General features: G+C 47.7%; 1 protein-coding gene and 1 long non-coding RNA gene across 3 annotated transcripts; one reads left to right on the top strand and one right to left on the bottom strand.

Moving 5' to 3' along the window:
* Positions 1 to 40,666: 40,666 nt before the first annotated feature.
* Positions 40,667 to 48,694, bottom strand: LOC119234037 (uncharacterized). Its single transcript, XR_005122532.2, has 4 exons — positions 48,660 to 48,694; positions 48,088 to 48,342; positions 41,568 to 41,665; positions 40,667 to 41,095 (listed from the first exon to the last, which is right to left on the bottom strand). It is a non-coding gene; the product is annotated as an uncharacterized LOC119234037 (long non-coding RNA).
* A 560-nt stretch (positions 48,695 to 49,254) lies between these two features.
* PROX1 (prospero homeobox 1) lies at positions 49,255 to 94,510 on the top strand. 2 transcript variants are annotated; one of them, XM_054690013.1, is made up of 6 exons: positions 49,255 to 49,292; positions 49,415 to 49,522; positions 57,139 to 58,932; positions 65,620 to 65,725; positions 71,212 to 71,406; positions 93,752 to 94,510. In XM_054690013.1, exons 3-6 carry the CDS (start codon positions 57,206 to 57,208, stop codon positions 93,935 to 93,937), a joined length of 2,214 nt encoding a protein of 737 aa, XP_054545988.1. In that variant the 5' UTR covers positions 49,255 to 49,292; positions 49,415 to 49,522; positions 57,139 to 57,205; the 3' UTR covers positions 93,938 to 94,510. The 2 variants fall into 2 exon arrangements, with proteins under 2 accessions (XP_054545988.1, XP_054545987.1); XM_054690012.1 differs by having other exon boundaries at positions 93,749 to 94,510.
* The last annotated feature ends 49,354 nt before the right edge of the window (positions 94,511 to 143,864 follow it).

Genomic DNA, 143,864 nt, shown 5'->3' with positions numbered 1-143,864 from the left:
CCTCCTCCCAGAGCAAGCCTCACTCCATTTCAAGATGGGATGTGCAACTTGATCTCTGGGCTCTGCGCCTCTGGATACGGATTTAAAGAAAGATTTTTCCACTCAATATTCTGCATGTGAGAGATCTGGCTTAGGGACATGGCTCACATCTCCACATTCATTCCTTTAACAATCAAGTTTTTCAAAAGGAAAAGCAAAGTGAGATTGGCATGACCCCAGATGGATTCCCCAAGCCAGGGAACGCCAGAGAAGGATCGAACATCCTGCCCGACGCTTCCTCAGGGGTGTGGGCCAGACGGGTACCCACGGCCAGCGTGGTGCCCACCAGAGCCACCACAGTCCATCTGCGGGGAGCCACACTGGGACTCACACCGGGGGCTCCTGGCTCCCAGCCCCCACTCTTCCCACTGCTCCCTGCTGCCCCTTTATTCCCTCAACTTGGAAATAATGCCCAAAACAGCTTGCTGGAAGAGCCAGCACCCCACACGCTAAATTAGAGCCCTGAATTCATGAAAAACTTAGAATTATTGGAAGCTCTGAATAAAGAAGGGTTGGAAAGGAAAAAAGGGGCTGGGAGGAGTTGGAGCAGAGGGAAAGGATGTAGAAGAGGAGGCTGCAAAGGGAACAGACAGTAACAGCAGATGCCCGCCACACCAGCTCCTGGCCCTGCCACCCTGGAGCCGATCTGGAACAACCCAAGAGTGGGTGGCCCTTCCCTCCCAAGGCGCAGAAGAAATCTTGGGGTTTGCCCACTTCTTGGAGCCAAGCAGCAGCCTGCAGTCTACCAGCCAAGGCCAGTCAAATGGGAAAGCAGCGAGGTTGAAACGTGGCGGTATGAAAAAAACAAACCCAGAAACCCAGCGCCCACTGGGCGGAAGCGGAGAGCACAGGTCAACTCCGTGCTCACGTACAGCGTGGCCAGGGTTTGGCTGGTGTCCCAGGTGCCATTGGTTTGGTGGTTTCAGTCTATGTTCCTGGGATGGCTGTCTCCGTGCCAGCCTGGCCTGCAAGCGCTGGCAGGCAGTCCTCCGGGCCAGGCTGAGGGTTGTGGAGGAGGATCCATTTTCACTTTGCAAGGATTTGCATGCCAACACCTTGGCCACCGTTGCTCTTTGGAGAAAAGGGGGAATTGATGCAGGAGAGAGTCTGTGTGCAGACACCTCACCCCAAGTGCCGCAGTGGAGCTGGGCTTTCTGAGGGAGCATGCTGATGCCCATTATATGTCAGAAGTGCAAATGATTAAATTATTCTCTAGGTATGAAGGGCATTAGAGCACCACTACCAGGTCTTCTCAGCAGGAAAGAATGTTTCAGATCTCCCTGAGACTCACAGGCTTCCTCTTTGATGGGATAACCTGGAGAAAAGGCAAGATATTTTCAAGATGTGGACTGCCATTTTGGAAAAGGTAGAGGTTCAGTGGAAAGCTCTAGAAAAAAGCTCGGAAAGAGAGAGCAAAGGGAGAGTCAAGTCCAGTTTTGAGTACTGAGCATGATTAGCACAAAAGACCCAGAAAAGATCATCACCACCACCAGCCTTTTACACCACCACCATCCTCTTATACTACCACCAGCCTCTCAGACAGAGAAAGTGCCCCTAGGGAGCCCGCTCGAAACATTGTGTTTTCATCACGCACTAGGAAATCCCCTGGGGAATATATACCGTGTAATGGTGTAATGATGGACTCAAGATGAGGTCGAAGGCCCTCGAGACCAAGCAGCTCCTCCTTGGCCCCTCTGCCCAGCCTCAGCTGAGAGAGGATCAGCCACGAGGAGTAACAACGAGGCCGTGGCCCAGGGCTGTGGTGATGTGATGCAGGCAGGGAAGGATGAAGCCCTCTAAGCCCTGGTCCCACCCACCCAGGGTTCCCAGCTATACCAGGCCAGTCTTCTAGAATGCCTGCCCCAGGGGTTGCTGGTGCTGCCTTGAGGGTGGGGTCTGCTGGCAGCTGTCATCATGTCTTCTCCTCCCCAGAGACAACTGAAAAGTTTCCCTCAGGTACCTCCCTCCTGGCCCCATGGATCGGACTTGGGAGTTTCTCCCCAACTGGCACTTAGAGGTGTTGCTCTACCAACGAGAGCCCCTGAGGCATTAAGGGGCTCCAGCGATGAGCAAGTGGCCAGCACTTTGCCCTCCGCCATGCTGGCTAGGCCAGTCCATGAGGGTCATAAGAGATCAATGTATTCCCCCAATGTGTTCTTTGAAGAAAAAAAAAATCAACCTTTTCATAGAAGAGTGGGTACCAGAAGAAGAGGTGAAACATCTTTCACAGCAGGAGCCAGATGTGAATTTGGGAGCCGGACCCAGATCTGCTCCCTCAGCGCTGTGTCTTCTCGGCTGTCAGCTTGTGGGGGCCACTCAGTGCCCTTGGCTCATGCGTGAGGTCTACACGGTCCCCATAAGCTCAACTCGCTCAGGCATCATACCCAGGACTCTGAGCAGCTTGATAGGGAAGGAGCAGCCAGACCTGAGTGTGGCAGGGACAAGAACATGTGGCAGGAAATGGCAAAACGGTGTCATCAGACCCCCCCCAACCCCCACTCTCCACCACCCCAGGCAGCTCATTCACAGTGAAGCAGCCACAGTGACCCAAGAAACCTGTGAAAACCTACTGATTTCAGGGTTCCAGGGCTCCAGACATTGATTAAGCCAGAAAGTAGAGTGGAAAGCCGTACCTTCAAGCACAAAGCTAAACTGATCAAGCAAGGAGAGAAAAGACGCAGGAGACATCCCCAGAAGAGCATCTCTGCTGGGTTCTTTGGTAGCAAAGAGCAAGCTCAGCCAGTCAAGCCAAGAAAAACACAATGTTTTAACCAAAGTCTTTTGCTTTGGTCTGGTTTTACTACTCAAATTTGACCTCAGGAAACATGCTGGCTTTGGATTCATAACTGTAAACATTTTTACCAGAGTGACACCCACATTAGCAAATTCTCATTGAGAAATCATTTTCCAGTGCTAACTCCACTGGTTCTAGGTATCTCTGCTTTTTAACGCTTTTTCTAAGACATAAGTAAGCAGAGTTTTCTTTGTCTTTATCCTATCTGGAGTTGTCGGAGTCTCTGAGTTGATGTCTTTCATCATTCTATCTTCAAATACTGCTGCTTCCTCACTCTCCTACCCTGTGGGACTCTAATTACATATGTCAGAACCTTTTCCTGTCTTTAACATTTTTCCATCTGGCCAGTTCTTTTGATTTTCTTTTTCCTTCTGTGATTCAGTTTAGCTATTTTCTTTGGGCCTCACATCCATGGGCTGTTCAGACCCTGGTTTCTGCTGCCTCCAGCATGCTCAGTCTCGTCCAGTGATTCCTAATATCCAATATGATATCTCTAGGCTATGGAATAGCTGATCGATTCCTCTATAGAGACTCAAGTTCTCAGTTGAGCTTCCCTGTTTGTCTCTTTTGTATCTTTTCTTCCATTTTCCTTTTTCATATTTATACTATTTATTCTAAAGCCTTTGAACTAACTTCAACACCTGTATCAGCTATGGGTTTGCTTCTATTGCCTGCTTTTTCTCTTGACTGTGATTCCTGTCTTTTTGTTTATTCACAGGCCTCCTAACATATTCCTGTAGAGTGGGCATCATAAGTAAAGAGTTTTAGGGGCTGAAGTCTCTGTTAATTCCCCCACGTGGCTTGTGTTTTCCTCTGAAAGTCAGATGGAGAGTAGCTCTGATCCCCTTGGTCCGATCAGGACTGGAGGTAACTTGGGGCTCTATCACAGCTCCAGTTAGAAACAGTGCACCTCTGTTTTCAAATATCTCATAGGTGGTGGATGTTTGCTGTAGGTGTTTCCATCTAGAGGACTTCCCAAGCACTCTGAGATAGTGAGACACTTCACCCTGCCTTTCCCACTCAGCCTCTCGAGCACCCAACAAGCATCCCTTGGCTAAGATGCCTGGCATTCTAGATCCCAGCTGTCACCCCCTGCAAGTTTTCCTTTCTCCAGGAGAATCCCTCTGTCTAGATCAAGTCTGACTAAACTCAGTCTATAGATACTCTTGCAATTGTCCCCAGGAAAGAAAATGGTTAATGATCTCAGGCCCAGGAAGATGTCTCTTTGGAAGTTTAAGTTATCTGATATGCTTTGCTTCCCTGCTCTCTGATGTCTTTAAATACATAATTTTAATAATTTATCCCATTTTTTTCTATTCTACCTGCCGTGACAGATGGCTCAAGAAGCAGACGTTCCCGTCAGTCCACATTAACTCCCAAGTAAGTTTCTTTACAGACTAAGCAAGATTTTTCTAATGCTTCCCTGTATTTTTCCATTTCATTCTTATTTTACTGACATGATTTTTATCTTTTTCCATTTTTTGCATGTAAATTTACAACCAAGATTTGATTTATTGATCAGTGTTTTTGACCATATGAAATGACATCCCTCGTAGCATCTGCCATTGTGAGTTATCACCTGGCTTCTACCAGGTCTACTTTTAACCTGCAGCTCTGTACCAAGTCAGAAGAGTCTGTTCTTAAGTCAGGTTTTAGGCTTTCATCTATATTCCCAAGTACAGTTTTAGGTACTGCAATTCTTGCTTCGTTTTGATTACTTTTGCCAGGAATATTCAGGATAAATTATGCATGATGTTATGTCCTTTAGTTTTATTTAATCATAAAATTGTGTGCAAGTCTCAGATATCCTGGAATTTGTCAGTGTCTTGTTATCTGATGGATTTTGCTTCCCAGCCCTTCAATGTCTGTATTTTCATTTCTAACCACTGTCTTCCTCAAGTCTGTAATCTATATGGCAACGGTGGGTGCTGGCAGAGCAGAGACCAAGTGACCACGTGGAAGTGAAGACTGCAAGAGGCAAGCCCAGCAGCCTGCATCATGAGTGGGACACAGGCCCTGGGCGTGGGGCTGATGCCATCTCCACCTGCTCTATCACTGCCGGGTCACTCTGCCTCCTCTGCCTGTAAGAGCTACCAACATGATTCTTTCTACTCCCCAGAGTCTACTGTGGCCATCCTGGCCCCTCTCTGGAGGGATCATGATCTTTCAGTCTGGGCTCAACTTCCCAAGGCAAAGAACGGGGATACCCCATTGCAGTTCAGGAGATCCTGTTCAGGACTTGCTCTAACCCAGTTATTTCTCAAAGTGTGATGTGGGTATCACCTCTCCACATGCCACAGCCCCCTATCTTTCCTCTGAGCTCCACTTCCCTCACCCATAAGGGGAACCAGGCCAGGGAGTGCCGGGCCCCTAGCCCTTTCCACTCACTGCCCAGGAACACATCCGGGGACTGAGGGAGCTTCGCTGGTAGATAAGGCGGCGTTCATGCCCCGGGTCATCGCCTGCCCGCTGGACCTGAGCAAGTCCCTAAAATCTCTGAGCCGCGGTTTCCTTGTTTGTAAAACGAGTCCCGTCTACCTTATGGGGAGACACGACCTGAGCGCAGCATGGATGCATCACGAAGTTTGGGTCAAGAGCAGAGCAGGCGCGCAGCCAGGGCGCACAGCGGCCATGTGTGCAGGACGCCCCCGGGTCTTCCTCCCCAGTGAATCCCGGAGTCAGGAGCACCTGGCCACTCCGCCGCGTGTCCCCAGACTCCATCAAACGGCCGTGCAGACGCGTCCACCAGGACGCGCAGAGCCTAGCGCAGGAAAAGTGCCCACAGATCTTAGCGCCTTTTCTCCTAAGGGCAAGTCTGTGGGGCCACCTGGACTTCCAGGGAGGATTGCGGTCATCTGCAGCCACATCCAGTGAAACGCCACGAACTGGGAAACGGAGGGATTTGCCAGCAAGAGACACTGTTATTTTTCCCTCCCTGCCAAGCCTGGTTTTCCCAGTGATGCTGCATTTCTTTGGATAACTCAGCCACCACTCAATCCAGATATAGTCTTCAAGCAGTCAACATGTTTACACTCAAAATGCTCACTTCCACTTCAAGTTTCCAATCCCCTGCTGCTACTTTCTGCAAACTTAATTAATTAGTTGCAGCTAACATTTGTTCAACCTCATGCAGGCAGCAATGGGAGACGGGAGGACTGGGCGCTCAGAAATTAAAAACATTTCAAAATATTGTCTTCTCCCAAGAAAACATTTCATTTTTTTTTTAAATTAACACTCCATTTGGATAACTTAAAGGTTTCAAGAGAAAACAAACAAGGCATGTCCAATGGATGCCGACTCCTTTGCTGCCACGGCTATGCTATCATGTGTATCCCCCCCAGCTCCTCACCCCAAGATGGGTCTTGCTCCTGCCCACTTCCTCTGCCCCTGAGGGGAGATAGCCCATGCCACCCCGGTGGGAAGAGGCCCAGCTCACACCCAACCCTGCAGTACATTCAGATGTGCCTGAGCCCAAAGCCAGAACATCCTCTTAGGAAGTTAAAAGCGCAAGAGCTGTAGCAAAGGCCGTGATGACAGCAAGGGGTACAGTGCATTATTGCTTTTCTTGCTCATTCAGTTATGTCACCACCTAGTAGAATTATACCAGGTGAGACTAACAGGAAGAGGGGCTCAAAAATAACCCTAAAGGGCCTCCCCAGTGGCGCAGCAGTTGAGCGCTGGGTTGCGAAGCTGCCCGCAGCCTCTGTGGCGCCGGTTCGATCCCCGGCTGCTCCCCGGCCACCGGAGGAGGGTCCCACATGGCGTGCAGACCTCTCCTGCCGCCCGGTCCTTCTGCCTGTTCTGCTCCCCGCTCTGGCTCTGGTGAATTCTCTCACCCTCCCGCACTTCTGACTGTACCCAGTGCATGTATAAACAAAACAAACCAACAAACAAATAAATAAATAAAAACATGCCTTTATAAAAAAAAAAAAAATAAAAATAACCCTAAAAATGCTGCCTTCTCTCCACAGACGAACCCTTGGGGTTCAAGCCAGGCCATTCTGGCTGGTCGGCTTAGTGACAACCATGGTTGAGTATTTGCGTTCTATGGCCAATGGATGAGACGGGAACCCAACCACTGCTCCTCCACAACCAGCCGCAATTTGTGTGTGTGTGTTTCCTTAGGTCAAAGCATAAGTGCTGTCCACCCCGCCCCTGGCACGGGACAGGGGAGCCACACTACGGCCAACACAAAGGTACATTGCTATTGTTGGGGATACAAAGTCGGAAGAGCTTTGAACCATGGGAAAGGCCTGGTGCCTCTTATAGCTCCTGCATAACTGCTGGACAAGGAGCAGCGTCAGCCGGGGCCCCATGGCACTTGGGAGTGCTCCTGGAGACTCTGGCCACCAGGGCGTTGGGGCATCACTGGTTTCTTGCATGTCTACTTCAGTGTCTTTTCATCTTTTCATATGTGCTGATAATAACTCTAAGATCCTAATGTTTCACCAACACAGTTTAAGGATCATGGGTTAACTCATGGAAGTGGAAGGGAGCAGAAGGGGAAACTGAGGAAACCTGGATCCCTGTTTGCAGACTTCTATGACTTTCAGGGCTTTCGAGAATGCTTTCGCAATTCCTGTCAACACACATTCACTATGGGCACAAGAAATGAATCAAAACTAACAACAGAAAAAAATGTGCTTTCATTTAGCACAAATAATGCCAGTAGTCATCTCACCAACATATCTGCACTTGTACTAAGTATAGATACATATAGATGTAGATATCTACAAGAACCATGACAACCAGCATCATATTGAAAATATCAGATCATTTTTGCCTCTGTATTCAGTTTTGCTCAGTTTTGCCACTGGCTGGCTTGCGTGTGTGTCCGCGTGTGTAAGTGGCACGTGCAAGTAGAGCTAGAGCCATAGTAATCACCCTCTTGTCCACATGTGGCGTGATACATGTCCATGCAAGTTATGTTCAAATAGAGGTGAAGCTATGGGGCCTCCATAATTTCTGTCTCTCCACATGTATGTGCATCTGAATGAGAATATGTGTGTGCATGCATGCCTCATGTGAGCATATGCACGCATCTCTCACGTGTGTGCACGTGTGTGTATACTGTGCGCACTTCTAAGGCAGAGACAGAGTTCGGGCGATTGGTTGCTTCCCAGTTGTCAAAAGCCCATTTCTACACTAAATGGACTGAGACTATGCTAAGGGTACGATACATCCAATTAAAACAAGGACCCTTTTTGCAGCATATCTTGCCAGTAACCTGGGTCTGTGTCTAACTGCTTAAGTGGGATCAGATGAGCTTCCAGGAGCACGGGGAGCGGGCCAGCTGTGCCCCTCACCTTTCTATCTGTGTCCGGACAGGGGCGCTGTTGGAGGATCTGAAACAACTGCCTTTGCTACGGATGGTCAGGGGGAGGGGGAGCCTCTCTGCTCTTGGCAGAGCTGCCAGATCAGCTTTGGATTCCTACCTCTGTCCTTCTTGTGTGAGAGGGAAACCAGAGTCCTCACATTTTTTTTTCCCCGTAAAATTCCCACCACCAGTTGCCTGGTGCACCATCACCACAGTCCCCTGTGTTCTTCCTTCCCCTGTTTTGTTCCCTCTCCCTCCCCCTCCCCTGCAGAATGTCTCTGATTTATAGTTGCTTATTAATTTTGGGTTTTTTTAATTTATTATAATTATTTTTTTCCTGATCCCTTATTTGGTTCCCCTATATTCCTCCCAAGGAACACAAAAACATTAACCCAAAAGGATATCTGCACCCCTATGTTTACTGCAGCTATGGAAACCACCCAATGCCCAAAAGTAGATGATTGGATCAAGAAGATGTGCTCTATATACACAATGGAATATTACTCAGCAATCAAAAAAGATACATTCCATCTGCAGCAACGTGGATAGAGCTGGAAGGGATGATGCTCAGTGAAATAAGTCAGAAGGAAAAAAGAAAATATCAGATGGTTTCACGTATAGGAGTGCTCACTTCTTTAAGGTGCTATTGAGGAGCTTCTGTTCTGAAGAGGCAAATGTCATTCCTAACTGGTACAGGGCAGTTGTCGGCCTTTCCCCTCCAAGCAGTTACAGTCTCACTGACAAAAGCAGATAGGCCTCTGCCTGAGCTGACTAAACAACATAGACTTGTGTGCGAGCGAGCACTTTACAAGACAGGCCAGGCTGTGGCTGCTCCAGCGGATCAGGGGAGAGAAAGATGAGTGTGAGGTGGAGTTTTTGGAAATAGCCACATGGAAGGTACCAGAGCTGGCCCCATGCATGGGGAGACGCTAATGATCAGCCGAGAAGTTTCCAGGCAAGCAGAGAATTCAGACAGAGACAAAAAAAGAAGCTTAGTTTGAGGTCTCATCAGACCAGGAGAGCAGCTGAAAATGAAGTACAATAAGTGGGATGGAGCTAGGACTCAGCAGCCTTCAAAAATATGGAGGTTACCAGGAGCGAAGGGGCAGGGTTGGGAGGAAGCTGGGGACATGCTGGGTGTGCCAGAGGGAAGGACGCTAGAGCTGGGGAGGTTGAGGCGCCTAAAGCTCGCACATACCCGAGGTGTGAAGCTGCTTCCCAAAATGATGTTGTTTGATAAATAATGCTAAGTCAATAAAATTTCATCTTTTTAAATAAAATTTTACATGAAAACAAAAACTGGAATTCCTGCTCCCCCCTCCATCCCCACCGAAAAAAGAAATCTCATTACCCAGTCCCACTTCATATTCCAGAAACTAAATTCTTCCTTAGAGCTAACGAGGCCTGTCCTGTTACTGCGCCAGGCCCAGTTACCTACTCCCACCCCATAGGCACCTGCAGTGGGTGCTTCCCCGCTGGGGCCTCTCACAGGTCCTGCCTCACCACATACACTCATTCCTGGCCCCACCCACTTAAAGTGCCCACTGATTTCCTTTCTGGATGTCTAAATAACAAAAATATTCATCTTAAGGGCCAGTGAACTAACCTCTTCTTCAAACGTCATTTCAGTCAACACGACCTCCCCTTGCCTGACTCTGGCACCATTTGCAGTTCCATCACACAAGTGTCCCTTCCCAGTGGCTCAAGTTTGCCAGACAGGCCAACTGTAAGGAGTGCAGGCCCTGTGGACAGTCAAATCATTTACCATCAAATCTGGGGGTTCGGGGGCCTTTACTTTCCCTGGTGGAAATCTTGGCTCTCAGCCAGGGCACAGACATCTGACAAACAGCCATTATTTAGCAATCAAAAAGATAAACTCATGCTACTCGCAGCAACATGGATGGAGCTGGAGGGGATGATGCTGACAATGAAATAAGTCAGAAGGAAAAAGAAAAATATCAGATGGTTTCACTTATAGGAGGAATATAGGGTAACCAAATAAGACATCAGGGGAAAAATAATAACAATAAAAAACAAAACAAAATTAACAGACAACTATAAATCAGAGACATCCTGAAGGGGAAGGGAGGGAGAGGGATCAAAACGAGGGAGGGAAGAGCATAGGGGACTGTGGCGATGGTCACGGGGGGGGGGGGGGGGGGGGGGGGCCGCTGGTGGTGGGAATTCTATGGGGACTACACCTGAGGAAAAAAAGCAAGCACTGTACAAAAATGAACAATGATGTAAAATGTATAGAAATAAATAAATTACCTACATGAAAAAAAAGAAAAAACAAAAAAATAATTTATGAAACTTTTCTGGCCAATAACACTCAATAGATATTTACCAATCATTTGATGAGAATTCTGATTAAGGGTTATAAGCGATGACTTTGTGAACTCTATGTAGTAAACTTCAGGGAGACGAGTACTCTTGCTTTGCATGCCCACACTCATTGACTCTGCCCAGAGAGCTTTAGCTACTCTAAGCCAATACAGATTAAATGAAGTGTAGAAACTAAAAGTAGTTCGTCATTGGGGTATAATGGCCATTGATTAAAGGTTAATCCCAGTTTGGTTAATTCCAGTTGGAAAAATGTATCTTGAATTGCTTGAAAATAAGCTAGGCCATTGTTCAAAAGGCAGTAATTAGGGCCTCCCTAGTGGTGCAGGCAGTTGAGTGCAGCGCTGTGAAGCTGTTCGCAGCCTCTGCAGTGTGGATTCCATCCCAGCTGGCCATTGGGACCTCTCCTATCTCGCTGGCTGCTCCCCTCAACAGTGTATTTCAGTCAGTCTGCCTGTTATGTTTCCTGCTGTGTCTCTGGTGAATCCTCTCACCCTCCCGCACATCTGGCCTGTGCCCTGGTTCTTGTATGTATGAATAAATAAATCTTTTTTTAAAAAGTCAGTAATTATTTATAGCTGAAAACTTAGAGGTATAGAACTGAATCAGTTATGCCCATCAAAATTCCTAATGAATTGTGAAAGCAGATATCATCCTTTCTCAATTATCTAATTCACTTGAAATTACTGAAGTTTTCCATTTTGAGTCAAAGGAAATGATTCCAGGCCTCCCTGGTGGCACAGGGGTTAAGTCTCAGTGTTATCAAGCCATCACCAGCCACTGCAGCACGAGTTTGATCCCCGGCCAAGGAGCCCACCCACATGGCACAGCAGACCTCTACTATTTCCCCATTGCTCCCCTCAGCAGTGTACTTCAATGGATCCACCTGTTCTGCTCTCCACCCCACCTCTGGCCTACACCCCTCTTCTTATATGCAAAATAAATAAAAAATAAATGGAAATGATACCACTAGTAGGCACAAAGATGAATCTGGGCAAGGAGAGTCGTATCCTTAAAGAAGCAACTCATAATCTTCTTACAAATAACTGATACCTTTGCAAATGTCTCCAAATCTGGAAATCTAAGCATTTAGTCCCAACTCTCCTTGAAAATGTATTGTTCCTAAGTCAACTACATGGCTTTGTTTTCACAGTCACCTGATACATCAGAAAAAAACTCTAGATAATGTGTTTTTAAACTTTTCCTTTTATCTTGACATCACTAAATGATGGGGAGTATTTACCATTAACTTCTTTGATGACAATATCCTTTTCTCTGACAAGTGGCTTTGAAGTCTCCTGCCACCTATGACGGCTGTTTGGATACTTCCCCAGCAAGGGTGGGCAGGGCGCCAACACAAGCCAGCAGGTGCCAATATTACACCTGACAAATTAGCCACACGACTGGAAAAGGGTGGGTCCATCCTCCTGGTGGAGCTTCATTTCCTCTCATGTTCCCGTGAACAGGAAGTCATTGGAATGGGGAAAAAAGCTTAGAGACTCATCTGAGCAAAGATCTGAACTTATTAACTCCTTGTGAACAAAAAACTTGGAAGCAAGTTCAAACTTATCGCGAGATTTCATTTACATTGACCTGTTCAGTCCCCCCAGGTGACGAGGGTCACAAGGGGTGGTGAGTGACCCAGGGACATCCTATGGGACAATGACAACTGACAGAAGAGGCAGACCTCATCCTGGTACAGATCTTAAGAACCTGAAGATGGAAGGGAGCCCCTTAAGATCCAACCACAGGCAGGGGTGGGGGTCAGAACACTATGTGGTTGACTCAACAAGACCAACTTGAAGAATTTAATCCAGTAACTCACTCCTGAAGATCAGCTATTCCATGTGATGTGTGTTAAATAAAGCATAACAAAAGGCATGTTTTCCAGCTGAAATGTAATTCAAAGAACAGGGATGTCTACTTAAGACTTTTAATGCCACCCCAAGAGATAGTTACTATGCAAGATGTCAAGTATTTGTAATGCCCAAATAATTATTCAAAAGTTATAGCTATGCTTTTTAAAGTATTACCAAAAATGACATAATATCAAATACAATGTTCTACTACTTGCCTTTTCGCCCACGGATGCCTGCCTTGACAGTCTATTCGCTCATTTTAACTTAATTCTCTGCCAGTCTGATAGGTAGAAAGTGGCAACTCGTGTTCTTTTATTGCACATTTCTCTTACCACTAATGAGGTTGAACATATTTTTTGAATATTTCCTAGCCATTTGCAAACATTTCCCTTCAGAGCTGCTTTTTTTTTTTATAGCTTTTCTCCATTTTTAAGTGAGTGATTTATGTTTTTCTCATTAACTTGTGGGGGCTTTGAATAATGGATAGTAATCCCTTTTTCTATAATGTATAATTCAAATATTTTGTCCCAATCTGTCATTTCTCTTTTAAGTTTGTTTATGACTTTTTTTTTTTTACTAAGTCAGGCTTTCCTTAGTCAACTCTGGACTCCCCATCTTGTTTACAAAGACCTTCTCACCCAAGATTATTTTTAAAAGTTAAGGTTCATTCATTTTTCCTTCCAATACTTGCATAGATTTGGTTTTTATGTTTAGCGCTTCATCCCATCTGGAATTTGCTTTTGTGTATGGTGGGAGTCCAGATGGAGAGCCAGTTGTCCCAGTTCCATTTACTGAACAATCTACTCTTAGTCACTGCTTTAAAATGTCTCCTATTATCTGTTAACTCCCTCTGTATTCTTAGGGTGCACACACTGCTGGCTTTTTGTCGGTTGAGTTTTTGATCACCATGCTCAAGTGTTGACTGAATCGCTGCTAGTGTTTATTGCTTGTTTTGATAACTACTAGGTTAAGGCCCCACTCATTTTAATTTTTTGTTTTCTGTGGCTATTGTCATTATTCCTTCAGTTTCCTTTAGAATAGGCTGCCCAATTTCCATTAAAAATAAAGATTGTGTTTTAATTTCTGGAAAACCTGAGTGAAATCTTGCATCTTAAAAGCCTCTGGTTTAAAGCTCCATTAAAGTTTTATCAGATAAAATATCTCCAATCCTTACAAATTGGGACCAGCATAAAGAAAGGGGGGGTGTCATCACTCTTGTCATTTCATGTCAAGGCTTTCGAGGGATCAATGGAGACCGTTCCTTGGGATTGGCTGCTCAATCTGGCCACAGCAGCTGCTCAGTACAAGGAAGCTCCAGTGGATGCCAAGGTCACACAGGCATGCATGACCCCTGACCTTGAAACTACAACCTGCATAAGACGGACATCCATCAATATAAAAGGCACACTGGAATATACAAGGTAGGAATTCATAGAAGGCAGTTCTACTGAGACCCAGATGAGATAGTGCAGATGATAAGGATAGGTTGGAGATTCACAGAGGAAGAGTTTGGAGGCTCACTTCCACACCTGCCTCCCACTCCATCCCCCACTTTCTTTGTTTTTTTTTAATTTTGCATATTTTTTACATCATTTTTTCATTTTTGTACAATGTGTGCATTTTCATCTTGGTTATAGTCCCTGTACAATTCCCACCACTCTTGTTTTGATCCTACTCCCTACTCCTCCACCGCCCCCTGCCCCCAAAGTGTGTCTCTAGTTTATAGTTGCTTGTTGATTTTGATTTTTACTTATCATAATTTGTCTTTTTTCTGATCCCTTATAAAGGACCCAGAAACATTGATTCAAAAGGGCACCTGCACCCCTATGTTTATCGCAGCACTATTTACAATAGGTAAGCTATGGAAACAACCCAAATACCACCCCCCAATTTTATAGCATTGAACACCCTCCTATTCCCACCCCAGCTTGTCCAATGCTCACTTTGTCACTCCTTTACACATTTATTCATAGACCATTTCAGAATGATCTTGAAATCTCTATCCATGGAGCACAAGAGTCCCTTTAAAAAAAGCAATACCCACAAACTACTTTCCCCAAATGAGTTAAAAATGAAAGGTTGCATTCAAACAACTCTATTACAGAGATTTCTTTTCATCGTAGGACATCAAAAACCAGATATTAATGATATTTCACTTTCCAACCAGTGGTTTTGACATTAGAACACAGAGCCTATGTCTAGGTAATAAAATGGGAGGAATTTTTTTTTTGCCCCTGTAGGCAATTCATCCTCTTGTCATATTTGAAAGCCCTCAGGTAACAAATCCTACAGTCCCCAGGACTCTTCACACCTGTGGAGAAGAGATTTCTGAAACTCCACATCAAATCCACTTTTGATTTTCCCTTGAGTTTGTCTCTGTCAATGTTAGGCAGGTAACACGTTTCAGCTTTTAAGCCATGAAGTGATCTTTTTTTAGAAAAAAAAATTGCATTCACAGCTTTAATCTTATATTTCCATGCGTATTGAGTTAAATGTTGTAAAACTATCAATTCTGTCAAAACCTAGCAAAAAGAAAACAAGATACCATGCAATCTTAATGTCCAAACTGACTAGTGATTATCAGAAATTAAATGTGCAGGAATTCCAAATCTTTTTTGATCTGAGATGTCTAGATAACTTTTGTTTTTCCATAATTGTATGAGGTTTCTACATAGTATTTAAGAATCAATTATATTGCAATTGATGTAATTAACTCTAATAATCCATTAAAAGTCAGTAGGAGGGCTATTCAAGTCAACAGAAAAGAAGGAGTATATTATGAAGGTGTTATTAACCTATACAGAATTTTACCAGACATTTTCTTTTCTTCCATAATAAATACACAGCAGTTAGGAAGGCTGTCATTATAATTTAATGTGAACAATAGCCCATTGCATCTTTTCCTGGGCACCCCTTAACTAATTCCATGGACCGTGCACAAGTAAAATGAAACCTTTTCTAATCAGGGTACGGTTATATCAATCATCTGTGCCTCCATGGTTACAGAGGGGTCTGTTCCCCACGAGATGCAAGAGAATGGGTGCTGGAGAAGTTTCAGGCCCACCTTCCCTTTCAGTTGACAAAACTCAGTTTCTGATGGCCATCTGCACGTGGTGATCAGAGAGCACGCAGCCATCCAGAATGTTCTCTGGCAGCCATGACCCTGCCGAAACTTAGAACTGCGGGACTTGAGACCACACTCCTTCTCAGCCTTATTGCGTGGCTCTGGCTGGGAACCTTACAGACAGTGAAAACAGCCAGGTTCGCCAGGCTGGCCAGCTTGATCCCGGAGCACTGGGTCCCCACACATGTTCTGGGGTGGTTTGCTCTCCATCCTGAGTAAAATGAAGTTAGGACAGTGTCACCTCCTGAAAGGGCTCCCACCAGCTCCCCCTGCTGCTTTCCCAGCCTGGTGATGAACAAAACGAGGCACCACACAGAGCGGGACAGAACATGGGGGCCAGAGCAAGGAGCCTGGATCCCAAGCAAAGGTCAGCCTCTCCTCCCACTCCGCGAGGTGGGGGTGCAAGCAGAGCCCACCTGGAGGGCCACTGCTTAATGAAGCCCCACATGAGAACTAGACTAGCGATACCCGGAGCTGAGATGTGCCTATGCCCACAGTGTGGCCCAGTCGCCCAGAAATCGCAGAGCTAAGGGCGAAGAGAGGGAGCGCAGCCGCAAGCCCAGGTGTCCCAGCTAGGGACTTCGCTCACAGCACACGAATCTGTTTCCCTGGTGACTCTGGCTCAAGGCTGGGAGACCCTGAGATAAGGGTTGGTTGAAAATGGGTTCCTGTTCATTCAACAGATATTTGAAGCACTAGGAAGCCTCAGAGGATACAAATAATTACAAGATAGAGCTCCAAGTTGAGCAACTTCAGCTCTCCTTGTAAAGGGAAGACAGACACCTAGGGACAGATAAAATAGACAGCTCTTTGTGTCAAAGAGAAAGCTCAGCCCATCCGTGACACCTCTGCTGGCTTCTCCCTGGAGTCCCACAGACAAAACCCATATCCCCAGAAGGAACTCCTGCCACCCTCTCGGTGCTCAGGGACACCCAGCCTCTGCGGGCAAACTCTCCGCAAGCAAACTCTCTGCAGGCAAACCTGGCTCCTCGGCCCACTCACGGCATCCAAGCCAGGAGCTAAGGAACCTGTGTGGGTCTCATCCCAGGCCTCAGCTCCACTCTCTCACTCAAGGGATCATCTCAGAGGTGGAATAAAGATGCCCTTTCATTCTGGAGGGCTCCTGTTTCATGTAGCTCAGGCAAAGACTGAGCAAACCCACCAGCCGCACAGGCGGCCACAGGGACTAGAATCTGAGACTCCCTTCCACAGGCCTCCCTTTGAAGCTCCTCCCTCAAGCCGGTCCCGCAGCGCAGGTTTGGACACAGCAAAGTGGTTGCTTCAAAGTCACAGGGACTTTCTATGTGCCTGGGAGGGAGAGGGGGAATGTCACCTTGCTTTTTTCTGAAACTCCCACGGTTACTTTGTCCAGGGCCCAGAGCACAGAAAAAAGAGGTCGGTCCAGGAGGCTGCAGCCGCGGCTGTAGCTTGCCCGGTCCTGGCCAGCTAGGGAGCCAGCGCTCTCTCTGACCACGTCCTTTTCCGAAGAGAATGCAGGAGCCTGCCATCTACACTTGCCACTTCATGGGGCTAACAAGAGGCTGCCGAAACATAGCTCTGAAAACTCAGAGGTCCGGAGGGGCCCAGTGGGCTGGGGTGGAGGATGAGGGTGACTGAGGTGGGTGTGGGCTGGGGACAGCCACCTGAGTGTAGACCTGTCCTCCTGAATTATACCCAATGTCACCTCAGTGAAAAAATACAACCATAAAAATTTAGACAGTGTTACCAAAATGGAAGAAATTCATATTTAAGCCTCCATGTGCAACTTCCAGCCTCTGAGTTATCCAATCTGATGGCAGACATGGTCTCCAGCCCACCAACGTTCTCTCTGCTGCCTGGTGTGGAGAGCACCAGCTGGTCCCTGGTGAGGTAGCCACCAGGGCGGTCCTTGCAAGTGAAGGCCTTCGAGGCCCTGTCGCCTGCTCTCTGCCCCGTTCCCCCCAAGCCGGGCCCCACCTCACCCCACACACACACGGAGAACCTCAAACATTTGACTCCAGGGTACTCACGTGACACCTTTGTTCAGCGCCCATTTCACTTGAGAGGGGAAAATAATACCTCAACCAGGAAATAAATCTTGGACTGCTGTTCCGTCCTCACCTCACGTGGCGCTGGAATATGGCTCTAAAGAACATTCTTGTGGCCTTTCCAGTTCTTTTCCTCTAGGTCTGCAAACAGGAGTAGCCCGTCCAAGGGGAAACTACTCCCCAGCAGAGCCGCGCTTCAAAGGGGACTTCTTCGGGCAGGAAAAGGGAACGTCTGATACTGTAGCTGAATAAACAGACTCATCAAGCCCAGTGCCAGATTGGAAAACCAGGCGGGCACTGGAGCCCGCAGCAGCCAGAGGCAGCTCGCGTGTGCTTGGCCTGCTCCTCTGACTTCTCTTGTTCTCTTCCTCGCCTCATCTTCTGCCCTGGTGCTCCTGGGTGGGTAGTTCGCTCTTTGACCGGCACGGATGGCCTCCTCCAGGGTCCACCTTGCACCAGACAGTAGGCCTCTGTCTCCACCCAGGCATTCACCTTGTCCCTCGACACTCACTAAGTCCCCGGTCACCACCTTCCTCAGAAAGCAGCTAGAGTGACAGCAGAACAGATGGTTCCCGTGTTTTAAGCCCTGGTGGGTGGCTGAGAGAACCCTAGGACCAGCCAGGAGGGCCTCCATAGGTTGCTACAGGACGGAGAGGCACACAGGCGTATAGACTAGAAAGTTAATTGTCAACCCTGGACTTTGAAAGAGTCCAGCATCAACCCACCCAACTCAGGGTCTTATAGTCTATGGTAGAAATATTTCCAATATCCAGGCTAAGTTGAGACTACAATTTATTTTCCACTTTAAGAGCTGGTCAGAGTGAAATTCCAAGCCACAGGTCACAGCAGGCTTAGGCTTAGCATTGAAATCACTCTTTTCCATCCTGGAAAATTCAGTCAATGTTATGGTCACTGGGATAATCTGGGCACAAAGCAGGTGGGGTGAGTGCCTGCCCAGCCACAACTCCCTGGTGCAGGCACAGTTCCCTCTGGGTTCCCCTCAGCACATTGTCAATCCTCACAGGGTTTTACCCACTGGCTTCAGTTTTAATGTCTAAACCCCTCCCCAAATGTTCTTTGTAAAATAATTCTTGGATGAGAAACATACTTGGGAAAATTTCATAAAACTCCCCAGCACCTAACTGAGAAGTCAATGCTTTTGTTCACCTGGCTCCTCATGATCATACTTGGTGACTGTCCTACTGAAAATACGTCTCTAACTGGCCTTATCAACGTCAAGTTCAACAGAAATGACAATAACAAAGACACAAAGTAGACAGAATAATCATGGAACTACCAGGCCAGAAAGGGTCTCTGAGATGGGAGTTTTGCTCATTTATTTTCAAGTAAGAATTTCTTGACCTCAGCCACTCAGCCACCTCCCACTTCCCCATCTACCTTCATGTATAAGAATTTATTTTCTAAAAGACTGGTAGAACCTCCACACAGTTAAGTTTCTCCATCCTGAGTATTTGTCAGCAATTCATTACAAATGGAGGTGTCATAAGCACAATCCAATGCTGATGTCATCTATCACCACCACTGCCAAGAGTCCACACTGGCCACGACTTGGAACACTTACTAGAGTATTGGCCAAGAGCAAATGATTGTGTCTACTTTGGGGAAAGAGAAAAAAATTCTTATTCAGGCACTCAGATGTGGCATGACAAGCTCTACTTGAATATTTAGAAACAAGTCATCAACCGAGAAAGTTTAGTATATGTGATGGCATCACCATCAAACACCTACCAAACGGAGAAGGATAAAAGTTAGTGGCTGTTTGTAAGCAGTGGGAGTCTGAAGGCACCTCCCTTCTCTGGACCATGGATTAGCTTCTCCATTACACAATCGTGAGGCAAACAGCCCTCAGACACGCTGGGGGGACAAGGTGGGAGCCTCTGGTTCCACTTACCTTTGCCCGGGCTCTATTTGTTCTGCAGATAATACACTTTGGACTTCTTTAGCCAGCCAGTCATCTTGCACAAACAGAAAACTCCCTCAAACTTTCTGTTCCCGTGGGACCCTTGAGAAAACAAAATGAAAAAAAAAAAAAAAGGCACGATTAAAATCTACTTTCTTGGGTCAACATGCTAAGATTAATCAATTTCTCAACATCTTAAAAGGGACTGTTCCTGGTGTCAGGGAGAGAATCGGTAGCTCCCTATTGATCAAAGAGCTGACATAGTCATAAATGCAACCTGATGTCTGAGCTCACGTGTTAGCACCAGAGCCTCTTCCTCCGCATGCTCTCCTGGACCTCCTCACCTACACTCAGTACACAGTGGCTTCTAGGCATTCAGATCGCACACCTACCAGTTCAGAAGTGACAAGGCACATCACTTTTGTGTGTATTCACCTATAAACTACATCTACCTCAATGCATTGTATGCATCCAAAAATATCTGCACTCAAAAGCTCGGATAGTTAGGGTTAGTTTTTCTTTCCTCGACCTGACGGATTGGGATTCTTCACGGGTAGGGTTACCCTGTGTCTGAACGCACAGTTCGCTTAAACTCAGTTCTCACCTTGCCCCAATCAAAACCTGTTTCCCAGATGAGCTAAGCCAACAGCTATTGTCACCTGAGGTGAGGAAGGGCCCGTCATTATAGTAATACACCCCCAGGATTTGCATTGTATTTGCCTAGTTAGGAAAAGTAAGCTTGCCTTCAGGTGAGTGGAATATCAGGAATGTCATTGTTATTCATAAGGGAAGATGGAAATTGTTTCCTGTGGCCCTGAAGTCTGGTGAGTTGGGTGTACCTTGGCTGCAGTGCCCACAGCAGACTGGTCACAAGGGGGACAAGGGTGAGCAACGCTGTGGCTGGGAGAGCCCTCCTGAGGCCAACCCCAAGTTCCTAATTCAGTTGCATATTCATTTCTGGAGTCAAAGTAGGGCGGTACTTACATATTAGACAGAACATAAGACCCCCTCAAGTCACACTTGTGACTCCCTCACGACCAACATAAACTCCCACAAGACAGATGCGGATATCCACAGGTGTGACAGCCTCAAGTGGGGGAATTAGATTAAATCTTCCAGAATTCAAGAAAATATCCTTTTGGTGCCAAATCGCAAATCACAAGCGCTTGCATAGCTCAGAGTTTATGCTTGACAAGAATTTATGGAAAAAATTTTCCCAGGGGAAAAGGGGAGCACTGATTTAGATTATTTTCATCTCTGTGAATATGCACTTGTGGTTCTTTAAAAATTGGAATAATTCATTAAGCACCTGTATTGATACAATTCAACAGATAATTGTAAATAATAAACTTGATTACCTAGAAAAAGTGAAGATTGGAACATGTTGATCAACTGTTGAGAAATGTCTTTTTGTATGTGTGTAGATAGGATAGATGATGGAAAATGGATAGGGCAGGTAAATAGGCAATGTATGTATGGATGGATGGATGGATGGGTAGATAGATGGACAATAGCTAATTTGTGTGTATACAGAAGTTCTGCCACTCATTTGCCACCTAGTTGGGCAACAATACAATAGAACACAGAACACAACAGGTAAGTATTGCCAGCCAAATGAAGAAGAACAGGCTATAGTTAAAACTCATTACGAATTTCCAGAGAAAGTAGGAATGGGCATTTCAGGTAGATAAAGAAATTGGCATGAGAAATGGAAAGAAGTTTAACTTGGTCAATACTAGCTGGCATTCCTGAGAGAGCAAGGTACCCCCTTGATGAAGCATGAGCTGTAAGTTTAAGTGAATGAATTGACACAAGAAACTTGTCCCAGGACAGTTAAGTCAAAATTTGGTTTTGCTTGAAACGTCTCTGTGATCAAGGTGTGCTAGGCACTTTTTGGTCACTGGTTTTACCACCTCATCCCTGGTGCCCCCTCATTGGCCAGACAACATGTAGACCCACACACGAGGGCCCTGGGACCCTCGGCTCACAACCAGGACTTGGAAAGTGTGCACAGGAGCCCTGCCTGCTCTTGGGCCTTTTCAGGCTCTGACCTTTGCTTCTGAAATGTCAAGGGATCGCTTGTGTCATCGTGAGCCCCTCCCCCAGCCCCTCAGAGCCGGTACACAGAATGGACGCAACTGTGCCAAAAGTGATAAGGCTGGGAACTGCTGACCACCGCCGATTCTCCTGTCAACATTCCTGTCCTGAAATCTCCTTTTACTTAACAGTACTGGATCACCCTCCTTTAGTGACTAAGGGAGGAGAAAACTGAGGCAATCATCCAAATTCTCGGGAGGGAAGCGGGGAGCCCCCCCTCATTCCTCCAGTGCTGTCTGGACCTTGCTCTGCAGTGGCCCCACGCTTTTCCCCCTTGCTCAGCCAGACCCCCAAAATAAGGAAAACTCATAAGGAGCCAAATCTGACTTTTGAACTTTTCTTCTATTTCCAATTATGAGCCTAAAAATCCAGATTCAACATCCAGATTCACCTCAGGACATGAGCATGGAAACCTCAGCTCCCTGCTCCAGGGGCTCCAGGTCCCCCGGGTGGATCAGTTTCATTTGGTGTGGTTCGTAGGAAGTCACCATGACCCCAAGTCATCAGATGAGCTCTCTTGCCAGCTTCATCAAAATCACTTGGTATGTATTATTGCTCAGGAGTTGATTGGAAAAATTTTCAAATCAAGTTCAAGTTAGTTGACCTGGATTTTTTTTAAAGATTTATTATTTATGCATACAAGAGCTGGGGTACAGGCCAGAGGTGGGGGAGTGTTTGAGAGGATTCACCAGAGACAGAGTGGGGAACAGAACAGGAGATTCTGTTAGCCCCATAGTGCTGCATCTTAACCCCTTGCGCCACCAGGGAGGCCCCTGAGCTGGATTTTAATCTCCCAAAAAGGCAGAGACTGTGCCTATTTCGTTCAGAGTTTTAACCAGTGTCTTTTACCATGTCTATCACCAGGAGGTACTCGTGGTAACTTGCCATTAAGTTCCACCAATCCTTCCTTCCCTGCAAGCCCAAGTCACTGCTCCACTGGGAGGGGGGCTATTTCTCCAGCTCCTGGGACCCTGGTGGACCAAAGATGGCTTCGACCAACTGAAGACAGGCCAAGTGAAGGCATGCCTTCTCCAGGGAGGCTCAAGAGGTGACTTCCACCCAGGTCAGTTACAGGGATCTTGCCCTGCAGGGAGCTAGTCATGTGAAGAAAGCTGATTATCAAGAGACCAGCAAGCTCTGGAAAGTCCCAGTGAGCCTCATGGAGGGAAAGAGATCCCTGGCCAGCCCTGTGCCAGACACAAGTGAAGACACCTTTTTGGGGTGAGCCTCAGCTACTATCTTGCAACTCTAAGTGAGAACCCAACGGAACCCACTGACCTCAGGTGCCAAGAGTGATAATAGGCCATTTGGATAAATCACTAGGTTTGGGGATAGTTTATCTCACAGCCACAGGTACTGGAAGAGCAGTCAATGTTTATCGAATCAGTAAATGAATGGATAAGAGAAGCCACTTAGAATAAAGGATTCCCAAATGAACCCAATGGAATCCATTAAATAAATTAAGGAGAGGTCAACAACAAGTAAAGACTCCCCGAAAATTGGACCACTCTGTGGATAATTAAGGCCAAGAGGAAATCTGCTGCAGAGTAGAGAAAGTCGTTTTTTGAGAGTGGAATTTTCCAGATCCACTACATCTTCACTGTGTTCATTAGATGATTGCTCAATGCCCTACTTCCCTTCATAGTAAAACCATGACTGTTCTAGCCATGATTCTCGGGGTGAAGAAGAAGAAAACAGATGAGCCAAGGAGGAGCCCAGGTAACCAGGGGACTTCGTGGGTCTCGTTTCTCTATGAAGGTTTTAACTCTGCTCTTTCTTAATTTTGTAAAATAGACTTTGGTCCAGGTACACTGTGTAAAACAGCTAAACATAGCCAGAGCCCAGGCGGGTGGGAATGGAGATGAGGTTAATGCTGTTCCACCTCACACACCCAGGGCTGTGCTATTAGCCCCCCACCTCGGCCCCCCACATGCACAAGGCCACCACTTTGTAATACTGCAAGTTCCACCGAGTCCCTCTCTCTGATGGGTGTAAATAAGCCTGAGTCACACCACCATCATTTTTATCCCAGATACAATAGTTTCACCTTATTCTGGGGCAGAAAAAAAAATTTCAAGAGGATATCTTCAATCTTTCACAGAGTTTTACCTTTGTGTCTTTTCAGGGCAGCCCAAGCCCCAATGTTCTTTTCTTGGGGTTCAGCAGGTCCTTCCTAACACCCAGCCTCATGCCACCCCCCCACTTTCAGGCTGCTCCCCACCCTGTACCAGGGGAACTCTTCAACCCAAAGAGATCCCCAGCACAAAGGCTTGGGGCAGGACAGAATAACAAGGTACAGAGAGGCGTACAACTAGAATATGCAGCTTCTCACGATAACACAGCTTCCAATGAAAACGCCATGATGAGCAGTCCCCATCACCCGCTAGACCAGGGGGGTGTCAAATCCTCTGTGGCTCTGCGGACAGGACTTGGATCTCAAGGTCAAGTCTTGAGCAGGCAGCTCTTCAGGTCACTGAGTGGGCTGGGTAGGACAGTGAATGGCCCACGCAGTAGAAGACCTGAGGACAGTCGTGAGGGAGGAGCATCAGCATCTCCTGACAGGGGGCCTGGAGCCCCCTGGCATGTGGCATGGGGTCAATGGTCTCATTTGCTCTTGGTTCTGTGATCCGTCCACTTGTGTCTACAGAAGGATGTGCTACGCGCTCACAATGGTCTGGGGCAGAGGAAGTGAAGATCGCCCTCAAGAAGCTTCACAAGCGAATGGGTCATGGAGGGATGAATGAGGGGCCCTCGTGCCAGACACACTTTGTGGATGCTCAGCACACGCTGTCACCTCCTCCTGAACGCCCCAGTGCCCACGAGGCCGAGTCTGGGAACTGCGCTTCCCCGGAGCCGTGGCGCATGTCACCTGCCATGAAGGTGTACCTGCAACCACTAGGTGGGAGGAAGGGGCGCTGCGGGCCCCCAGGGGTGAGCATGGGCTACAACTACTCTGGACGCTCCCTCCAGGCGCCCCTTCAGCACTGCAGGCAGCAGGGACCCAGTGAAATCCCTCCTCCACACCAGATTTCCTGTCAGTATCAGCCTCCTCAGGCGATTCAGCCAACCTCTGACCCTTCCTTTGAATCCCCCTATTAAAATGCCTCCTGAGCCGCAGTCAGAGGGGACAGGCACATCAATAACAACCACCCCACATTCAGAACCAGTGGCAAACAGCTTCTTTCTTATCCTGAAGTCAGCTGAGAAAATGTATCCTCCAAAGTCCTGGAAGAAGGGGGGAATCACAGGAAGCCACGTGCACCCTCAGCTCAGACACCCCTCTGCTCCCACCACCTGACAAGCAGTTGCCATCCACCCCATGGATGTGTGAAGCAGAGGGGCCGGCCATGCCCAGTGCCTGGGGGGTGTGGTTTGCCGGAAGCCGGCCTTGGAGGGCCACAAGCAGCTCATTCGTTGTGACCAGTCTTGACTGTTGGATTTGGGACCAGGGTGGTGTCTTGTACGGAGCCCTCCTGGGTGGCCTGACGCTGGGCCCCATGCTGGACATGGTGTCCTGTGGGGAAGGTCCTTGGTGAAACTGTTGCCTCTGGTCACTCCGGCCATGAGTGTGGTGAAAACAGCCCTGGGCGCTGCTCTCTGCTGATTTTGACAGCAAAACAGAAGAATATCAGGAAACAACTACCCGCTTTCAAACAAAGAGGAAAAGAAAAGCAGCAACACCGGGGCTGCCTCCGGGGCCCCATCTGTGTTTGTCAGGACCAATGGGGCTGAGGGATGAACAGCCCCAGGCTCGGAGGCCTCACCTGTAAAAGTTGAGGTAGCACCCACAAAAGTGTGCATGTTCCTGGTTGGGAGCTGTCCTGAGCTGCTTCCCTGCAAACATATTCCAGAACCCACTTTCCTAGCCCTGTGGGTGACTTCAGAGACATCCCCAGTAGGGACGGGAGCAGGAGGGAGAGGGGGGATGGAAGCTGCTCCCAGACTCAACTAAGAAGGTGGCCTGGACCCGGGGGTTCCACTTGCTGCCCTGAGAATGCCTGGTCAGGGGCCTCTGTCCCTGGGGAGTCCAAATGTCACCTGACCCCGCCCCGGGGAGAGACGAATCCTTTTTGGGTCAGCCAGCCCCTCATGCCATGCACTCACCTCCCGTGCTCTCCGCCGTTTCTCTCCCTGACCCTCGTGACACAATTTCCTCCTGCTCTCCAAGTTGCCCCGCTCTGTCTCCCAACTGCACTTTCTCTGTCTCGTGTTCCATCTTGTTTCCCTCTCACTGTGCTGCTCAGGGTAATGAATCACAGCGTGGACTCCTCCAGTGACTCCGAGCACCAGTCAAGAGGGAAGGAGGGCTGCCACCTTGCCGGCAGGGAGGAAAGTCAGGGCTCTTCCCTGGACTCAACCCCCTTGCTCAACCTGTCACAGTGATGAGGGGAGGAATCAGCACACTGAGCGGGGAGGACATGGCTGAGGTTGCTGGCTCTGTGCCCGGCCTCAGTCCATGGCTTTGCAGTAGAAGTTTCAGGCATCCACCTGTCTTCTCTGCATCAGTTGATCCCGCAAACTGGTCAAAAGAACACCTGTACCTCTATGTTTACTGAAGCACTATTTACAATAAGAAAAACCAGGAAACAACCCACATGCCCAAAAATAGATGACTGAATTAAGAAGATGTGGTCTAGATACACAATGGAATACTATTCAGCAATCAAAAAAGATAAACTCATGCCATTCGCAGCAATGTGGATGGAGCTAGAAGGAATTATGCTCAGTGAAATAAGCCAGAAGGAAAAAGAAAAATATCAGATGGTTTCACTTATGGGAGGAATATAGGGGAAACAAATAAACATCAGGGGGAAAAATAATAATAGTACAAAACACAACAAAACCAAAACAAACAGACAATGATAAACCAGAGACATCCTGCAGGGCAGGAGGAGGAAGAGGGATCAGAGGGAGGGAGGGAGGAGCACAGGGGACTGAGGTGATGGGGCACGGGTGCATTGGGGAAGGAAACTCTATGGGAACTACACCTGGGTGGGGGAAGCAAATATTGTTTAAAAATGAACAACGATGTAAAAAATAAAAAGTACTTGCAAGGCAAAGTGAGGATCTCCAACCTCCAGGTGCACAGCTTCATGGTGTGGAGAGTTTTCTTTCCCTCAAACGCTTTCAGTTTGAGGGAAGAAATAAACATACATTTCTGAAAATGCGCAATTTGAATACCCCATCTCCTACAAATCCACGTCTCCCCAGAGAAGTGACCGGCACAGGTGCCCTTTCCCCCAGGCACCCTCGCTCACCTGCGCATTGTGGTTCACATTTAGGGCAGCAGATTGAGCTTTACCCCGTCAGCTCCCACTCCTTGGAGTGACTCCCAGGGTGATGAGGTGGGACAGGCTTGCTCAGAAATTTGAAATTTCTGACTTGAATGGAAATCCATGAAGTGCAAAACTCCACTTTGGATTCTGTGCCAGCATTTGGCAAAGAGTCCCAGGAAAGCCAGGGTCTCCCAGCATCTTTCTATTTCTGTGCTTGCCCTCTTCCCTGGTGTGGAAGCCGGCATGCGGCTAGTCCCTGGAGCTAGGCAAGCTTCTAGAAGTTCTAATGGGTAGCAAGAAAATATATACTTGCCGGACACTGGGGAAACATCTCTTGGCCAATCCCCTCAAAAATGGCATGGGGTGGGGGTGCTGTGGATTGCAACCCTGGTTTATACAAGAAAAAGCTGAAACTTGGAGAAGCTGAATCCCTTGTGGAGGAGATAGAGTCCGGAGTGTTACTTCAAGAACTTCAACTGGCTGTTTGGCAGCAAAACCTGGAGCTTAACCACTCTTTATCAGGCTATTTCCATAAACACCGACCCAATAAGTTATAATGGTGAGGAGGGAAGGGCCAGTTAGCAGAAAGTAAGAAAAATGCCAATTGCCATGGAAATTAATCATGCCAAGAATAATCACCAACATATTTTTTATAATAAATTTTATTTTTATATTCCCTATACAATTGCAACCCCCTTATTTTGACCCCAATCCCTCCCCCCCCCACCCTCTACCCCCCATAGAGTGTCTCTGGTTCATAGTTTTTTGTTGATTTTGATTTTCACTTTCTTATAGTTATTCATTTTCCTGGTCCCTTATTTAAGTTTTCTAGATTCCTGCTATGAGTGAGACCATCCGGTATTTTTCTTTTTCTTTCTGGCTTATTTTGCTGAGCATGATCCCTTCCAGCGCCATCCATGTTGCTGCAAATTGCATGTGTTTATCTTTTTTGAATGCTGAGTAATATTCCATGGTGTATATGTACCACATCTTCTTGATCCAGTCATCTATTTTTGGGCATTTGGGTTGTTTCCAAAGCTTAGCTATTGTAAACAGTGCTGCTATAAACATAGGGGTGCAGGTGCTCTTTGGAATTGATGTTTCTGTGTCCTTTGGGTAAATACCTAGGAGTGGAATTGCTGGATCATATGGAAGCTCTATGTTTAGTAGGTCCAGAAATCTCCACACAGCTCTCCATAGTGGTTGGACCAGTTTGCACTCCCACCAGCAGTGCAGGAGAGTTCCTTTTTCTCCACACCCTCGCCAACATTTGTTGTTGCTAGTTTTTTTAATATGTGCCATTCTCACTGGTGTAAGATGGTATCTCATGGTAGTTTTGATTTGCATTTCCCTGATTACAAGTGACGTTGAACATTTTTTCATATGCCTGTTGGCCATTTGCATTTCTTCTTCAGAGAAGTTTCTTTTTAGCTCTTCTGACCATTTTTTGATTGGATTATTTTCTTTGTTGTTGAGTCTCATCAGCTCTTTGCAGATTTTTGTGATCAGTCCTTTATCATTAGTGTTGTGTGCAAAAATGTTCTCCCAGTTGGATAATCACCAACATTTCTTGAGCACTCACTGGTGTCTGGCACCGTCCTGAAGCTTTGCCAGGGAGCGCTTAGTAGCCCTGAGAGAGAGCGCTGTGCGTCTTTAGAATCCTAATCATGATTTTTTCTTTTTGCAGAAACTGAGGCACAGAGGAAGGAAGTGATGGGGGTCACACAAGGAGTGAGTCTCAGGATGCAGAGTAAGTGTGACAAGAGCAGGATGCACCTGCCCCTCCCCATGGGGACCAGAGTGGACCCTAGCAGAGAACTTCGGGGTGCTTTCTAGCACACCTCGGCTTCTGGGGTTTGTCAGAACCATCCTTGGAACAGGATTTGGTACCTGGCCTCACCTCTTTCCTGTGGGACACAGGAGGCTCTGGAGGATGTGCATCCTGGGGCACCCCCCCACCACCACCACCACCAAGCACTCACCAGACCAGAGGCATTGGTGCCAAGGGCTTCTTCTGTCCTACTGAGAGTGAAGAACGCTCGCCTCTGATAAGTACAAAGAGCAAGCAAATTTAGTCAGTTTATGCAAAACACAAAATGGCATCTGCCATCTGGAAAAATACACCAAAGCCGGGAGCCGTCAAGCCTCTTTCAAGATTTTGGCATATAAATTCCACTTTTTTTAAGTCTAAAAAGTCCACATGAATTTCCAGTTTCGGTAAATGCAACCCCCATCCCCTTCTCTCTTGCTGGTGTTCCCTCGCCCCCAAACACACTGCCCTGGGTTTAAAAAGCTATGTGTATATAAATACATATAAATGATATATAAATGTATAATATAATCATATAAATGTATATATAACTAGACATTAATTACATAATTAACATTATAATTTAATTCTAAAATTAATATTTTATTGCTAATAGTTTCTATGTTTTACATTATATAATGTATCTTCTATTATACATGTTATATAAGTTAATAAATATAATCTAATTTTACATATAAATGTATGTCCTTTTTCCTTGCAGTGGTTCAAAGATCTCTAAGAATACGGTTTCTAAAAAGATCATTTTTTAAAAATCTTTCATAATTATCATCTTTCTTACATTTAAAACGGTTTAGACAGTACCTCAGGAGAAAAATCCTGCACTGTCAAAATATTCAAAAGGATGTGAAACAATGGTACTTCATTAAAAAGGAAATAAGAAGTAATGAAGAAAAAAATGAAGAAAATGAAGCAAAAAATAAAGTGGCCTAGACAGACATGCCTGCCCTGCACAGTCTCTGGACTCAGGAAGCCAGCAGGTCAGGGACCATCAGTTGGCTCCAATTTGTGGGTCGATGCTGCTGTCCTCTTTCCAACCACCACATGCTGGAGTGCCTCCATGGGCACTGGTTTCTAGGGGTTCAAGATAGATGAGAGGCTTGGCTGTGGCAGCAAGTGTGTGGGCAGGACAGACAGGGTGTCCATCAGATGGGGTGAAAGCAAGAAAGACACTGGCAACCTGAGGTGACTTCACATCTCTAAAAGGTCAAAAAAACTCTAAAGACTAATCAAAGAAACAAGAAAAAAAACCAAGGCCATAGGTCTAGAGAACAGAGGGGTGGTTAGCACAAGGGAGAGGGGGGCCTGGGAACACGGGGGGCTGGGATCAAGAAGTGAACGTTCCTATTTATAATGAAAGTCACGGCACATGGGGCGCAGCTCGAGGCCGCCCACAGGGGTCACTACGACTGTAAATGGGAGAAATCACTGAGAACATCTGGGACACACGCTGATGGTGGGGATGACTTCACATGAGGCAAACGCCGATCATGCTGCTGTTCCCCTCAAACAAAAACAACCTGCAGATCAATTACACTGCAATGAAGGCGGAGTTAGGTGAGATGGACCAACCTGACCTGGACAGTCACTGAAGGCAGGAGAAGGGATGCGAAGAAACACAACCCAGACCGAGGCTGAGCTTATACATGACTGGCGTGTGGGAGGCCGCAGCAGCCAGAAACAGCACAGGGGACGAGACCCGGACCAAGGGCTGGACGGCACCAAGGATAAGGCTAGTGGCCCCTCGGGCGGCACCTCACAGCCATGCACTCGTGTGGGAGCTTCTTTACCTTTGAGAAAACCGGGGTCCAGACAGGTCAGCTCACACTGCAAGAGTCCAAGACAGGGTGTGATGTCAGTGTGCGCTCCTGTGACCACTGGGTTTCTCTGCCTGGGGACACGCACTCAGCCCGGATGGAAGGATGGAGTCAGGAGACTCTCGAGGGTCCCTGGTGTGGAACAGCAGGTGACTCCCATGCAATGCATGACTCTGTCTCCATGTCCTCTATTTTATCATTGAAGTGTTTCAAAGGCTACTGGGAAAAAAGGATTGACCCTTGGTTAATGAAGAAAACTTGGTTCTCAGTAACAGATGAGATGATGAGGCTGGCGGGGGAGCAAAACAGGCCCAATGCTCTTCAAATCGGTCTGCCTGTTTCTCAGTTATCTTGTCTCAAGCCAACCCCCTTCCAAGGCTGAGAATGACTCCCAGGCTTGGGCCTTTGGGAGTAGGGGAGGGTTTGTGGGGCAGGGAAGATGGGGTGAATTGCAGCTCTCACCCCCAGGCCTGATCTGCTCACAGCACCAGGAGTTCCTCTCCTTTTCTGCCCCCTCTCATCCCCTCTTAGCAGCTCCTGGTGATAGGATATCTTCCTTGTTGTATTTAACATGAACATTCTCTTGAATGTTTCTTTACCCTCAGACTTTGGGCAACCTGCAGAGGTTTCCTAGAAGCTGGCACAGCACATGTAGTTACCTCAATTGAAAGAGGCCCCCGACCTCCATTAAAATCCTACTGTATCACTTTTTAGCTGTGTGACCATGGAAAATTTATTTAATGTCTGTAGGTCTCAGTTTCCCTGTCTGTAAAATGCAAGATGTTTGATAGGAGGTTTGGACTGGCACAAGACATGGTCATAATTAGGTGATGATGTGATGGTGACGCCAGTGATGGTGAAGATGATGGTGGTGATGATGTGATGATGATGATGGTGATGATGGTGAAGATGGTGATGGTGATGATGTGGTAATATCACTGAGACTTAACCTCTAGGCCACCAGGGAGCCCCATGTGATGAGGATGTTGATGATTATCAACAACGGTAACACCATCACCTCACACAAGTTTTGGCATAACACTCCTGACACTTCCTAACACTCCTGAAAGTTGCCACATTGCTACAGAAATAATGTGACGTAACCTCAGCTATATGGTTGAAATGACTTTCAACTCCAGGTTGCCCAGGAGCTTGGAGCTACCACAGAACCCCCTTCGGGCCAGTATTTTGAGTGTCCCATACACCAGTTTGGAAGTAATCTGCTTGCTTGCCCTTCAGCTCGCCCTGTCAGAGTCAGCTAATGCAAAGCGACAAGAGAGGATCTAATGAATGAGAAGGAGTTAGAGTCTGGGGTAAAAAAAAAAAAAAAGAGCCTTGTTCTTCAGAGAATGCACAATGTTAAGCGTAGCATGTTCAATCGTGCGTGTCAAATAATAGACTAATTAAGGATCTTCATCCATTTTTTTTCACATCTCATTTTTGTTGGTCTTTCAAAGATGCATTTTCAAATTAGCTCATAGCTCTCTAAAGAAGTACCAAGAGAGAAAGAGAAAGAAAAGAGGAAGCTTGTCTATCAGAGAAGCAAAAGACAGATCAAGGTAGAAGAAAATACCCAGGAACAGAGGCGGAGGCTGTACAGAGATGAGGGGAAGTTTTATAATGGTGGCAGCAACTTCCCGAATAATGGAATTTAATAACATATAATCAACCATGATCCAAGGGAACTTGATTCAATCCCACTAATTGTTTGAGCCAGTGCTATGAAGGCAAAGTTTACGGTGCCAGCGCACTGAGAATGCCCTGAACGCCATGGGGAGACAATTGTTCCCAGCTGCCCACCTCTCACACCCAGAGGGCACGACATTCCTGCCCTGCAAACACCAGGCTGAATCTCCAACTTTCTGCAACAATGCTAGTTCTAGGACGCGAAAGTCAAAGAAATGTAATTTTTGCAATCAACAAACTATTGTGCAAAGCAGAGACCAGAGGGGTAACGAGATAGAAAGCCTCCAATTAGGTTATAAAGAATAATAACCAATATGCTTTCATGCTAATGCCAAAAAGTACAAAAACCTATAATAAATCTAATTGAGCACATGATCATAAGCACTGTTTTCTACCTACACCGCTCTGCTATATTAAGGTAGATTCCAAATAGAGAAACACTATTTTTTTCATTGTTATTGAAAGGGGGGCTTTTTTTTTCTTTTTAATTTGGATTATTTTATCGGTATCAGAAAAAATGGGAAGGTATAATTAAGAAAAAATGGTTTTCTCTGCCATTACTGATTGATTATATCTAAGCATAAAAACTGAAGAAACTGGAGCAATTATCTGCATAATTCAGGTCTCCCCAAATTAGAGGTTTCTAATAAAAACATTGTTTTTGCCTGAATTATTAAGATAATAGCCTTTGTTTCCACTTTATCTTGTGAGTGTGGACCAGCCTATTGATGCAAACTCTTTTGTTATCACTTAAAGGGCCTTTTAGGTTTTCTGACCATGAAGTGGATCAGGTCTCGGCACCTACACTTTAACAGATCTCAAAAACACACTAAAATTCTACAGCACTTTCTGCAGAGTTGGTACTAAAATGACAAAAGCCTAAACAATCAACAACAACAAAAAATGTGAACAGTGAGTGTTACCTTTCCCTTCCCCAAAAGATCCGTGAAATCTTGGATACATTTGGGGGCAGGAGAGGGAGGGAAATACCCCAGTAAAAGGAGAGTCTAAAAACAGGAAAATTACTACTGCGGCTCGGCCACGGCGGCTAATAAAGAGAACATGGTTAAAAGAGATTAAGGTTCAAACGGAGGTCAGAAAAGAGGCTGATTGAGGAAAACTGTCATGTCCGCTTAAGTGAAACAGTTTCCCCCGAATCAGTCTTAGGTTGAAAAATTGCACTGTTGGGGTTAATAAAGAGGCCGGGCATTTGTTTGGACTGAGACTTCAATTAAAATGTTATTTGGAGCAGCCAGAGCTAATGTGTTGCTTAGAGGTAAACTGAACAGCCTTTTAAGAGGATGGGGGAAAAAGAAGTCTAAGAAGGAAAAAAAGACCACCTAATCTGTCAAAGACCCTGAATAACTGGCAGGAAGAATTGTGTCTGCTGGCCCGGGGCCCACTCTGCAGCGGGCATTCTTCGGGCTCGTGACATCATCGCAAACAGCTGAGGGCCCGGAGTGTCGCGCTGGGCGAGGAACCCGCAGCTCAGCTGAGCCTTCTTTGAGACAAAGAAAAAAATCCGGTTGGTGTCCTGTGCCAAAGCTTGTTGTTTTAATGTCACTAAAAGGGTGGGCCTGAGGACGCTGGGTCTTCGTCTGGTGACTCTTCTCTCCAGACAAAATCGATGAATGCAGTTCATTGAATTTCTCGGGCCACACCAATTCGCCCACAGTCAGACAAAACCACCAAAGTTGGCTTTCATTTCACTGCTTTGGGGGGGCGAAAATGCCCCCAAATGAGCCCCTGTGCCCCTCATCCTCTCTGTCCTCTGTTCCACAAAGTCCGTTACCACGTTGAGTCTGGCCAACCCTGTGCCAGGCTCAGCCTTCCTGAGGCTGTGGTTGGGGGTGGGGCCCATGGCAGGATAGACAAACCCAGCCTGGTGGACTGATGGGAGCCAGGGAAAGGGTGTGGGGCTGGGTCACACGCTTTTTCTCTCCATTTCTTAGCTGACCCCATGAACAGCGTCAATGGGGAGACCTCATTATCAGTCACGGGGGTGCTGAGGAAGCGGGTCAGTGGCAGATATAAAATATGCAGTGTTCTGTGGGGGAGTCTGGGCTCTGCTTGTGGAGAACAGCGTGACGCCCGCAGAGAAGTGGGATGGTTGAAACAGTGTGGATGCAAACAAAGCAATGGACTTGTACAGGGGTCCAGAGCCAGCAATGGCCCTTGGGACAGGGAAAGGAACTGAGTCCTGGGGAGAAAAGGCAGGACACAGATTGCACACACACACACATACTCGTGCACACACACGTGTTTGTGCACACACAGCCCAGAGAAGAGTCTATTTTCCTGCTTAGTGACTTGGTGCCATTCAATTTTTCAAACCAACTTCCTGCACTAGAGAAGATGGACTTGATTCAACTGACCCCCCCCCCCAAAAAAAACTATTTCCCTTATTCAAACTGAAAAAGGTAAATTTGAGAGCATGAATTCCCCTCTCCCCAACACCCCAAATTAAAACAGGGTAAGGCTAACAGAAGTGCCCCATCTTCAGAATCCACTCTAAGAAGCCTGCTGGGTTGGAGAGAAAGGGGTAGTCAGTGCCTTCGACCCAAGACCTGCAGAGCAGGAGGCAGAGTGGGAACAACCACACTTTGTAAAGAAAATGCCAACAATGAGTTGCCGCAGAGGGAACACAGAGCAGCAAGCTGGGAAGTAACAGCACCATGAGGCTGAGTCTGTCCAAGTCCTAGCAGAATCTGCCAGGCCCAGATTGACTTCATTAGTCATTTAGAAGTACATAGATCACACAAAAATTACCCTCCTCCTCACTGAGAAATAGTTGATCATCAGAATAAATAGAAACTGATTAGAACACCAATTCTTCAAAGCATAAATATTTCATTCACCAACCAGTTGCAATTTTGCCCATGGCAATTAAGAAGAAAGTATGCAATACAGCCACACAAAAGGTGCGACCGTCACCAATTCAACAGGGAATTGGGTTGGCTATGGAGCGTAGTGGGTATAGGGTGAACGTGGAGACCATGCAGCCACAGACGCAGCCGAGGAAGGCGGGAAGAAGCAGCAGAGGCCTGTTCCCTGCCCAAGGGGCTGCCTGACCCCGTCCACAGTGCTCATTCAGCAAATATTTGTCAGGAACTTTCTAGAACTTTCTAGATGTCTGGCACCATGTGGGGACTGTACCGGACAGCCACAGCCTAGTCACCAACCCTGATTCCCTTCTGTCTGCTCTGTCCCTTACTGGCTGAACCTGATTCCGAGTCCTTGCTGCTGAATTTCTATTTAGTTCTTGGGTATCAAATGCACTTAAGTACCAGCTCTATAGGGAGGGACTTTGTTTTTTCATGCCTCATCCCCAACATCTATGTCACATTAAGGCCCTAAAGAATCTGTGTTGGCTGAATAAGACTTGAGTTCAGGTAACTTGATCACATTGATGATGATGATCAAAGAAAACGATGGGGGCTGGGGCCTGTGGGACTAGGGTCTCCCCTCCCAGGCAAGAGGGGGGCTTTTCCTGAGCCAGTGATGTTTCAGTTGGACCCTGGAAAACGAACGGAGTTTGTATGGAGGGAGTCAGGAGAGCTTTGGAAGAGAGGCAGCAGCTTGTATAAAAAGGTGCACCATGTTGAAATAACAGGAAATAATGGGAGACTAGAGCATGCAGGGAGGATTCGGGAGCCCCTGGGAGCCAGGTCTTGTAGGGCAAGAGCAAGTGCAAGACCTTACAGGGCTCATTCAGGATGTGGGGTCCCCCTAAGAGTGCGTGAAGAGTTGGACGCAAGGGCAGGATGGCCCCACAGCTCACTGACCTCATGAGCTCAGAGGCCAGCATGTTGGAGCCCCCTGAAATTGAGAGGGGGGAGGAGTGGCTGAAATGTTTCAGCACGTGGAGAAGGGGGAGCAGGAGACCCGGCCACATTGAGCGTGGGCAGCACAAAGAGGGAACACAGTGACAGTGGAGAGGAGACGAACTCCCAAGAGCATAACCAAGCTCCAGACAGACCAAGGCCGTGGGAAGTTCTGGGGAAGAGACCCACAGACCCGGGCATGGGATGCCACCTGCTTCCAGCGCTGGCACGTGAGGCCCTTCTGGGGGCTGGCTTCCTCTGTCCCTCTTGCTCCTCTCAGCCACCCTGATGCTCTAAAGTCCACCTCCAGAACCCTCAATCTCCCACCTCCACCCCACACACAAACCTTGCAGTCCCTCCTGGCGCCTCCCTGCCCAGGACCCAGTGCGGGGACCCACAGTGGGTGCCCGTGGGGACCGCTATGAGGGGGAGGGGGCTAAAACATCTCCCCAATCAGACCTTCCCCGCCTGACTTAACTGGGGCACAGGGTGCGGCGTCTTCATGCATGTGCACATCATCGTCAGGCACGCTACCAGGGCATGTGTCTCTAGCCTACTGCAGGCAGCACAGGCTGGGCCGGGTGCTGGGCGAGGCGCCCTGGGCAGCACTCATGTCTGCCCAGGCCAAGCCTGCAGTCTGAGAGCTGAGGACTTTCGGGCGGGCACTCCTGCAGCTTATCCTCCCACGCTCCCCAAAAGCCCCAGGGACTTGGGCGACCATTAATAATTGTCCAAGGATAAATCAAAGGGTAATAAGCAGGGTGATCACCTACAATCTGTGAATGCACGCTTAAAGAAATTCATTTGAAAACATCCTCCACACATTGAAACAGACCCCAGACCAGTGAAGGGCCTCATCCACCCAGCAAGAACTCCACACCCGTCTCTGTACCTGCACCTCTCCAGCCACCTGGCTTCTGGGAGGACAGGTTTCTGGCGATAGGGAAGTTCAGTTCATTTTCAGAGAGGGATTGGGCTCACTTGCCATGCAGGAAGGGAAGGCGCCCTTGGAGACACTCCCCTGCTGCTCCCAGGAGGTACAGCTGAGAGGGGCTGCAGGGGAATCAGAGAGGGGAATACTTGCTGCCCCCGATTCTCCCACAGCTGCACCTCGTGGAAAAATGCAGAACCAGGAGAAACGGTGCTTTGGAAACATGCAAGACATCCCATAGGACTACTTCACACAGAGACCCAAAGGCAAAAACGCCAAGTTGGAATAATGGGTGACGACACTGGGGAGGCACATCACCTCACAATCCACAGCGGGGGGCTGGGGGCAGCTCAGCCATTGTGGCATCATTGTGACTTGGATGTTCCAGCCAAGCTGGGGAGAAGAATACTGCTCCTTGGTGGACACTGTGTTTTCTTTCCTTAAGAAATTTGTTGAGGGGGCCTCCCCAGTGGCACAGTGGGTTGAGCGCAGCGCTGTGGAGCTGCCCGCAGCCTCTGCAGCATGGGTTTGATTCCTGGCCGGCCAGGGAGATACTCACATGTTTTCTCTCCCACTGCTCCCCTCACCAGTGTTTTCCATCATCTGCCTGTTCTGCTCCCTGCTCTGTCTCTGGTGAATTCTCTCATTCTCTCGTGCCTCTGACCTATACCCCAGCTCTTGTATAAATAAATAAATCTTAAAAAAAAATAAAAGAAATTTGTTGAGGGCTAACCACCTTTCTTATGGTGAATGTAAGATGCCAGTGCCACAGTCCACATTTTCCTGTCCTCATTTGTAAGAGATTCAGAAATGATGAGTGGAATTATAAATGTCTTTCAAGCTGTTGGTAAATAGACGCCAGCGCCACTTGTTCAGATCTCATTCTAACATCCAAGCGGGCAACTTGGTGTCTGTTCATGGTACTTGCAGTCCTCTTATCGGGAGACATGATGATGTTTTAGAACAATCAAAAATGAGCATAAAAACTAAGAAAATTGGATCCTTGCTTGTTTTACCCACACATTTAATAACAACTGATTTTTTTTTAAAATCCTGTTTCTCTACTACCCTTCCCACACCCACCCAAAACCGCAAACAACCTGTTTAACCCTGAGTCTAGCCACATACTTCTTGCCTTCATGGACAAGTGGAAAGAAGGCTGGGTTCCACTGGTTTTATATCTAACACGTTGCTTCTGGCTGGTGACACTTTCAGACCAATTTACAAGGCTACAGCACATTAAATTGCCTGATCCATGGACTATCATCTTAGACCAAACGTGTGGCCCAAAGAAAGCTTCCCTTCCACCCATTTGAAACTCAAAAATTGCACAAGAAGTGACAGATGGATGATTTGGGGAAAAAAGAAATGTCAATTAATGTTTGCTGAAAAGGGTGTCACGGAGGATTGGCAGCGTTTCTGCTCATTGACAGCTCCCCAAGCAGTCAAAGATTAATTGAGCACCCAGGCCACTGAACCCCACAGGGGAGGAGAGGAGCAAGGCCCTGACTCCAGGGCATCGCGGGGGCTGGCAGATGTGAGCTGGAGCACCGTGGACAGGCTGGGACATCACCAATACTCACTGGCCAAACATGAGAGTTTTGTCATTTTCTCCCTACAGTAGATATAGATTCATTTCAAGCCCCATCCTCTTGTGTCTAAAAGACACATCTTTCATTGACTTAAACAGATAAAATTAGGAAAAAAAGTTTGTTGATTGACATAAGCTCATGAGCTACATGACAACAACCTCAGGAACAATCCCAACCATGGCTAATACTCTGATGTCTCAGCTCAGCTGTAAGCGTGTTGGGCCAGGCACTGAGCACTATACACCAGCGAAGTAAAAGAAAGCAAAACACAAAATAAACCCATCAAATGAAAACCTAAGGCCACTTCCTATAAATTGGCTTCTGGAGGAAGTAAATGTGTTTGGTCCACCAGAAATATCCAAATAAAATAAGTGTTTGTCTTTTCATTTCCTACTTGTTCATCCTCAGGCTTTGGCAGGAGGGGGTGTGCTCACCACCCCCCCACCCAGGCAGCCTTTCTGCTTTGATCACAAAGGGACAAGGTGGACGCCTCTGAGCAGCAAGGAACAGGAGTGGGTGTAGGCGCAGGGCAGACAGCACAATCCCCTGGGGAGAGTAAGGGGTGCACACACCTGGAATTTGATTCCACTGAGTGGGGACCAGAATGGATCTCCAGTCTTATCTGACACACACGAACACACGTGGAAACTGTCAAAGGTGACATTTACAGAAGTGACCTGAAGGAAGGACACGTCCGGCAGACCCGGCCTAACCTGACCCCTCTTGTGAGACTATGGTGCCTACCAGCCTTTCTCTCAAAGACAGCAGCCAGTCCTCCTGCTAAAGCAAGCTCTGAAGGTGTCAGCAGGATTTGGTTGACCGGACCATTAATGGGACTTCGGTTAATTATTGACTGATTGGGGATCTACCTTATCTCTCCATCAGGAGCTGCCTCAAGAATTAACGGAAACACTTCAGAGCGGGGTGGACCCACCCTCAGGGCTTTCCTTCTGCTCCTTTCAGTACCAAGGCTTGTCCTCGCCCGGGATTTGCGTCAGGCAGACTGGCCTGTCCTCGAAGAGCTGGGGGGCCTCAAACGTACTGGCTGTGTCCAGGCTCTGGGTGCCCACAGGCCCTAGCAAGACACTGCCTTTGACCAAAAATGGTTCATGGGTACAGTTTTCCAATGACATTTTGGGGGTGAAAAACAATGACTTTCTGTCTCTGAAAGTGCTGGTGATGTCCTCAAATCAGTGCCCAGCCCCCTGGGCAGGAGGCCCTCCACTAAGACCTCTAGGCAAAGGCAGGGACAGGCGCAGGCACTCGGGCCCAGCTGCCCCAGATAAGAGGTGGCCCGTGTTAATGCACAGACTTCCTCCACCACGGCAGGGCCTTCCTTTTCTAAATAGCCTCCCTTTCATGTTGGCGAATGTTGTTTTTCCATTGACTCAACATCTAGGCTCTGGTGCTAAGCCAGTGGGGAAAGTTGGAGGGGGAGGGAGGAGCAAAGGGGGGCCAAGCAAAGTCCAGCAGGAGAGAGGGGCACTAGCCTCATCTCCCCACACCCCAGACACCTGCTCTGGGAAGATGGGGACCGGGCCTAAGCTTCCCCTTGAGGGAGGCCAGCCTCTGGCTCCTGGGGCCCCTCCTTGCATCCAGAGCTCATTCACAGGCGAGCACCTTAGGACGCAGACCTTGTCCCCAGGAAGGTCTCTCAGGAGTGCATTTAAGAGGGAAAAGCAATTCTAAGGAGAGAAGTAAGCCCAAGTAGGAGGACGCTGAGCAGAAGAGGGATGACTGGGAGGAAAGAAGGGGCCAGTGAGAAGAAAAGTAGAGGTGTGGACAGAAAAGGAGAATAAAACAAAAACGAAAGAGAAGTGGGAAAAGAAAGAATGCGGAGAGTGACATCTGTTTCTGAGGCCACCAGACTCTGGGGGTGGGGGTGCCCTCGGCCTTCCCTGGGCAGCCAGCAGTCAAGGGGCATCTTCAAAACCCAATCTTGATTAGAGTCAGCTAAATGTTTTGACTTGAAGGAGACAAGAAGGATTAAAAAGCAAAATAGAGCGGCCAGCTAAGAAAGAAACAGGAAAAGAAAGAAAAATAGAAAAAAAAAAAAATAACCTCATGGGTGACACAAAGAGACTGATGGGAAACGACTGCGGCACTTTCCCGTGACTAGTTGTCACATTAGTTTAGTGAAACCGAAGCAGCACTTATCCCCTTCCTGGGCCTAACTGCTCCCAGAGCCACAAAACCTCCGACCACGTTTAATAGGATTACTTCCGTCCACTTTCTCCCCCACCCCCTTTATTTTTTACGATTCTATTTTCAGCCAAGCAGGGGTCCCTGAATCCATCGCTTCCTGCTGGGCTAGGTGACACCCAGCACACAGGGCTTTTCCCCTCTGCAGACTTTTCTGATTCAATCTGAAAAATGTCATCTGATGATTTGGTGGCTTTTCCCTCGTGGAAATCTCCACCGCCTAGTGAGTGAGGAAGCGGCGTTGCCACGGGGCAGGGCTGGGCAATAGCTGGTGGTGCCCCTTGTGCTGAGGCCACAGGGAGTTTCACCGTCTGGCCCGGGCACAGGCAAACCGGGTTCAGCTGACTGCTTCCCGGGTGGGGATCTTGAGCTGCAGCCTCCTGGCCTCCACTTACGCATCCACACAGCCGAGTCGGGGCTGTGGATAAAACACACACACAATATACTTCCTCCGGGGCTCACTCTTTCTTATCTTACTAGGTCCCTGCAAACAATATAGCTCACAACTGATGGCACATTTAAGGTCACAGAGCTTTCCTTTTCTTCCAAAGGCTATCTCTGTATGGGAGGCTTGTCTTAGAGCCCACGGTCATCTGGAAGGAAGACACTGTGGTGCTGGGGGCACATAGGAAGGACTCTGGGGTGCTGGCCACCTCTCCCAGGGCTGTAGGGCGGACTCTTCCCATGTCCCCCCACCCCCACTCCAAAGCCCCAGCAGCAAATTGAGAGAAGGAGGTGTGAGCACTTTCACCCCCAGACTGCTCCAGACCCCAGTCCTGACTGAGGCTTCAGACACCAAGCTGACTCCAAATCAGAGTGCCAGGGCCCTGATAGGGGAAGAGCCCAGAGGCCCAGTCCGCCCTGCTCCCCCACCAGTGGCCAAGGCTGACCTGCAAGCAGTGGTTCCCCAGGGAAGGGAATCCTTCCACTTCTTTGTGTCACTTGCCCACTCCTGCCCTGGCCCCCAGGCTCTATCCACCGAAGACACCTGGAGGAGATAAAGCGTGAAGTGAGCTCTCTGGACCCTGGAAAGTAAGGCTGGACACAGTGGGCCCAGGGAAGCCTGGAGCCACACTGAGCCTAGGGGGCCACAGGGAGGAGCTGGAGGAAGGGGGAGCTGGCTTCCAGGTCCCCTGAGCTGGTGCTGCAGGGAGGGCACAGCTGGGGGAGATCTGAGGGGGGAATGGCCCTGCCAGTGGGGAGTCCCTGGGGAAAGAGAAGCTGAGGGGGTGGGAGGCCCAGGGGGTGGGGGGCCAACCCCACGAAAGCATATCCTGCAGAGGGTACAGTGGAGAAGCCCAGCCAGTGGAGACCCAGTGGGGGGGGGGGGGGCTTTGGGGCCTGGGAAGAGGTGCCTGTTCAGGGGAGGGGCAAAAGCATACCCCTGGAACAGGTATGGTGAGGCCATCTGGTCAGTGCTGTACCCAGCACAGGACCCCTGGGGTGTCCTCCCCTGTGAAGTGGGGCCCAAGTCTTCCTGCTAGTCTAGGATCAACCAGCATCTCCAGAAGATTCTGGGGGAGATGTCCAGACACACCTGCCCCACAGAGCCCTTCACAGGGCCAGACCTGGGCCACCCCCCTCCTCAGCCTCTCGCCTGCCCTTCCTCCTGCCCACCCCCAGTTACGTGCCTTCTCACCTACACTTCCCTGTCTGCCCCACCAGTTATGCCACTCCCACTGCCCACTGAGTTCTGCAAGACACCCCATCCCCTCGCCTGCCCCTCTCCTGTAGTCTCTCCTCCCCTCTATCTGGCACTCATGCTCCCCACCCACCCCAATGTTCCCACCCCCACAGGCATACTCCCCCTACCCTGCCCTGGCCGCCTCCTCCTCCTCCCCCTCCACTCTTCCCCAACCTGACCACTCCCCCAGGGATGGACACCAGGCCCCATTTCAGTGCTTGGGAGCCAGAGGGCAGAACTTGTCACCTGTCTCCTCAGCCTCTGTCTTTGTCTTGTCCTCTGGACTCACAGATACTCCCCGGTGGGTACAGAGAATGGCCGGAGAGGAGTGACCCTCCACATTTGCCCAAAGATATGCACAGACAGTCTGAGGACAGGCACTTAGGGGTGATGTTGCCCCCCTAGATTCAGGAAGAGGGGTGCCCCCTCCCACCCCTGGCTCATCCATTGGGGACCCACGGGTGCCCCCAGCTGGCCATGGCTTCCTGGCCCTTCCCTGGGATACATGCTGACACCTCTCTTATGCTTTCTGGGGTGTGAGCAAAGCCCCTCCACTCATCTCCAGTCTAAAACTGTCAGCCCCTGCAGGGCCAGCCCACTCCATTTCTCTGGCTTCCTTCCCTCAAACCACAGCAGTCTGCCTGTTCTGTTCCCTACCCTATCTCTGTTGAGTCCTCTCACGCCCCACACCTTTGGCCTGTACCCCAGTTCTTGTATGCATAAATAAATAAATCTTTTTTTACAAAAACTGTCCAAAGAAGCAGCTATGCACGAGCCAAAATACTTATGCATAATGCATTGGTGGCATCACCAAAATATGGGGACAGGTCCATAGGAGTCCAGGCCCCACACAAGGGTAGGCCACTCATTTGTAGGGGAAACAGCCCTTCCCTAGGCAGCATCCAGTGTTTTATGTGAGTCTCTCCTGGCTCTGTGGGTTGGAGACTCCCCTGAGTACCACAAAGAAAGCACTGAGACTCAGGTGGATCAAGTAACACACTGTCAGTCCCAGCCTAAGCCACTGGATTCTGTGGTCCTGGATGCGGTTGGCCCAGAAATCTTTTTTTTTATAACGATCCCTCTGTGTTTCTTAATGGCTGGCCAGGTCTCACCTCAGCCGCCGGCCACCCCTCCACCAGAATCCCCAAGCAGCCTTCTCTATGTTGGGTTGGATAAAACATTTCAAACATATTTAAACAGCAATTTTGGAAAACTATGCAGCATATGGATTTTCCTTTTGATCTCAAAATGATGACAAACAGACACTTAAATACTTCATAAAAGAAATATTACCAGAAAAAATTATAGAAATCTGGCTTTTGACTTTGTCTTGCTCTAATTCAAACAAAATGCAGCCTCCCAGTCCTTTTCCCCTCCTGCCCCCACAGGCCCCAATGGGGGCTTCATCCCCTTTCCCTGTGTGGGCTACCTACAAGTCTATGTCTAACCCACTGGTCATCCTGAGGGGAGGCCTGGAAGGACAGTGGAGGTACCTCAGGTCCTCAGAGAAGCCCCTGAAAACAGACCCCTCCTCTGAATTAACACCCTGGACTTCAAAGACAATGGGAAGGGGAGCGGGGAGTAAGGGCCCCAGCCTTAGAGGAAATGACCAAAAAGGGGTCAGGAGTGGGGAGATTTCCACCTTTCAAAAGTCCCAGCCCCAATTTTGGCCCGGGGAGGAAGCCCCCCTGTCGCAGGCCCCAGGCGTCCGTCCACCTGCCCTGGGCCCCATGGCCTAGCGGCTGGGAAGCAACAGGCGACCGCGAGAAGGAGGCCGCCCCGGGGCCGCGCAGAGAGCAGGTGGCCGCGTGCGCTAGCCTGGCCTGCGGCGCGCGGGGCTCTCCGTCCAGCCGCCGCGCAGGGGGGAGGCGAGGGCCGCGGGGCCAGGCCGGGCAGCCTGAACCCCAGGGCCACCGGGGCAGGAAGGGCCGCGAGCGCGGCCCCGAGGGCCGAGGGTGTAGCCTCCAGCGCCGCCAGGCTCCGGCAGGCGAGGCCGTGACACCCAGCGCTGGGCCGGGAGCGGAAGGAAGGGCTGGGAGGGATGAGGAGACCCAGAGGGAGGCAGCCGCGGGCCCAGGGCCGGTTCCCGCGGATGGCCAGGCTGGAGGCTCCCTCCTTCCTTCCTGTCCAAGCCGAAACTTTTGCCACACACGCCGGCCAGCGTTTCCTCGCAGGTTTCTGCGGCCGCGAGTCGCCCTCGGGAGGAGGCTTGGCCAAGCAGCAGGTCCCCGGGCAACCAGGCACCGGTGGAGACTGGATCTCTGGGGATATGGCCGCGGGCTCGAAGGTGGCCGGCGGCTAAACAGCCTAAAAAGACTTTCTGCGTGCGGGATCAGCGCTCCCAAACCTTCCATTACTTGGTGTGCAGCGCTGCCCGAGGCTTTGCGTAACTTTGCCCACTGCGCCCCCGCGTGCAAAGGCGTCCCCTCACACTCACACCCTCACCCATCCTCTCTCCCTAGCCGCTGCAGAGCTGCTTTTGTATTTCGGTGATAGCGAACTCGAACTCGAGGTTAATCTGAGCCAAAGAGGGAGGGATGTCAGTTGCATAAATTCCTCTGCTGACACCCCCAGATCTGGAGAGCCGGAGCCCCGTTCTTCCCCAATGCGCCCCCTCTGCTTCCTCTGCCCCTGGGTCTCCAGCTTCCTAACTACTGTGCATTTGAAGAAAATAAAGCACAACCAGATGGATGTGTGTTTTTTCTAAAATCTCCACCTCCCCAAATCCTATTCCTCAAAGGACCAGGTGCAGTTGCAAAAAGGCAAGTTATTTCTGTGGACCAGGGCACCCTTCGGAAGGCATGCACAGCCTGGCGGGCGCCTAGGCGGGCTCTGCGCAGCCAGGCGGAGTGGCTGGATTATGTAAGTAACAGCCCTCCTTGTGCTCACGGCCATCTGTTAATATCTTGCTATTAGAAAGTTCGGTGCCTGAGGCAAAGCCAGGGCTGGCAGGGAGCAACGGGCCTTCTTCCTACAACAGCCTCCCCCGCCCCCTCCCCAGATAGTTTTCACCCACTTCCACAGAATCAAATAGAAGGGTGCCACTCCCCTCACTGAAAACGGAACCCCTCTCCGGGGCAGGTGTGTGCAAGGGGAAGAGCGATTTTCTCAGAGGTCACTTAATTGTAATGAATCTTTTGGCTGCATTTATATATTTAGGACAAGTCTAGACTCCTTAAGGCAATGTGTGGACACTTACTTATCTGGGATGGGGGAGTTAACATTTAAAAAATTACTTTTCTGCCAGCACCCCAACCCCAGATTTTTGTCAGGGTAATATTTCAACTCCTTTGGAGCGATTGGCTTCTGTTTACTTTGAAAGCTGTTGGTTAAACAAACATCACTCAGGAGGCTTCCGAGCAGTGGGGTTCCCAGGAGACAACTGTGCAGCTGCTACTTGCTGCTGATCTTGTGGCATTTCACTTTTCTCCCCCATTCAGAACCTGTCCAGACTGGGCTTGGCTTCACACTGGGCATGAGGCGAGGGCGAGGGAGCAGATTGGGGGCACTGGGTCCTTCTACCTCTCACAGCCTGAAGCAGGCCAGCCGGCACCCAGAAGGGGCTTCCTTTCTTTCTCCTCTTCAGGGTGGTGGAGATTGGACAATGCTCTGTTTGCTCCCAGGCAGGATCTCAGCACACACTACCCCCCAAGCCCTTGCCAAAGTTTGCTTCTCAAATAGATCTGCTTGAAATTCCCAGAATTTGGTTTAAGATCTTACCTAGTTTGTAAGATTTTAAATTACTTACATGAAATCTTTCCTCCTAGCCCACCTAAAGTCTTTGAGAAAGAGGTGGGTGGGGGTGGGCGGGGCAGAATCGCCCAGACAATGCCAAGGTACCTACAATCAGTGCATAAAATAGCTACAAGGGTTTGACCCAAGGCGCAGATAACCCTTGGGGTAGATAAGTAATTGCAGCCTGCAAGGAGGAGTTCGTTGGGTGACCCGTGAGAACTTGTGTTCACTTTTCAGTTATTGGGGTGGTATTGCCAATGGGGTGTAGGAAGGGAATGGCTCTAGGCTTAAGCACTGGTTCAGGGATGGGGCCGAGATCTAGGAGACTTCGGGTTGGCTTCTCGGCTCTCAGAAATAAATCCGGAATCGCGGGAGAGGAGGCTGGGGCCTCGCGTCTGGCTCCTGAGCCTCCCGCACCCAGAAGAGCTCCGCCGCTCTGGCAAGAGAGGTTCCCAGGACGCTGACCTGTCGGTCGCCTCGACAGGAGGGGACAGGACAGGGCTCAGCTGCTGCACGCAGCTCGCCGAGTTGGGCTGCGAACCGAGCTCGCTCGCTCGCCGGCGTCGCTTGCTCGGATTCCATGAGCCGCTCTCACGCCAGAGCGGGCTGCGAGCCGCCGTCGCTGAGCACCGCGAGCCGCGAGCCTCGGCTGCCCTGGCCAGGGCAGGGGGAGCTTCCTTGTTTGCCAAGCAGGTCACCCCGACTTCGCTTGGGCCTGTTTTCCCCAGAGAGCGATGAGGATTCACTGGGGCTCTCAGGGAACTTTTCCCGCCGCCAGTTCCCGGGGAGTGGTGTGTGCAAAACGTGCATCCCAGTGCCAGGTGCAACTGACAGAAACTTGTGGGCTGAAGTTCAAACCGTTTGCTTCCAGAGTCTGACTCTTTCTGTCTCTCTCTGGCTCCCTTTCTCCCCCCCTTCCCCATCCTCTTTTTCTGCCCTCCTCCCTTTTAAATGTCAGACTGAGCAGATGGTTTTAAGGTGTGGAGGGCAACTACCCTTTACTCCTCCAGTTTGTGGGCTGCGCTAACATATGTACAAACTGGGCTACCTCGAGAAAATAATGGGACGGAAAAGAACACAGGAAGTGGCCCTCGATCCATTCACAGAACCCAAATGACTCCGCTCCCTATACCCGCTTATCTCGAAAGGACCCAAGCACTATCCCATGCTGCATCTAAAGGGCACGTTGATAGATTATTTTTGTTCCCAGCCTAAACTGTCACATCTAGATGAGAACACTTGATACAACAGTGCCGGTGTGTTTGCCCGCCTGGGGGTTCCTTCGGCAATAGGGTGGGCGGGTGGAGAGTCTGGGGGCCAGGAAAGGGGAGAAATGAAGTCTGGGATACTCAAGCCAGGCTGTTTTCTTATCGGGACTCCTTCCCACCCTACCCGCCTATTTTTTTCCCCCTTCTACTCAATGTTTGAATCCCGTGCCAAAAGTTTCCTACAGAGTATCGTGTCCGACACATTATCATCACTATTCTAATTCAAAGACAAGACTCTTTAGCCTATTTACAGTTTGGTGAATTTGAGGTTGAAATGGTAACTGTCCAAGGACAGGTGTGCGTGTGTGTCTGTCTGTCTGTCTGAGACCGCCGCATTTGTACAAATACACCGTGCTGTCTCCACTCCACACCATTCAACCTTTGATCTGATTAAATTCGAGGAACGCACGAAAAATGATTGTCCTGAGAAATGATCGTTCCTGCTCAGTAGCCCTCGCCAGGCTCTGCTTTTAGGGGATCTCTGAGTCATAAATGCGATGGCTTTATTAAAAGCAGTCGTCCTGCCTGCCGTGGAAAGAGACTTCTGGGGGCAGGCTCACTCCTTGCAATTTGCAACCTGCAAGCCCCAAGGAGCTCTCCAAGCCACTTCTCTAAACCCATCACTCTGGTTATTATATTTTTCTTCCAAGAAGTGCCGATCCAAAGTGAAATTTCTGTGGCTTTACGTTGGAGCCCAAAAACCCAGCGTTTGAAATGTCTTACCTAATAAGCGTTAAAGTTTGCCGCCCAGGCGTCCAGACCGTGTAAACCCTGCATGAAGCCCTTGTCCCGGGTCACTCTCAGGCACATAGCTAGTTGGGGATAATCGCGAGGTCATGTTTGTGACTTTTTTTCTCAGAAAAGCTGCCGTGCCTACACTTCAGATCATGTGGTTGGCGGTAACCGAGGGCCAATATTCTCTCTTCTTGCTGATAATGTTGACGGGACAGGGACCGGGACCCGGCCAGCTCCGGTTTTCTGGTATCAGATGCAGGGGAGCCGGCGTGAGGCCGCGGGCACTCGCGCTAAATCCCACCCTACCTGCATCTCACGGCCCAGCTCCTCTCTAGAAAGAAGCCAAGGTGACACGTCTTCTCGCGACTACCCAGGACCATTTTAAAGGTGCCTGATTGGGGAATCCCCACTCCGGCCCCTCTGCCACCCCACCCCTAAGCCCCCCACTTTTTCTCCAGCATACTTTCCCGTGCCCGCCCGCACCCCCGCGCGAGGAGCGCTCGCTCGGCCACTCGGCGAACTCGAGCAGCTGCATCTGGGGAACGAAGGGGGAAAAAGACCTGCGTCCCGGACGAGCTCAGCGAGCCGAGCGCCGCCCGCGCCGCCGCGGCTCTGCAGAGTGTCCGCGGAGGGCTCGCGCCGGCCGGGCGCGGCGAGCCGGGCGCCCCGAAGCGGCGGCGGGGCGGGGGCGGGGGCGGGGGCCGGGAGGCGGGGGAGGGGCGCGCGGGGCCCGCTCCCCTCCTCTCCCCCCAGCCCCTCGCCCCCACCCCTTTGATATATTTTTTCCTCCCAAGTTCTCTTGCCTCGCTGTCCCCCCTTGAATCCGAAGGCGCCTCGCGATTGGGTGCCGGCGCCGGGTACGTCAGTCAGACTGTGACGTGCGGCCTTCCTGTTTCCTTCAGCTGTGTCTTAAAGTAAATCTTGTCGTGGAGCGGAGCCCTCAGCTGAGGGAGCGCTCCGGATCGTGCACCCCGCCGCCGGGGACGCGAGCGCGCGCGAGAGCTCTCCCGGGCCCGGCGCCCTCTCCGCTGCGTCCCCGCGCCGCCCGCGGCGCCGCCCGCTCCCACCCGCCGCCCGCCGCGCGCGGACTCACCGTCCCCTGTGCAATTACATGTCCATCCCCGCCGGCTCCCCCCGCGCGCGCGTGGCCTCTCCGCGGCGAGACGGGCTCGGGCCCCAGCCCTGCGCGGCGCGTAAGTATCTTCTCCCCCCGCGGGCCCCTCGCAGAGTCGCTGGCACTGGCGTGCGCGCGAATGGGGAGAAAAGAAAAGCGACTCCCTCGACTCATGCCCGTGTAAACATTTTTTTTTTCCAGGAGAAAATGGTGTTATTTAAATGAGCCCGAAGCCAAGAAGAGCCTCTAAACAGTTTCTGAGCCCGAGTCTCGGTGGAAGTCGGCGCGCGCTCCTCCCAGTTGCCGAGAGTAAGCGATCCGCTGGCTTTTATTTCTCTCTTTCCTGCTGGTGGCCGGGGGTGGTGTTGGCGAGGGTGGGGGGGGCTGGTCTGCCGGACGTGTCGCTGATCTTGTCACCTTGTGTGTACTGTTTCTGGGGCGCGGGGAGGCGTCCGCCGCCTCTCCTCCTTTCCCCGGCCCGCTCCTCTCCCGAGAGGGGGGCGCGAGGGGCACCCGACGCTTTGTGTTCGCCCGGACCCCGGCCTTGCGCCCGGCCTCATCCTCCGCGTCTCCCCGGGTGGAAACTCGGGGGCCAGTCCGCGCGCCCTCTCCCTTTGTCTTGTTTATTACCGCCGCCTTTCCCCGGGCGCTTCCCACTTGCTTGCCATTTGCATACCTTTCACTTCTGCTTTTGAACCCCAGCTGAGGGCCCTTGAGGAGGGAGAAGGAGACCCGGAGGAGGGAGCGCTCTGGTACTTTGCTCTCCAGACGCTGTCGAGGCCGAAATGCGGAGATCGGGTTGGGAGCGGTGGGGAGAAGGTCCCGGGAACCCCGCGCGGCACCCCTCTTCTGCGCCCCGGGGAGCCCGGCTCGGTCAAGTTGAGCGGGGTGAGGCGGCCCGGCGAGCCTCGGGGGTCTCGCGGTGGAGGGAGCGGGAGGGCGCCCGGGTCGCGACCAGGGTGGGGGTCGGGGATGTCCTTGCGCTGGGGATGTGCGAAGCGGAGACTCTCGCCAGCCTCGCGGCGGTCTGTGGGGGGTGCGGGGGTGTGTGGGGGGTGCGGGGTGTGGGGTGTGCGGCGCTGGGCTGGTCCCGGCGGGACCGACACTTTCGCCCCAGCTGGAGGACTGAGGGCGGAGGAGAGGGGAGCCGGGTCCTGTGACTGCGTTACTGAGAAGAGCTGAACAGACAAGGCGGGCAAGCGGTACGGGACTTGGGGGTGGGGGCAGCGATTGGGGGGAGACATCACCCAAAGTCCAGCTTGGCAAGTTGTTGTTTCTTCTGGTCGGCCAGCGGGTCACTCCTGCTAAAACTGAGGGTTGGTGGAGGGGGTAAGGGGCGGGGGCGGCAGGAGGAGCCGCTGGCAGGAGAGCCCCGGCTTTCCCGCCCCTTCTCTGCTCTTTGGGAAGGAGAGGGCTCCGGCCGCAGGGAGAGCTAGAAGGACCTGGGCCTCGTCTTCAGCGGCCCCAGGAGCCGGGCTGCCGTGCGAAACTGCTGTTCTTGGCAGCCAAAAGCCTGCTGGCCTGGGGGAAGGCTGGAAACTCACCTGCTTGCTTTTATTTTTCCAAGAAGGTCTGTGTTGTCGCCTTGAGTTTATAAAAACAGAGCAAGAACAGGATGGCCTTCTCTCAAAGTCAAGGCTACAAGTCTTTTCTCTTGTTCTCTCTCTCTCTTTCTCTCTCTCTCTTTCTGTCCTCCCACCTATACCCTCCCTTACAAAAAAAAAAAAATCATTTCCTTTCCTAAACTAGGCAGGCAGAGGGCTGTTAGCCGAGTGCGCATGGGCAGGGCCTGACAGGTGTGCCATGTCAAGAGAGACAGGTGCACACTTGCTCTGTGTGTGTGTGTTTGTGTGTCTGTGCAGCCCCGGACTACAATGCCTGCCCTGGGCTTGGGGAGGTTTATGAATTTATGGTTGCCCTGCTTAATAGGATTGGCTTGGCTGATGGGAACTGAGCTGTGGTTGTATTTTGAGCCTTGCTGTGTGAGTGCTTTGCTGGGGCTGGGGTACAAGTTGATATGTGTTTGTTTGTTTTTCTTAAGGACATTGGCAGGCTGCTGCCCAGCCTGTCTCAGGCTCCTGCCTGCCAGGCAGCAGTGGCTGAAAGTACCCCCACTTCAGGGAGCAGGTGGAGGGAGATTGACTTTCCCTCTGCTTCCCCCAGCTTGTGTCTGCCCCCCAGGTCTGTGCTGGTGGGAGGGGGAGCCATCTTGTGTGTGTGCGTGTGTGTGTGTGTGTGTGTGTGTGTGTGTGTGTTGGGCAGCCGTGTGTGTGTGTGTGTGGGGGGGGGGGGGTAACTGCCAAGAATACCAAAGTCAGTTTGAAAGTGTTACTGGTTACTGTTGTTAAAGCTTATCTTCTTAGCCGGCTTTCTTCCTGCCCAGAATGAATAGGTATGTGCACAAACTCTTTCAAGTCCTATGTTAAATACTCTCATAAAGTCGAATGAGGCTGTCATTGTACCAGACATGTGCCAGATGTCCTAGTTATTACTCTGATGGAGAAGGAAAATCTCAAGTACGTGAGAGCGAACTGTGCTTTTCTGTTTCATGCAAGAAGCGGCAGCCAATTCTATGAAGAGTTTCTTGTGAGAACTTCTGAGTATTTTCCAAATGTAATGGGCTGTGTATACTAATGAAGAGAGGATTCTCAGGGTAACCTGTCCCTGCCATATTTATATAGTTGTAAGTGGACAGAGATTAGGGGCTGCCTTGCTATGTCAGGGAGGGTGTGGAGAATCCATGCAAGAAGCACTGTCTCTCTAGGCTCTTAAAACTTAATCTTTCCCATTTTCCTTGGCATTGGCTATTTCTTGAGTTGCCCAGATATGGGGTAACTGGCAGGTGAGTTCTGTGCTTGGTTTTGTAGCTTGGGCGATGAACATGAAATAGTGTGTGTCTTATTCACTAGACTCACACATCAGAGTCACCCAAACACTTTCCTTGCTTGTGTTTGAGGTTCTTTCATAATTAAAATGTCATCCCTGGACATGCTTGATTTGGAACAGGGGTTTCTGTACGAGGTACTTATTGGTATTTTTTTATGTCCATTTTGCAGAATTCTGTTTAATCTCTACCTTGGTGGGGGGTGGGGGGCGTGGGGGGGGGGTGGGAAAGTCATGCTACCTACCATGGATCTCTGTTCTCACTTTTCATTTCCTATAAGCAGCATTTGTGATCTTAACCCATAATCTGGCTACCAGGTTCGGTCTTTATTTGCTCAAAAGGCAAAGTGGCCTCTTTTTTTAAGGACTCATTTCTGTTATTTCAGAGATTGTCTTGTACTAGCAACTGCTGAATTATTAGATTCCAGATTAAAAAGAAATTATAAAATGTTCCTCATTTTATAAGAGGAAGAGGGCTGTACTTGGTCCATGACCGTAGGATTCTATATTAGGTACCTGCATAAATTGGAAAGAACATTATATATATATTATGTGTGGACTTTCTGAAATCTTTTTCTTTGTGAATTCTAAGGCTTTAAAAGGCAGAGTATTTCAGTTTTCTCCAAAAAAGAAAAAAGTGTTTTAAAGTCTTTCTCACTCTTTTATTTACTAGGTTGAGGAATTACTACTTTTAAAATAAGTCAAAATTAGTGTTTTATACATGTGTCAGAAATGTTCTGGTTTTTGCAGGTGAAAATGTTTGGAATTTTGAAAGAGTAGAAGACTTTGAAATGGAATGGTTATGATTTGGGAACTGTATTATGATAGGAAATTTAAAAACCTGATGATAAGATTTTGACAATGCAAACTTAGTTCACTGAAGTTTTAACTTATGCCAAGTAGCTTCTTCAAAATAACATTAAAGACTTTCTCAACTTGACGATCAGCAGAAACACCTCCGAAGGAAAAGTTGCTAGTTAGCAGAAATGAACAATTGGACACAGCAAAGGAGGCAGCTTAATACTAGATTGGAGGGGAGGGGTGCTCATGGGGATGTTACCTGAAGCAAATCACCTGATTTCCCCCTCCCGAATTACTTTACTAATTTCCAAGTAGATTTAAATGTTCTTTGTTAGTCATATTCCATTTGAAATTCTATAACCAGGTTGACCCAAGTAGATTAGAGGCCCATTCAAAGGTTTTTTCCAGAAGTATAAAGAGTAGGCTTGAGAAATTCTTCATATAATTTTTATCAACAAAGATAAATTAGATAAACAATCAAAGAAATCCAAACAGGAACCCACACCGACCTCACACTCCCTACTCCCTCTGTGTCATAAAAGATTTGTCTGAACTATCTGGATAATTCCCCTGGTGAAATACTCTTTGTCCAGAAACTGGACCCCAGATAGATGCATGAAGGTTACACTTCCAGGCCCCAAAATAACCTCTTTACTGGAGTAGAACACTTAACCGCTTTCTACTTCACACTGTACTGCTGTGAAATTCTTCACTGAAAATTCTTTTCTGCTAACATTAAGTCATCAGCATCTGTTGGAGTGTCCGTTTTTTTAAATAGAATGTCAGATCATTCCGATTTTAGTGAAGAAGCATTTGGCAAGAGTTAAAATCTGACTTGACCACACCTGGATGTTTGTTCTCACATTATGTTTCTGAGCGGACGCTATGTGAAGCCAGCCATTGTGTGGGAATTATTGAAGCTTGTGTGTTGTCAGATGCCAAATGGTGCAACACGATGTTTCATTAAAGAAAATCGTCTCCTACATAGATATTCACATTAATTACAGAGGGGTTTACAGGCACAGAGTATGTGTCTCCAGTTGAGACCACTTTTTGGTTCAATCTCTGCATCCTGCTTACTTGAGGATTCTGATTTTCACCACGACTGAAGACGAGGTTTCAGATTGCCTCGTGGGACTCAAAATCGGTGTTAAAATGAAAATATAATAAGAATCAATATTGGTTGTAGATGAAGCATTGTAGCTTAGTGCAAGGGTTGAGAGAGGAAGGAATTTTTTAAATCCTTAATGAACATGGCAATACCTACGATGCCGCCAACCTTGGCACTCCCTAAATTCTAAATTGGGAAATCACAGAAACACATTAAGAGCAGTTTTGAGAGATTTAATTTACATTATAGTCATTTAACAGCGCATTTCTTACATGGTAAATACACTCACATATATGTCTTGTTTATGAAACCTGGTGCCAATAAAGTGCTAACTGACCACTTAGAAACATTTCATCTTGCCTGTAGCTTCCATGGGTTATGACCCCCACGGGCACCCCCACCCCCTTATTTCTAAGTTTAGGTCTCATCTAAGCTGTATGTGGGGAGATATTTAATCATGCCTATTAATATAATGCCTCGTCTTGCTGGATTATATATTTTTTGCTATTTTTTCCCCATTTGTTCTGTCTTATCTGTTCCGTCTCAGCTGGACATGTTAGAGCAAGACCTAAAACTATGTGACTGCTCAGCCCCAAGCAGAACCGAGTCATTATTACATCGAAAAATATTGACAGTCCAAAATGGCACAAGTCAGTTTCATTTGGCGAATTCGGAGGAATTTACAGGCTGTTTTGTTCTGAAAAGACAAGACCAGCAGGTTTCAGTAACACTTATTCTCCACCGTGGCTGAGAGTATGGTTTCTGCCCCCCAGGAAGAGCTCAGCCTCTCTTGGCTCTGGCACCAGGCAGGGATGCAGCTGTTGCTACCTAGGCAGGGAGAGGAAGTGAATTGACTCAGAGGTCAGGATGCCTGGGGATGACCTTATCCTCCTCTCCAACACCAGCCTGTGCTCTGGAGCCTCTGCTGCAGAGGTATTCCACCCACAAGGCCAGGGAATGGAAAGGAGGAAAATCCAGTTGGGATGGCAGGTGAACAGAGCAAGAAAAATCCTGCAGAAAGTTAGTTCAGCATTCTGGTGGGTGATCTGTGTGCTTCTCAAGTCATACGAAAGAGAAAAGGATTTGCACCCAAAAAGAAAAGAGGTAAATTTTTTAAATAATAGCAATGAACTCTCCTTTTTTTTTTTTTTTTTTTTGAGAGCTGATGTATCTAGGCAAGTCTTCCTTGCCTAGACGAACCCCTCCCCAGATACAAGACTTCCTGATTTCTTTTTAAAGAATTCATCCCTTTTTTGTGTGTCTGTCTCTCTTTTTTCTCTCACCTACCTGACAGCTACCCCTGATTTATCAGCTCTAATGTTTTCGTGAAATATTTTCCTTTGCATTTTTGTGTGCAACCATTTTTATTACTAAGGTGGAAAGGATCTCAATCCTTTTGACTTTGATTTTCAGTCCGATATTGAAGTTCTTAATCTCTCTGTCCAGTCCAAGTTCAGGAGATTTTATCCTCAGGCATAGCAAAAGTATTTTATCCTCAAGCACATGAAAATTATATAAAGAAGCACAGATGCTTTCAGGACCCTCGAAAGCAGGCTCTTCCTGTGGAAGCCAGGGGCAAGGACTGTGTGATGAAATCTTAGAGACCTAAAAAATAGACGTTGTTGCCATGTACGCGTTGAGCATTTTCTTGATTTTTACAGGTTATTTCATGCTGAAATTATGCCTGTTTGCATGGATAGTCATTCTTTAAAACTGGCCACAGATGCAGTCCTAGGGAGCACGTAGATGTTTTTACAGGTGAACCGAAAGAGATGGGAGCAGTTCCAAGGGCTCTGCACGCTGCCTTTGGCAATGGACTCTGTTATTGTGAAGATGTGCTCTGTTAAGCAAACGTGAAGTTTCATATTAGATAAACCCCGTGTGAAAAAAAATATTTTCATTTTCCTCATCAAATGCTAATTGTAAGTAAAAGAGATGTGACATCTTATATTTAGACAGAATTTGGGGTTAGCATCACTGGTGAATAAGCCATAAAATATGTCAAGTGTCTTTTGTCAAATGCAAGGAAGGATGTTCTCTTTTTATATTGCATTCCCAAGAAACAATGGGAATTCAGACGCAGAAATATGTAATATTTCTCACATGCTGGATTTTCTCTCTTCTGTTCCTTCTTTCAGTCATTTTGTCAGTGTTTTTCTCTTTCGTTTGCCAGAGAAAATAAAATTCGCCCATGCTGTATCTTGAAGAGTTTCTCTAGGCAGGTGAAGTCCGATTTTGACCAATTTTACCAGAAGCAAACTAGGACCAAAGGAGTATTTTCCTTGCCTAACTCAGATTTATTGTTGCACATAGTGATCTCTGAAATGTGACAACCTCCTCCTTTGCACTCAGCTCAACTTTATAATAATTTAAGTCACTGGGAAAATTTAGAAATATTCTCGTGCTTACGTTAAAACCTAGCAACAGATACATCTAGAATCATTTTACCAATAAAAATGCATATTGAGGCTAAATAAACAGATCTGTAAAATGAGTATCTGTGCATGAATTTCCAAACTAAATGGACCGTTTGTGTTGGGAGGATGCTGATAGGGGTGTTGCCCTCCCCATTTCACAGATGACAAAAAGATCTTAAAATGCAGTTTAATAAAGGGGGTGCAAGAGATTTGCATTTATCTTAGAGTCTTTTTCCTTTTGCAACACTTAACCCACAGTGATTTCAAGGCAGAGATGGAGTCTCTTATCCAAATTTCATGTAGTCTCCACATTCAGCCTTATTTCTTAAGGGCAGGCCACTCTCCCCCTCACCTTGCTGTGATTCCCAATGCCCAAAATCTAATCAATTGCTTGTCAGAGGCTGTGTTCTTATAATCTACTGTTTCTTCTGAAGATAAACAGTATCATTTTAGGCATTTGTGAAAGAGAATCATATTACTGGTGCTTAAGCAGTTTTTGCTTTTTTTTTTTAATCTTAATCCATCTTAAACCAGTGGAGCAGAAATATTTAAAAATGTTTCATTTCAAGCAGAGTGCATAATAAATTGCAATAATTGTAATGTGCCATAAATCCCAGAGCCTATGCATTTTGCATTGGATTCAGGATTGAGGTCAGGAAATTTGGAGAAATTTAAAGAAAATGATTCATCAGTCCTTTTGTTCTGTTGGCCAGGGTCCCGGGATTCTTGAGCTGTGCCCAGCTGACGAGCTTTTGAAGATGGCACAATAACTGCCCAGTGATGCCTGACCATGACAGCAGAGGCCTCTTAAGCCGGCAAACCAAGAGGAGAAGAGTTGACATTGGAGTGAAAAGGACGGTAGGGACCGCGTCTGCGTTTTTTGCTAAGGCCAGAGCCACGCTTTTCGGCGCCATGAATCCCCAAGGTTCAGAGCAGGATGTGGAGTACTCAGTGGTGCAGCACGCGGACGGGGAGAAGTCGAACGTGCTCCGCAAGCTGCTGAAGAGGGCAAACTCCTACGAAGACGCCATGATGCCTTTCCCAGGGGCGACCATCATTTCCCAGCTGTTGAAAAATAACATGAACAAAAATGGTGGCACGGAGCCCAGTTTCCAGGCCAGCGGTCTCTCCAGCACCGGCTCCGAAGTACATCAGGAGGATATATGCAGCAACTCTTCGAGAGACAGCCCTCCCGAGTGTCTTTCCCCCTTTGGCAGGCCTACCATGAGCCAGTTCGATGTGGATCGCTTCTGCGACGAGCACCTGAGAGCCAAGCGTGCGCGGGTGGAGAACATCATCCGGGGGATGAGCCATTCCCCCAGTGTGGCGTTAAGGGGCAATGAAAATGAAAGAGAGCTGGCCCCGCCGTCGGTGAGTCCCCGGGAAAGTTACCGGGAAAACAAGCGCAAGCAGAAGCTGCCCCAGCAGCAGCAGCAGAGCTTCCAGCAGCTGGTGTCGGCCCGCAAAGAGCAGAAGCGAGAGGAGCGCCGACAGCTGAAGCAGCAGCTGGAGGACATGCAGAAGCAGCTGCGCCAGCTGCAGGAGAAGTTCTACCAGATCTATGACAGCACGGACTCAGAGAACGACGAGGATGGGAACCTGTCGGAAGACAGCATGCGCTCCGAGATGCTGGAGGCCCGCGCTCAGGACTCGGTGGGCCGCTCGGACACTGAGCTGTGTGAGCTGGACCCGGGGCAATTCATCGACCGCGCCCGGGCCCTGATCCGCGAGCAGGAGCTGGCAGAGAACAAGCCCAAGCGGGAAGGCGGCCACAAGGAGCGGGACCCTGGGCCCAATGCCCTGCAGCCGGAGGGCAAGCACCTGGCTGAGACGCTGAAGCAGGAGCTGAACACGGCCATGTCGCAAGTGGTAGACACCGTGGTCAAGGTCTTCGCAGCCAAGCCCTCCCGCCAGGTGCCTCAGGTCTTCCCGCCGCTCCAGATCCCCCAGGCCCGCTTTGCAGTCAATGGCGACAACCACAATTTCCACACCGCCAACCAGCGCCTGCAGTGCTTCGGGGACGTCATCATCCCCAACCCCCTGGACACATTCGGCAGCGTGCAGATGCCCAGTGCCACGGACCAGACGGAGGCCCTGCCCCTGGTGGTCCGGAAGAACTCCTCTGACCAGGTGGCCCCTGGGCCTCCCGCGGGCAGCCACCACCAGCCCCTGCACCAGTCGCCTCTCTCCGCCACCGCCGGCTTCACCACATCCACCTTCCGCCACCCCTTCCCCCTGCCCTTGATGGCCTATCCGTTCCAGAGTCCCTTAGGTGCTCCTTCTGGCTCCTTCTCGGGAAAAGACAGAGCCTCTCCCGAGTCCTTAGACTTAACCAGGGAGACGACCAGTCTGAGGACCAAGATGTCATCCCACCACCTGAGCCACCACCCCTGCTCACCAGCACACCCACCCAGCGCCGCCGAAGGCCTCTCCCTGTCGCTCATCAAGTCTGAGTGCGGCGATCTGCAGGACATGTCCGAAATCTCGCCCTACTCGGGAAGTGCAATATCCTTTTCTGCTCCGCCCGGGGCGCCAGCCCACCCATCCCAACCCAGACCCACAAGGGCGTCCCCAGGTCAGGTCTGCACCATGCATAGCTCGGTGTAGATGAGTGCCTTCTTGAACACTCCTAGAAAGAACCAAATCCCTCTAGAAAGAAGGCTGTCTTTCCTCTTATTCCAAGTGGTAGGCTTTCAGTGCCCCGCAAGCCCCTCTGATGCCCAGAGACTCACAGGAAACCACCATCTCGACTCCACAGCCTGCTGGGGGCCCCCAGAACCCGTTCATCCCTGGCTCCCCAGTAGTGTTTTTCTGCTGGGCCTCCTGTTCTCTTAGCCTTTCTCTTTGATGAGCAGATGGAAAGATGGAAGGAAAAAAAAAATCTCAGCCTCCTATTGAATTCTATCAGATAATTTTTAAAGATGGTAAGTTTTAGAAAAGAGAAAAAGTCAGTTTACATATCCCGAAGACTCCTTCAGAAGAATTCTCCCTGGAAGCCATCCCCCAAAGCTCCTGGTGCCTTCAGAGAAGGCCCCACTGACTCTTGGGGAGGCACTGCCCCTTGGGAGGCCCAGTGGAGAAAGGTGGACTTGGTAGGGAGTCAGAGTCTCTCTTCAGTCTGTAAAGGAGACTTGGGTTTTTTTTTTTTGGGTTTTTTTTGTTTTGTTTTGTTTTGTTTTAAGGAAATAGACAGGTACTGATGTATTCAGAGAGCTTTGGGATCTCCTATTCGTTCACCCAAAGTCTGTTCTTTGGGCCGGGTGCAGCTGGCTCTATGCATGATTAACCTCTGTTCAGCCATACACAGAAATCTTTTGTCCCAACATACACAAAGCAAATTATTTTGGAAAGCCAGAGAGCACAATTAAATATAAAACTCAGCTGTATGTGACTTCAAAAATGGCTGGCTATCTCATCAGTTTCTCACATTCAGAACCTGACGTTTCTATTCAGATGCCAGTTATATTTTTTATAAGATCTCCCAAAAGCCCAGTTCTTTTTAATGGATGGGTTGTTGGTTTTTTTTCTCTGTAAATCCATCCTTTTGGTAAATTTCGTAAAATATTGTGGTCGTGGGTGTTTGGGAGAGCAGAATAGTGCCACTGGGGGGGGGGCAGATAGAGGTATGTTTCTGTTATAATCAATTACCAGATGGAAGTAAAATTTAGCAATTCAGCTGGCTGTTGCTAAATTGAGGATTTTGAGCAATCGTCTTGATGACTAGAGATTGACATTTTAGAAGCTCAGCCCACTCCAGAGGCTGCCACGTAAGTGCAAAGTCCCAGCCACGGTGGCGATGGTTTCTGGGGGGTGACGTCTGCCTTGTAGGAAGGCCATGAAGATTTCCATTAGGTGACTAGGAGTCAACGTGCCTGAGACCCACTCGGGCAGGAAAACAAACACAGGGCACCTATCCCTGGACAGGAAGAAGAAAATAAAGTCCTGAAAAAATGAAGAGAAAGATGCTCAGGACTTAGAAATAGGGCCTCACCTGGAGGCTGGCTGTGGCCCCTGGTCACTGCTGTCTTGCAAGGATCTGAAGTTTCATTCATCAATCATGAGTCAAAGCCTCACCCTACCTGTCACAAGCAGGCAGCAATAAACATCAGGCAAACAACTGGACTGCAGCTGCTGGTGAGGATAGGGGTGCAGCTAGAGGACAGGGCTGTCAGTGGATTTTTGTTCTGGGCTAGAAAAGGGTCCCAGGCTGAAGTCCAGTTGTGCTGCTCTCTCTCTCTCTCTCTCTCTCTCTCTCTCTCTCTCTCTCTCTCTCTCCTCTCTCTCTCTCTCTCTCTCTCTCTCTCTCTCTCTCACACACACACACACACACACACACACACACATTTCTCTCTCTGTCTCTCTGAATATTTGAAGCCAGGTCTTTGAGCCCTATAAAACTATTTAAACGCAAACTGCCAGTTAATGTTTTTTGAAATTAGCCTTTTCATTTTACCCAGATAATTGTGCCCTCCCCCCCCCCTCTCCAAGTTGGGTCTTCTAGGAAGAAAATCTTTCAGCTAAGTGTAGGCTCTGCCCATTGTCTCACCCTCTCTAAATCCCCTGAGGAATGCTGAGAATTTGAATGGAAAGGAGTCCCTTTTCTTTCTCAAGGCTGCAAAGGCTTGATGGGAGACCAGGGCAGCTTCTTGAGCCGGTAAGTTTTCCTCTGGCCTCCCAACAGCAGAGGCTGCCAAGCAGCCCTGCTTTAGAAACACTAGAGATTGGAAATGTTAGTTCCTTCTACCTGGCTTTGGGGTGCCTCAATAATCTGCGTCTTTGGGGGCAGCGAGTGCTTAGTTTCCCAGCTCTGGCTCTCCTGTTGCCTTCTCTTGCCCTCTGGTCCCAGCATTCTGAAGCATGCTTCATTGAAATGTGATGTTCCAGGAGGAAGACAGGCAGGCCCCTTTCCTGTGGCTTCTCCAGCCCCACAGCCAGTGAGGACCTGAGTGTGGGGGGACAGTCCATTTCTTTCCGATCTCCATCCTCTTGGCCTTGAGTCTCCCCAGATTCACCTGCTAGTGTAGAGCCCCAGTTCTCCAGCTCAAAGCTGTGGAAATCGCTGAGCCTAACAGAGAGGGATGTCTTAGTTTTCAGCCTGTAAGATCACATCGGAATCTGTTGTCCAGCTGTTCTAGAAAACCATCCACAGAGATGGGGTGAAATGGGCCCGTGATGGTCGGCACGACTGCTTTCACTTTTACTTCCTGGCTTCCCAAATGGTAACAAATCGTTGAATTCTTAAGGAACGATTCTTTCCCACTCCAAAGGGCACCATCTGTTTCTTTGAACAAAGTCGCCAAGATAAGAACTATTAAGAACACCAGCTTATCAAAGAAGCCCATTTTGAGTTGAGTGCTGAGCCCAAGTGTATAATCGGACTCACAGCCTCCTCGGGCCTTGAACAGAGGGACAGTGGGGCTGCGTGCCGGTTCAGCTGGGTGCCAGAGCACCTGCCCCGGACCCCCTGTCTTGAATATAAAAAATGTACTTAGTATCTTTGCAAATGAATCTATTTAATCAAATACTAAGTTTTATTCAAATTCCGAAAGAAACAGCCAGCCAATTGTTTTTGCTCCTGATGTTCCTTGTCCTTCACCCTCTTTGCATCTCAAGAAAAATAGCCTTGTTGAGGCCTCAGCTATTTGCATGCACCCAATTAAAGCACAGGAACAGTATTATGAGCGTCAAGACACGCAGGTGAAGAAACTGAGTGATTTCTCCCAGGGCCGCCTCTCCTGTTCCACTTTCAGGGCGAGTGTCACAAATACTTGAGATTAGAAAGGAAGACTGTTTTAGGTAGCTTGCCACAAAAATCCAGCAGCCAGCACACATGGATTGGAAATGAATTTCTCCAATGAGAAATGATCTGGAGAATTTGATCTCTCCCATGTTTGGAAGCCTGGGCTGGGAGCCATTAGGCAGCTGACCTGTGGTGGACAGACGGTCTGACCACTGCAAGGCCCCGATTCCTTCCCTCCCCCCTTCACACAGTAAGTGAACATTTTCCAAATTCCATAAACTGCCCATCCCACCGGTCCTGTCCAGATACCTGGGGGGCAGCAGCCCCAACACTGCCATGCGTTGAGATCATTCCCCCCAAGTCAGGCCTTCCAGCCTCACTGCCACTCCCAGTCTACAGGGAGGGCTGCCATTCTGCGGGTTTCACGAGAGTTTTAGAAACTGTCAGGCGTCCTCACCCACTTAGCTGGGTGGGCAGCTCGTCCAGTCCCTGGCCACAACTCAGAGTTCAATGGGGGGCAGGGAGGGATAGTTTCTCAGTGCTTTGCCTTTGCAACCTATTCTTTCATTTGCCTTTTTGCTGCCGGCTCCTCCTGCGCGGCTGTTGAGGTGAGGTTATATTGTGCTTGATAAACAGACACCGCATTCGCCGCTCAGGCTGTTTGAACACCGCCCTAGGTTCAGCCGCCTACCTCACTTCTCTGATCTTTTCTATTCCACAGCAGATGTCTTTCATTAATTTATGGATTTATCATCTTTTCTTTTTTTTCTTTTTCCTTTCCTTTTTTTTTTTTTTTACACCTGGCAGCTGTCTCAAGTTTCAGCAGTTATTGTCTATTTTGCATTACACATAGAATTGAATGTCCTCTGTCTTCACAAAGCTAGGGCTAAGAGAATTGAAGCAAAGCCACGGAGCTGCCAGGACCCAGCTTGTTTGCGTTCCATCCCCCACCCCCGCCCCCTTACCTCCTTAATATTTATTTGTGCTCATTTTCTTTCCTGGCCTTGAATGGAGCTTAGCTCGTGTTCAGTACAGCTGTATGTTTACTGAGTCAATTCCATCCTGACTCATTGTACGTGTGTAAGTATCCTGGAAACAGCTAGTGCTTTCTTGGAAGGACAGTTGCTTTTCAGCACAAGCACTTAAAAGGGAAATTAACCAATGGGTCAGTTCAGATTTATTTTGAGGAGGAAAAAAAAAGGATTATCTAACTGTTGGCTTTTGAAGGTTTCATTAGCTATTTTTAATAGTTGATTAGAGACCTATATGTTGTAGGCATTTTATCTTCATCATACAATCAAGAGATTGAGATTTATTCTGGGTTCCCTTTGAGCTGATCAATTCCAAGTATTATCCACAGCAAACATTTTAAAGTGAAGATGGACTAGAGAATAGAGAAGTTCAAATGTGAAGCATTTTTTTCCATCAACTAAAAAGCTTCAAAGTTCCAACCAAAAAAGATAAGAGGTTTGCTCTTCTGTTTTTTTGTTTTTTAATAAAATGAACCAGAACATCTTAGTCTAATTTAAATGTCTGGAAAGCTCCAGGAAGTTTTGATAGTTCTGTGCTGTCTGAAAACCACAGGCAAACAGTTTGTTAGGCTGCGACCACTTTTGAACAGACGCAGGCTTCTCCTGCTCATCATTCTGTGCACCGGCTAAAAGAGAAGATTAGAACCCAGATCCAAGAGTGTTTGTTGGAGTCTGGACTTGCCTAAAAGTATTATCACGAGGCGCTGGGAGACAGCTTGCCATTATGATTTCACTTATCCATCTGGACAGATGGTCCTGAAGTGCGAGGGCTCCTCGTCTTTGCTTCCATCTAATGGAGGTGACTAGCGGCTGTCCCAGCCCTCTCCTTGGCACAAAAAGTATGTCAGCCATAAATTATGTCTTTGCAATCATTAAGGATCTCAAACAAAAACACAAGTTCCGTTAAGCTGCTTTGGCTTACGCATAGAAAATCAACATTTCTTTCTTCCCTGTTTATTTTCAGCATGGGGGAAAAAAAAGCCCGATATTGAACTTTCCTACTTATGGGCGGAGGTGATCTTTTATAAATTGGCAGGATCTGAAAGGGAATACTAATGGGTCAAATCTCAGCAGAGTATTCCGTTAAACACCCTGTTATAAGTTCGTCAAGAGCTTATCAATATTAATTTGATTTTGCTTCTCTGGTAACTCCTGGATTTCCCCGTTACTAAAATTGCTCATACCGTGTTTAAGGGGGGGCACCCTGGAAACCCTCATCTTCTCTACAGATCTGTGCTCACTTGCCCTTTCTTTCTAAGATAGGAGATTTTTTCTTAGCTAGTAAGGCATGTATGTGTTTCTTTTTCCTTCTTCTTTTTCTTCTTTTTCCCAGACTCTCTCTTAAGAGAAAATCCTTAGAGAAGCTTCTAGGAAGGACCCTTAATTGACCTTGTGGGGGACCACATTGATTTTCTCCACGTGCATCTTCATTTCTGATAAATTATAAAGCCATTAATTTGCTGAGGAAATGGCAGGGCCAGGCTGCGGCACAGATGTGACCAGGGCTGCCCCCACCCTGATCTGCTGCTCAGCGCCAAGAATCTGGGGAGAATCAGGAAGCCGGGATTGTTATGGTTAGCTCCGCGTTCTCCTGGGGACTGTTTTAGTTGCTGCTGTTTACAGATCTAAAAGGTAATGATGTTTCCAGATAAATAGGCCTTCTTATTTTGGGTAAGTGGCCATTTATTGATCTGCTAACCCACACTTAATGATTTGTGAGCCCCCACCACCCGGCCCCCTCTCAAAGGAGTTAACTATAAATCCAAGAAAGGCCAATTGGATTTGGTTGGAATCTTCCTTTAACAAAAGCGACACCCCTCTCTGCTCTTTCGGTGTCACAATGACCCCTCCCAAGTTTGAGCTCTTATTTGAAAGGAAACAATTACAAGGATATAAGAAGATAGGGAGAAAGTAAGCAAAGATATTCCTGTAGCTTAGCACTAAAAGGTACGCGTGAAGCTGGCCTAACAGTTCTAAATAATGCATTTTATATCTTCACGTATGTTCATAAAATAATTTGATGTAAACTGCAGAGAGTGGAGAGAAGAACAAACAGAGCTGTAATTGTGAAGAAGAAAAAGCCCTCATGATAAGAGTTGCGCTGTACATGCGGGCGCATTTGTCTCCTTAGCAACAAGTGAACTTATAGCTGCACGGGCGCCTCCGACGTGGAAGGCCGTGCCATCCTCACCGCCGGCAGCCAAGACCACGCGGTCGAGGCTGCCTCCGCACGCCACCGTGGTGGCCATCTCTGGCAGGCAGTGGTCAGTCAAGTCGGTGGCAGCGATGGGCCGTGGATTCTGTGGCCGGTGCCTCTGACCTGCCAGGATCCCCTGTGTCTTGGTGGGCTCTGACTCTGCGGGAGGGGGCAGGGGCGGTGCTCGTGTGGAAAGACACCATCCTTAACCGATTGCATCCCACATGCAGGAAGGGCTGTCCCCCAATCACTTGAAAAAAGCGAAGCTCATGTTCTTTTATACCCGCTACCCCAGCTCCAACATGCTGAAGACCTACTTCTCCGACGTCAAGGTAGGCGCTTTCTCATTTTCCATTTCGGTGCGCAGGGCAAGTAGTTACCCCAATGTGAGGGTGGCGAGTGTGGGCCTGTCTGCCTGGCCCTTGGCCGCTCCTGGGAAGAGCCAGGGCAGGGAGGCCCTTGTGCCCAGAGCACCGACGTGGATGAGCCCCGGGGCCCAGCGTGGTCAGAACATTGGCTGTCGTGAGATGCTCTGCTGGCTTCTTGGAAGACATTTCAGCTGGTACTGGATGCTGGCCTTAGGGGATGCCTCCCCCTCCCCTCAACAGTAAACTGTTCCTGTTTTTGTTTTTGTTTATTTCCCATATTTATGCTTATGAAAGCAAACTCTAGCACCTCGCCCCCCTCCCCGTTGAAAAGGAACGTACATTGAAATTCTCTATGCAGTAGCTGCTTAAAAACAAAAGTGATGATTGTCTCTTATTTACAACTTAATTTGTTGTTGATGTAGAGTACACTGAGCATAAGGAGAATGAATAAAGTGACAGATTCAGGACACATTATTCAAATGAGGATATGAAAGCTGTCGGCTTACAGCTGCAGCCTCCCTCATTCCACAGAATACGGGACCTCCTGGTTCCCCGTGCAAGTGCCTGCGTGCATCTTTGTGCCTGTGTGTGCACACACCTGCGTGTACCCTTGCGTTCTCTGTGCAGATTGGAAGAAATGGTTTGCTCCACTTCACATTGGGTTAATCTCTGCAACTTTTTAAACATATACTGGGTTCTGATGATGATAAAAATGTCGTGATCCAAGGAACCTGGTAAACCTAACATTAGCTGAGATTAGCTGATTAGGGCTTGGTGGGTGCTCCCTCCAACTCCCTCCACCCCTCTACCTCCCTCACCCACCCCCATACGTACCAGTTCTTACATCTGCCACTGAGAACTCACAAGCTGCCCAGACACACTGAGCCTCCCCCACCACGCACACTGAGCTTGCGCCCACCACCCAAGTTGCTCCCTGGCCCCCTGGCAGGCCCACTCATGGCAGTTTCCTCCTCTTGTGTTTTATTTGGCCTTCTAAGAAAAGTTCTGTTTCCCCTCCTGTTTGCTTTGAATTGTGTATCAACTTCAGCCTCTCTCTCTCTCTTTCCTTGGCTGTGCTCCTCCAGTGCCGGCGAACCAGGCAGGACGGGAAGGCAGAGAAAGGCAGGGGCCTCCATACTGGCTAAGAATCCTTAAGAACAAAGGAGACCGTGTGAATCTAGGGGCCAGGGAAGGACTCGGGCCTGGGAGGAGGGTCATCTAAAATAGACAGATTTGAGGGAATCTGTCAACAGGTTGAGGACAGTCAGCCTCTAGACCCTAACCAAAGCTGGCAAAGCTCTTCTAGGGCTCTTCCCCCACACTCTAGTTTCTAGGAGGGGCAGGAGGAGAGGGAGAAACCATCAAGGGCACTGGTGTGTGTGTCCATGACCTCACTATCCAGTTTGCTCTCGGTGCCACGATCAGCACCCTGGGTTGTGATGGAATAATCACACCCCCTTGTATTATTTTTATAGCACCTTCATTCAGAGGGAGGACAGAGAGCTTCACAGGTGAGGACAGAGAGAAGATCACCTACCACTGACAGGCAGCCATCCTGAGCAATAGGTGTAAATATTAGGGGTGTGTGGTGGGGGGGGAGGGCAGGTGAGGGAGATTCTTGAGCTGTAGCTTTATAATTACTGTGCCATGTAAGCCCACAAGAAATTGTTCCCAAATCACCACTTTGTGTAAATAACAACTAAATACCTGGGTGAAGGATTTCTTTAGAAAAACTCTAATACTCAGTATATAGATGGATTCTGTGCATCCTCTACCCTTACTGGGAGAGGCCTTTAAAGTCCACGTGAGTCTGGTTTGCCCCAAGCACCCACCCTAATGGAGGGAACAGTAGGGCTCATAATGCAAAGCAGAAAATCACAGAAGGTCATTTCTCTTTTATTTTCGGAATAAATTATACAATGTTAACTTTCCTAATTATGTTTTTTCTTGGCCTGGTAATAAGTAAATTTGTATTCCCGGAGCTTACACTGATGAGAGTGGAAAGTTGTGCACAGAAGGGGCAGCCAGCCCAGCCACATGTTCCAGAAACTTTCTAGAAAGCAATGGCAGACATCCTTAGATTTCTTTCAGATTAAGGAAAGCCCAGAATCTGAATTTGGACAGTGCATATACTCATAGCCTCCATGCATGTGTGCATTATGCCATACACACACATGGCTGGACTTGGGTGTGGCTACTTATTTGCTAAAATGGGTGAAAAGTTCTCTACCTGTGAATATAGCGCCCAAATTTTTATTTTGGCCTGGATTGAAGAAGCCACTACAGAATTGAGACATCCCTAGAAACTGGGGAAGAGGGAACTTAGGGTTTTGTCAGAAAAACCCTGCCCCATCGCTCTTGAAAAAGACGAGTAATAATAGCTGTGGAAATGCACAGCCTTGGCTGGTGGTGGCCACAGTCAGCTCCGGGGAAACGCCTCTTCCACAGAACATTCCTTTCCACACCATAAAGTCAGTTCACCTCCGACAGCCATCAGAAGTTGGTGTTGTGAATGAACTACCAGGAGAAGCAACGCAAGTGGAAAATGTTTTGTCTCCTGAAGATGGTGTAGACTAGCCATCCCAGATGCCTCTGCAGATGGTAGGAGATAGTCTCCCCAAAACCCTGGTGGGGGTGTGTGTGGGTAGATGGGCAGGGCGGCCTCTCCTTGGTGTTTCTCCTTCAACATGGCTCGTAGTTCCCCACGAGTGACTTCCACTTGGGTAGGAGATAAATGCTCTTAACTTAGCCTGGGAAGAGACCACTAGTGAAGCCCTGTGACTGAGAGAAGTTCTTCTCCAGTGTCCAGGAAACACAGGTGACTTCACAGAGTCCCCTTTCTCACAGAGTCCAACTTAATTCCCTCAGCCAGACAAAAAAGATCAGCTCCTCAGGCTTCAAACCCACCGGAGGGACCAATGTGAGCAGCACGGGCTGGGCCCCTCCTCCTGCCCCTGCAGGTGCTGATGCTTGTGTAGAAACTCACAACTCTGGGACCACTGAGTAAAACAGACCCAGCATCATTTCAGCTTGGAAGAGCACAGGCTCACGGCTTTTCAAGCCGCAGTGTTAAATGATGTATCTCATTCCTCCACCCCTTAAGTCAACTGCTGCCTAGCCAGATTAAGGTGTCAGATTGATTTGTTTTATACATCTTTTGACCATGCTCATTGAATATTTAGGAAGTTTCTTCAGCCCATATTGAGGCTGAGATGTCCCGTGGGAAGCATTAATCAAAGTCACAGAGACTCGCGCTGTGGAAACACAGCCTCTTTATTGTAGCGATTAGTTTTTGCAGTAACACATTAACACACTACAGAGCTTTCCTTTATAGAACAATTGATCCTTTTCTTGTAAGCCACTACAGAACGGGGGAGGAGGGTGTGTGGATTAACTCTTTAAAGCTGAACCTTTTTTCTGCCCCCCCCCCATGTGAATCGCCTGCAGAAGAGGGGCCTGCTTTCCTCGTGGCCAGCAAGGAAACCCCGCAGATTTCAGTTGCCTCTGATTGGAGGGAAGAAATCCTCTTCTTCAAGCTGTCGTGTTGGCCATTTTACTTTTCTCGTTGGAGGAGTCTGTTGTTTTTGTCCATTCTTTCTCTGTGGTATTTCCATTCCCTAACAATAAGCTTTAAATCTCCCTTTAGGTCCCGTTCCTAAATAATGGCAAATGCACTTACTTTTTTGTCCTGCCCATTAGGTCATTCATGACCATTCTAGGAAAAAAAAATACCCTTCTATTTTTTTCCTCTACAGTACTCTTGTCCATATGAGACAATGTCTTGTAACAATGCAGAAGCCTAATCTCCATGTCAAAGCAATTTTCATTCCCCAGTGCACAGCCTGCTATCATTTTGTAATGTTTTGTTTCTTATTCTAAAAGAATTAAAAAGGAACAGTAAGCCGTCACGGGGCCTGTGGTCCTTATCTCAGTGTCTGGAAATTTGGACAGTGTATTTTACTGCTGAGATAAAATGGAAAGAACTCCAAGTTCAGCAAATCGTAATGGGTTTAAGTTCTATTGAAATCGGCAACCAGAAGATCAGATAACGGGGGTCTTTCAGTTGTCTTTTTAATCGGGTTCCCCGCAAGGCTGAATAGAGACAGAGCAGACACACAGAGTGAAAATATAATTCTTGGATAGGTTAAGTACATGTTTGAACTCTTGCAAGCAGAAGCGATTTGCTGATGACTTAATCATTTTCTGGTCAATTATCTGTAAGGGCCCTTGCAACTCCATGGCAATTATGATGCAAGTTGGCCTTTTGGGAGAAACACCAGTCTCCCTGCTTCTGTTTCCTTGTTCCTTCCATTCTCTGCCATAAATTTTCATTCATTTATTATCTTTGCTAGTGGAGAAACAACTTTCTGTGGAGTAATTATAGCGCTGACACACGTTAGTGGCCGACTTCTTGGAACCTGGAGGTTCTCTTGCCCGTGTTTGATAAGGGGGTCTTTGTTGATTTCTGATGAATGTACATCTTTTTTCTGGGGGCCCGGGGAAGGGCATGCCTGCGATGACAAAAGACAGGGGGTTGTCTGTCAGCCTGCCTGAAATAAAGCCGTGGATTTATTGGTTTTGACTTGGCAAGTTGAGACGCATCTGTCCTTTAAGTCAAGAGAGGCTGTCAATAAGAACAGCCTCACGTGCGGGGGCTCCAGGGGGAGGTCTTCATCTCAGAGGCCATCGGGAAACCTTGTCAAAAAAAAAAAAAAAAAGTTTTATAGTAATCATGTTATAGTAACTTGGCATTTTTTAAAAAAATGTAATAAAAACTCCACGCCATCTGTGTGGCACATCTAAGCCACACCTCCCCACAGCATGGCTCTTACCGAGGGCTGTAGGAGTTTGAGCGGCTACTGGGGCCTCTGCTGACACCCCTGGCCATGAGGACCTGTGCAAACAGGAAGTACAGGTGTAACCCATAACCGTGGGCATCCCCCGGGACCAAACATATAAGCAAATGCCATTTCTGCCCCCTTGGTATGAAAGCCAACCCCCTGCATTAACTGAGGTATATCTGTGAGGATGTAAATTCTAACTTAAAAAAATCAGGCTAACGGGGAAGCCCTGGGCATAGCACTGCTGGCTCCTGAAAGCAACAGCTCTTCCCAGGATTCCATAGCGTGGGAATTTCCCTAAGAAGTATGCAAATGAGGTTTTTCCTACAAAAAGACAAGTTAAAACATTTAAAAGAAGAGATTTGTCTTAAGGAGAATCAAATGCATCAGGTGATTCTCCTTCCAAAGTGTCGGGGTTTGTGATGGGGCATCCAGGGCCCACAGTTTGTGTGACACCTGGTAAGTCTGTCCTGGCCCTTGCTGCCATTTTGGCAGAATTACAACATAGCTGTCAAGGAAGGAGGGGAGGGAAGTATTTAAATGCTTCAGATGCTCAGAGGAAAAACAAAATGCCGGCTTTCTTACCCTCTTAATGCTTACATTGAACAGTTCAACAGGTGCATCACTTCCCAGCTCATCAAGTGGTTCAGCAACTTCCGCGAGTTCTACTACATCCAAATGGAGAAGTACGCGCGCCAGGCCATCAACGACGGGGTCACCAGCACCGAGGAGCTGGCCATCACCCGCGACTGCGAGCTCTACCGGGCCCTGAACATGCACTACAACAAGGCCAACGACTTTGAGGTAGGAGCCCTGCTTTGTTTCTGCTCACGTCCCGTCCCTTTACTTGGAAAAAGTATTTTCTTTAGAAACACTGATTGCATCTTGGCTGATTGCATCTTGGTCTCGCACAGAAACACCTCCTGGTAGGAGAGCCCTAGAGTGGCCAAGAGGCACCCCTGCGGTCCCACCTTGATTTCCTTTCTCATTCCCACCTTGCTGTCTGCCCCAAAGACCCTTGTAGCCACGGGAAGAGAACCAGAAGGTCCAAAGTGGTGGCAGCTGGGGACACTCAGAGGTTCCCTTTCCAGGGTAGAGGCCCTGCTCCTCCCCCCAGCTTTGTACATCCCTGGTTGTGAGCTGTAGGCTGAGCTGATATGTGTTCTCTGTGCCATGGAAGCTGCAACACTGTTTTCTGAAAGTGTTGATGGGGAGTGAGTCCGGGGTTTCCAACATTTTTTAAACAAATTTCACTGGTTTGCCATTCGTTTACTGAACTGTGGGATTTTTGGAGCATGGCTTCACACCTGGGCGTGTGCACCTGCTTCCCTCACCCTCCCCGAACCTCCTGTGCCAGCTCCCCATCTCTCACCCCCCGCCACCCCAGTGCAGGAGTTATTTTTGTTGTGTGTTGCCAGTTTGTTGTCTGTGGTTATTTATATTCCTCATATGAGCAAGCCCATCCAGTCACTGTCTTTGCTTCCTTCACCGAGCATCAGAGCCTCGGGATCCAGCCATCCACTCCCGGAAGGCACGATTTCATCTTTTTTAATAGCTGAGCGGTGTCACTTTGGGTATATATTCTGCACTCACGATCACAAATGGGCAACAGGCCTCAACAGACTCTTCTCTATCAGCATTTATTTCAATGAGCATTTTTTCCTTTGTGGAAGGAGAGGCAGCGTGTGCGACCATCACAGCCTCTCCTTTTTGTTTTTGTCCTGTCTGAAGAAGGCCCTGGGCACGCGGTGGCTGGGTTTCTCTTCACTCGTGTGCCTTACATGTATTTATACACATTGACAACGCGCATATTCTAGACTCTGGCGAGCAGCATAAATGATCTCCAGAAATCAGTGTCTACAGCTGGGAGACATGTGGTGTGAGTGAGGCGTGTCTTCGTAGGCAGATAGGGTGCCTCAGCAGCACGTTGACTGGGGGTGAGACCCTGCTGAGAAGCGCCCAGGGCGCCAGGGCCTTTTGCTAACCCTGCTGCTGAGGCCATGGGTCTCAGAGTTTGGGATGCATCAAGATGCTGATACCCCCATGACCCCCTGCTCATCCACTCATTTGGGGGTCCTTCTCCCCTTTTCTTAGCATGCACAGCAGTGATGTAGCTTGGGAAGCACCGAGTACAGAAACGAGGCGGGGGAAAGGTTGTGTGTTTTCCTTGAGCGCTTGAAGGCCTCTAGCCTCTGCATCTTTGCTCTCTGCAGCCAATTTACTTTTCTTGTCAAATGTGTTGTAGACTGTTTTCTTTGGCTGAACACTTTAAGAGGTGGGAAACTTCTTGTTCTGCTCTACCGTTGTAAAGCCTCCATTGCAGCAGGAGCGGCCTGACGGTGTGGACAGGACATTCTAGCAGCTTTCTCCTAAGACTGAATGTGACCAGGCTAAATATTTCAAAGGAACTGTATTAAGAGCTTCTTTACTCCTCTCCTCCTGGCCCCTTCAGATAAGTCTTTTGCTCTAAAGTTGAAGCTCAGAGAGCTTGAGCATGTTGGTGAACTACTGAGAGTTTACCTTGCTTGGCGGCATGCACCAAGGTGCTTTAAAAAAATTGTTCAAAGCTCATGGTGGTTTTCAACATTTTTAATGTGTAACATACTCAAGGGGACAAATCCTTTTCTTGCATATTGGGAATTTTAGGGTGTTTAGACCTTACCTGGTTGGAACCAGATCCCTCAGTCCCAGCACACTAGCCAAAGGACAGAAGCAGGGGGCCAGCACCCAGAGGTGCCCACAGACTACTCCATTTAGCATCATCTAAATCCCCCTTTAATATGATTAACATCTGAAAGTTCTCTCTGTGAATCACGCCCACTTCCGCCAGGCACCTCTCCTTTATCTTCAGTCTATTTTAGGACCACTTCAGGGCGAGGCAGGGGGGGCAATTTTGTCACTTGTCACCGACTTCCAAGAGTTATGGGATGACTCTGGGCTTCGTTCCTTCTGCAGTCAGGGGTTCAATCCTTCTGGAATGGTGGTGAGAAGGAAGCAGGAGCCCAGATTCTGCCCCGGTTCCCACAGGCCCACCTCCACGCCCCCTCCCTGCTATACAGGACCCCGGGTTGCTAGATTTTAATTTAGCCTCTCAGTTTGGCGCATTTACTAACAAAAGCTCCAGATAAGATGATCCCTTCTTTTCCGTGCCTTTGTGCTTGGAGGTCATTGCTTAAGAGAGATGCTTAAAAAGCCACAGGTCTTATCGTGGTGACTTTCCCAGTGTGGCCATGGCTGCCGGCCAAGAGTGGACCCGACACCTCGCTGAATGCCTTGCTGATAAGTGCGCGGCTGCTCCTGGGCTCAGGCTTCTCTCAGAGCAAGTAAAATGAACGTATAGTTTTCCAGAGCAAGTGGAGGTGAGGGCAGAGCACAGAACCATCCGCCTCAGCTCCTTTTGAAACAAGATGGCGCCCACAGAAGCCCTGGAGCCATGTCCCATGATGCTCAGCGCCAGGTCACTCAAAGGCGTGGGTTGACCGGAAGGGGTGTCCCCAGGTCAATGACAGAGAATCATGCTGACCGCGTCCTAACATTGCCCAGCCACTGCTTGTGGCCATAGCGAAATAGCCCCCATGCACGCTCTACTACTCTGTCCTGGATGCTTTTCTACGCCTTTTACCAAACCTAACTTAATGAAGGTGAGTGATCATAATGACGTGGATAGTCCTAGAACAACCAAAAAGCTTCCACTGGCCTAAGGCGTCATACCGTTTCTGTCAGTCTAAATGGGTAGGGACAGACGGAGCGCGGGAGCGGAGCGGTGTGAGGGCGACCCAGGCTGACAGTCCCCTCCTCCACTCTGCCCTCTCTTCCTTCCTCCTCCGCTCAGTCCCCCATGTCTCCTCTCAGCTCTCTGCTCTCTCTCTGTCACCAATGTTGGTGGCACTGGCCCCTGCAGCCCTGCTGATGGCTCTCCGGGCCAGCATGGGTGCCGACCCCTGGCCTCCAGGAAAATGAAGCAGACGGAGGTTTGTCGCTGCAAAGAGGGAGTGGAGGCTTCAAGCTCCTCCTCTGCAGGTTTCTTGACTTTTATGAGTCGGGACCCCCTAAGTGACCAGAGAGCTTCTCCTGCCTTATGTCTCAGTTTGTGCAGTGGCCCAGATTCTTGGCCAGTATTCAGACTTGGGGGTGGCCAGAGCTTGAAGGAACCCAGGGGGTGTGGAGGGAGGTGCAGGAGAAGTGAGGTACACTTTAGATTTGCGCTTCGTGGGGTGAGAGCCCCTACGCCCTGCGCCTGCTCTCGGCAGGTGAGCTCGCAAAGGTGTGCAGGGAGGGGTGCCCATCCCCTGCCTCCATCTAGCTCCTTCGCACGTTTAATGAGATTGGCAACAATGAATTTGTCTTTCCAGGTGTGAAGGTATATGTTTCCATGCTTCATTCGCACTTGGCTTTGAAGAGCTTCCAACATATTTTTTTATGGGGCGGGAACGCAGGTTTGGGATTCCTTCCCAGTTTTTAAATCATACTTCTGACTTTAGGAGCAAGAGGAGTTGCGTTTTATTGCGTTTTTGTTTCCCTCACAACAACCATGGCACAAGAGGAGGTAATGATCACTGTCAATTTCTGAGGCCGGTTTACAGGTATTTGCAAAGAACTCGACTAAGGTGCCCAACCTGTGTGACTCGCAAAGGTTAATTGCACCACTTAAGGGACTTCAAGATGCATCACCCCCAATTTGACTCCATTACCACTTCCTATGGTGAGGCCAGCAACAGCAGATGGTCTGAGGTGGGGTCTGGGAGTGGGACAAACACCCCCAGGCTGATGTTTCCAGCTTTAGGGACAGGTGAGTTGGGTTTTATTGCTTGTTATTTGGTTCCCTCTTAACTGTGGCCACAGAGGAGATAATGGAGGCTGTCTGTTTCCCAGGCCGTGCTGGGAGCTCTTACTCATTCTTGGGTACCATGAGGTGCCCTTGCCCCAGCATCTTCAGCCAGGCATCCTTGGTGGGACCCAGGGTGGCTCCCCATGTATCTACAGGCCAGGTCCAAATTCCCAGTTAGAGTGACCCACCTCCCTTGCCCTCATGTTAAAGACCCATGTTTGGGGATGGAAGGCTTCGCGGTATATGGAACAGAAGTTTGATTCATTGATAAGTAGGCTGGTGGATGTGGACCTTAAGGTCTAATGTCTCACGAGGCAGATGCTCCAGTTCCTGTAGTTATCACCTGACAAGTCAAAAGGACACTCCCAAGACCATTTGACTGTGGTCTCACTTGCCTTTGGGAAGAAGATTCAAAAGCGACTCCCTGTCTCGCAAGCAAAAGACACACACTGTCTCCCTCACCCCACCCCCACACCCAGTCCACTCCCAATTTCCATGAGATGCTCATTTAAGATTTCATCTATTTGGGCATCTTTGACGTGCATTGTCTTCTCTTTAAAGAAAAATGAGGGCAGGTGGATTTAGGAAGTGCTTCCCTCTGCTCCAGATAGACACTTAAATGTGAGTGATCACCGGGAAACTGGCGCCCGTGCAGCCGCTCTCCGCTGTGAGCGGGCTTTCGGCCTCAAAGCGGCTGAGCCTTGAAATGATCACACGACACACGCTTGGTGGGTGGCACAGGAGAAGCTCTCGCGTGCCTTTCCTTGCCAGTCCAGCACTGACAAGCCAAATTGATCTTTTAAGAGACTAAATGAATGTTCTGCAGATATATGGGCGCATGTGGCTGTTCCAGAGGTTTTCTGGGTTCTGAGTGGTGCTGGTCTGAAATCCTGATGAACTGGCTTCAAGGTGGGGCACCGGGCCGGGGTGCAGTCCATGCACTCTCCATACCCCGTGCTTTTTTTTGGTGGGGGTGGAGGTGTTGATGAGCATAATGAAGCAGCCGTGGGTTTACCATCTATTTGGTAATGTGATTGCATCTTTCGCTCCCTGGGCCTTTTTTTGTCATTGGGCACATTCAAGCACAGTGAGAGCAACTTTAAAACCTCCTTACTCTCCCGCTTTATTAGTTATAGCATTCCGTGACCTTTCTCAACATTCTTAAAGAAAAAGACACCCCGACGTCGCTTGACTTTGCTTATTGTCCTTTGTTGAGGCGAACAAAGCATTTTCTACAGTGGTTATAGCACATAATTATACCGCTTTCAATGGCAGTGTCTTGGCGGATATCAAAGTTCAGAGGAGCCTTTAGAAAAAAAAAAGATGTTTTGTGGCGGCCTAGGGAGGGTGTCATCTTTCCTTCAGAAAATAGTTCAAGGCTCTTCTGTCAAGCTTCCCTACTTAGAGCTTTTTCTCCTCCTGCTTCATAAAGTTTAAAGCAGATTCGGTGGGGTTCTATGATCTGTTCCCTTTGAAAGATTCTTGCTCGGCACAGAGAGGCCCTTTGACTTCAAGAGTTCACGGATTCATCTCTTCGGGTGTCATATGTCTGACCTTATCAGTTACTCCATTTAATGTCGGAGAAAAAGTCTCGACGCTTTGTGTTTGTCTGTTTTGCCTCTGTGAAATGATTTGGTGAAAAGACCATCCTTTTTAACACACCGCTGTGAGGCTGCTGCCACCACAACCTACCCCGTGGCTTTCTCTCTTAAAAAAAAATTGTCCTTGTGTTTTGTGTATGGATGAGTTCACAGTGAGAATAGAATTATACAAGGGCAGGCGCACATACAAAAAAAATCTTTTCGTTTCCTCCCCCCACCCCACATGATCTATCGCCACTCTTGGTGGCTGCACCCCCGGTGGGCAGGCGGCCGAGCAGTGGAGGCCGCCGCGGGCCGGACACAGTTGTCTTCCCTTGCTCGACCTACCCTAAGGCCTTTATAATTAATTGTCCTTCGGAGACGGGGAAGTTCAGGGCCGCACTGGATGCTGTGTGCTGGCTGACATTCTGCTCTCCTTGCTGCCTCGCGCTCACGTCCACAAAGGGTTACGGGGCACAGACGGCGCAGGTTCTCAGTGGGGCCCCGGGGGTGGGATGCTGACATTGTGTCCTGGATCCAGTGCCTGCAGATGTTCTAAGACCCTTTGGAAAACCCTGTTTATTTCCACCAAACCAACTCATTGGGGGAAGGAAAGCTTGTTCCAGAAGAGCTGAGCCTTCCACCTGCTTAAATCACCTCTCCTCCTGCCTCACGCCCACACCTTGCTTTCACTTCAACTCTCCTTTTTCCGTCCTGGGGCCCGGCCTTGACCACCACTTGCCCACTTCCCTCCAACGACCTCAGTATACATTCACAAGAGGGTGTGTCTATTTTGCCAGCTCCTCCTGGGTGAGCAGAGGAGCCGGTGCCTGGACGTGGAGGGTTCTAGTTCAAGAGCTCTCTCACCTCCACCTCCCCACGGCAACTTGAGCCTCCATCCCCGCCACTCCCACCCCTTCACAATTCAGCCAGACCTCACTGTGTTTGGTAACAGGACATAAAACAAATATGACCTGCCCACCCCCCCCCCGCCCCCTCCTCTTGGCTAGAACACAAAAGAAAGATGCAACATGGGGACAGGATTTGAGAAGTCAGGACAGCAGAAAAGGGGGTGCCGGCCACACAGGGCAGAACAGAGGAGACGGATGCCACCCTCTGCCAAGGGGCCACACATGGGCCTTCTGGAGGTTGGGGACCGCTGTGCGGTGGCGGTCAAGGCTGAGGAGACCCTGCCGACCCCTGTGTCCCACAGAGGGGTGTCTGGCCGTGGTGGCCAGGGGGTCAGTCCCCATGGCTCCTTGCACAGCAGACCTTCTGGAAATGGAGGTTGACACGACTAATATAGTCATACCCAAAAGGGGGGGGGTCATAAAAAATTCAAGTTATTCTTATGAATCTTTCATTAGAAGCAATGGAAATGGACACTAGTGTCGCCTAAGTCCTTTGTGAGGGAGCTCTTCTTCCGGGCCCCGGGCTATTGTTCTTTCCACTCCTCAAGCAGACGCTCACGTTCAAACTGACAAAAGTCACTTAAAAGCCAGACAGCTGTACTCACCCCCGCCTGGGCTGGGGAGCGGGGCCGGCAGGTGACGGGCCTGCTGAGCGCTGCTGACAAGGGCGGAGTGGCCCCATGCATCCCAGACGGCCCTACCCATCACCCACCAGCATCCTCCCCCAGGTGCCTGAGATGTGCCTGGCATTTTCTAGATGCCTGAAACACTGGCAAATTTGTGGTGCTATTGGCGCCTATGAGGGTGGGGTTGTCCAGCAAGTGACTTCTGATAACTCCGAGTTGTTAGCTCTTTGGCCAGATGAAGTTTGCACTCAGAACTTACCGGGAGACCCGAGGTCTGACTCCATACACCCCTGCTGCTCTCTGCTCTTAGTGCTCTTGATTCAGCCATTTGAACCCGCCCAAATGCCTCTTAAGCTTTTCAGATTTCTGTGGCCTAATCAGGAGTAGCTGGGGCTGGGCAAAACAAACCCCAGAGGTGGGAACAGGTCTCACGTGGGGTGCAGCGCTGCTGCACCCCAGCCTGCCACCCCGAGGGCCCGGGCCTCCGCGTGCATGCGCCTCCACGCCCCTCCCCGTCACCTTGTGTACGGTCTGGTCTGTGACACTGATGGTGATTATGTCATTATTTTGCTCTGGGGGCCCTGGCGCATCTGCAGAGCCCAAGCGCTTCTTCTTTGTTGCGCTGGCAAACGTCCCACGCCACAAATGCTTCATTAGCCCTGCTGCCGGCCTCCTTGCCAGACGCCAGTGCCCAAATCCAGGCTTCTCTCTGCCCCGTTCTTTTGTGTGGCTGATGATCTCGTATTCATCTTCCTGCTTCTTCCCCATTTTCCTCAACTTCTGAACTCCAGATGTCCCCGTTTGCTGGCCCCGAGCCCTCTGAAGTCCACCAGGAGAAGCAAGGTGGCTTTGCACCCCACATCCCCACCCACCCTCACCCCGAGGTCCCCCCCCACCCCTGTCTGCCTCTCCCTGAAGAGGGGCTTTGAATGGCTCCCTCGCCTGAGGAAAGAGGTTCTCAGACTTGCCATTTTAAAAAAGACCAAACCTTTGCACCCAGGTTGGGGTGCTGGGGAGCCAGCACAGTGTTTAACGCCAGCTTTCTAGCTGCCAGCCCATCTCCTCCATTGCCCCACTGCACACCCTCCCTCTCCTTGGCTCCTTTACTCACTCTGCACATTGCCACATTTGACCAATTTTCCAAAGCAGCCGAAAATGCGAGCACAGAAGATATTCTTCACGCCTGGCTGTGTGCGTTATATAGTTTCACAGAGCGGCCCCTGGACTCCACTCTACCCCAAAGTCCCCTGCGCCCCCTGCCGTCTGCACTCCCGCCCCCAGCTAGGACCTGGTACCTGGTAGAAGCTGTTTATATGTGATGAACTCTTGGGAATGAGCTCAAACCTTTTGCTAAAGTTTGTTTCTGTGCATTTCCCGGGACCCCCTGCTTTTTGTTAGGGTGAGGGTTTCTCCAATCTCTGCAGTGCATTTTGGAGCTTAACTTCCTGAGTGGTGATGGGCGCTGTCTCATTGGGGTGTTGGAGATCCCTGTCAGTTTGAATGGATTGATCTGTGTGTGTCATGAACGACTCCTTCCAAAGAGAGCTTAACGCATTTTTATCTCTCCAAGCATACGATTATTTAAGTGTCTATCTTTGAGAAAAGCATAGGTTTTCATTTTAAGGTATAGCTAAAGGAGTAAGTTTGAATTTTTATGGGAATCATGGCCAGATCATTGCCATCTCAAATTCTAATTCAGAATCCAGGACCAAAACCCTTTTAAGGAATGTAGGAAACTCTCTCCTGGGGCTGGGTGGCCATATTGCCCCAGGTTCCTGGCCTCCAGGCCACTCAGCCTCTTCGGAATACCCCAGGGCACCTCGCTGACAAACAGGAGAAGCCACCCAGCCCTCAGGAAGCGTGTTGGGGAAGTGGGTACCTGCCTCCAACTGAAGCATTTCCAAAGACTCAGGATGCACCCGACACCCCTAATCTCCCCTATTACATCATTATGGATTTATCACCCACGGGTTTAGTTAAACCTTTTTAAACCTAACTCCACTTGGAGAATACACCACTCCTCAAGATAATAATTATCTAAATTTATTACCTGCTGGGAAAATAGCATCTTCTTTTTATGTTATGGCTCTTAAAGAGATTTCCCTGGAACTCCAAAGGGACAGCCCTTGCTCTGACAGCAGGATTGCAGAGAGGACCGTGGCCATGTTCTCCATCTCCCTTCTAGTTTTACAGACTCTAATCTTCAGCTGAATCTTAATCTCTAATCTTCTGCTTAATCTTCAACTCTCCAGATTAAGGAGCTCTAATCCTTTTTTAAAAGTCTAACCTCATGCAGTAAGTGGGCTGCCCTGATCATTTCAGCTGCCCGTCTGGGAGGCACTGCCCCTGGGACAGACTCCCTGAGGAACAGCCACAGGAACTAGGTAGGAGGGCAGGAGCCAAGGCCATGGCCAGGCCAGGCGCCTCCCTCCCACCCCATCCCCCAATGCACCCGGGGTGGTGAGTGGGGGGTGCTTTGTCAGTGGCCCCAGAACTTTATCCTCAGAGGCTAGAGTCCTGGAGAAGCATTTCGGTAGCACTTCATGTATAAAATGATCCCATAAGGCCCGTTCCTGAGACTCTCAGTAAGTCTCTGGCAAACTCAGTCGTGTTTGCAGGACTGGGCAGGCCCCGCTGTGCAGGTGTTTCTGTGGGCTCCTGGTTACGTGTCGGAGCGAGTCTGCCTAGGGCTCCGAGTCTAGAGGAACCACAGCTAAGACAGGGAAGCACAGGTCTCTGCTTTCTCTCTTCTTGGGCAGGAAACAAAATGTCCATTTATAAGTACATGTTGTTTTCTATAATAGCCTCACCTTGAATTCTTGAAAGGGCAATCCTTTGGGGGTACTTCCCATTGCCAGTGGCCTGCATTCATCATAGTGTAGGACTTACGCACTGGTGGGATAAAATCCCAGCTCTGCCACTGTCTTGCAGTACAACCTTGGCCAGGGTTTCCCCTCTGTGCCTCAGTTTCCTCATCTGTGAAATGGGGATACTGCCTACCTCACAGCATTGTCCCAAGCCTCCCATGATAATACGCGCATGGTTCAGAGTAAATGCAGGAGAAGCATTTGCTTCCATTTGCTTGTATGGAGAAACAAATGCAAGGGACCTCATCGCTGGGTCTGTGCCCAGTCGTGTCACTTCCTGCTGGCCCTGGGACCCTGCTGACCCTGACCCTTTGTCCATGGGAAAATGGACAAATAAGCAAGCAGGGGCTCCGTCAGACTGAGCTCCTGCAGAATTGGGTTTTAAAAAAAGAAAGTATGGCGGGAGATGGCCCCAGCCTGGGCAGCTCCAGGCTCTGGATCCTGGGTCTGGTGAGGTGGGAAGCACAGATGGGGGGTGCCCAATGGAGTGTCTGCTTCCAGCAACTCCCGCCTTGTTGGGCAACTCCAAACACCCCACTTTGTCCCAGCTCTGAAATTCTGTGGTTCTAGAACAGAGGCAGACTGTCCTGGGCATGAGGTGATGCTTTATGCCCTGGCTGGGGAGCCCCGGGGACCACTGGGGCCCCTCCACCCGTGTCTCTGATATGACTTCATTATCTCAGTAGAAATCTCTGGGGTGCCTAGTTTAGGGCTCCCCCAAGGCCCTCCAGGCACTTCGCATAGCAGGGCCCCCAGAGACCAACAGCTGCCTCTCAGGGATTACAGACCAATTTTCAAATTCATAAACCGTTGGTTGACCGAGTTTCACTCATCATTACGCTTGCTGCTCATTTTATTGGTCGCCTCGGCTGGAAGGCCTACTACATGGTCATGTGTGCTTGAAGCACTCAGCCTGGGGCTTTCTAGAAGATGGTAGACTCAGGGGGAGCCTGTGTCCCTGCCCACCAGCCTTCCACCATGCCACACCTCAGCATGCTGGTCACTATTTAAAAGTGTCTTAACTTCATCTCACCTACAGCATTTCCCCTCTTTCAGGACAGAAGTAGGTATTTCCCATGGTATCAGCATTAGGGGTCACTTCAAGGATATGAGGGGTCACTACAAGGATATTAGGGGTTACTTCTAGGACATTAGGAGTCACTTCTAAAACATTAGGAGTCACTTCTAAGACATTAGGGGTCACTATGAGGCCATGAGGGTCACTATAAAGACATTGGGGTCACTGTGAGGACATTAGGGGTCTCTACAAGGACATGAGGGGTCACTGCTAGGTAAATATTGCAGAACTGTTGTCCTCCAGCTGATCATCCCTGGATCAAGTAGGTCATTTCCCATGGGGACTTTGTGGGTGTGGGTGGATCGGTGGTGGCTGGTACTGAATCCTCACGCGAGGTGCTGGATCTGTGTTATTTATCTTTCTTATGGTTATTGTACCAACTTCTGTGTTTAAGGTTACTCTCACCTTTTTCGCTAAATCTAGTATTAAAAGTGACTTTCAGTAAAAGCTAATACATTTACTGAGAGCCAGTGTGTGGGTTGCATTGGGGAGGCAGAGAAAGTGCCAGAAGCAGAAGAAGATGGAGGACAGCTGAGCTGTTCTCCAGCAGAAGCAGCTGCTGTGTACCCTCCGCCTTGAAGACCCTTCCCAAAGTTGATCTTTTTAAATGACCTGAATGTGCACAGCATAAGCCGGTGCAGACTCATGGCACTGCCCTTCAGCTGGGCAGTCCTCATCTTGACGGCATCCTAAGACTTGTCACCCAGATGTGACTTCAGTCCACTAGGCACCTGTAAGATCTCGAGGACTCCCAAGGCCCCTGGGGCCACTCTGGAATCTGTTTCTCTGCTTTCCAAACCTTTTATGATTTTTAAAAAAGATTTATTTATTTATGCATATAAGAACTGGGGTTTGGGCCAGAGGTGTGGGGGGGGCGAGAGGATTCAACAGAGACAGAGTGGGGAACAGAACACGCGGATCTACTGAAATCCACTGCTGAGGGGAGCAGCAGGGAGACAAGAGAGGTCTGCTGCTCCATGTGGGTAGCTCCCTGGCTGGGGATTGAACTTGTACTGCAGTGGCTGCGGATAGCTTCACAGTGCTGACACTTAACTCCTTGCGCCACCAGGGAGGCCCCTTTTTATGATTCTTGAGGAAGGAGACTCAAAACCCTTCACGAACTCTGAGCTTGCTTTAGAAATACAGCTGAGCGTTCATCTTATGAAGGGTAATCATAGAGGAGACCCATAGAATTCCCCAGAAATACAAAAATGGAGTCTCTGTGACAGAAAGGAATCTTTCAGTCAAAACCAAAGGATGAAACTGAGGCCCTGAACCCCAGTCCTTTCCCAGATGAGCCCAGATATTGTTTGGGATGCTGGCTTGTGCCCTCATCGAGGAGAAGCAGCTCTCCAGTGGTCATGTGGGCTGGTGGCCTCTGCAGTGTGTGCTGGTCCCCAAGCCCACAAAGCCTTCTTTGGTGGTAACCCTGTGGGTGCTGTGATCCTGCCTGCACCTGCTGCTGAGAGTCCCCCAGCTCCCCCTCGCATCCCCCTATCAGTGTGAGTGCAGGGCAGGCTGGTTCAGCGCTGGCCCAGGCAGAGCTTCCTGATGAAGGTGGATCTGCCACAGAAGGCAGCCGTGCAGTGCCCTTGAGCGAAGCAGTAATAACTGTGGTGTATCCATGCACGGCTTTCCTTGGTGTGGTTTGGAGAGTTGGTGCCATGTTGGTTTTGGACAACCTTCCATCCCAAAACATCACCAAGTTTGGTCCTATTTATTTTACCACCTCATCCAGTCATCACAGTGAAAGTTAGACAACAAACCTCCCAGCAGGTCTTGAACTCAGGCACCAAGGGCACGTATTTCGTGAAGCTGACTTGGAGGAACACTCCTTTTCCCATCAGATTGCAGAGTGCCCTGTGCGGTACCTGGCGAAGGAGGGATGGGTGCCTGCGTTGGCAGCTAGGTGCCCACCCATCACTGTGGCACTGTGCCTGCTCTGTTCCCACAGACACAGCAGCCTCAGGTGCATCCATGTGACGTGGCAGGTTGAGTTCATCTGGTGGGTCAATTCCAGAACAAGCAGTGTGCTGTCCAGTGATGCGGGTGAAGGATTAGTAAGAATGAATTCCACGAGGCCTTCTAAAAACTGTTGGCTCCCAAATTTGGCTAAGAGCTGGGATGGCCCATGGATCTGATCTGGTCTTGATTCTGCATTTTATGACCCTTGCTAAGAACGCCTCTTATACTTTTAAAGACTCTGCAATAGAGACCAAAAGGTCTCTGGAACAGAGACTTTGAGTGTTTCCCTTTAGCCCCCTACAGAGAACATGCACCCCCTGGGGTCCCTTCTAGCTCTGCAAATCCAGGCTTTGATAGAACAGTCTGGGTCCAGCTCCTCCCTGCACAGCTTCCAGGTGCTCCCTCCAGCAGGGAGTCCCAGGTGTTGGAGATCCCAGGGTATCTCCCTAGTATGTGGAGGAAGCAGGTGGGTGCTGAGGAATAGGTTTTTAAGGTGTTTCCTCCATTTTTGTCTTTGTTTTCTTTTGTTTCTTTTATTATTTGTTCAAGCATGGGCTCCCTCTTTGAGATACTGCAGCGATTGGGAGTTTGCTCCCTTGCATCAAGTAACATGTTTCCCAGCACAGACAGCTCGGAGAACTCCAGGCAGAAGCAGGAAAACTACCCACTGAGCCAAGCAGATTCCAGCCCCACAAAATAACATTGACAGTCTCAGAGTTAACTGTGATGACATTTGTCATTGAGCTCCTGGCAAGAGCCTCCATTTCTGGAGCAAGGGGAGAAGGATCGTATTTATCCTGACCCCTCTGTACACAGCTGCTATGGGACATTTACATAGTTTAAAATGTATACACGAATTTTGGAAGGGTGGAGTATCTCTTAAAACACTTTTTTTTTTTATTGCTGAAGGTCATAATTATTCAAAATGTTTGATTCCAATACTTGGTTAATTATATGGCGGTGTTCTTTTTTAAATCAATACAGGTGCTATCAGCATTTAAAGGGGTGGAAATTGTTTTATGAATTCTGTATTTTCTGAACACCCACTTGTTTCTAACAGGCACACAGTGGTTTGGGAGGTTATATAGGTGTCAGGTGTAGTCTTCTAAGTGAACATCCACTCCATTACCATTGCCCCAAAAGTCTAATTTCTATCTTTCATCACACCGATGGCTGCCTCCCCAGCGCACCACCCGCTTCCCCCTTCCCCTCGGGTAACCTCTGTTTTGTTCTTATAGTCTGAGAGTTTTCGTTCTGTTTTGTTCTTCCATTTGCTCTTTCTTTTTCTACTGCATAGCGGTGGAGGCGCTCCCTGTCTCCCCACCCCCCTACCCCCTCTCCATCTTACCGCACTTAGCCCTGCGCCCTCTGGTTCCAAAGACTCACCTTCCTGAGAAGATGCTCAGGACTCCCCTCCAGCCCCCCATGCTGTCAGCCACCTCCTGCTGCAGGTTTGGCAGCCACCCACACTGCAGGGCAGAGTCCCATCCTGGGACCCTCCTTCTTGGGGCCCCACGTCCATTTCTGGGAGGCCTTCTACCTCCCCACGTGCAGTGTCCATGTCTCTTCAGCTCTGATCATGTCTCCTGCAGGCCAGGTCTGATGGCTCCTTTCCCTGCGTTTGTGGGGGCATCCGGTGGCTCAGCCAGGAGGAGGCTCCCTATGAGCTCCAGCAGGCCTCTCCATGGTGGCAGGCAGACGGGAGCCCAGCTCTCCTTCTGCCACGTTCCCTGGGCTCCCTGCGGCCCTTTCTGGAGGGCCGGGCCTTCTTGGGGCTGTGCTGTTCCTCGCTGTCCTCCCAGGCTTCCCTGGCCGGACCCTGCCCAAGCCCCTCCACATTAACATGACATTGCTGCTGTGCTTCCAGCAGCTGAAGCCTCTGATCCCAAACCCACTGGAGAGTTTGCTGTTTGGATTTTGGCACGGAGGCCTGTTGCCCATCAGGTCAGCATGAATAAAGATTTCTTTCTTCCTTTCTCAAAGCGCAGCATCCGCTGACACTGCCCGGGGCTCCCTGCCCCCAACACAGTGTGCCCCTCTCCCCGCTCCTCCTCCCTCCTGGGCGGCTGGTTAGCTCTTTCCCCTTCCTGGGGGCCAACCAAGACATCCTCTTTCAGTAAAATTGGAAAACCAAATCAATTTGCCACCATCTTATCGTTTTTAAGTGTGTCCGTGCGGCTCTGGGGAGGGCTGGCGGGCTGTGAAGGCCGCGTGCTTTTCAAACCTTGGTTGCGACACGTCCGCCCCGTTTTGAAACTCTTTATCTAGGCTGAGAAAACGAAAATCTATTTGACAAAGTGGCTCGCTGGCCAGTTTATCTTGCAATATGGCTTGAGCTCACTGAGCCTATTGATTTCCTTAAATTAATGTTTACAGAATGCTACTGAATTTTGCTCAACAGAACATTGTTCTTTTGAAGGTTTATAAAAAAAGAGAGAGAGCCCAACTGTGGGGCCATGTGTTCCTTTGCTGAGACTGAGGAAATACGGGCTTGTTGGTTTTTTTTAAGACAGCCTTGAACTCTGGCCACATCCTGTAGCATTTACTTTTCAGGTAAGGAGGTAGCAAAGGTGTCATGAGGAGGGAAGCCACTGAGGCCAGAACTGCCTGGGCGTCCTGCTCTTCTGTCCTTCGAGACCCCCAAAGTTGGTGCTACTTTGGCCTGGCCGCTACTCCAAATTTTCTGCTCGGTCCGGGTCTGGCAGGTCTGCCCTGAGAGACCTGGGCCTTGCCCACCCAAGTGGGATCATCCTCCTGAAACGGGTGCAAGCTAGAGCCTCTGAGCCTCGCTCTTCCACCCCGCGCTCCAGACACAGCAAGTCTCCAGAGGAGACTCTAGGACCAGCCTTCCCGGGGAAGTGCATGTGGCCCAGGGCCTGCAGGGATACCCGGTGACCCATATAAAACTTAGGGAGCACAAAGCAACTTTTCTCAGGTGTTGGCTTAGCCAGTAGACCTGCCAGGCAGACCCCCAGGGCTCCTGGGGCGCCAGGCGCTCATGTCCAACTACAGTGAGAGATCCCCAGGAGTCAGGCTCTGCTCGGGTGGCCCAAGCCACCACCTAAAGTTGGGAGTTTCTTTCTCATTCCCCAAAGCACAGCCAAGTTTGCTTTCTAAAGTGATCCTGCCCCACCGTTGGCCCCAGGGGCAACCCCCACCTCCTCTCCCTGCTGCAGGACCAGCTGTCCACTCACACTGGGGCCCTGAGTGTCCCGGCTCCCGCACGGGCACTGTGTTTGGCGGGGTGAGTCGTGGATGGGCTGAGTGTGTGGCCTTGTCCTACGCTAGTCCCCACGAGGGCGGCTTACATGCCTGAATTCATCCTTCCAATCCACCCGTGTGGCGTCTCCCCAGCCTGTGGCACCGCCGCGGGAGCCCTGTCTCCTTGATCAATATTTACTTAACAAACAGCAGGGATGGGAGAGTTTGTTTACAGGAATCGTGTGCACACGAGGGTAAATAGATGCTCGGAAGGTCCTGTCCTAGGAGCCACACGTGTGTAAGTGTGCATGTGTGTATATGCCAGGGTGCACCTATGTGTGCAGACAGACACCCCTTCTCTTTGTAACTTCTCCCAAGACTCTTAGAAGTGATCTAGAAAAAAACACCCCCACTAGGCATGATTTACGCCCAAGGGGCACTGGTGGAAATGCAGTTTTGGGAAGACCCAGCCGAGGTGGATTTTCCTACTTGTCCCAGTGCTGGCGGGACACCTTGGAAAGGCTCTTAGGAAGAGCTGGAGGCACCAGCGGCTTCCTCTGACCCTTTCAGAGGAGTGGAAGAAAGTGCAGATGGAAACAATAGAAGCCCTTTGACAGGGTGACTCGAGCTGGGTATTGCTGACCGCGTTACATGTATTTTTAAGAAAACCCACAGAGAAAGTCACTCTCCAGATTTTCAAGGCCACCCGCTCGGTGTTCAGAATTAGCTGTGCTTCACCCTGGTAGTAAATGTGAACGCGGATGTGGAAGTTGAGAGAGGTATGTGCTTTGCCCTGCGCTGGAACGATTGCTGGAAGCCCCAAGTCAGCGCCTCTGATGCCGCTGACTTCGAAGCATCTGGGTCTGGTCTGATGGGAGGGGGTTTGTGTCTGTGTGTGGGTAGAGGCTGGGGGGGGCGCTTGGGAGTTATTTATTTATTTGATTTTGTGAATCGGAGTTGTAAAAGCCATCTGAAATATTCATGCAGAATTGTCTGAGAAGCCCGTTTCTGTTTTATTTACTGCACAGTAGAACAGCCACAGCGGATTAGTTCTACAATACCCGTAACAAAAACCCAACAGCTGATGCATGTGATGTTAGGAGGTGACAAAACAGTGAAAGTATGCTCCTGGCTACAGCAGCAGTCAGCAGATGCAGACAAAGGGTTTGTGACAAGAATAACTCTCTCTCCAAGGCGAGCGGTGAAGAGTATCCAAAATACCAGTACCCTTTTCTCCTTGACATTGTCTTCTTACAGTCAGCATTTTATTGCCCTTTTATAGTATTACAAAAAACAGAGGAGGAAGGAGAAAGAAAACCCACACACAAACTAATGCCCCGAGCCCCAGCCAGGATTTCACTTTTCTCTCAGTCGGTCCCTCCTGCACATCCAGACCGATCCTTTTGCAGTTCCCCGTTGATGTAAGTGTCAAAAATAAAATAGTTTATAAGATGAGCTGAAAGGATGCTCTCCCTTGCGGAGCCGCGGGAGGCTCCAGTTATTGAGCGGGTAAGGGGAGTCAGGGAGAGAGGGCCATCCCAGTTTGTCTTCTGTCCATTTCAGCAAAGATCATTTCACAGGCTAATGAGGCCCATTTTAAAGGGGATCTGGGGCTGGCACAGGGGCCAGGGGAACCGCCAGGGCAAGGTTTTGGTCCCCCCCTCCAGAGGCAGATGGATGAGCTGAGGATGGTTTAGAGGTGTGAAAAATCAGCCCCTCTGTCTGTGGAAAATAAGAGAGGCTGTCTTCTTTGTAACCTTTGTAATTCCCCTTCTATTCTCTATGACATTCGTTCAGCTGCCAAGAGCGTTGGCAAGGTTTAGGCCAGCGAGCGCACTTGCAGTGACCGCTAACCTTGGTATGTCCTGACACTTATGATGAGTGTCTGCAGGACACAGAAGGCAGCAGCCTGCTCTGTCAGGCTTTTATTATCTACTGCAGAGGCTGGGGACAGTCAGTTTAATAAAACAAATCATCCTTGAAGGTAAGGCAACTGAGAAGAGGAGGAGGAGGAAGACGGGGGAATGTGTCTTTGCCACTCAGTTGGAGATAAATATATATATCTTCATATATATATATATATATATATATATATTCAGAAAAGAAGAGCTTAGCAACCCCTAGCCTACACCATGGTGTGCATGTGTGCGTGTGTGTGCGTGCATCTGTGTGCGGGTGTGCGCATGCACACACCCAGCCATGAACAGAGCAAACTTGGAAACTTCTTCCCATTGCTAGGAGACTCAAGTATAACAATTAGCATGAAATCAGTCCAAGCCCATAACCAGCCCCGTCCAGGTGGACGACGCTTCACGGGGTACACGTCTCATCTGAATACCCAGGCAACAGGGGCTAGACCATGGGGGCCAAGGTACCTCTACTGGGCTGCCTTTTTATCAAAACGAAGTTTCCACTCTCCTCTCCCAGCTCAGCAGCTCCTGCACAGCCTCCCAGTTGCAGCCAGAACCTTTGAAAGCCTTTTGTTATGTTGGGGCCATGTCCAGAGGCCTGGCCTTCCCTCCCACACCCCCCCCCACACACCCCCCCCCCCCCCCCCGCAGCCCTCATTGTCTTGCATTCCAGGGACTTGATTGACTGTGGCCACCTGATGCTGAGGAGATTCTCCAGGGTTCATTCTGCAGATTGTTGGGTTCTATTAAAAGCAACCCAGATAAGGGATTACTTGTCACTAAGGGCTTTTCTGCAGATGTTTATTAGTGATTGGAAATCCACTAGGTGTGAAGAGGTACAGAAAAATATGGGCAACCTCATTCTCCTGAGGCTGAGTTCTAAAACACTCCCCTGCCCAAAAACCTCAGGAAGGTCTTCCCTGACTCTGATGAGTGGAGGGAGCTATCTGTCAGAGAGGTGAGGGTCTCTTTCCCCATGGGTGATAATTCTCCCTGTGGCTAGATGTCCTTGTCACTCTCTTAGAAGACCCATGGCTGACTGTCACATTTCCTCCAGGAGGTACGAAAAAATATCCATTGTTTTAGTGTTAGAGCATTGCATTCTAACTTTCTTCTATCCAGCCTAAACCCAGGCATAAGTGTCGCCTCAGAATCAGCACTGAATTAGCAAACTGTTCCATTTGTTCATGAAGAATTCATCCCTTCGCAAACATAAACCAACAGTCAAAGTCTCCCCCTGGGAATCTTTTGCACCAGTCCCATTTATTTTAAAGATACTAGCTCTTCTGTGGTTTTGCTCAATCACAGAGCTACAGCTTGTCAAGGTTCTGATGCCCCATATAAGTAGAAATTACTGAAAATGAGTTTAAAAGGAGCCAACATGGGTTAATGGAAAAAGACCTGGACAAGCTTTTTCTCATGAATTTCTTTGTTTCATAGAATCTCATGGTTTCTTCATCCATAAAATGAGCTCAGAGATATATCCCAACTCTTTAAATTCTAACTTTTTTTTAATCACTAATATTTTTATCATTCTAACATTGCATTTTTTTTTTTTTTTTGGTTAAGTATTGCGAGAGAAGATAAGTGTAACTCCAGAATTAATGTGTAGAGCAGAACAGAAGCAAGATCTCATTATGAACTATTTATCAAAGACCATGCCAAAGAACTCCAGTGCACATGTGGGTGTCACCAGAACACAAGTCCTAATAAGTGGAATCAGAATAGAAGCTGTAAAGAATTCTAAAGATAGACATCTTGTGATAAATTCATTGCAAAAGGAGATAAGTAGGTGAAAACTTAAATGATTTTGAAAACTTAAATGATTTCAAGACACAAATTCAAAAGATGTTTCAAGACACAAATACAAAAGGCCAGTGCAAGATTACTACCAAGAGCCCTGAATTTTAAAAGCAGGATAAAACCATTAATAAGCATGGAAATGCACAAATAATAGAGTGGAGGCTGAGCTCCTTTGCTCCAAAGAAGTTACTTTGATTTGTTCTGTTCTGTTCTACAAGCCGCTCCCTCCTCTGACAATCTGAACTGAGCCCCTGCTCCCCTGGCCCCTGGCTCCCAGGCCTCCTGTGGGGTCCTTGGAGTCCGAGGGGGCTTCGTCCGCAGCAGCTGTCTCCCTGCTGCCCCTCATCTCGCGCCTCTCTGCCTTGCCATGCAGAATGGGGGAACAAAGATCTTCGTCTGTGATTGTTTCTGCACCATTTGGCTGACAGCTCCCAAACTGAATAGTTAGGGTGGACAGATGCAGGCCCACCTCTTGTCCAGCAGGTTCCCACTCGGTAATGCCCACCAGATAAGACTGGAAGGACTGCCTTTGGGAGAAGAGGACAGAGAGCAAAAGGCTGCTTAGTGGGCCTACTTAGTATAAGGTGGCTGGAAGGATGCATCTCCTGCAGCCTCCTCCTGTCCCACAGCGCTCATGCACAAGCAGGAGATTTGAGGCAATCACCCTAGTCCTGTAGACAGTTCTCAACAGAGGCTGGCCCTTGGGTACTACGGGTTTACAGATCCCTGGGGGCAAGGTGGTGTTTTGGAAGCTTTTCCCATCAGCAATGGGAGCAGTGTCCAAACTAACTGGCCAGTGTGGATGTGTTTGAGGAAGCTTCTCCAGACTCTCACTTCTTGTAGATATTGACCCCAGATGGGAGCCGCCCCCCTTCTTCCCCATGGGGAGTTATTAGGTTTCTTTCTTATATGACTTGCCACTGGGAGCAATGAATGTCTCTGTCCAGGGATGCAAAAGAGGGATGTCTGGTGATCATTCTGTTTTGTTTTGCTTTAAAGATCTACTAATATAAAAAAGATCCATTGCACAAACCGAGAAAAGGCAGGGAGAAAGGAGTCAAACAATGGACATGACAATACCTCCTTTGTGCTCTGGCCAGTGGCCTGTTGGAACAAAGATGAAAATCATCTACCTCTTGTGCATGTGTAGACAGGGTGTTTACTTCCTGCAATGTCTACACTTGCTATAGAGTAACATTAGTGGGCAGAAGTAGCCACATTAAGTGGCAACTTGAGAATCAGTTCCAAGGATGATCTGTGAATCTACGGTCTTGGTATGTGGAAAGATAGCTGTCCCAGGAGTGACTCACCAAGAAATCTAAATAAGTGCATCAATAGCTATTCCTTCCCTCTATAAGAGGTCAGATTATTAAATAATGAGGAACACACAAACCACACACACAACACACATGTATATTAATTGCCATAGAAGAAAAAGATTAACAATGGGATTTTCAAAGAATATCTGAAGGAAATTTATTCTAAGATATAAAAACTGGACAAATCTGATCTGCCCTGGTCTTGGTTTTCTCCCTGTAAGGTTGGGATTGGAATACCTACTTTCCGTCCACTTTCACTCCATAACACAGCCCCTGACACATAAAAACATTCCATAGATGTCAGCTATAAATAGTCTTTGTTTTCTTCATCTTGTCCAAATCTTTTGTCTTTTACCAAAAATTATAGTGCTCAGTAATATCATCAGGTGCATCAATCAGGACTCTGATGTAATCTCAAGGGGGTCTCTGATATAGCATTTTCAAATTCAGCATCAAGTTTGAATTGTGTGACTCCACGCTAATGTGGCTAGCTCCCTCCTGGTGGGAAGACAGTACTCTCAGATGTAACTTGGCATTTGAGTCAGTCACCCTCCATTCAGACAGGAGACTGAGATAGATACCTTTAGGTTTTCTTCATTTAAAGTATGGGTTTCGTTTGTATCCAAGTCCAGTTGCTTATTATTCTGCTTTTGAGAGCCTACTTTGTTCATAAGGGAAATCATTTTTTTTTTAATTGAGGCTCTAAAAGATGATTTAGAGCCCGGCTTCTGGCATGCACCCGCTTAACGAGGTGAGGAGGCCCTGCAGGGCGCCTCCTTTTCCTTCCTGCTGTTCCCGAGGCAGCCCGAGTCTCACAGTGGGTCTGCCTGTATTCTTTGCACACGTCTCTTTCTAAAACCCAGCAAAGCTGTCAAGCCCACATTACAAAGCTACTATATATAACAACTTTACCTAAGAGAATCGAGGCAGGCCATTTTTAGAAAATGCAGGTGCTATGTAAGCCCCTTTCTGAAAGAAAGAACTTAGCTCATTTTCCTTTGAAGAACTGCAGACTTGAAATTGAAGACTTTATTAATGCCATTGTCTCCTTGTATCAGCAGGTTCCAGAGAGATTCCTGGAAGTAGCGCAGATCACGTTACGAGAATTTTTCAATGCCATCATCGCAGGCAAAGATGTTGATCCTTCTTGGAAGAAGGCCATCTACAAGGTCATCTGCAAGTTGGATAGTGAAGTCCCTGAGATTTTCAAATCCCCGAACTGCCTACAAGAGCTGCTTCACGAGTAGAAATTTCAACAACTCTTTCGAATGTATGAGTCATCGCAGTCCGTTTGGATGTCCAAGTTGTATGTTCTAGATTTTTATTTCACACGTGTGTACGGGAGGCATGGATATGTTATGAAATCAGCTGGTAATTCCTCCTCATCATCTTTATCTCATTTTCTTTCTTTTTCCATTGCAAGGGGATGGTTATTTTCCTTCAGCCTTTAGTTTATTTTGCCCAAAGCCCTTAACATTGGGAGACTTAAAATAGGGTTAATTTTCAGGGAAAAGCGATGTTAGCTCATGTGAAGCCTGGATAAGCAAGAAGGGGCATTTGTTTGACATGCTTCTGCTTGGCTGGTAGTGGCTTGTCACTGGTGATCGGTGAGGGCACCCGGCAAGACCCCACAGGCCGCGGAATGGTTTTGCCTGCTAAGAAGGTCAGAAAACTCAATGCAAACACTTCATAAGCTTAAACACTTTGCTTGTTTTGAACTCAGTCAGTAGCTTCCAAAGACATGGTAACGTTGGCATTAAAAAGAATGCCCGTGGTAGATGAACAGCTCACTTTTCGAAAGTGCCCCACAAAACCAAATTTTAAAAAGGAAAAAAAAGACGAAGAGATTTTATTTCTGTTCCTTTTTTCTTAATAAACTTTTTCTTTCTCTAAGCAAAAAGAAATCACGAAATGTCAAATCTTTCTTAAGAGAACTGGCAAGCCCCCCAGATTAGTAAGTAGCCGGTTTCTTATGATGGTAACTAATTTTGCACAAAACTAACTTTCCAGATGAGACTTGATGTTCACACCGATCTTCAAGTCCATGGTCAGATTTTACAGTGGATTCTCTCTCATAATTAGTGAGTAGATCTCGTTCGTCACAGAGGAACCCCCTGTGACGTGTCAGCTTTTTCTATTGATCTTGCTTAGATATTAAAAGGCACAAAAGTTTCACATTTACTCTTTTGATCTACTTTGTTTCCCTTCTTACAAGAATCACTATTTCTGTTTATATTTAGCACAGTTTTTGGAAAAATAAAACACTATTTTCTAAGCACCTTTCTATAGTAAGGAATAAAAGACACCTCAGCATGACCATAAAATCCCTGCTGACACTAGGAGTTTGTTGACGGCTGTGGCTGCCGTGACCTTCACCACCAGGGAGCACGCATCTCAGCATGACCTGTTCCAGATACCATTCCACACTACCCTCAATCAGGGAGGTGACACCCTAATTAAGTGTGTCTTCATTTTAGGTATAGCGTTTTAAAGCTATTGACAAAGTCTCTTCTGAGTCAGAAGCTAGTATTGACCAAAACGTGAGAAGAGTATAGCATAGAAATGTTTGGGGGATAATCCGAAAGACACAATTTCATCTCGCCTAAGAAAGCTAGCTGCTATTTTATGCTTTCTTCAATGGTTCTCCTCTTTTTTAAATTCTTTTTCTTGCTTTCCAGTTTTTCAAAGGTGTGCCATGTCCTGTGCTTGCTTTGAAAAAGTTGTGTGGCATTCACAGTACCTGTTCCATTTGGTGGGTTTTATGTACAGATGCAGTAAGAATTCCTTGTTCGTTCTAACAGCATCCCCCCCACCCCTTCCTTCCTGTAGGTAATTTGATAAACACCTCCTAAAATGACACAGTATTTCGAATCCTGGTACTTAGATCCTATAGCATGTAAATACCATTTTCCCTTCATTTTTATAAGAATTCCACTTGACTCTGGAGCATATGCATGCCGACCCATGTGACCAAATAGCTGACCCAATCACCGTGATTTAACAGCATTTATAAATTCTGCTGATGGACAAGAATGTATGAAGGCAATTATTGTCAGCACAAAGCCTTAAAACCTGCTGACTTTAAATTAAACAGCACAGCCCTAGGATGCCCTGCATCAACTAGGAGACTAACAGGTTCTCGCAGTGTGGACAGAGTGCAGCTTGCGCTGGAACACTACCGGCTTCACCCCGCGCCCACAGCAAACACACCGCCAGTCTGGCTCCCTCCGCCACAGTGCACCAGAACCATCAGAACCCATTCGTTCTTGTTCCAGCTTGCTTGGGGTGGTGGTGGTGGAAAAATGAAATCTCTGTTCAGCTAATCATTGCATTGGGATAAGAAGCAGCCCCCGCGACCCCGCCCCCCACCCAAACTCAATCCACGCAAAGTAGGAAGCCACCTCCACTTGCAACCACACTCTTCCACTGCTCCATGAGAATGCACCCACTGTCCCAACAGCCCACACCTGGGTCTCTGCTGTTCCGTGTAATTCACAGCCACATGCTAATGCCATCTGCAAGGGGAGGGCAGAATCACAGTCTCCCCTCTGGAGATAGTTGCTAGGGTCTTCTTGATCTGGGGCAAATTCAGTATTGATTCCAGACTTGCTTGGATCTAATCTGACATCATTGGATTATTATTTCCCCCTACTTTTCTAATTTAAATGACAAATTAAGTAAAAGTGTGTGTTCCACACAAAACATTGATGTGCTTCTCTCTATGATAATATCCTCTCCGTGTTCACTGAGGCAGAGAAATTATTTCAGACTAGCATCTGAGTATTTCAGACTAGCATCCGAGGATGAACTCACCTCTTTGTTCTGAAACTAGAGCTCAATCGCTTGGCTTTCAGGTGACTTTTCCCCTGTTGTGATCATCCAATCTTGTGCCTCCCAGTGCATTGGAATATGACAAAAGCCTGTGTCTCAAAATTCCTATTGGACAGGTTTTTTTCCATAAAAAAAAGAATCACCAGCTTTCCAACCTTAGCTCAACTCTCACCGAGTAAAAGTTGGCAACTTGGGAGAAAGTTCACTTTCTCTAGTGAGCGGATGAAGGGTGAGGGAGAGTTTACATAGGAATTAAAAGTCTAAAGTCCATGTTGATACCACATTACTGCGTATTTTCTGCTAACCCTAAATTACTTTTGCACATACACTTGAGGCTATAGTCTGTGCCTAGACTGAAAATGCACCAGCGGGGGGATTTTTTAAAATCCTTCAAAATACCGATTTTTTCCCACAAGTACAATTGTTCTTTGTGCCTTCTGTGGCTCAATTTCATCATTTTGACTTTATTTCCAATTATGACAGTTGCAATAAATACTGGATTTTTTTTTTCTGGCTGTTTGACATAATGTTGATAGCTATGCATATTTTGTGTCTTTTTAAAACAAAGCGGGAGAATACGTTTTTGAAGAAGAGAATTTTTAGAACAGTTTGATACCGCAAATTATTTTTTTCCTCAATTGTTTAAGCAGCATTCGAGTTTTGAAAATTCTTGTAGAAGCCAATTTTTTGTAACTGTGGTGCAAATCTTGTGTTTTCTTAGCCTAATGAAAAGTAGTATAGAAGCAATATTTCAAACCATGTGCTATATATGTGGAGATGTGGAAACCCAAGGCCACAGACGCACATATACACACATGTAAAAATAAACATATATATATGCGTGTGAAGTGGAAAGCTTACCTTTTCCTATCTAGATTTAAGGACCTATTTTAGACATTTGTTATGTTTTGTGAGAAGAATGTTCTATTTGCAACAACAAAACATTTAATTCTTACTGTATCTCTGGCTGTTTAATGAGGATGTTTCACATTAAATGGTAAAACAACGTGGAAGATGGTAGAATGTAGTAATTATTTAAGGAAATGCTCACCCACACATTCCTGAAGTTTGCTTTGTGCCTCTGAGTATTATTTAATTAAAGTGTTTCATTTGCAGAATCTTCGTTGCCGTGTGAGGGATGTGGGTGAATATCATTTTTAAAAATTTTAAAAAGAATAAAAAAAAAACACTAAAGCAAGAGGGGAACTTTTATAAAGCAATGTAAATATTTCATCTCATGACTGTGGTTACGTCAGGCATGAGATTTGAATAAATAACTACATTCTCACATCTGTTGAATTTATGCGGACACTGCAGCGACTGTGTAGATGGCTACAAGCGTTCGGGGGAACACTGTGCTCTCTGCTTTTCCAATGTAACAGTCTGTTTCATCAGATGTCAAGGGCAAGGGGAATGTAGTTTCTGTAAATTTACGAAATTTCTTTTCTGTGTACATGAAGACATTTGGTAAGTAACCTCCCCCCCTACACACACACACACACACACACACACACACACACGCTTAATATTAAGTCATAAAGCTAAAGAGGTGGGGGGCTTTGTGAATCAGAGGTGTCCCAGAAGCCATCCTAAATTCATCAGAGAAAAAGTGGTTGGCTCCACTCCCCTGAAAGAAGTGATGCCCATGTAAAGACAACAAAATCTCCTTGCCGTGTGTATTATAGAATATTCGTTGGTGTGACTAGTACAACTGTTTCCTTCTGGTACAAACTCTTGTGTTTGCAAATTCCAAGAAGCATTGTTTTTAAAAAGCTCCCCTTTAAAGAACGTAACTGTTTATGTGAGTAAGCGGTTACTCTATTGCACTTAAACGTGAGGGTGGAGGAAATGCATTTATTTTGTGTAGATCTGTTGGTGTAAACCATCTCTAAAACTGAAGCTAAAGTGCTCACATTCAGAGCTGGGATCAAAACTGGATCTTCTTCAAATTATCCGTCTAAGAGTAGAACAGAATCTGGAAGCCCCCAGACTTTTGAGTCCTTTCACTGAGCCCTCTGTCAACTCTGACACCCACTAAAATGCACAACCCAGAACAGAAAAGGCAAGACTGGCCCTCTGGGGTGAAAATATTTTCACTGTGTATTTTTCAAATATTCTATTCCTCGAAATGGGGGAGGAGGGAAATAACAAAAAATTGTATATGGCCACTTCACAGGATCAGAAAAGCAGGTATCTTTGGGGTTGGTCTCAGCATTACTGGAAGAATCAAAGGTCTTGGCTTCCCCCAAACACTGTCCATTTCTCATGTGTATATAGTATAAACCGTGACAAAACACTGCCTTTATATTATTTAGCAATATGTTGTAAATAGCATTATTAAGCTCTTTTTTTGTAATAAAGACCCTTTGATTTGAATATAGTACAATAACTGAACTGATAAAGTCAATTTTTGATTTTTTTTTTAGCTAGAGTCAATTTCAATTGTGGATTTTTGTTGTTGTCTATTGTTCTGAAGACTTTGCATAATTTATTGGTTTAATTTATCCTAATTTATTTGATGAAGGTGTACAATTTTGTATTACCAAGGATGTACTGTAATATGAATTGATATGATAAAAACAATGAGATTCCCTGTTCGTATTAAAAAGAATATAAAAAGGTGCAGTAGACAATTGATTTTAAAGTCAAAGTAAAAAAAAAATTAGTTTGGCAGCTACTAAATTTTAAAACAGGAAAAAATGACATTGCTTGGGGGGGGGGCAGGGGTTTTACTTTGTGTGTCTTAAGCTTTTGTATAACTCTCCAAACTTTGACCTTTTGCTTTGTACCACTTAAAGAATACAGTAGTCCGATTGCCTTGTGTGCCTTCCATCTCCTCTTAAAACTGAATGTATGTGCAGTATATATGCAAGCTTGTGCAAAATAAAATATACATTACAAGCTCAGTGCTGTTTTGACTTTTTTCCAAGCCTGTGTGCTTTGCAGACCTGTGCCCCATCCCAGGGCCGCAGACAGGCCAGTGTGACTTTGCATCTGTCATGGCACTGCCCTTTCACTATCATTCTCGATTATACCCAACACAGACATGCAGCTCCTGAAATGATCCTTGTTACTTCTGCGGCTGGGAGTTATTGATTAGAGTTGTCTCTGCTAACTCTTCCCCAGACGAAGCTTTCTTAAGCGCTTGAAATGTAAAAAAATAGAAGCTTTGGCTCAAAATAGTGTTTAGAGCTCAACAATTGCTAAGGTCTCATGATTTGAAGAACAGAGAGAGATGTCCTCCACATCTACAGAATGACGCGTGTATGACCTGAAATACAGGGATCCAGCACTTATGTCGGTTCTACGCTGGTTGGACTCAGATCTAAGGATTAACATTGAAATTTAAAATCTCTCTAAACGTTTCCTTTGGACATGGTCACAGCCTGTTTCAAGCTAAGAACACTGGCTATATGGCTTTTGAAATCTTCCTTTATCTCTCTTGCTTTGGCTTGAAATCACCATATCCTTGAACCAGGAACATGAAGGAAGAGTTACAGGGAGCACTTCTCTCATGGAGACTGACTCTACCATACCCCTCGCAGCCACACCTCCCTCAGATTTCTTCTTTAGCTTTCATGTAAATGAGCGTTTTTTTTTTTTTTTTTTTTTTTTTTAAGATTTATTGATTTATTTATTTTATACAAGCACTGGGTACAGTCAGAAGTGCGGGAGGGTGAGAGAATTCACCAGAGCCACAGCGGGGAGCAGAGCAGGCAGAAGGACCAAAGTACACTGCTGAGGGGAGCAGCGGGCGGCAGGAGAGGTCTGCGCGCCATGTGGGACCCTCGGGGGAGCAGCCGGGGATCGAACCGGCGCTGCAGAGGCTGCAGGCAGCTTCGCAAACCAGCGCTCAACCGCTGCACCACCGGGGAGGCCCAAAATGAGCGTTTTTTTAATTTGACTTTTGACACAAGGATACTCAGAATCAATGCAACGTAAGAATACTACATGATAGCAGTATTTGCCCACTCTTTCTTTCAATGGCGTAAATTAAAATCCAGCCTTCCTAACACAAATGTTCTAAAGATTATGGCCATGTCCAGGTAGACCAAAATATTTATTCCCTGAGAGAATAAATCTCCCTTTTTTTGGAGTGTAAAAGGGACTCTCTCTCTTTCACCTGCTCTGGAAGGAAAGCTGGCAGTCGTGGGAAGGATGACTCTCCCATCTTCCTGGACTTAATCCCAATCTGCTCTGCACTAGGTTGGGAGCCTCCCCAGTGGCCTAGGCGTTGAGTCTCAGGCTATCACTGCTTGGCCTGAGTTCGATCTCCAGCCAGGGCGCTACCCATAGGGCACAGCAGACCTATCCTGTTTTCCCACTCCCCTCAGCAGTGGATTCCAGTGGATCCGCCGTTCTGCTCCCTACTCTGTCTCTGGTGAGTCCTCTCACCACCACCCATGAACCTCTGATCTGCACCCCAGATCTTCCATGCAAAAATGTAAAAATAAATAAATAAACTAGGCGGGGTCATCCAGGTTGAGATTCAAATCACAAAGAAGTCACAGCCAGTGGTGGAAATTCTTCCGCTCAGAGAGTTACTAAAAATGTTGCTCAAATCATTTCTTTTGTGGGCCTGTATTATCTGACATCTCTGCTCTAAAATAATCTGTATCACCATTCTTGACACTCACTGGACCCTGATCCCTGATTCAGCCCATTTCAGGGAGGCTTCTACCCGCGGGTGCCCACATCACCCCCCGGAAGTGTGAGTGTCGCACAATACTCGTGAGGAAAGGCCTGGCACAGCCACTGTCATCTCCTTGTCACAAACGATTCTGGAGTCTTCCTTAAGGACTTACAGCTAAAATCATCACATTTTCACCACTGATTTGCTTACACATGCCGAGGTGAAGGATAGATGCCCTTGAGTTAAAGTCATAGGAAAATATCAAGGATTTGGGACACTGAGTTCTGGGACCCATGAATGCTCCCCTTTATTTAAAGGTGTCTATTACAAGGGGAGTCTGCATAAAGACCAACAGTTTTAGGAATATATGGTAGGCTGCCCGAGAGAAATCTGATTACAGAGGATAGGGTTAGCAAGGAGCATTTTTTAAAAGATTTTATTTATTTATGCATAAAAGAACTGTGGTGCAGACCTGAGGTGCAGGGGTGAGAGGACTCACCAGAGACAAAGTGGGGAGCAGGACAGCTGGATCTACTGAAATCCACTGCTGAGGGGAGCAGCGGGGAGACAGGAGAGGTCTGCTGCCTCCCTCTGCCAAAGAGATCAATGGAGCCAACCACCCCTCCCAGCCCCCACTTTTCACCCCCTACCCCCCATCCCCGCTAATATTCCCCTCCAGAGAGTCAAGACACAGGGGTAAAAACCTAAAAGGTAACTTTTTAAATGTACTTTTTTTTTTTTAAGATTTATTTATTTATTTATTTTTATACCATCACTGGGTACAGTCAGAAGCGCAGGAAGGTGAGAGGATTCGCCAGAGCCAGAGCGGGGAACAGAATAGGCAGACCAACGAAATACACTGCTGAGGGGAGCAGCAGGTGGCAGGAGAGGTCTGTGCGCCATGTGGGGCCCTCGCCAGTGGCCCGGGATCGAACCTGCGCTGCAGAGGCTGCGGGCAGCTTCACAGCTCGGCACTCAACTGCTGCACCACCAGGGGAGGCCCAAAGGTAACTTTTTTAACTAAAGGTGATATAAGCAGAACTGATTCAGGGTCAGAAGATCCTCTAATCAACACATTTCCAAGAACCTTGACAAGGTCTATCCAGCAGGTCCAGGCAGGACGCTTTACCAGTGAGTGTCCAATAGGCTCGAGGGTGCACAGACAAGCCCCCGTGTCAATTCTCAGAGGACTCTGCAAAAACATCAAGGAAATGGGTGTGGGAGTGTTTTGCTTCTCATGAGTGCGTCCAGGTGGCCAGGCCAAGGGTGCTGTGCACGTTTGGCTAGGCTCTTCTCTCTGTGACTGTTCTGCTTGAGCAGCCATCTCTGCCCATGGGCAAGAGTGCTGAGCTCGCCTGTGCCCACCACCACCCCATCCCGAGGATGAGCATCTAGTGAAGTCAATACTGGGAGGCCACTGGGCCTGTGTGTTTCTCCTCCAGTGGTTTATGCACAAAGCTGCACAGTCACAGGAGCAGAGAGGGGCCTTTATGCTCCCGTGGGCTTTCCAGACACGGTCTGACTGTGGTCATGGGTGGAGACCGTCCCCACCAACTCAGCTCAGTTCTTCCAGTGTCAGCGCTCAGGGCTGAGGTGTGACTGTCCACCAGGGTCCCCACCTCATTGCTTTCTTCTTCCCCTTCAGCTCCAGAGCTCGTTTCTGCCCATGCCATGGAGCACTCCAAAGGGCCCCCAAACCCTTCCTAAGAACTCACAGAGAAAGGGGCCCATGGCCACAGGAAATGACTTTTCTGATTGCAGAGGATAGGTTCAGCAAGGGGGATTTAAAAAAAAAATATTTATGCAGACAAGAACCGGGATCTAGGCCAGAGGTGTGGGGGTGAGAGGACACAGCAGAGACAGAGTGGGGAGCAGAACAGGCAGATCTACTAAAATCCAATGCTGAGGGTAGCAGAGAGGAAACAGGAGAGGTCTGCTATGCCCTGTGGGTAGCTCCCTGGCCAAGGATCAAACTTGTGCTGCAGTGACTGTGGATAGCTTCATAGTGCTGTGCTCAACCCCTTGTGCCACCAGGAAGGCCCCAAAGTGGGGTTTCTTTTAATGAAAGGAATTTCAACTTTACAGTGGGATGCAATGAAATGTTTGCTTTTTTGCAAAAAGGAGCCCTTTGCTGAAAACAATGGTAAGGTAGTATCAGGTATTATAGAACAGACATCCAAGTCTGATGTGAATGCTCGATTAAATAACCAGGAAGTTCTATCTACTCTTCATTTAAAGAAAGGAATTCTCAGGCCTCCCTGATGGCACAGGGGTTGGGTCTCAGTACTATGAAGCCATCTGTAGCTACCGCAGCACGAGTTTGATCTCTGGCCAGGGAGCTACCCACATGGCACAGCAGACCTCTCCTGACTCCCCATTGCTCCCCTCAGCAGTGGATTTCAGTGGATCTGCCTGTTCTGCTCCCCACTCTGTCTCTGGTGAATCCTCTTACCCTCTCCCCAATTCTGGCTTGCACCCCATCTCTTGTATGCATAAATAAATAAAATAAGTCTTTAAAAAAAAAGAAAAGAAAGAATTCTCTGCTAAAACACAGTGCTCCCTGGGTAAGGGAGAGACCCAGAAGCATGAATGTGCAAATGAGCACACATAATGCAGGTGGATACTGTCAACTCTTGAATCTTAGAAAGGATTCTTTCCCACAGTGCACTGACAGGTCCTGGCTGGGGGCTGGATCATTGTTAGGTCTCTTGTTCTCCCCAAGTTGATGACTTTTATTATCTCCCCAAGTTGTTTTAAGTTGTGACCTAAGATTCACACACAGTCCCATCCAGACTTCTGGGGACATTGAAATTTTGAAGAACACAGGGGCTCTCCAGGATCCATGGCCCCCTGCAGGCTGGCCACTCCCCCGGGGCACCCCCACCTTGGTATCCATACCCCCAGCTATGCTTGTGGTCCCAGCCGAGGAGTGAGCTGCTGGGAAAGATGAAGGTGTCCTAACACGCTAGACAGAAGTGCTCGCTGCCTCTGTCCCGGCAAAGGGAAGGGTGTTGTTTGCAAAGCCCATGGCCTGAGTGGCCCAGGTGCTAGCTAGATCACCTCAGGACAGAGTTTGGCATCCACCCTGGAAAAAAATGTCTTTGTCTCTGTAAATAAATGTGCTAGAGGAAAAAGCACTGATTTTCCCCCACTGTTTGTGCAAAGGGCGCTCTGAGCTTTGCTGCTCTTAGAAATGCCTTGTGTGAGTAGCCCCAGACCATGAAAATTGGAATAGGGATTTCTTGTCATGCTTGTTACCTTTGACTTGTTAGGAAATAATCACCTAAATCAATGATCCTCTTTCCAGTTATTCACAACTGGAAAATCTTTGCTATCCAGAAGAAATGGTCTCCCTAAATTTCCCTTCACAGCTCAACAGCTTACAAGAAGGGTAGGCAAGAGTCTTGAAGTATGGTGCAAGAATCGAAGTCTTGCACAGCCTGAGCATGTGCACATGAGTATGGGGTCTGCATTCTAGAAAACCTTATGAAGACTAGACAGATTGACCCGAGCTTATTCACGCCTTTCCTGCACCCAGTGTCCGAGAATGTGTCGGGACGACGTTGTAGAAGGACATATGAGAAATCTCAATAGTGTGGATGCACTCTAAGCATAAATGATGTCAACATTTAGTCTAGATGTAAAAAAATAATTTAAGAGAACCACAGAAGCTGAAAAGTTTTCAAAAAACAAAATAAGGCAACATGTCCCTTCTCTCCAAAAGCACATAGCCATGACAGTTTTATGAATGAATTTTATCAAATATTCAAAAGTAATGTTTAACACAAGGATATTCATGCTCCACAAAACTCTCAATCAAAACTCTCTTTATAAGAGAATTTAAAATTGCCGTGATTAAAAAACTGACAGAAGTCATAAAGGAAAACAATGATAAGGGAAAAATAATCAACGATCAGAAGAATGAAATTGAGTCCCTAAAGAGGGAAGTAAAAGAAATGCAGGAGATCAAAGAATTAATGGAAGAACTAAAGAATTCTGGGAAAAGCAATGAAAGCAGAATTGATGAAATGGAAGAACGAATAAGTACTCTTGAAGACACAGAAATAAAAAGAACCAAAACAGAAAAGGAAAGAGAAGTACGAAGGAAAAAGAATGAAGAAAGACTTCGGGAACTATCTGACTCCATGAGGAAAGGAAATATAAGAGTTATAGGAATTCCAGAAGGAGAGGAGAGAGAAGTAGGAACAGAGAAAATATTCAAAGAGATAATTGAAGAGAACTTCCCAAATGTGAAGGAGGAGCTGAAAATTGATATACAAGAAGCAAGAAGAACACCAAACTTCCACGACGAAAGGAAAAATACAGCAAGACACATAATAGTAAAGCTCCCAAGAATCCAGGACAAGGAAAAAATAATGAAGCTGGCAAGAGGGAAGAAACAGATAACATTCAAAGGAAAGCCAATCAGGCTGACATCAGACTTCTCCGAAGAAACACTACGGGCAAGGAGAGAGTGGAGGGACATAGTCAACAGACTCCAAGAAAACAGATGCCAACCAAGAATACTCTATCCCGCAAAGCTCTCCTTCCTCTTTGAAGAAAGAATATGGACTTTCCCAGACAAACAGAAACTCCGGAATTTCATTGCAACTAAACCCCCACTCCAAAAAATACTACAAGGAGTCCTAAAGCCAGAACCTCAGAGGGACGAATAACAATGAAAAAAGGCCAAAAAAAAAAAAAGTTATTAAAAGAATAAATAAATAAAATCAAAGGAAAGACAAACACAATGGCAAATACAGATGTTAACATATCAATATTAACTCTAAATGTAAATGGACTAAACTCTTCAATAAAAAGACACAGAGTTGCAGCCTGGATTAAGAAACAAAACCCAACCTTTTGCTGTCTCCAGGAAACACATTTAGCTATAAAAGATAAAAATAGGCTCAAAGTTAAAGGATGGAAAACAATCCTACAAGCAAATGGACCAAAAAAGAAAGCAGGAACAGCTATACTTATATCAGATAAAACAGATTTCAAACTCAAAAAGATAAAAAGAGACCCCAATGGCCACTACATTATGATCAAGGGGACAATACTTCAAGAAGAAATAACACTCATTAACATATACTCACCAAACGAAGGAGCACCAAAATATATCAGACAACTGTTGTCCTCTCTGAAAACAGACATCAGAGAAAACACATACGTAGTGGGAGACTTCAACACACCACTATCAACAATGGATAGGTCAACAAGACAAAAAATAAGTAAAGAAACCAAAGCTCTAAATAAGGACCTAGAGCAATTGGGCTTAACAGACATCTATAGAACACTAAACCCCAAAAAAACGGAGTACACATTTTTCTCAAGCGCACACGGATCATTCTCCAGGATCGATCACATACTGGGGCACAAGACAAACATCAACAGATACACCAAGATTGAAATCATATCAACCATCTTTTCTGACCATGAAGGCATCAAACTAGAAATAAACCATAAAAAGAAGGCAAGGAACTTTCCTACCTCATGGAGATTAAAAACCACACTACTGGAAGACCACTGGACTAATGAGGAGATGAAAGAAGAAATTAAAAAATTTTTTGAATTGAACGACAAGGAGGACACCAATATCCTAAATGTATGGGATGCAGCAAAAGCAGTAATAAGAGGAAAATATATAGCAATAGAAGCTCACATCAAGAAACAAGAAAGAACTCAAAGAAACAACCTAATCTCGAAGCTCAAAGATCTAGAAAAAGAACAACAAAAAAATCCCAAAACCAGTAGAAGAAAAGAAATAATAAAAACCAAAGCAGAAATAAATGAAATTGAAACTAAAAAAACAATCCAAAAGATCAATGAAACCAAGAGATGGTTCTTTGAAAAAATCAATAAAATAGACAAACCCCTAGCCAGGCTCACAAAGGAAAAAAGGGAGAAAGCACAAATAAACAGGATCATCAATGAAAGAGGAGAAATCACAACGGACACAGCAGAAATCAAAAGAATAATCAGTAACTACTATGAACAGTTATATGGAAACAAGTTTAACAATCTAGAGGAGATGGACAAATTCCTACAACTCTACAATCACCCAAAGCTAGATAAAGAAGAAATAGAACACCTAAACAGACCAATTACAATTAGCGAAATTGAAATGGTAATCAAAAACCTCCCCAAAAACAAAAGCCCAGGACCTGATGGATTTACAAATGAATTCTACCAAACATTCAGAGACGAATTAGTGCCTATCCTTCACAAACTCTTCCAAAAAATTGAGAAGGAAGGGACAATACCTAACACGTTCTATGAAGCCAACATTACACTAATACCAAAACCGAACAAGGACAACACAAAAAAGGAAAACTACAGGCCAATCTCCCTAATGAACACTGATGCAAAAATCCTCAATAAAATTTTAGCCATCAGAATCCAACAATGTATCCATAAGATAATTCACCACGACCAAGTAGGATTCATTCCAGGGACACAAGGATGGTTTAACATCCGAAAATCAATCAACGTTATCCAACACATCAACAAAAAGAAATATAAAAACCATATGATAATATCAATAGATGCTGAGAAAGCTTTCGACAAAGTGCAACACCCATTCATGATAAAAGCCCTTGAAATTCTTGGGATACAAGGAACATACCTTAACATCATAAAGGCCATCTATGACAAGCCAACAGCCAGTATCATTCTCAATGGTGAAAAGCTGAAAGCAATTCCATTAAGATCTGGAACAAGACAAGGATGTCCACTCTCACCACTGCTTTTCAATATAATACTGGAAGTCCTAGCCAGGGCAATAAGACAAGAGAAAGACATCCAAGGAATCCAAATAGGAAAAGAAGAAGTCAAACTATCACTATTTGCAGACGATATGATATTATACATAGAGAACCCCAAAAACTCCACAGAAAAGCTAATTCAACTCATCAATCAGTTCAGTAAAGTGGCAGGATACAAAATCAACACGCAAAAGTCAGTAGCCTTCCTATACACAAACAATAAATCTGAAGAAGAAGAAATCAAAAAAACCATCCCTTTCGTTATTGAAACAAAAAAAATCAAATATTTGGGAATAAATCTAACAAAAGAGGTAAAGGACCTATACAAAGAAAACTATAAAACACTGTTAAAAGAAATAGAAGAAGACACAAAGAAATGGAGAGATATCCCCTGCTCATGGATTGGAAGAATAAACATTATTAAAATGGCCATCCTTCCAAAAGCAATATACAGATTCAATGCTATTCCAATCAAAATTTCAATGTCATTCTTCAAAGAAATAGAACAATTATTGATGAAATTCATATGGAATCACAAAAAACCCCGAATAGCCAAAGCTCTCCTGAAAAAAAAAGAAGGGAATGGAGGCATCACACTCCCAGACTTCAAACTATACTACAAAGCCATAATCATCAAAACTGCATGGTATTGGAACAAGAACAGACATACAGACCAATGGAATCGAATAGAAAATTTAGAAATAAACCCACAGATTTATGGTCAACTAATCTTTGACAAAGGAGCAAAGACTATGCATTGGAGCAAAGAAAGTTTGTTCAATAAATGGTGCTGGGAAAACTGGGTCGCTACATGCAAAAGAATGAAGCTTGACCACTACCTTACACCATACACAAAAATCAACTCAAAATGGATTAAAGAACTAGACATAAGACCTGAAACCATAAAATATATAGAAGGAAATATAGGCGAAACACTATGTGATTTGCACATCAAAGACATCTTTACAGACACATCACCCAAAGCAGTGATAGTGAAGACAAAGATAAACAGCTGGGACTACATCAAATTAAAGAGCTTCTGCACAGCAAAAGAGACAATAACAAAAACAAAGAGAAACCCCACCAACTGGGAGAACATTTTTGCACCCAACACTAATGATAAAGGACTGATCACAAAAATCTGCAAAGAGCTGATGAGACTCAACAACAACAAAGAAAATAATCCAGTCAAAAAATGGGCAGAAGAGCTAAAAAGAAACTTCTCTGAAGAGGAAATGCAAATGGCCAACAGGCATATGAAAAAATGTTCAACATCACTTGCCATCAGGGAAATGCAAATCAAAACTACCATGAGATACCATCTTACACCAGTGAGAATGGCACATATTAAAAAAACTAGCAACAACAAATGTTGGCGAGGGTGTGGAGAAAAAGGAACTCTTCTGCACTGTTGGTGGGAGTGCAAACTGGTCCAACCACTGTGGAAAGCTGTGTGGAGATTTCTGGACCTACTAAACATAGAGCTTCCATATGATCCAGCAATTCCACTCCTAGGTATTTACCCAAAGGACACAGAAACATCAATTCCAAAGAACACCTGCACCCCTATGTTTATAGCAGCACTGTTTACAATAGCTAAGCTTTGGAAACAACCCAAATGCCCAAAAATAGATGACTGGATCAAGAAGATGTGGTACATATATACCATGGAATATTACGCAGCATTCAAAAAAGATAAACACATGCAATTTGCAGCAACATGGATGGCGCTGGAAGGGATCATGCTCAGCGAAATAAGCCAAAAAGAAAAAGAAAAATACCGGATGGTCTCACTCATAGCAGGAATCTAGAAAACTTAAATAAGGGACCAAGAAAATGAATAACTATAAGAAAGTGAAAATCAAAATCAACAAAAAACTATGAACCAGAGACACTTTTAGGGGGGCAGGGGCGGGAGGGGAGGGATTGGGGTCAGAATGGGGACACTGCAATTGTATGGGGAATATAACAATAAAATTTATTATCTAATAAAAAAAAAAAAAAAAAAAAAAAAAAAAAAAAAAAAAAAAACTCTCTTTATAGCCCGAGAGGACAGGCTGACCCCGGCTGTGACCCAGCCTCGGCTTGGCCAACGCAACCCTGGCCACTTGCTCTCCCTGGAAGGACACCTCCTTCTAAGTGGCAGGACTTGTAAGGAGCCAGCCGACACCCACTGTATTTCCACTGTGTCTCCCTTTGCCTCATCATCTCCACATCTCACAGGAAGAGCAAAGGCTCGTGGTAGGTTGGGTTAAAGTCCAGTGTCATTTTCCTACAACCCCACTCAGTCTTTACCCCAATTTCCCTTTTGGTTTGAGTCTAGAAAACTGGTCATTTTCAAGATTCCACCCTCCCTGTTCCCTTCCCTTTGGGTGGCATCTGAGTCCTGGGTGTTCGAGGGGGGCTCCCCCAGCTACATAGTGGACGCAGAGCGACACCCCTGCTGGCCACTGCATGAGGAGTCAGGGCGCACTGTCCCAGCCGTTGTCAGGACAGGCATTACAAGAAGCCATCACCGCATCGGGCTCCTGGCCTGGGCTCATTCTGCCCCCGAGGTGACCTCGGGCTCCTGTCCAGCCCCCTCATTGTCCCATGACCCAGACAAGGAAGCTTTCACTCTCCCTCAAGTCACCGGAGGCTCAGCCCTCTCCTCGTGCTCACCATGTATGCAGCTGCAGCCCCCATGGTGATGTGTCTGCGTGTCTCAGCCACAGCCTCTGTGCGGCTCGGGGCTGGTACAGCCCCTCTGCTCTTGGCTGGAGAGGGTGGACAGGCTGGCCCCTCTTGACTGCTCTGCTCTTTGTCATGGATGAAATTGTTTACTTTGCTTCCTTTGGTGCTTAACTTTTGAGACTAAAACACATGTTTCTAACACCAAAGCACCAGATTCCTGTGAATAAAAGCCATGACTTTCAACACCATTATCTCAAGGCTGGATCTCAGGACCTCAAACTGGACCCTAATGCAAATTCAAAACCCAGAACCTGGGCTCTTCTCTCCTGCAAAGAATACTGCCTGGGCACAGTGTCTGCCCGTTTGGAAGCCGGGACAACCTCAGCTCATGTGTGTGAGTTCAGGGATATTCCTGGGAGGACTCTTGGGGTAACAGAAAGTTGTGGACAAACGAAAGTTGTCACTTACATGGACGGTTCAAATGGATGGTGTCAATGCCACACCTCTCTAGGACAAAATTGACTTGGGGAGGACTGACCTGAGAATAACTGTTTCCCACCACAGCCACACAAAAATGCACTTTTTTTCACAACAGAACAAAAACAGAGACAATTATAAACCAGAGATATCCTGCAGGGGAGGAGGCAGGAGAGGGATTAGAGGGAGGGAGGAGCACAGGGGACTGAGGTGATGGTGCACAGGTGCCGTGGTGAAGGAAATTCTATGGGGACTACACCTGAAGGCGTGGGAGGAAGCAAACATTGCTTAAAAATGAACAATGACATAAAAAAACAAATTAAAAAGGCATGTTTTTTTAAAGTTGTATTTGTATTTGCACTTTGAAGGGTGCATGGAATACAGTGCATCTACAGGGAGTTGGGAGCAGAGCTGTGGTGTGCCCTGAAGTAAACTTTATCTGTCCAGCACAGTTGAGTTTTCCAGGGAAATGTGGAGATATATTGGCACACACAACTACTCTGCGACTCATACATCTTCGTGCCTACAAAGCATGGACTCGCATGCACACACAGCTGACGAGACGCTGCGCAGGCCAGTTCTCCTCTGGGGAAGAGCAGGGAGCTGCAGCCTTTGCCAGAGGAGGCGCCTCCGGAGGGAGATCCAGGCCCAGAGGGAAGCGTGTCCCTCAGCAGCAGATACGACCAAGTTCTGACCCAAGTGCAGTCTCCACTGCTGGCCAGTCTACACCACCCACCAACACAGCTGTCGAGGATCCCAAGAAAAGGACACGTCCTGCCTCCGAGGCTGAATCGCTGATGGTTAGGTATTTACCCTTTCAGAGTCTCATCTGCTCCTTCATAAAGAACCCCTCTGCCACACTGCGAAGTAAATAAGGTATGTTTTGAGAAAATGCGTGGGGCTGAATAATAATAATAAATGCTATCACACAGTCACTGGCAGGAGGAAGATGAGCTGGGTAAGAGAGACTACTGCTAACTGGGGGTGTACGCTCACATCCTACAGGTGACCCCGAGATTTGAGTTGCCACTATGGCTCCCTGTACCTTGTCACTCTTCTCAAATGGGCTGCCCGGACAGGCCTCACTGAACAGCCAAGTGAGGATGGTGCAGGGACCAGAGCCACATGATGTGCCCATAGTCAGCAGGTGAGCCTGGCTGGTGCCCAAGCTCCCCATTCCTAGAGGGCACCGGGCTCACCTGGGTGGTATGATGAAGTAGCTGTCCCTGCCAGAGGTAAGCAAGAAGTGAGGGAAGAGGCAGATGGATTTTATTCAAGAAAAGCAGAGATCAGTGAGTGGAAAGAAAGGAAATTAACCTGTGGAAAAGCTGGCACAGAAGTCGCACTCACTATCCTGTGAAGGGAGAATTAAGGGGCTGGGGGGATGCAGAAGACGGCCTGAAACTCCAGCTGAGTAGGTAAAGGCAGAGCTGGGGGCCGAGGAAATCCAGGCCAACTGCACCCCCTGCCCTCACCTCTCACCCCACAGCCTCAGGAAAGGGAAAATCGATGGCTCCGAAGTGCCCGAGCCCAGGGCCTGGGGCTGGAATTTGACCCATGCAGTGTTTACTGATCAACAGAGGGACCGGTTCAAATGAGCTCATCTTTATCTTGAGAGGAAACTGGGGCTCCCAGACCAAGGCAAAGCCACATTCTATGTCATGAAAACATACCACCTCCACCACCTCCCCACTCTGACCTCACCACCTCATGAGAAGCATCTGCCTGAGCAACCTAGTCTCCAAAGGTCCACAGATGTGCAATGATGAGCTCACGAAAAATTTAAAAAAAGTTCTTCCAGGATATGTAACATCTGCCCCCTTGCTGGTCTGTAGCCTCTTCCCCTCCAACACCATTTGCAAATATTGACTAAGTTCAAGGGCAGCGGCAGAAGGTCCAACTTCAGAGTTAGCATGAGGTGAAACTCTTAAGATGGTGCAATCCAGTCCTGATGGAGAACGTTAGACCCCAAGGCTGGGTGTGGGCAGCTCCTGTCCCCTGGCCCAGCTGATATTTGTATTATCATGCCAGGGACTATTTTTGTCATCATTGTTAATCTCTCCCTTGCCAGAGCTGTTCTGGCCGAGGGCATGCACTTGAGATATGTTGGAGGAATGGCGTGCAGCATTGTGGGAAAGAATTATCGCTAATTCTGTCTGCCTACAGCTTCCTCAGCCCTGTTCATCTGATCTTAACACTGAGAAAACAGAATGGACAAGTCTGTGACCTGCCTCCAAGTAGATCATGTTGCTGACAGAGCAAGGGTAGCGATCCCGAACGGGCTGCAGTTCTCCATCCGGTGGAACACTGGACAAGCCATCGGGGACGGAACGCTTGGCCAATGGGCCCCCATGCTGAGTGTCTAGATCCAGCTCACTGAGACTCATCTTTAGCCTCAACATCACACACATCTTGTCTTAAGGTAGTTCTGGTAGCCCATCTGGGACTCCAAATTAGTTGGCACCCTAAGGTGCTGATGTTCAATAGACCCTGCTGCAAATCTTAATTTCTCCCAGCCTCAGTTTCCTTAGTTGCGCAAATAATCAAAACAATGATCACCTTGCAAGACTGCCATGAGGATTAAACACGCTATTGTTTCTGAAAGCAATTTAGCACCGTGCCTGCTGCTTACAATGGGATTACTGGCCTTTAGTCTCCTTCCTTCCGCTCGGTTCCTCCAGCTGCCGGTGTATCCCCTTTCTCGACCACATACATTTGACGTAGTGGAATCAGGCCAGAGATGCCATCCTAGTGAGAACGAACAGAGAAAAGCAAAGGTCAACAAAGCTCAGAACAGCTATCTCAGTCTTTGAACGGTCTGAGCACAGAGTGTGAGTTCCACGGACACTTGGAAGAATGGAGATACATAAGCTCATCACTGCTTGGGAGCTCCGTGGACCTGCACACAGCCAGGGAGCAATTTCCCCATACCTGTTTGGGGAGCTTTATCTGGACTCTGTAGAGGCCATTGTGTTCTTGCTGTGATTTTTTTTTAATGTTTCTTTTTTTTTTAAGATTTATTTATTTATACAAGAACTGGGGTACAGGCCAGATGTGTGGGAGGGTGAGAGGATTCACCAAAGACAGAGTGGGGAACAGGACAGGCAGATTGACTGAAATCCACTGCTGAGGGGAACGGCGGGCGAGACAGGAGAGGTCTGCTGCGCCATGTGGGTATCTCCACTGTGAGGGGGATTGATCTGTCACTGCAGAGGCTGTGGACAGCTTCACAGCACTGCGCTCAACAACCTGCACCACCAGGGAGGCCTGCTGTGACATTAATGATGTCACCCAGTGACATGGTAAGCTGACAAATATCCCGAAGAGCCTGGTCCAGGCATATACAGTATCCTGTAGACTCACAGCAGCCTAAGTGCCATGTTCTGCCCAGAGTTCTACACACTGTTCTGGAAGACCATGTAACCTGAGTCGCTGCCTCTCTTAGCGTCCTGGGAATGGCTGGGATCCACCAAACTATATCCAGTTGGTGGGTGCCCTGCATTCTGCCAGGCATCTCAAAAGGAATTGCTTCCTAAGCATTAGCTGAAGTGGCTACTGGCCACAGTGTATTTTGTACAAGCCCTAACAACAATGATTCCTTCAAACTCAATGCAGTCAACTGTCCAGGGTACCCATCCTGATCGGAGGGGCTGTGAATCCGAGCAACAGAGCACTGAAGATGTATTTCTGTTTGATTTTGGAGACAAGACATCAAGCCTGTGAGGAAGTGACACAGCGACTCCTGGATTTGGCCTCTGCTTCTCCACTTGGGCACTTCCCATTAACTCAGAGCTGCACCGGAAGAGGAAGGAAAGGGGGCACAGAGGACATGTGATACATACTTGGGGAATTAATGTATACTTCAAATTAATTTTTTAATATGTTCATAATAAACACATAGTATATCATGGAAATAAAATAACCAGACCTATAGACCTATAAAATACTAGGAATAAATGATAAAGGACAACAAGGATAAAGACACAAGGAAGACCTAAAAATTAAAAGATAAAACATTTACAATGACTAACGGCAACTGACATTTATTATGTTCTTATAAAGTGTCAAAGATTATCTAGATGATTTCTTTAATTTCAGAAATCTTATGAGTATTAATACTACTGGCCTGATTGTTTTTCAAAAGGGTCACACAGAGAGAGGTAAGGTAACATTGAGTGGGAAGATCCAGTTTACTTTCCCTAACTTGTTTAATAACTTTAACGAATGCAATCAAATTAGTCTAGAAATTGGTGGCATCCCAATCAAATTTCAGAAGACTGTTGATGGAAATAAACCATTTTAAAGTTAACCTAAAAGAGAAAATGCTAAAAAGAATAATAAAACCAAGGAGATATTGAAAAAGAGAAAGAGAAACAATTTTTGAAAACTGCTAAAATTACAGTAAAGTTGAATAAGTTTGGACACACTCAACAGCATATAACACAGCCCAGCATGTAAGGCACACTCACTAAATATGCAGAGATTTTTGCATATGTCTGATTTTTTTTCGTGATTAGCCTCAGTAGATATAGAAACAAAATATATAGTCATTATAACTAAATGCAATGTTATTGACACAAAGATTGAGAAAAATAGTTCAAATAAGCAGACTGGAAAATCCATAAATAGATAAAGGGAAACACAGGAATTTATTCTATAATAAAGATTACTTTCAAGTCAGGAGGAAAACATGACTATTCAACAAATAGCACTGGGATAATTTGCTAATGAGATAATAAAAATGAAGTTAGATTTCCATCTTATAACACATGTAAAAATAAATTGTTGAAAATATATATTCACACACATTCACATACACACATAAATAACACACACACACGAACATTCTGGAAAACTAATTTTGCCATCTTTAAGTTTGGAAGACATTTTAGGCAACACAAAACTCACAAACCTTAAAGATGTAAAATAAAAGTTATAGCAGCATAAAATGTTACAGCTAAGCAACAATAACCAAAAAACATTGTAACAGTTACAGAAAATAAATAAGTAGAAAATACATATTAGATAAATATATATTGTTATCCTTCCTATTTTAAAAGCATCTATAGATCAATAAAAATTGTACAACTTAATGGCAAAATGACTCAAAGACACGAATAGTCAAAATATCAAAGAAGAAATAAAAGTGACTAATAAATATCTAAAAATATGCTTGACTTCACTGTCAACCAGAGAATGGCAAATTAAAACACAATACCGTTTTTGACAATTAGATTAAAAATTGAAAAGGTGATCTAGTTTTGACAGGGCATGGGGAAATGGGTACTTTTAAACATTATTGCAGGGTTATAAAAAGATATTTTTAGAGGTCAAATCACTAGTAACTGTCAAAAATTAATGTGATCTAGTAATTCTACTTTGGGAACTGGAATATTCACAAATGCACAAAAATATATAGGAACCTTAAGTAAAGAATTGTTTTCAAATGCAAAAAATAAAATCTATTAGTAGATGAATTATTAAAATGCATTATTTTCTATCCTTATTTGGGATACCATGGAATGATTTTTTTTAATGAGATAGATCTTTATAGGTCACACAGAAATATCTTTAAGGCAAATTATTGACTAGAAAATTCTAGAAGCAGAATAACACGATACTCCATTTTGTTGATTCTGCAAGTCACTTTTTCACCATTTAAATAACTTTGGAATTGTGACACATCAAGCAATCAACATGATAATTATACTGGTGCATTTTTTATTCTTAGTAAAACATAAAATGATGACTTGACTTGCAACTGATGCATCTTACATTTGACAAAATATAGTAAATCATCGAATCTCCTTTATGAATGAGTAACTGAGATCTTAATTGATATGTCCTCATAGACCAAGGAAATGGAGAAGAAGAACGAGTGGGAGGAAGAGAAAGAGAATGAGAATTTTCCCCCTAAATTTGGCTGGCTCCTTCTGGGGCCTTACGAGCCTTTAGCTCCACGGGTTGCAGCACAGGCCTCAATGAAGAAAGGATGAAGGCTTTTGAGCCTTAGGTCAAGAGGAAGACCAACTTCATACCCTGGTGACTGGGGGGAGGAAGAGGTTAGAGTTTGGGTTAGGAGGAGGCCAGAAAGCTGCTTATCCATCCCTCACCCTGTGGCAGAGCAGGTGGAGCTGCAGCAGAACACCCTGGGGAGACAAAGTGCTGGAGGCAGAGGCTGGAGCTCAGCCCCCTGCCCCTTGCCACCCTCAGCAGAACAAGTAGGATGCACAGAGAACAGAGCATATTAACTAGACACCCACAGCCCATCCTCGATCTCTCTGGATCCCATCAGCCCTGGGGTCCCTGCTCCTTAAAGGGGGAGAGAGTCCCCCAGAAAACTGAGGTTGGCTGTCTGACCAGCTCTGGAGGATGGATACCGGGGAGCGTCGTAAAAGGAAATGTCCTGTTGCTTGATTCTGAACATTTTCGACCAATTTACACCAGAGATGGACAGATTAAATGGATAGTGGCAGATGCAGATGGACAGACAGACAGATAGGATATTTGATTGACAGATGATTGATAGATAAATAGATGGCAGATAATAGATGGACAGCTAGATAGATAATAGACCGATATAGATGTAGGAGAGAGAAAGACAGAAAGAGCTGTAGGCAAAGGTAGACAGCCAGCTAGCCAGCCATAGATACACAGATACATAGCTGAAACTAAAGAGGGGAGATGAAGGGTCCTTTGTCTTTTCATTGTATCACCATTTCATTATTTGAATACTTACAAGCTTCATTGATTTGGTAACTTTGAAAAGAAGAAATCTTCTGTAAGCATGGCACCCCAGGTGCGCTTGGCCTCCTGTACATGCTGCTCATTTAACCGACATGTTCTGACAACACCTCACACGCCTACTCTCAGCCGGTGGGAGATTGCAAACACCTGGGCCACCTGTAAGGTGCTCCCGGTCACTGACAAGGGAGCACTTCAATGGCGTGTGCCCCCCAGTCTCAGGTAAAGTGGCAACTCCCTGTGGTGGCCACCAGTGGCCTGTTGCCCCCATGGCATTCCCGCAGGCGCAGGCCACTGGTGGCATCCCCACAGCCTGAAGTGAGCACCCCACAGGCCTAGAATAATACCTTTGCCCGAACTGCGGACGGAGCACTGGCAGGGCTGTGGTAAATGGCTCTCTGGGCCTTGTCCGTGTCTCCGCAGCTGCCGAGAGTCATCTCACGGGAGTCACTTTGCTCCGGGGACAGAAAGTCTCTGTGGCCACCACCACACTAAGCTCCAGGGCTGCCTTCCCTCTCATTCCTTCAACAGACACCTGCTCTAGCCCCGTGCAGACAGACAGGTAGGCGCGCCTCTCACCCTGAGGGAGACCCTCCCTGGTGCTGCGGGCTGGCAGGAGTAGAGCAAGCCCCTGGACCACAGAGAGCATTGTGGCCCCACAACTGGGGTGAAGGCCGAGTGAGGCCAGCATTCCCAGGGCTGGGATGAAGGGAGCAGGCTTCCTCGAGGAAGTGCCTTGGCCTGGGGAGCTAAGGGATGAATAAGCGTCAGTGGTCAAAGAGAAGGGAAAGCAGTAAACAGACTGGCCACCCAGCCACCCACTGGTCCAAGCCAAGAACCTGTGAGTTATTCTGTCTTTCATCTCTCAATCCACAGCCATTGTTTGGCTGTCAATTCATGTTCCTGCTATCACTAACTCCATCCTCTTCCTTCAGCCACAGTAGCTAAACTCAGGTTCTATCAAGGCCCATCCCAGCATCCATAATGTCAAGAAGCAAGCAGTATTGTCTCAACTGGCCTTCCTACCCCCAACGTTAAATCATTCCCCTGCACTGTATCTAGAGTGTTCTACTAATGCTCCAGAAAACGTCCAGACTCCTTAACTTGGCTTGTAACACCTCTTACGATCTGTACCTGATAACTCCACTACCATTCTCCACTCCTGCTACCACAAACTACTTCTTTTGTGCTGGTCCCTCTTCTCCCCATCTCAAGGCCATCCACCACACTTTTCCTATAAGCAATCCATCTTTCTGGTAAATCCCAGATTAAGAGTAATCTGAGGTTCCCTTTCACTTCAGTATTACATCCAATCCACCTAGACTGGCAGACAAAACCCCTTAGAATATTACCCCTACCTTTTCCATCTGGTGGATTTCTCATCACTTTCTCCCTTTCTTGCCCTGCTTGTCCCGATGATGTAGAAGGATTTGCAGTTCGCGGTACATACCCTGTGATTTCCTGCCTCTGCTCACTTACTAGCAAGGATGTGGCCTATGAAGGCTTTCTTTTCTTATTTGTTGTTTGAATTCTTTATTACTCCCTAAAATGCTTTTCAGATGTTAAATATGAAAACATAGAATATAATATCAATCCCAACTACCAGTCAAGTGTAAGAATGAATAATGGTGACTCCTGTATGAACTGGGTCAAAAGCTTATTTTCTGAGTATCTTTCTGAGAAATGTACCTGTGATGCATTCCAAAGCAAAAACCAAAAAAGAAAGTAAAGTAGAAAAAAGAAAAAGTAAAACAAGCCAGGAGTTAAATAGAAGACAGATTGACAGCTGTGCATCAGGAGGAGAAAGCAGTTAGTTTAAATTAGAACAGGAACCAAATGGTTTCGAGGACAACGTCTTCAGAAAAATAAAAAAGAATCTGCACAATGAGTGAAATGAATGAGAAGCTGGAAAATATTTATGCAATAATGATCTAAGTATGTGTGCCTTCTCTTCAGAAGAGAGAAAAGGAAACACCAGGCGAATCAAAACAAAAAAGCAATAAAAGTGAAATTCAAGAAGAAAACCACGGCCTGAATTCAAGTTACTGATATATTATGCAAAGGTAATCCACTTTAGAAAAATGTACTCCTGGAAACACTAACCCACAGAAAGCTGGTGATATTTCTATCAGACATGTAGGAAATTGTTAGATTAACTCTGCAGACATTCTCCCTCCTGTGAGAAGGAACCCATACAAGCAGGTAGGCGTGATGAGGCCTAGGGTTTGTTTTGTATCATGTTAGCACCTCAATCAGTGCCTGCCACATAGCAGGGGGCCAGGAACTATTTCAGGAATGACTTGAACAGGTGGAGGAGAAACTGTACTCCTGGCACTCTGACTTAGTAGTATCAAAATGTACACATTTAGGACCATATATATACTGTTGACTCTGTCTTAGCTGTGCAGGAACATCTGAATCTAAGAGAGAGGACTGAAAGGTGGTTACCAAGAAGAATGCAACATTGTTGACCTTGGCAATATAAAAGTAAAGGTGTGGTTGGGCCAGGGCAGAGAGAACAGGGGGAAGTTAATACCCTCATCTGGTGGGGCTAATAACATAGCTGAAGGTGGTGAACTTAAACTTAAATTTCAAGGATGCTATTTAAAGTCCCAAAGTGTCATCATGGAGAAGCCTCTGAGCTGTCACTAAGTGTCTCCATTATATACACCCCTTATACCATCTTATCTGGTCTCTGGCTCGAAATACCACCCCTTCACCCACGACTCCCAAAGCTATGGCTCTGCTGAATCCTCCCCAGACTCTCCTGCCCCGCAGACTCACCATCACTTCCATGTGGCGGACGACTCACCGCTTCTGAAGCTGAAGAGCGCATTAAAAGAAATTCTCTCTTGAAACAGTCATTACAAGTGCTTTGAATTTTTACACGAGCACTGGATGAAGTGCTGCCAGCCAAAGTGGATTGTTAAAGCATGGCAAGCACATAAAATTTCTCCTTCTCCATCTCGCATCCCCAGAAACTCCAGGGCACTCAACAAGCTGAAATTCACCCACTGTCAGCTCCCACGTCCTGCTCTCAGCAAGCCCCCCACCCCAGATTCTTACAAACTTAAATATCTTTGCAATTTCCCCGATCTCTCCCCTGGCTTACTCTGGGAATGGTAACAACAGCAAGCGTTTATATGGAATGATGCTCCGGGCGCTGTCCAGATACTAGACATAGAGCGACTCCCTCCATCTCCACACTCCCCTAGTTGAGAGTGTTATCGCCCATAACTGAAGACATGCTGATAGGAAGAAATCACTTGCCCAGCATCACCCAGCTTGTAAGTGGCGATGTGGAATTGAATCCTCGTCTGCTCCATTATCTGCTCCATGAAATTCTGTTTTCTTTCATCTTCTCTGTCATGGCCCCATTTCTCGATCTTCCACAACAAAGGACCTGCCTTGGCAAACCCTCGTTACTCCATACAAACACCAGGGGAGGAAGACAAATTGCCAAAAATTCATAACAAAATTTTTCCTAAAACATTTCATAAGTGTTTGCCCTGATATGAAGACGAAGGCATGGAAGGAAATGTGTTAGTGCCGATTGTGGGGATGGCAGCCCCCCATTTCTTTGGATAGGAGACCCCAGGCCTCAGCGCTATATTCCACTTTGGGGCATCAAGACATGCAGCTGCCCCTCCAGTTCCCTCAAGCACCATCAAGAATGGCCTCTGTTGGGTCTCCCTGGTGGCGCAAGGGGTTAAGATGCAACCTATGAAGCTCGCTGCAGCCACTGCAGTGCTTGAGATCAATCCCCAGCAGGGAGCAACCCACATGGCGCAGCAGACCTCTCCTGACTGGCCTGCTGCTCCCCTTAGCAGTGGATTTCAGTCAATCTGCCTTTTCTGTTCCCCACTCTGTCTCTGGTGAACCCTCTCACCTCCCATACCTCTGGCCTGTACCCCAGTTCTTGTATGCATAAATAAATAAATCTTAAAAAAAAAAAAAAAAGACTGTCCTCTGCTAATCCTGACCCTCCTTGGGTCTTTTTTTTTCTGTCTTCAGAGATGGCTGCACTCTCTCCAAACTGCAGTTGGTAATATTTGGGCAGCACCCAAGTTCCCGCCCCTGGTCTGCATGTCCCCCCTTTGGGTAGAGGCAGAAGCTCCCTGGCTGTGAGGTCACTTCTATGGCAAGTCATATCATGTTTGGAGGCGCTCCCTTTAGCGCAGGCCTGCTGGTCTCACTGCTGTAACGAGTGTGTCTACAGACACCACCGCATTTTTCAAGGTGCCAACTAGAAGTGGGACAGTGGCTTCCGACTGGGTGCTCCCAAGACACCTGCACCCTGGGACCTTGGCACTAACAGCCACGTACCTGCCACGGCACTCCCCATTTCCAGGAAACTCTCCATCCTGCATCCAAGGGGAACTTCCTGGTACCCCTGAGAGCTGGGCGGGGAGACACTTGTGCCCCCTGCACAGGAGAGGCAGCTTTCTGCGTCAGGCTCAAGCTCTCACTGCAAAACGCCAGTGGCAGAAGCCTGTTCCCTCAGGCTGTGGTACACGGGGATCCCTGCATTTTCCCTAACTTTGGGCACGGGGCGCCTCCAGTGAGGATGGTTGCTTCCATGCACACATCCACACTGTGTTGCAGAGGACGCAGAGGGTACAGCTGGAGGCAGAGGGGCCTTTGTGAGCTGGAGGGGGAGGTCCAGAGTGGGAGGCCAGAGGGGGAGGCGGGCCGTGGAAGAGCAGAGAGAGCCTTGACCGAAAAGAAGGGGGGCATCGTCCCAATACTAGCACTGCTGGAAAATGGGAAAGTTATTGCCACACAAAGCCCCTCTCGAACCGCCTGCCTTCCAAAATCTCTCCTGCCCTCTCTGCAGCTACTTGTGTATGGCAGGAGCAGCATCTTTGTATTATATGAACAGTCTGCTTCATAATCAAATACCATCTGTCGCTACATCTGAACTTGTTTTCAACATCTGTGCGTTCTGGTCTTAACAAAGCTTTAAAAACTAATTCAAAAACTTTCACAGATCACTGGCTAAATATGTACATCGCCCACCTTCTCACACTGGTGTGCAATGTTCCTTCTCGAGGTGCCTCCCCCCAAAACCCCACCCTGCCCAGGAAGAGTGAAGACGTGGCTTCTCGGAGGCTTGATTAAGCTTATTTCCTGATGGCCTTGGGTAGCCAAGTGCAAGAGGGGGACACTTGCCCGCGCACCGAGAGGACCCATCAGCGTCTTTCTTGGTGCCAATAGAGTCCCTTTCTGCCAATGAGAAACCTGTAAGTTGATCAGCTACCATACCCCAATTACTCAAAATGACACTACAGATAAAACGGCAACCAGGGGGAGAATCAACTGTATGGCTTCGACGCAGCTAAAGTGTGTTTGAACAAATGGTGAAGTAAAACCCTGAGAGCCCTCGGGGGATGGGGACGCTGTTACTTTGCACATGCTTCAGAAATGTGAAGTACATCTTTACAGAACTTGTGGCCAACCCCCTGGCAGATGTTGAGCACTTTTGCTTATGTATACATCAGTTGCAGAACACTAAAACAGAGATTGGAAATTTTAATTTAGTCAAGGCAGTTGGGCTAAAATGATGGCTTTTGTTGAAACCATTAAATAAAGCTGCCTAATGAAGTCCAGTACGGGGCTGGCAAACACAGCCTGCCGGGGGGTTGCTGCTTCCAGCGGGGGTGGGGGGAGACCGCAGTGGGTCTCAGTGTATAAGCAGCCTGGCATCTCTAGAGGGAAGGGGCCTGGGTGGCAGGGGCAGGAGGACGGGGTAGGGTCCCCGGGGAGGGGGCGTCTTCCACAGCACCCACACCGTGCTGGCCATGTGCACATGTGTACATGGCTGTGATATGTGTTTTCACGGGGTGCTGTGTGTTCTCATGCATGTGCACATACACATGTGTACCGTGGGCGGGCATGAGCACACATCGATCACTTTGCTGGGTTTGTTGTGCACGCGTGTACACGTGTGTACATGTCAACGTGCCACACGTTTTGTGTGCTTTCATATGTGCAATGTGTGAATGTATGTTGGCGTGTTGTGTGCATTGTTGTTTGCACACATGCATGCATGCCCCTGCTGTGTGCCTGTGCACACTATGCATGATGTGTAGGTTGGGGTGAGGAAAGGCTCTCTTCAGGTTCAATTCCCATCTGCAAGGACGCTGACCAGGAGGGAGTCTGGTGTGGCCAGCAGGCCCACGGCCCCTTGAAGGTGATTTGGGTGCATTTGGATGATGGAGAAGGGAGCGGAGTGGCCAGTCGGAGGCTGGGAGCTGGGGGGAGGCTGGGAGTTGCCAGCTTAATGAGTCCAGTGATTGATTCCACTGCTTCACTACCCTAGCCCTTTCCGCTACCTGCCAGCAGCAGCCCTGCGGCCTGCCTGCATCCTCCTACCCCACTCAGGGTCAGCAGAGGCCAAACAAAGGCAACCTCAGCATTGGCAGACCCACCTGCACTTGATGGGGCCGGGTGATGATGGTGTAGAGGACTAGACAATGACTTTTTGCACAATGATGGAGATATTAAAGACTTTGTACATGGGCCTCCCTGGCGGCGCAAGGGGTTAAGATGCAACCTATGAAGCTCGCCGCAGCCACTGCAGCATGAGTTTGATCCCCAGCTAGGGAGATACCCACATGGAGCAGCAGACCGATCCTGTCTCCCTGCTGCTCCCCTCAGCAGTGTATTTCAGTCAATCTGCCTGTTCTGTTCCCCACTCTGTCTCTGGTGAATCCTCTCACCCCCCTCTACCTCTGGCCTGTACCCCAGTTCTTGTATGCATAAATAAATAAATCTTTAATTAATAAAATAAATTAAAAAATAAAGACTTTATGCATCTTTTAAAAAATATTTTCCCTTTTTTAGTGGGAATTTTTACCAGGTGACCACAATACTCTTGTAGCCATCCATGTTTTGAAAGATGCAAACAGTGCTATCTTTTAGTGAAGATGACTATTGTTACTTGGTATCATTTGCAGCAGCTACTTCCGCAAACACCCATTATGGACCAGGTATTCTAGGAAGGATTCTGTCCTAGAATCTGTTCAACCAGAGGATAGCACAGGACACCAGTTGATTTTCATGGTTTAATGATATTTTCCTTAAAAAACCACCGAAGGATTTAGTTAATAGTTGTCTGAAATGTTGTGTGAGCTTCAGTGGCAATGGGTTTCTTTTTCGAGCTGGTTCAGACATGGACTTAGCACAAAACCCAGTACACACACACATGTCTTCGCAGTTATCCCTGGAGACATGTGCATAGGGTGGAGATAGTTGACATTTGTCAGGGAGAGATTCTGATTCCTACATCTCCAAGTAGACCCAGCAAAAGCTGAATGATGAGTTTTCCAGAGCATTTTTCCAACCTTTCAGGGATGAAGACCAGCCACCACCATCAGCATCCTGGGTCGCTGATTCCGTGCAGGGCGGTGTTCCGCGGACACAGGGGTCAAAGCTCACAGGGAGGCCTCCCTGGTGGTGCAAAGAGTTAAGACGCAACCCATGAAGCTGTCCGCAGCCTCTGCAACATGAGTTCGATCCCCAGCCTCCAGGGAGCTACACACATGGCACAACAGACCTCTCCTGTCTTGCCCGCTGCTTCCCCTCAGCAGCGTATTTCAGTGAATCTGCCTGTTCTGTTCCCCACTCTGTCTCTGGTGAATCCTATCACCCCCCCATCTCTGGCCTGTACTCCAGTTCTTGTGTATGCATAAATAAATGAATCTTAAAAAAAAAATAAATAAAAGCTCACAGCCACAGCTTTGCAGGTCCAGGGAGTTCTAGCACCTGCTTTTAGGCCCCGGGCGATTCTGGAGACAGCTAGTCCTTCCCAGGAATGGAGCAGAAGCCGATTCTCCACTTAGGACATGCTCGTGGTCCACATGGTAAACACTGAAATAAGTTTGGATTTCTTCAAAGCATATTCATGGATGGCTTGGGGCAGACAATGAAGAGAATTCTGGGTGGGACAGGAAAACTGGCATAGAAGGCAATGTTTCCTACAGATTGATTCCTCCCACCTCGGTGGTTGAGTTGCCTCTGATCTTTTCCCCACTGTTTCAGCTACATATCCAGTTTGATCTCAAAATGAACAAATGTCCAGGAGGGAGGGAAAAGGAGAATTTCCATTCGAGGCAGCATAATTTCTGTATCCACTAAAGAGATAACAGCAGATGCAGTTTTGAAAGCCAACTTTTTGGGGAGGGGGTGAGGAAAATCAGGACTGGGTGAGAGTGGTGGTCACCCAGATCACCATGTCCTGTCATCTCTTTTTCCGGGGATATGGTGTCAGAAAGACCGTTGCCCTGAAATATCTGCTAGTAACGCTGTGCGAGTCCCGTCCTTACTGCTAGGGTTGCTCTGACTTGGCCATTTGTGAGCACATTGGACTGAGGCATGGAATCCACATTGGCAGTCCAGATGCAATTTTCTGTTGCAATTACCAAAAATGAAATCAAAGAAGCTGCTTGGGATTTCAGTTTATGGGGACAGGATTGAAAGGGGAATATTTGTATCACCATTTTCTCTCTGTGCATTTTTTCACTCCTTGATTTTATCTGTCTTTATTTCAGGTTATCCTCAGCTGACAAGAGCTAGAGTTTAAGCTCCAAGAGATGGAGGGAGGTGTTGTCTTAGAACACCTCTTTGTTCTGGCACAAACGCAGCTTAAATGTGTTTTTTGTGGCTGGAAATTGAGGCTAGAACATGTACTCTGGTCCCAGGATTAAAATCTTGGTTTCCCTTCAGCATCTGCAGAATTCTCCTCATTACTGTGCTGTTTCCCCCCTATTTTCCTGGGGTTCTCTGGGCGGGACATTTTAGCCCACATTGGTTACTTGGTGGGTACAGATCCATTTATGCAAACCATTGTATCCAAGTTAGATTGGCCTCATCTCACCCCACACCTCAATGTGCGGATCCAGCAACAGCTCTTGACCAAACAGACACTTTTCTGAAACAATGAGCCACAGATTTGTGCACAGAATTAACCAAATCAACCGCTTCTCATGATTTCACAGACCTGGTGACTGTTTCAGTCTCCCCAAATAGATGTGTTGATGCGTATAACACAGGGAGGCAAGGATGGCTCGAGCCATCAACAGCTCAGTTGAGGGAAGGAAATGTTTTCATTGACCTCAAGGGAGTGGGCCCTGCAGTTAGAAATGGAAAACTCTCAAAGACAGATCTCTGGTTCTGTCACTAAGCTAATTTTTCTGAGGATGAAGCCTCTGGGAGATTGGAGAAAAGGAGGTTTCTCAAGGAGCCAAGCAAACAAGCAGCAGACAGTGAACAGGGAGCCCCAGAAATGGGCCATGCATTTCAAGGGAACTCATGAACATCCAGCCTCCTCCTGCCCAAGACCAGAGCTGTCATTTTCCAGACGTGCTGTATGCCTGAGTCTCGATATTGAACTCCTTCCTGCAAGGGGTCAGGGTCCTGCTTGAGTTCCTGGAAATGCTTAGTGGCCTGGGGGTGCTTCCATCAGGGATGGATCCGTTTCTTCATGACTTCACTGTATTCTGCTTTCTCCCTTCTGTTCTTTAAAAAAGAAGTCAGAACAAGGGTAACAAAGGAAGGAAGGAAGGAAGGAAGGAAGGAAGGAAGGAAGGAAGGAAGGAAGGAAGGAAGGAAGGAGGAGGGAGGGAGGGAGGGAGGGAGGGAGGGAGGGAGGGAGGGAGGGAGGGAGGGAGGGGGAGGAGGGAGGGAGGGAGAGAGGGAGGGAGGGAAGGAGAAAGGGGCAACACCCACTGAGGATCCTCATGCGCCCACCTGATTTCTGACTTCAGAAATGGCTCCTGCACTCACTTTGCTCCGTTCACTGCCAGACTGAGAGGCATCAGAGGAAGCCTGGCCATGGCTGACAGGTGCTCCTTTGGGGCAGATGACCAGGTGGACCTGGCCTCGCTTTGCTGAGCTTGCAAACTGAGAGGCTGAGGTCTCATTTGCCCACAATATAAATAGGCACCAGTGACACTCAGCCGACAGGGAGGGTTGTCTCCAATTCATGGACTGATATCTCCACACCAAGGACAGGGTGGCCTATGTGGCCTCAACACCTCCAGAAGTGCAAAAGCACCCCCTTTCTTTTGGGGCTTTCCCTGGTGTCCACAGCCTTGGATGCCAGTGTCCAGATGACAAAGGATTCAGAGGATTCCCAGAGGCTAGGGTCCCCAGGACAGGAGCTTGACATTGCTCCAAAGCAAAAGGCATCCTCGCAGACCTCTGACCTGTGCCGAGACTTGACCCCAGGAGCTATTTGTGGGAACCATCATCAACCTTAGGACTTCTCACAGGGCATTCTACGTGCCCTACAGCCCTAGGGTGACTTACACACTAACCCGCTTCTCTGCCAGAGCCCTCCCTCACTAACCATGGAGCAGGACACCCAAGAGTAACATCACCCCCCTCACTTCCAGCGCAGCCTAGAAGAACCAGGACCCAGCCATCTGCAGCACCTTCACAACACTACTCAGTGGGGACACCTGCCCCCCCCAAGTCATCAGAAAGCTCACATGCAGGAGCCCAATTCCTCCACTTGAGGAGCAGCTGCGGCTGGGAGTCCTTCCAGCTTCCCAGAAGCCCAAGCTGCTGCTGTTGCACTCTGGGACTCTGAACTTGCTCCACCTGAACAGGGTCAACCTGCATTGGCAAGAAACCCGGAGCCCAAGCCCCTAGTGCTGACATTCCTGCCGGTATCCGCGCAAAGTCTGTTCAATCCAAAAATGCAAGAAAATCTCTATAAAACTGCCATCTGGACCTGGGAAGCATTTCGCTTTGCAGGCTCCACATAGGATCAGTGTCTTTCTTTTCACAAATGTAGTACTGTGCCCCTCCCCCGGCTGCCTCGAGCCCTCTCCCCTCACCCGCTCCGCAGCTCTGTTCCTCAAGAAACCTGTCTCCACTTTTCCTTGTATTTAGTTTTTCATATCATCCCCAGGACAGACCACATATTTGTTGTGACTTATTTGATGACCCTCCCACCTCTGACTTTGGGAAGGACTATCGCCTTCTCCCCGCCGCTCTAGGAGGACCTGCCAAGTCCACGGTTTGTGAGTTTGTCATAATCCATGCGTTGCAACAGTTCGGGGTGCTGCCTCAATATTCCGTGGGTCCCCAGAGCTGTCTTCCACCGTGAGCGCCCACTGGGGTTTTAATCTAAGAGGTAGATAGGGCCAGCCTGAGCAGGGGCCCTGTGATGAGACCCCATTACCACCAAGAAACTCATTCATTTCTTCTAAGTTCTTGCCTAGAAATGAAGGTGTTTGGATTTGCTAAAACATGTATTGCTAAGGACATTTAAGTATTAGAAAGTGAAATCTCTATCATTTGCTTTTAATCTCAATGGGTCATTTAGTAGTAGGTCTTGGCTCCAAAGTGGCAGAGAATTCAGAGAGACAGAGTTGAGACAGAGAGAAAGGGGTGGGAGGGAGAGAGAATCACCCAGACTACTAATGCGGGTCAGTTGTCTACTTGATCTTTTCAATAAGATGTTTCAGAAACCAAAAGGGAAAAGGAAACTATCACCTGCTATCACCAAATTTTTTGTGAGCATCAACCAGGAGCAGAGCCTGCTCTGAACTTGGGGAAAATCCAAAAGGAATGAGGCTCAGGCCACCCCTTATCAAACACCTAGGTGGTGCTGTTCCAAGCTGGCGTCACGACAAGGCCCCGCTGAGATGCTACTTTTGGTCCCAGATGTCACCTCCCCCTGGTCCATTTTTCCGCCAGGCATGCATTTTGGCCTCTTGTTGGAGGGTCAACTGCTTGAAGGCAAAATCCACACATCACCTTAATCTCACTGTGGGGTCCAGCAGGGAGTGGATTCCCAGCTAGCGGCGTGACCGGCTATGCTGGAGGAGAGCACTCGGGACCCCACCACCCATGCTGGGAATCTGCTGCTTCTGACAGGAGCTAGGAGGTGCCTACACATCACCACGGTGCCCACATGGCCCCCACACAATGGTGTCTTGGCCCAAGGCAGCAGCCAGATGAGCAAACCCCAGGTTTTGCATATCCCAGCCTTAGGCCTACCATCCAGTAGGCATCTTGGACCTCACCGCACCCCAGGACTCCTCCTCCTTCGCCCACACTGGCTCTCAGCACCTTCAGCCCCCACCCAGCTCCTCTCTGCCACCCTGGGCAGGTCACATGACGTTTCAGTGCCACCATCCTTTCCCTCTCAGAAACAGGAAAATAACACCGATGGCCACACCACCCTGAGAGCCCCATCTCATCCAAATTCAGGATATCCCGGCCTCCTGTGCGCCCTCCACCTCTGGGTGTTGGGAGGCCCCATGGAGACAAGGTAAGAGCTGTAGCACACTTTCCAGACATGCGGGGCCCCTCAAACCCCAGGCCACCCAGGGGTCTGTTTTGTGAAATGCTGACCGTCCCTTGATATCTGGGGCTTTGTTTTGCCCACCTATCAAGGCAGAAATTTGCTTTGAGATCTTGAGCAAAAGATACTGTGGTACAACAAATTACCATGATCTAATTAGGCCTCCCTCCATAAATCTGTCATTCGAAAGCCATTCAGGCCTGCTCAGTGCAGCCCTTGATTTCCACTGCTCCGGAGTCAAGCCGAAGATGTGTCCAGGACAGGATCCAACACAATATCCCCGTCTCCTCCCACCGCTCCCTAGAGGACAGACTGCTCACCAATTTTGGCCACAGTAACAGTTATGTAGAAGAGAGATTCATTATAGTTTGGGCATAGATCTTAACCAGTGCCCGTGCAACCTCGTGACAACATTATTTAGCATTCAGATTGGATGTGAGCTCTTTTTGGGGGAAGAATATGGCTAAAAATTAGCACTGTGGGGCCCTGGAAGCACAGAGAGGCAGGTAGGAGAGATACATGTTCTCTCTTGAGCTGACAAGTGGATCCTGCATCCCCTGAATGGGGCAAATACTGAGCAGTAATATATAAGCTAGAAGGATGGTTTTTTAAAAATGCCAGTGCTGGCCAAATCAAATACCGTCTGCTTGGGTTGGTCTGGCTGAAGAAGATAAAGAAGGGGCCCTGGAGCCCCTGCATGGCCAGCCCCACTCCTCAGACCCAGTTGTCCATTGGGCTTTATCCTTCCCTCTGAGGAGGTGAGGCTCTGTGATTCTGGCTCATGTAGCCACTGAGCAGGAAAATCTGGGAGCAAAAAATGCCCCCCTTTCACCCCTCTCCCACTGCTGGGGTTACTTTCTTCTGCTTCCCCACACCCTAAATCGCACCTCATTCCAGGCTGTTTGGGTTTCAAAGACATGTTCTGTGTGTAAAGCAAACAGAAGGAGGTGGGTCAGCAACAAAATGGACTGAGTGTCTGGGAGGAGCCGGGTCTGTGCTGGGGGACCCCACTCCACACACAGAAGTCGGGCGTTGGGGGAGAGGGACTGACTGGCAATGAAGATAGTGCTCTGGCGACAACAAAGGGGAGGTAGTGGCTCCAAGTCCCAGGAGGGGACAGGGAGGCATTAGCACTCAGGCCGCTACAAAGGGGCAGAGGAGGAAGATGCCAGAGCCCCAAACCCATCAAGGGCTCTGCCCACCCTCCTGGGGTGCTTGCTGCGGCCGCCACAGGGACCCCAGCTTTTGCCCAGTGCTGAGGAGCCGTCCCATCTACCAGCAGGGCGAGGAACCGCAGGCGGAAGGGGCAGGTGAGCAGGCGGCAGAGGCTGACATGCAAGGGCCATTTTAGTGTCTGTTTGCAGTGGCGTCCATGAAAGTGAGGCAAGCGCCCATCGCGTCAAGGGGGCCCAGCAGCCAGGAAAGCCCGAGGACCACAAGCAGGGCTGGAACTAGCCTGAGGAAGGGGCACGGAGCTTGTTCTCAAAATCAAAATGGCTGAGAGAGGAGCAGTGGCCGGGGCAGCCCAGAGGACCCTGGCCCGTTCGAGTGTGTTATGGTCACTACCGGAAAGATGCTCGGGAAGAGAAGGGAAGAAGGAAATGTGCTTTTGTAATGGCGGGATGGCCACAGGGCAGGATCTCTATAACCCGAGCAGACAGAGTAAAGGAGGAGTCCTGGAGCGAGCCCTCAGTGGCTTTTCAGGCTTTTATTGGGATTTTACTGGGTACTCAGGCTTGCCAGCCTCCCGGCCCCCAGCAAGTCTTCACTCTATCTGGGCTCTCCAGCATTCTCTGATGGTCTCTGCTTCTCTTTTGCTCCTTTCTTTGGCCCTCATTCTCTCTTTTGTTCTCTGCTCTCCTCGTGGTTCTCCTCTCTGCTCTTCTGCTCTACTGGCGTCCCCATGATGCCACCCTTGTAAGCCCAGTCTCTCAGCACAGGTGAATCCCATCTACATATGCCCACACCCTATTTCAGGTGCCTGCCATCAGGCATGCATTCAGGACCACAGATCCATCATCACTCCTAATGGCGGGAGGGCAGAAAAGCCTGATGTATTTTTATTTACCTTGCAGCTTTTAAGCACTTTTAAAAAAGATTTATTTTATTTATTTTTTGCACACGAGAGCTGGGGTGCAGGCCAGAGGAGTAGTGAGAGGATTCACCAGAGACAGAGTGGGGAGCAGAACAGGTAGATCCACAGAAATCCACTGCGGAGGGGAGCAGCAGGGAGACAGGAGAGGTCTGCTGCGCCCTGTGGGTCAGCTCCTTACGTGCCATCTGGGTCAGCACCCTGGCCAGGGATCGAACTTGCGCTGCAGTGGTTGCAGATAGCTGATAGCGACAAGGCACTGAGGATCATATTCTTCTATTTCGGGAGCTGAGCCTGGTTCATCGACTCCAAGCAGCTGGGGACGCACCTGAGCCGGGTTTTCTGGGCGGGTGGCTGGGTCTGCGCTTGGACCGGAGACCTGAGGCGACGCAGGCCCTTGCCTGGGCGGCTCTGCCTGACCCAGGGGGCAGGCGGGACAGCAATCTTTGTGGGTGTTCCCTTCCGCGCGCTCTGTCTCCAGGGGGAGAAAACAGTCAGGGGAAAACCACGCTCCCTGAAGAACTGCGGGACTCAATGCCAACCTGAGACAGCTGCTGATGTTGAACAACAACATCAAGGACCTACTGTCCCTTCCTGCCCCTCCTCCTCCTCCACCACCACAGAAAGAACTGTGAAAAGACCAAGAGTTGGTGGGCGGCCAACAAGAACTAAAGAACTTGCAGCTGGTAAGACCACCTGTGCCTTGTCAGATTCCAGCCAAAACAATCCCTTCCCCCGACTCTCCGAGAAGGAGCAGGGGAGAGGATCTGATAATAAGATGACAGTCAAGGGGGAGGAAGGGAGCAGGGTGGCTGCCGACCAAGCACTAAGCCAGTCGGGAAGAGACTATTGGGAGATTGTGCCAATGGAGGTCAAAAATCCGGTAGTGTCCCTGCGGGAGAAAGAGCAGCAACTGCGCACGCGCATCCCAGGAAGCCGGGCTCGGAGTCAGCTCCTCCGAGAGGCCGTGCCCAGGCCAGCGTGGCCAGCGGGGAAGGAGGGCGGCTGGTGCCTGCAGGAACATTCCAGAAGGGCTCCCCCTCCCTTCCTAACCCCAAATTAGAAGCTGTCTGGAGGGTCAACACCCCCGCATGGCACAGCTTCTCCATAAGGCAGGGTCTACTGGAGGTTTGTATCTGGAGAGGCCAGGCCCCTTGACCAGGATTCCTCACAAGACAGAGAGCAGCAGCGGTGAGGAAGACATTCAAGAATGGTGGGACAGCCAGACCCGTTCCAATGAGATGCGTCCTCAAATTCATCTGCGTTGTGATTTCTTCCTCTTCCAACACCATTTCTTTGCTTTCTTCCACCACCGGCAATGAAGCTGTGATAAGTCAGTTATTCTTCCAGCTGCCCTGTTTAAAAGCCCCCCTCCCATTCGAAGCCCTAATAAATGCTGGTTCTAAAATTAGAAAGGTCTCCTTGTCCTTGGAAGATTAGCTGAATCTCTAACTACTGTTGTCATTGGCCAGGTAACATTGGCATGAACCAGAATCAAATTTTTGCTGACAGCCCCAACTGAAATCCACATCACAGCCGAGAGCCACTGAAGATTAAGAAGTCATTCCCTGGGTTAAAACTTCATTTTCAAAGTGTTTATTCATTTCACTGATGACACCCTCCCCCTGTCTGGCTTTTTCTTTAGCACATCCATGAGAATGCTCTCTTCAGGAGGACAGTGAGGACAGTAAGCCCAAGGTCAGCAGCCGCTGCAGACACGAGGAACGACCCCTAGTGTCATCAAGGAAGAGCTGTGCCTGTGGCGGGATGCAGTTTGAAAATTTTCTGTTTTACATACAAAAGTAAATCTTATTATAAGAAATTCAAATAATCAATGCTATTTAAAGCACGCCTCCTCCTCTGCAATGCTTCCTCGGGGTTTCCCTGCCAACACTGTATAACAAATCTAACTATGAAGTCTCACTAAGCAAACTCCAATTAAGGGGTTTTCTGCTAAGTAACTGGCCTGTACTCTTCCAAAAAGGAAAATATCAGGGTCAACAGAGAGCGGAGGCACTACTGCAGATGGAGAGAGACTAAGGACTGTGGCCACTGAGTGAGAGGTGTGGTCTGCATGGGACCAAGAGGAGAAGGAGTTTCTTCACATGTCTCTCAGCTCCATTTGCCTCCTCCATGTCTCTTTCTGGTTCTCCATCCTGCTTCCTACCTTCCTCAGTCTCCTCTACAACTTCTCTTCTCTTTGGCGCTACCCTCCCTTGGGTGGGGCCGGGAACCTGGAATTTCCCCCCCTTTCCTGGGCACCCCCCTGTCACATTATGAATGTTTGTGTAAAGAGGAAGAATGCAAGAATGGCTAAAGAAAATGGGGCATAAAGTGGTTCTAGAACCCAGTTCCAGTGGGGAGCAAGGGGTGTTTGCCATGCTGTCCGGTGTGTCCTGTTCTCCAACTTGATTTTCACACTGTTGACCTGGAGGGGACAGAATCAGCCCCCCGAGGCTGTCCCCCCCACTTCAGACACCAGCCCTGTTGCTGGGCTTCTGATCGGCGGGCTGTAGTTTCAAGGTTCCAGTGACCCCCATCTCAGGCTTCACTCTTTGCTGGAGCAGCTCACAGAATTCCAAGAAGCACCTTCCACCTTGGCTCACCAATTTAATGCAAAATGATGGAGCTGGGAAGGGCCAGAAGGGGGGATGCCCAGGCAAGGTCCAGCCAGGGCACAGCTACCCAGCACTCCAGGCACTGCTCTCCCCAAATCGCTGTGTTCACTAACTTCGACACTTTCCTTTGGGGACTTTATGGCGGTTCTATACCTGACCATGGTTGATTAAATCATTGGCCACTTCCAATCTCCCTAATGAACACTGATGCAAAAATCCTCAATAAAATTTTAGCTATCAGAATCCAACAATGTATCCATAAGATAATTCACCACGACCAAGTAGGATTCATTCCAGGGACACAAGGATGGTTCAACATCCGAAAATCAATCAACGTTATCCAACACATCAACAAAAAGAAATATAAAAACCATATGATAATATCAATAGATGCTGAGAAAGCTTTCGACAAAGTGCAACACGCATTCATGATAAAAACACATGAAATTCTTGGGATACAAGGAACATACCTCAACATCATAAAGGCCATATATGACAAGCCAACAGCCAGTATCATTCTCAATGGTGAAAAGCTGAAAGCAATTCCATTAAGATCTGGAACAAGACAAGGATGTCCACTCTCACCACTGCTTTTCAATATAATACTGGAAGTCCTAGCCAGAGCAATAAGACAAGAGAAAGACATCCAAGGAATCCAAATAGGAAAAGAAGAAGTCAAACTATCACTATTTGCAGATGATATGATAATATACATAGAGAACCCCAAAATCTCCACAGAAAAGCTAATTCAACTCATCAATCAGTTCAGCAAAGTGGCAGGATACAAAATCAACACAAAAAAGTCAGTAGCCTTCCTATACACAAACAATAAATCTGAAGAAGAAGAAATAAAAAAAAAACCATCCCTTTTATTATCAAAACAAAAAAAAATCAAATATTTGGGAATAAATCTAACAAAAGAGGTAAAGGACCTATACAAAGAAAACTATAAAACACTGTTGAAAGAAATAGAAGAAGACAAAGAAATGGAAAGACATCCCCTGCTCAGGGATTGGAAGAATAAACATTATTAAAATGGCCATCCTACCAAAAGCAATATACAGATTCAATGCTATTCCAATCAAAATTTCAATGTCATTCTTCAAAGAAATAGAACAATTATTGATGAAATTCATATGGAATCACAAAAAACCCCGAACAGCCAAAGCTCTCCTGAAAAAAAAAAAAGAAGGGAATGGAGGCATCACACTCCCAGACTTCAAACTCTACTACAAAGCCATAATCATCAAAACTGCATGGTATTGGAACAAGAACAGACACACAGACCAATGGAATCGAATAGAAAATTTAGAAATAAACCCACAGATTTATGGTCAACTAATCATTGAGAAAGGAGCAAAGACTATGTATTGGAGCAAAGAAAGTTTGTTCAATAAATGGTGCTGGAAAAACTGGGTCGCTACATGCAAAAGAATGAAGCTTGACCACTACCTCACACCATACACAAAAATCAACTCAAAATGGATTAAAGAACTAGACATAAGACCTGAAACCATAAAATACATAGGAGGAAATATAGGCGAAACACTACGTGATATTCACATCAAAGACATCTTTACAGACACATCACCCAAAGCAGTGATAGTGAAGGCAAAGATAAACAGCTGGGACTACATCAAATTAAAGAGCTTCTGCACAGCAAAAGAGACAATAACAAAAACAAAGAGAAACCCCACCAACTGGGAGAACATTTTTGCACCCAACGCTAATGATAAAGGACTGATCACAAAAATCTGCAAAGAGCTGATGAGACTCAACAACAACAAAGAAAATAATCCAGTCAAAAAATGGGCAGAAGAGCTAAAAAGAAACTTCTCTGAAGAGGAAATGCAAATGGCCAACAGGCATATGAAAATATGTTCAACATCACTTGTAATCAGGGAAACGCAAATCAAAACTACCATGAGATACCATCTTACACCAGTGAGAATGGCACATATTAAAAAAAAACTAGCAACAACAAATGTTGGCGAGGGTGTGGAGAAAAAGGAACTCTCCTGCACTGCTGGTGGGAGTGCAAACTGGTCCAACCACTATGGAGAGCTGTGTGGAGATTTCTTGACATACTAAACATAGAGCTTCCATATGATCCAGCAATTCCACTCCTAGGTATTTACCCAAAGGACACAGAAACATCAGTTCCAAAGAACACCTGCACCCCTGTTTATAGCAGCACTGTTTACAATAGCTAAGCTTTGGAAACAGCCCAAATGCCCAAAAATAGATGACTGGATCAAAAAGATGGTGTACATATACACCATGGAATATTACTCAGCATTCAAAAAAGATAAACACATGCAATCTGCAGCAACATGGATGGCACTGGAAGGGATCATGCTCAGCGAAATAAGCCAGAAAGAAAAAGAAAAATACCGGATGGTCTCACTCATAGCAGGAATCTAGAAAACTTAAATAAGGGACCAGGAAAATGAATAACTATAAGAAAGTGAAAATCAAAATCAACAAACAACTATGAACCAGAGACACTTTTTGGGGGGTGGGGGGCGGGAGGGGAGGGATTGGGGTCAGAATGGGGGGGTTGCAATTGTATGGGGAATATAAAAATAAAATTTATTATTTAAAAAAATAAATAAAACAATGAAAAAAAAAGGAAAAAATAATCATTGGCCACTGGTCATTAGTCTCGATCTCCAGCCCCTATTCCCTCCCTCCCGGGCTGTCAGGGGGGCAGAGGGGATGAAGGCTGAAGTCCCAAATCTCTGTCTACCTCTGTGGCTCTACAACTAACCAACTCCAACCCTAAGGGAGTTCCAAACATGCCCTCATTAACATCACCAAAGGCTCTGCCGAAGAAGGGAGGAAGATAAAAAATATATTTCCTACTATAAATGGCAATATCACAGGGCAAATGAAAACAACTGGTAAACATGTATATAGGAGGTCCTTGTAATATTCCTGCAACTTCAAGTTTGAATTAATATTTAAAAAAAAATATTTCTCCCAATTCTGTGCTTAGAGGAAACTGTTTACATACTTAGAATTCCAAGCATCTCCTCTGTGGTGGGCAGATTCTCGAAAGGCTCCAAATATCCTCACTGCCCCCCACACACACCTCCCAGTGTTCTAATCTAAGTAAGCCCCTGTGTCTGGGCTGAAGCTAGTGGCCAGTTTCTAACAAACCGAATATTGCAAAGGTGATTCAGGGCACTTGCAAAATGAGGATAGAAAAGGCTGTGATTCCAGCCTTTTCTCTCTGGTGGTGCAAGGGGTTAAGCACTGCACTGTGAAGCTATCCACAGCCTCTGCAGCACGAATTCGATCCCAGGCCACGGAGCTGACCCACATGGCCCAGCAGACCTTTCCTGTCTCCCTGCTGCTCCCCTCAGCAGTGGATTTCAGTAGATTCTCCTATTCTACTCCCCACTCTGTCTCTGGTGAATCCTCTCACCCCCCACACCTCTGACCTGTACCCCAGTTCTTATATGCATAAATAAATAAATCTTTAAAAAATAAATAAAAATAAAAGTCTGTGATTCCATCCTTGTTCACTCTTAGGAAGTCATCTGCCATGCTCCCGGCTGCCTTATGGAGAAACCCAAGAGGCAAGGAACTAGGGTGGCCTCCAGCCCACAGCCTCAGAGAAGCTGAGATTCTCTGGGCAGCAGCAGAGGAGGTGCTAAGTCCTGCCCACTCGGGCCTGTGGACAACAGCAGCCCCAGCCCACTCCTTGTCCGTCACCTTCAAGTGGCCCTGGGCCAGGGTCCACTTAAGCTATACCAGGAATTGTGACCACGGAAAATGTAAGATAATAAAGAATTGTTTTAAGACATTAAAGTTTGGGGAAATTATGCGGAATTAAATAACTTTCATTCTCCAACTTTCTTCTCACTTTTTTTTTTTTAATAGGAAAGGAGATTAACCTCTTGGAAAGATTTCCATGCCATTATATAAAACATAATTTTATTATTCTTATGGGTTTTGGAGTTGTCAAGTTATGTTCAGACTGCACACTGCCAGGGGTAGTGGACAGAGAGGGGCAATGGGAGTGAAGTCCAGCCCCTACTCCATGCACCACGCCGTGCTGCCCAGCATTTGGCTTTGTGTAACCAAGAGGCAGTGTCTCTTCCTAATTTAGACGAAGGTGCCTTCTGGATTAGCAGCATCCCTGTTAATAGCTGCATAATATTCCACTTTAAGGATATATATATATATATATATATATATTATAATTTACCCATAATTAGCTACAGTGGACATCCTTATTTGTGGGTCTTTTTGTATTCTTGTACAAATATTTCTTTAGGAAAGATTCCAAAATGGGATTCTTAAAATATAAATTGTATTCACCTTTAACTTTGCTAGATCCTGACAAATTAACCTTACAAAAGGTCTTTACCTGTCCATCCCCCTAGCCGGTATAAAGAAGTTGCTTATTTCCTTATCCCTTCACCAACACAGGATGAGATCAATCTTTTAAATATTTGCCAATCTGATAAGTGAAAAATTTTATCTTGCTTTTATAGATCATTTGTAGAAAACTAAATATTTCTAACTTTCTGTTCTCTGAATTTGGACAATTGCAGAGAACTTTGTCTTTTCCCTCCAATATGCAGGCAATTGTTGAATCAAGTCTGTTGGAGATCAGTGAATCAGACCTATACAACCAACATCCATTCACTCAATCCTACCTCCCCTGTGAAATGTGAATAGGAGGGAGACACATGATGCCAGATGAGTCATTATGTATAAGATTCCACCAAAGATCTCCCAGCATCTGACTTTCTGATGAACAATCTCAATAAAAATCATGTTGACTCTTCACCAAGTTTGCTCGTTTCACCAGCACCACCCCCTTTGCAGATAAGACCTCTTATCATGCAACTATTTGGGTGTCAGTGGCAGGAGCAGAGCCAGGCCTGGTAGGAATACCCAGGTTCGCTGTAAGCCTCACTCTCGGACGAGGGGTGTGTATGTGTGTGTTTGTGTGTGTGTGTGAAGTGCACACAGACAGGATTACATGTGCAAGAGTTTTAATAGGGGGGAGTTTTGTGTAAAAATGGTGAGGCGTCCAGGGAAAGCTGGAAGCACTGCTGGGCACTAAGGCAAGTCTGGCCCCAGGGGCAGGAGACAAGGAAGGCAGGTGGGTAGTGGCATCCTAGGCTGTCCTGCAGTCTAAAGAAGGTTCAGCAAGACCTTGGCAAGTCCACAAGCCAAATTCAGGCATTGGAGGAGTCCGACGTCCCCCCAGGTCAACTCTCCATGTTTCTGACACCCCTGTCATTGGCCAGGAGACCCGCTTTGGAGTGGACGTGGCAATGGATTTCGAGCACAGCAGCAGAAGCCAACTGTACTCCATGGGGCTGGAAACCGAGGTTCTTTGGCCACCAGCCTGATCACTGAGCCAATCTGCAGACGGAGACTCAGTAGAATCAGGAAAATAGAGGGGGCTTGTTCTTCGTGTGTCATGTCTCGCTTCTCTGAGTTTTGTGCAACTGCTTATCTTGTTCCCAAATAATGAAAGAAAGCATTCTCACTGGTTAATGATTGCAAGACTTTTCTAAGTCCCACAGGTAAAAGAGGAAGAAAGATAATTGGAAGTCTGTGCATAAGGAATGAAGAAAGAAACAGGATGGAGGAAAGCAAAGCAGAAAGAAGAGGGAAGTCAGAAGAAACTAGAACCCCTCAGAAGCAGGTGGGGGACAATTCCCAGTGACAGGTTGAGTGAAGGATACAGAACAGAAATGCCTAGTATCAGGAAAAGGGTTACTTTTATGCATGAAATACAGACACACCATCAACTTCCTACTAGATATTTCAGCACTAGATTGGGGGATGGATAAATACTAGTACGTCTCTAAATATATGTCCTAGATATTATGTTCGAGTTCTTCTTGTTTAATCTTCGGGGGGCAGGGTGGGGAGCATTTTGTTATGTTGAAATCTAAAGAACTAATCCAATTTTTTAAAAGATTTACTTATTTATTTATGGATAGAACTGGAGTGTAGGCCAGAAGTGCGAGGGGTGAGAGGATTCACCAGAGGCAGAGTGGGGAACAGAACAAGTGGATTTAGCGAAACACACTGCTGAGGGGAGCTGCAGGGAGACAGGAAAGGTCTGCTGCACCATATGGGTCAGCTCCCTGGCCAGGGATTGAACTCAGGTCATCGTGGTGGTAGCGCTGAGATTCAACCCAGAGGCCACCAGGGAGGCCTTAGTCCAATTTTTTAAAATTCAAGGGTATTTTTCTCAAATATACTTTCAGAAGCTCATAAGCCAAATGTTGGAAATATCTCATGTGTGCCAACCCTGTCTTAGTTGTTCAATCTCTGTGTGTTGCTGTGCTGGTCAAATCTCTGCCTTACCCTTTAGGTCGTAAACTCTTCAAGAATATCTTTTAAAATACACATATTTTTTGTCCCTGCGTTTGTCACAACAGAATCATTATTTGATTACTGGCATGAAATTGGGGGGATCCCCCCTTAGCTCTTTCTCCCGGTAGATTTGCTGCACTCAATACTGTTGGCGAATCACTAGGCTCCATTCTTTGGCTCTCCCCTTAGCTACTCGCTCCTTGTCACTCTCTCTCTCCCTACCTTCTTTGGTTTTCGATCGCTTCTTCATTTTGAATATCACACATCATGTCTTTGAAGGCATCTACTCCATGCAGTGGACAAGCCTGATGCCCTCTTTTTGTCTGTCCTCACATCTTTCTCAACTCTGATCCTGTACAGCCAGTTTCCTCTGGAATAACGCTAGAATATTCTGCCACCCTCTAATTCACTTTGGTTCAAAGCATTCTCTTGCTAAAACTTACCACAGGCACTGCCATCGCCTTTCATTCCTGCAAAGGAAATGTTGGTGAGATCTTAAAATTAATGCTTTTTCATTTCTCTACCCACACCTGACACGTAACCAAATTTTATTTCTCTTGTCCTTGAAAAAATAATTTATTCAGTTACATGTCTGATCAGCTTAATGGGGGTGCCTAGTTCTTTAAGCTTCAAGTAAAAATGGACTTAAATTCCCATTCTCTCTCCATTTAGCTGTCACTTCATCTCTTGACACTGAGATGCAGATGCAGGGTTCACATCTGTGCCATTCTCCTTGTCCCGTGGAGCGTCCCCGATCTGTAGCTAACAAACCTGGTGCGGGTAGATTAATTCTCTTTGGAAAAAGGGGAATTGTTTTTTCACTCTGTAATTTACCTTTCCATGCAAATGACTGTGCTGTGAAAAGTCATCCCAATGGGCAGGATGGATTTAGAAAGGTTCAAAAAGTTAGGGTATAGATGATATCAAAACCTAATTAGGGCCTCTCCGGTGGTGCAGCAGTTGAGCTACCCGCAGCCTCTGCAGCTCCGGTTGGATCCCTGGCCACGGGCGAGGGTCCCACATGGCGCACAGACCTCTCCTGCCTCCCGCTGCTCCCCTCAGCAGTGTACTTCGGTCCTTCTGCCTGTTCTGCTCCCCGCTCTGGCTCTGGTGAATTCTCTCATCCTCCCGCCTTTCTGACTGTACCCAGTGCTTGTATAAATAAATAAATAAATCTTTAAAAAAAAAAAAAAACCCTAATTAACCTGATTTGTAATTTTGAAGTAATCCAATCCTTGGAACTCTTTTGTACAAAGTTCTGACTTATTAACTGAGTGAAAATGGATCCAAATTCCCATGCCCTCTCCATTTAGGAAAAAATTCAGCATCACCCCCAATGTCTCTAGAAATTTCTGGGGATCTCACCTCACCTACCTGTGTGTGCACACCTGTGCAAGGAACTCTGGGGTGTCCAGAACTCATTCAGCTGTGGTCCTCACTCAGGACCCCTGAATCCGCCAGGTGCCAACACACTGGGTCAAATAGTCCCAAGGCAGATGCACGGAGCAGAGGGTTCTCTGGTCCCGGTTGGACACCCCAGTCCATGAATCCTGCTCCTCAAGATCTTCCATGGAGTATCTCTGACAATCATATTTATTGCAAACTGCTCAGCCTAACCTTTCAGACTTAACCTTTCAGGACCTCATAAGCAGGTCCTCTCCTTATGAGGACAGCAGTCAGACCTGGTGCGAGTCCATCTGAATGACTTCCTTCTAACTGAGCCACTCTTTAAAGGTCCTGTCTCCAACTCCAGTCCCATTCTGAAGTGCAGGGGTGTCAACAGACGGATTTGGGGAGGACACAATGGAGCCGCAGACAGGCAGCCATCAGTTTATTGAGACAAGATCATAATTCCACAAATATCCATTGAATGCTTGTTTACTGAGTGCCCACCATGAGCCCTACAGGCACTGTTCTAAGCATCATAAACTCAGTAGAACAAAAGATGGAAAGTCTTCACCTCAAACTTGTTCTCAACCCATGCTGCTGTGGAGCTTACCTGCTAGTGGAGGGAAATAGAACAGACCAATACAATATAAGATCACATGTGCACTGTGAGGGGTGGATAGAAGGGAAGGTGGGTGGCAAAGCGCCTGGTGGCACTGGAGGGATGGCCAGGGAGCTGTGTCAGAAGACCTGAGGAGATAAGAGATCTGTGGGAAGAGCCCTCAGGGTCAAGGAAGGAGTGAGAGCAAAGACTCTCTGAGGGTCAGGATGTGTCTGAAGAAAAGCTGGGGCCAGCTGGGCAGGAGCCAAGTGGGTGAGAGGAAACAAGTGGGAGGTAAAGTAGGCGGGCGGGGGGGAAGGTGGGGATTGAGGTATGTTAAGAATCCCAGTTTTATTTTGAGTGAATGGGGACTGCTACAAGGTTTTGACCGCCAGGCTGACGTGATCCAAAATGTCTCCCAGGATCATTCCAGCAGCAGAGTTATAAATAGACAGACAAGGAGGCAAGGGCAGAAGAGGAAGAACAGATGGAGGCTGCCGGACAGTCCCAGGTGACAGGTGATTGGAGTCTGCACCAAGGTGCTGGCTGATGGCCGCCTAGAACACTGCAGTTAGGATTTGGTTTGAAGGAAGAGCTGGAAATACTTGCTTATGGATTCACATGTGAGGAGAAAGAGAAAGCAAGAGAAGTCAGAGTAAGCTCCAAGGATTTTGACCTA

The sequence above is a fragment of the Talpa occidentalis genome, unplaced genomic scaffold (assembly GCF_014898055.3).
Source record: "Talpa occidentalis isolate TD23 unplaced genomic scaffold, MPIMG_talOcc4v2.1 talOcc4.8, whole genome shotgun sequence".
NCBI lineage: Eukaryota > Metazoa > Chordata > Mammalia > Eulipotyphla > Talpidae > Talpa > Talpa occidentalis.
This window is presented reverse-complemented; position numbering and strand designations above follow the sequence as displayed.

Excerpts from the sequence above, each read along its gene's own strand:
- PROX1 (XM_054690012.1), top strand. The coding sequence starts at position 57,206 with ATGCCTGACCATGACAGCAGAGGCCTCTTAAGCCGGCAAACCAAGAGG. Across the intron at positions 58,933-65,619 it reads CCCTACTCGGGAAGTGCAAT|GCAGGAAGGGCTGTCCCCCA; the intron begins ATCCTTTTCTGC and ends TGCATCCCACAT. Across the intron at positions 65,726-71,211 it reads CCTACTTCTCCGACGTCAAG|TTCAACAGGTGCATCACTTC; the intron begins GTAGGCGCTTTC and ends TACATTGAACAG.